This window comes from Podarcis liolepis (genome assembly GCF_965112155.1).
Source record: "Podarcis liolepis genome assembly, chromosome: 1".
In the NCBI taxonomy this organism is placed as follows: domain Eukaryota; kingdom Metazoa; phylum Chordata; class Lepidosauria; order Squamata; family Lacertidae; genus Podarcis; species Podarcis liolepis.
The window spans coordinates 74057813-74201991 of NC_139554.1; the positions used below are offsets into that span (position 1 = coordinate 74057813).

Sequence of the window (144179 nt, forward strand, 5' to 3'; positions counted from 1 at the left end):
GTAGTGATCCACACCCTGAATACCTCTACAGGTAACTACTCCAGCCTTCTCAAGTGATACAAGTAGGAGTAGGAGAAAAGTCTACTCTCCTTGCTTTCCCCTGCCTTCCTGAGAAGAACTTTTTACACTACATGGAGCCTATCTTGTACCAAAAGAATGCTATCTGGCAGGAAATCATTCCAGATGTTCTCTGGAGAATCTCACATCGTGAGTACTCCTCCTCCAGTAACTCTCCCCACCCGCCGTAGCTCCATGACAAAAAAGACAAAACTCTGAAGCCAAACTTTCTGTACTTTAGGTAAAAGTATACAATCCCCTTGCTATTGTGGGATCACAATGTAATTCCAACAAACTGATTAGGAGGTCTCTCTCTGTACACGAAGACACGAGGGGAAAAAAGGGAAATAATAAATTTGGAGTGTATACTAAAAAAGCATCAGTGAAGAATTTATAGGATCCCTTCTATAGTCATGCATGTGTGTGTGTGTGTGTACCTTAAGTTCAAAAAAGTGACGGAAATTGCAAGATGGGCAGACATACTGAGGGAGGGCACATGTCCTTCAGCAGCTCAGCTGAGTGGGAGCAGTCAGCAGCTCTCTTATTTTGGACTCTGTGCTATTTGCATACTCTTTCAGATTCATTTGCTGTCTCTTTTCTTGGTGAAAGGGAAGAGAAGATGGGAAGTCCCTGCCAAGGAGGAGGTGGGAAGTCCCTGCTTCTACTTCTTTATGAGAAGAACTTTGGTTATTTTGTGGTCATGAACAAGTTCCGCATATTGCTGCAGCTGCAATGGCAAAGTCAAGCCCAGCCATGGGGAAGACCTCCCAGGGATCTGGTGTTCTCTGGCTACTAAGAGTCAGCCCTGGACAGTCCAAGTAGTCAGCTCTGGAGAAAAGCCTGAAATTCAAGTCTTCCTGAAACCAACCAACTGATTAGAAGAGCTACATTTTTAAAGAAAAATGAAAAAAGAAAGTTGTTCTTCATGTTTCACGGGTTTTTAGACTGGATGCATTGTTTTACAATGGATGCATTGCCCAGAACTCCATGTTCAGCCCAGAGGAGCCAAGGGGGAAGAGAGTTGCAAAACTGACAAATCAAAGGAAAAGTCTGTTTAGAAATAATGCGTACAGGGCATAGGAAGGTCAAAGGAAGGTAGAAAAGGAGCATGAAGTAAATCGATACTGGGAAGCTATTTAGTCCAACAACAGTTATGTTGCATCTATGTGCCTAAAACAGGACCCTCTTATATAATCTGTCTCAGAGTGGTTTAACCATCAATCCCTCTCCCCAAGGAACTCTGGGAACTGTGGCTCTGTGAGGGGAAGAGGGGTCTCTTAACAACTCTCAGCACCCTTAACAAATCACAGTTCCCAGGATTCTTTGGGGGGGGGCAGTAGCCATGACTGGTTAAAATTGTCTAATTCTACTTTAAATGTATGGTTCATATTCATTTTCTTTTACTTTCTTGCATGCCCTCTAGCTGTTCAAACCAACCCATGAAGATATTAGTCGATTCTGGGGCAAACTTACAACCCACCACTGATCTTTAAATCTGTCATGCTCCCCCACAAAACTATGGATTGAATTTGGTTTCTTCTGTAACATGGCAGCCAAGAACACCTGTATCTCTAGCTTTCTGGTGATGGAGAAGCAGGCAGTGGGTAGCCTAGCTTTTCTTAGCCTTTTCCTACCAAGCTTGCTGATTCTGTTTGCTGTTCCTGTCTGGTGGGTTGCAGTGGCCTAAGAAGGAAACAACCCACCCCCAAGGAAAATGCTGTGTGTACAAGCAGTCTCAGAATAGTACAGGCCGACTGGGGTGGAGCTTTCCTTGGCTGGGTGGAGAGCACTGCTCAGCTCCCTTAAGTCAAGTGTCTGGACCTTGGCACTGCATGCTTCCAGAGGACAGCTTCCCCTTTGGCAACCCCAAAGGTAGCAGCTCCTTAAGCAAGGACTCTTCGGGCAGGGCGAGTAGGGCTGAGAAGGAGGGACAGCCCAACCCCTGATGACACGGATACAGCTCTCACCCTCAGATCATTCAAGGGAGAAATTCCTTAAATAAAATGACTCCCAAGCCAAGTTTCCTCTGTAACAGGGTTAACCAGTGCAGTTCAGGTCTTGTTCGATTACAACAGCCATTTTCCCCTGACCCTTGGCCGTGTTGGCTGGAGGTGATGAGAGCAGAGATATTGGGGTCTAGTCCTTCTCTTCCAGGGCTGCTTCTACATTTGTCACCAGGGGGACATATAAAACACATGGGAACCATAATTCAGCACTATCAGCTGTGAATGCATTTTGCAATTTAAAGTCAGGATATTTCTGTCTTATATCCAGAGTTCATAAAGTTGTTTGCATCTACCTTCTAAGCCCCACTGAATTCACTGTGATAAATATGCTTAAGCATTGATGCATCTGACGTTGAAACCAGAGCAATTTAAAAAAGAACCAGTAGAAATAGGATGAAAGGAAACAGGTGTTAGGAAATAAGAGGCCCATTGCTTCAAGTCTGCATCTGCACTCCAAATGCCTATGTGTGTGTGTGTGTGTGTGTGTGTGTGTGTGTGTGTGTGTGTTAGAAATAATTTTAGCCACCCAACTATTTGGGATATCCATAGCATAAAAATGTTTCGCAGCTAGCATGCGAATTTGGTGCTGTGACACAGAACCAGGTGTGCAGGGTCTGGAAAAAACAACAACAGGTAAAGCAACAGCTGCTGCAGGATACTCTTGCATTTACTATAGGGGTCTTACACCTATGGAGTACATCGCATGTGTCCACTGGGATCCATAACTGACCGGCTGTATAGACCTGAACAAGAACCAGAATCAACCAAGGCACCATGCCAATTTAAACAAGCAGTCAAAGCAAATGTTGGGAGAAAACTCTAGGAGGATGCATCTTCATGACAGGTTATATATATTCTGGCAGGGGCAGAGAGACACCCTGATCTCAAGCTTTTTTATCAGCTGGCGGATACATTAACCAGGACCGCAGCTACTGCCCATTGTAGCAATGGCTTCGTAGCCAGATACCATTGTGGAAAGGCCTTGGGACTGTATCATCGGTGGTAAAGCTTCTCTTTTTCTGCCCTCATCTGCCGCCCTTCATTTCACATCGCTGCCCGGCCCTTCCCTCCTCCACTCCCAGGAGAAGGAACTCTTCTTTCTCTAGCTGACGGTAAACAGGCGCCGTGGCACGAAGGCCCAGCCTTCACAGCCAGAGCTGCAGTGGAAGGAGGGGGCGGGGAAACACACACACACACACACACACAAACACCCCTCCTGCTAGCATTGAAAAAGACATCCAGCTGCTCCACTCACTCTGCCAAGATGGAATGAGGAGCTGCCGAAGAACAAACACAGAAAGCAGCATAGGGGTGGGAGGCTTCTCTGCAGCCAGGCAGGGAGCTCCATTTCTGAGAAGGGAGATGCAGCCATCCCGCACAGACACACCCAGCACACACACCACAAATGTCTGCCCCTAGTCGGCTCCTAATCCTCACAGCTGCCTGTTGCTTCCCACTCACTCCGCACTGCATCCTCCATCCGTGGCTCGTAAGGGCTTTGGCAAAAGTGATCGCACTGAGCTGCTGCTGCTCCTCCTCCTCCCCAGTTATTACTTCCTCGCCACTGTGCTGATCTCAGTACACTACAAACCCACTCCCTCAAAATGGTCGCTTCAGAGGCTATCTCATGTAGGCAAAGCCAGCTATCAAAACACGGCTTGTTAGCAGCACAGGGCTGGTAGCAGGCTGCACACTCTACCCTGAAAGTTAATGCTGTCTTCTCTCCCTTATAGCCCAAGGCTCCGATGGAACTTAAAAACCACAGGATTCAGCAGATGGAACATGCAGTACTCCTTGAAAGCTCAGCTTTTATTTTTTAAACGTTTCTAGAATTCACAGTTGAAGAGGGGAGGGAAAATATTGCTTGCGTGCTGGCATGTTTGTTGAAAACAAGAAGAGGGAACGATTTGGGATGGGGGGGTGGAAGGGAGGGAAGTCTTTCAGCACAGCTCACAGTTCATGCATCTTCTAACAAGCTGAAAGTTCCCCCTCCTTCGTTCCCACACCCTCACAAGAGGAATGAAACAACACGTTCCATATGCTGTGACCTCCCCTCTCCTTTCGGATTGCAGAAGCAGACCAATTAAGCAACATGCATGTGAATTTGCAAATATGTCCTAATATACAGTACGGATGATATTTTACGCAGAGGACAGCTCTACGTTGAGTTCTAACACACAGAAATGCTCCAATGTTTGAGGTCTGAGAAATGATACAAGGGATGTGGAAGCAGAGCAGCACATATCCTTAAGTTCACTGGACAAGATTCCTCTTTTCCTCTCTCTTCGTGAACCAGGAATAGTCAAGTGGAGTGGAGTCACTAGAGCAAAGCAGGGCGTGGCAAGTCTGGAAACAAATCTTTCAAGTAGAAGCCATCAGAGGCTCCAGACTTGGGGAGGCTCGGGTTGAGAACAGTTGAACAAAATGGTCTGCTATTTATTACTGAATGGAAATTAAAAAACAACCCCGAGGAATCCAAGCAGCGCCTTTTCTGCATGATTCTCACACAGCAACATGTTGGCAGCTCCACAAGAGGGTGGGCCATATGTTTTTGGACACAAGAAGCTAATTCAGCTGCGCTTTTAAAACTCTTGTCACTCACAGCTCTGCCATATCAGCTTCTATTAATAAGGTATCTGAGCCTCTCTCTCTCACACCCACACACGGCAGGCATATTAGGAATATTTCCAATGTTACTAGGAAGCAGATTGCTGGATGTTTAACAAATACTGGCAAAAGAGAGAGATAGAAAGACATTGCTTCCTTCTGTAGGGCAGAAATTCTGGAGAAATAACCTGCTGACCACATCACACCACTTCCTGGTCTTTCTGCCTTCCGTTTCCATGCTGTTCCACATCCACGACACAGGACTCAAAGCCTTCATATTCTCCCAGTCAGTGCAAAAAGCAAGTGGGCAGCATGCAAAAAAACAACAACAAATCATGGAAATAGGCATTGAGGCACACTTCAGTGCTGGTGGCGCTGCCAAGCTGTGTGAGGAAACTGGGATACCAAAAGCAGATGCTCTGCACAGCTTAATGCGCTGTAAGCTTTGGACTGCTGCTCCTGCAGAGATGGATGATTCCAAAAAAGGGCTCTGCTTCTGAGCAAGTCAGCAGTCTGGCTGATTTACTTACAAAAATGAGAGAGATCATATTAAGCCTAAGTACACTTATCCAGGCAGGCAAGCCTGGAGAACATGAGTCACGTTGATCACTGCAATTGAAGACAGCTGCTCTGCATCCTCCTCAGCAGAGCCATGGCTCCTCACCATTCAGAGGCTTGGGGCAAGAGCTGCATGCAAGCAAAGGTCTAGCAGGGGTGAATGTTGGTAATCTTTGGTAATATGGTGCGCCCTGAGCAAGGCCAAAATTGGGCACTCCCAAATGAATCTTCTCAATTTTGTGCCACCTCGGCTCAGCACCCTGTGCAGGGGAACCGCCCACATTGCCCTAAATCCAGTGCTGGTTGCAGAGATGTCTAGGATCCTGAAGCAAGTGATTCCTTCCTCTCTCCCCAGCCAAGTCCTGGAAAGGCCAAGTGCCCCCTCCAAGTGGACCCTCACTGACCTGCACTGCATTTATAGGTCTCCTTGTGCCTTACTGCCCCAACGTCCCAATGTGGTTTTGGAAGAAAGCGCTGGGACTTTTGCTATGTTTTCCTGTTACTAGCTTTAGGACAGGTAGTCAAAGAGAGAGTTCCTGTTCTATTCCTCTTCTAAAACCAGCACAGGATTTACTAACCTGCCCACCCCCAACAAAGTCCGTAGAGCAGGAACAGGGAAATCTTGTGGCATGCCAGAAGTTGCTGGACCACAACTCCCATCATCCCTGACCACTGGCAATGCTGGCTGGGAATGATGGAAGTTGGGAGTCCCAACAACATCTGGAGGGCCACAAGTTCCCCTCATGCTCAGCAGCAGGTGGTATGCATAGAACTTTATGCAGATTCAGCTGTGGAAAAAGATGACTGTGCTTGAATGTCTGCCCCTGCCCTATCCCAGACTCAACACATTCAAGAAATGCTTGCCTTTGAGCAAAATACTCGCTGCACAAGAGGATCAACCTTCTCTTTTCCATTTGGTTCAACAATATTGAAGCATATTTATCAAACAAGCCTCCTGCTTTTTGACAAAAGGCTCTAAAAGCTCTTCAGTTTGTATAAATCAAGATAATGTCACTTCCAACAGTGCCTTACATAAAAGGGCTACCATTTATCCTAAATTCATCAAAGGTTGCTCAAGAGCCTTGCAATTCAAATCTGAGCATGTTTATTCAATTTATACAATCAACAGCCTTCCCTATAACCGAAGTTCTCTGAGTAGTTTACAGGGATTAAACCCAAACGAAAAGTGCAACAAAATGAAAATAAAACAAAGGTAACACAATTATGACATCACAGCCAGTCACAGTCATGTTTTCCATCAGCCATTAAAGCACTCATCTCAGACAGCCAAGCAGCTTACTTCTATAAAGCAGCTAAACCAGGAGTGGGAAACCTCACCCAACCTGAATGTGGCCCTTCAGCTCTCTCCATTTGGCCCTCAGAACTCTCCCCAGGTCACATCTCTCACTGGCTCTACGTCACATATTAAGGTCTTCACCTTGTAGGAATGTGTTCCTGAGCTCTAATAAAGCTTCTTGTCTGTCTGGATGGAGGGCAGAGAAGGGTGTGTGAGTGTGTGTGCAGAAACTTCACAAGTGGTGAAATTTACATGTGTTCCTCTGGCCACTCTGGCCTCTGCTCCCACCCACCACTGCCATGTGGCCTACAGATGGTTGCCCAAAAGGGAATGCAGCCGTTGGGCTGAAAGATGATCTCTCAGTGCTTGAGACTGACTAATAGTAAATGCACGCAAGGACACCAGAGCAAAGCAACCTATGGCGGGCGGAATGTTAAAGAGTCAGGACATAGAGTCAGGACATAGACTTCAAAAGTGGTGGTGGTGGGGTCAGAAGATGAGGAGAGGAGAACAGGAACGTCAGGGATAAGGTACAATGCAATGGACAGGTGCTCTGTTAGGTTACTGATAACAATGCAGAAGTTTCTGATGTGGCTGATTCACCTCTTAAACTGAGAAGTGCCACAGATATAGGCACTTTGTCAGATTCTGGGGGTTTGAGTTTTGGACACTACATAATTATTGCGCATGCACTTTTAGGACAGAGCATGATACGAAGCTCCAAAAGAGTCTAGGAGCCGGTCTGCACTCTGTAACCCAAAGCTCTGTTTGCAGGTTAGTTCAAACTAGCCTGGAGTATACACTGTGTCCAAAAGCAAAAAGTCAACAGAGTCAACAGCTGCACCACTTTCAGTAGGAAGTTTAGTTTAGTTATAATATGTATGTTTGCCGTTACAGAAAATAGCTATTCTCTCTTCTTTTCCCTCTCCTTCTTTTTTGCATTGCTTTATTAAGGGCAGATAATGTTCCAGAGAGCTGTTGAGGAACAAACCGCTTTTCCACCCCGTCTCATTCTTACAACATTCCAGCCACCTCCAGCCCCCAGGGTTCCTGCTTACCAACGTAGTATGTGCTAGGAGCCGGCTGGTCATCTAGCCTCGATTCCAAGATACTTGAGGTCTGCGAATCGTGACGAAGCCACAATGCCACACCTAGAATTATTCCTCCTGCAAGCTGAAAAGAAATTTAAGAAGGCAGGTTAACATGACCCCTTCAAATGGGGAAAAAGAGATTGCTCATGACATAAAATGATTCACCAAAACGTTCCAAACCTCGTCACACACCCAAGAGGCACCAAACACCCAGGCAAATGTGGGCAGGGTCTGTGAGATGGGATGAGGGATAAGAAAAAGAAGAAGAAGAGGAGTTTGGATTTGGTATCCCGCTTTATCACTACCCGAAGGAGTCTCAAAGCGGGTAACATTCTCCTTTCCCTTCCTCCCCCACAACAAACACTCTGTGAGGTGAGTGGGGCTGAGAGACTTCAAGAAGTGTGACTGACCCAAGGTCACCCAGCAGCTGCATGTGGAGGAGCGGAGACGCGAACCCAGTTCCCCAGATTACGAGTCCACCGCTCTTAACCACTACACCACACTGGCTCTCAAGAGATTAAATGAGGTTACAGTTTTGTTTAAAATACCTCATCAGTACCAAACACATATCCAAACACAATCCTCAGGTTGACTTAGTCATTCATTTCCCTCCAGCAACCCAAATGAGACACTTATCAATAGGGTTCTTTTCATCCCAGTGCGATTAGAAAGTGATGCTTGAATCTATGTCCTAGTGTATCAGCTGGGGGCTATATTAGCATATAATTAATGACAATGGCACTCAAGTAGCAGAAGAGCATTTCCAGTGCCTTAACTACCAAAAGTGTGTTTGTTGTGAAGCATCAGAAAATGTGCGAAGTGTAGTATGGCTCAAAGAATTTCATTTCATGAAGACCCAATGCTAGGATACTTGTATTGATCATTGTGTCATATTCTTTAAAATATATAGGCAATGACTGATGAAGCTACAGGTGTCGCTGAATAATATTGCTACTGATCATGGGGTGGAGTCTCAGTATCTTGAATCATTCTTGCACATCCCCATGATGGCAAATTATGATACACCTTTCTTTTTTAAAAAAAGTATACTTAAACTGGCTACTTTTAGCTTTAAGGATATTAAAGTAGCCAGTTTAAGCAGTCTTTTTGAAATGCATGTTTGTATTTTTTTCTTTTTTGTACTTTCTTCCAAGCAGAACAGGAAACATTACATAAAGGGGTAGGGGTAAAGTTAAGGTACCCCTGACCATTAGGTCCAGTTGCGGATGACTCTGGAGTTGTGGACTCATCTCACTCTATAGGCCAAGGGAGCCGGCAATTTGGGGTGAGGAGGAGAAAAGGCAAGAAAACGAAAAACACGGTTGCACTAACAGAAGTCTCTGCAGAGATGTCCACTAGTGAGGCTCATTAGCTGAAAGCCTCAGGGTAGCTTTTTGAGGGAAGTGACATAGATTTTGCAAAGAGAAGTTAGACACTGCCCTTGTTTTCATATCCCAATATGCCACAACCAATTTGGGGACATCCAGACTTGCCCTTGCCCCACCGCTTTCCCCCAAGGAAGCCTGATTTTCTTGGGACCGATGCTTCCTCCAATTTATTGCTAAAGAGTAGGTTTCCCAGGGAAAAGAGGTGGAGGGAAGGGCAAAACTGCTCGAACCCATGCCTAGAAAGTGCATGACAAGCAGAAACTACTCAGACTCATGCTTTCTAGGTATGGAACCAGCACAAGTCTAGACGAGCCCTATGCTGTATACTGCTTTAAGTACCAATGTACCTACTTCCTGCCATGGGCTTCTCCCCCATGGAGCACTTTTGGGGATCAAAAAAGTCACAGCGTGGCTTCTCATTATTTTTATTTTTCAAATTTATTTTGTCAGGTGTGTCCAACTAGCAGTATGCCAGAAATAAGCTAAGAACAAACCTTGGTTGATTTCTGGCTTACCACATGTGGCTTGTTTGAAGCAAGCAAGCAAGCAAGCAAGCAAGCCATAGTCTGGATATGGACAACACCAAAAGCCACAAAGAACAGCCACACACTCATCCACTCCTATTTGTACACTCATAGTAAGGTGAACATGAAGTGATGGATACAATCAACCTGGCCACCACTTACTTCATCCTTCTGCCACTACTCTCCTCTTCCTCTTCATTTTTAGCCTTGCAACAACACAGCCTCTATATTTTAACTGCATAATTCAGGTGTGCAACGAAGCGCTGTAATGCACCTGGCATAAGGTGATGCTGTGGAAACTTGGGGTTGTGCCGCAAAAACATTATCATTTCCCCACATCTCACATCTCTGTAGCTTTCTCCAGTGCAACGTCTTTACCGGCTACAAGATATATCCAGTTTTAAAATACCGGTTCTTTCTCTGATATACCAGACCAGGATTATAGTCTCACAGTTTTTCCTATAGCTTCTTCCATTCAAGGAGTGGTATTTTCAAAAGCAAGGCAATTCAAAAATCATGGCAACTGAGTCTAGTTTTTCAAAATACAGTGGTACCTCAGGTTAAGTACTTAATTTGTTCCGGAGGTCCATACTTAACCTGAAACTGTTCTTAACCTGAAGCACCACTTTAGCTAATGGGGCCTCCTGCTGCCGCCGGAGTACGATTTCTGTTCTCATCCTGAAGCAAAGTTCTTAACCTGAAGTACTATTTCTGGGTTCGCAGAGTCTGTAACCTGAAGCGTATGTAATCTGAGGTACCACTGTAAACATGGTATGAAGGATATTTAAATTTGGACTCCAAAAGACACTGAACAGCTGAGAGAAGAAAGGTAAAAAGAGACAAAAGTATGGGAAATGCCCGGGCCAAGCTTGTTAAAAGGGGTACGTGGTACAGCTGCACTGAATCTCCCTCTGCAGTACAAAAAGAAAGAAATCACGCTAAAGAAGATGGAAGCAGAGTTTAGTATTATACATTGCTGTTTGTGAGGAGCATTCCCCTCCCTCCCCATCTTTGAATGTGATTTAAAGGCACAGTGTGTACACATGTGGCAAGTCCACCATAATTCTGGCTTCTACTTCACCATCTGACAAACAAAACAACAGCCCTGAGCTGCTCATAAAAAAGAAAAAACCCAAGAGGAAAACTAAACACTGGCGCAGACTGCAATTTTGCTTTTTCCACTCAGAGTCGGCAAGAATTCTGACAAATTGAAAACACACTGCAATGGGTCTGATCTTTGGCATACTGTTTTTTCCAGTTGCTGTTCCAGGTGTCCAATTCTGCTTTTCATATTCCAAATAAGATAATGCTTCAGCTGCCTGAGCAACACTGCAGAGCTAGAAAACAGTGCAATGTTCCGTTTCTCATGGGAAAACTGGTGGGAGGCAAATGGGTGATGTCTGCAGAAGAGCACAAATGTAACACTTGTCCCATGTACACACTTCACAGTCACCAAAGAGTCTCATTCTTTTTCTCTCTTTTAAAGAAAGTTACCAAAGTCAGTCTCTCCTGCTCAGATTTTTTTCTTTAAATGGTATATTCAAGCATGTAGATTTTGTAAAAAAAAAACCACAAAAAACCACACCAAAACTTTAGTACTTTATGAGATATACATCCAATAAATAACATTGCATGCAATGTCAAAGACTGAACTGCAGATTTTATGTATTGTTATATACATTCTAACTTATTGTCCACTGCTTTATACAAAGCTACCCTCCCCTTCCATTCTGCAGATGGATGGAGCTTCCTGATCACCCCCCCCCACACACATCGACATACTTTTACTTTTCATGAGCAAAAGACTTTGGTTGTGTTTGCTTGCATGTGTCCGCACATAAGCAGTACGGTCCATGCTTCAACAGGACAACCCCCTAATTCAAACGCTTCCAATATGATCTACTGAAACATGCTCCAACTACTTTTAAAACCAGCAGAATACAGTGGTACCTCGGGTTAAGAACTTAATTCGTTCTGGAGGTCCGTTCTTAACCTGAAACTGTTCTTAACCTGAGGTACCACTTTAGCTAATGGGGTCTCCCAGTGCCGCTGCACCGCCGCCGCATGATTTCTGTTCTCATCCTGAAATAAAGTTCTTAATCCGAGGTACTATTTCTGGGTTAGCAGAGTCTGTAACCTGAAGCGTCTGTAACCCGAGGTACCACTGTACATATTACAGAATGGATCAGGAAGATAACAGTGACGCTCAGCATAATTAGATGAAAAGGAGATAGAGGAGGGTGGAAATATCAGCAGGTTGTGGTGGGGAAATGGGACCACAAACTGTAGACAGACAGAAAGGCAGCTGGAGAAGCCCGCTATACACTTTTAAATCCAGCTTTCTAGATAAACATAATGTGGATACAGCCTGTAAATATGTCCTTGCTTTCTGTTCACTTTTATTCTCAAACAGAGTCTTCTGTCAAAATTTCAAAAGGATTTAGAGGATAAATTTCCTGTCCTTATGCCAAAGATATCTATTTGCAAAGTCCCACTTATTGCAATGCAACTTCCCTTCAAGTAAATGTGTGTAGGATTGCAACCCAAAAACTTGAGCCTAACCATGTTTTACTTGGACGTAAGTGCAAGTTAAGATTGCAGCCCCAGATATACTGTGACTTAGAGAAACCCTCATTCGCCCTTCCTGTTTACACTGCAATGTTTTAGCACCAAAAAAGGCGGCACTGAAATAGAATGTGATTACCACAACAACCTGCTACATTTCATTGTTTTCTATGCGATGGGTTTGTCCCATCCTGCATCTGTTCTCTGAAAGTCTACCCCGAGAAAATTCACCAGAGTCCAGTTCACCAAATTCCAAGTTAATTAATTCAGCAGCACCTATATATAGAACCTTCTCTTTGGTAACTATCAGAACCAGATTTTGTACGCTCATTTAATAAGACATTAGTTTCAGTGGGCTTACTGAAACCACCCTCACTTATGGCTCTTCCAACAAAAAGAAAGCAGACAACCAAGCAGGGAATGCAATACATTCCTGTAAGCTTTAGAGAAGTTGCTGCTAGGGGGAGTGAAAAATCTGGATACCAATCTCATATCTGCATCTGGCTCTTTAAGACTAATGAAGGTTTCGGAACATGGGAAAGATGCCATGAAATATCCTAGCAACTTCCTTCACTTAGAGCAAAGTGCAGCCTTTATTTCACTGGTGCTGAAGGAACACTTAGAGCAAAGTGCAGCCTTTATTTCACTTGTGCTGAAGGAACAGCTCAACGTTTTGGTCAGAACTGTGAAATCTCACAGGAACCTTGTGGTAACTGGTAGCAGATATGCATGCATGCAAGAGGTATCTGTCCATTGTGTGATGCATGCGAGCATGGTTATTAGGGAGACATTGTTAACATGGCAATCCCAAGCCAGGACAATTTTAATTAATGCCAGTAAATCAGAATGTGAGGTTATAAACAAGGAGATAACCTACAATAGGTCATGGGGTCTCCCCCCCTTTTTTTCTTTTCTTTTACAAAACATGCATTTTAAACCCCTTTATATCCTCTCAGAGCACTCAAGCACTGTATAGCATTAATCACATCTAAAAATTATTTTATAGCCAGTGTGCAATTTGCAGTTCTGTGGGGAAAGCAGCTTTGGACAAAGGGAGGGTAGCAGGGACTGAGAGAGAAGCAAATGATTGTCCTACAACCCTTCCTTATAGCAGCATAGAGACTGTTCTCAAAAATGAAAGTGCCTTAGAACTTTGTGTGTTTTTTTCTCCATAACCAATGATCTGATCTCTTTGGAATTTTACACAGAGAACAATACCGCAAAAATGAAAAACAAGCATGCACTTTTGAAAAAACAACAACCCTGTAATAACCAATATTATTTTAGATTTTAAGATGAACTTTGTTTCATTCATTTTTTCTATTACAGCTATGGATTGTAGGAAAGTTGTACCCAGTAGCCATTCCCCCCCCCCCACGATGTCCAAAAAACAAAAAATTTTATTCCAAGACATAAGAGACCCAAAGATTTTATTCTTTGTTAAGAAAGAGCATGTCTTTGCAATAATTTTCACCATCAAAAACTTTTGATTGCATTGTGCCCTAACGCTGAAAATTTAGGTTTTCTAAACCTAGTTTTTCCACCAAAAAAGCTACATTTATACATTTTTAAGGCATTTATAAAATCTTTTGAGTGCTGGTTTATTTTTTCCTGAAATCTTCATCAGGTTATTGATCTCTGTGTAAAATTTCAAAGAGATCTGATCATTGGTTATGGAGAAAAAAGATAAAATGCACACAAGGCCGAGGATCTCAAGAGGGACAGAAACACAGATTTCACGAAACTTTGAAGTTCTATAAAATTAAAACTGTTTGAGATAGAGGGGGGGAATTAAGGGGGGGGTTCTTTCAACCATAAGGGAATGGTGTACACCAAGTTTCATTAAAATCCGAGACGGTGGGTGGCATGACCACGTTGAACTGACGTGGAATGACCCTTCTAGAGCATTAGCAGAGTGTGTTGTTTTTATAGTAACAGAATAACAAATATTGTGATACCTGTAAGGCTTAACATTTAATTGTGAAATAAGTTTTCCTGGGCTAAGGCTGCAATCTGAACCCCTCTCCTGATTGTGATGGCTTTGGGGGGGGGGGTTAGATTGGTACATAGTCACCTCTGTGCCAAAATCTGCCAGCAGAGAGGAGCATTTATGGGAGGTGGGGGCTCTGCTATGGCAGCAGCCCCAAATTTTGTCATTCTAGGTAGGAAGCTACTGTAATGATGGATGCCAATGTGAACTTTTTCTATGGTTTGTTCTTGTAGATCATGGCATCAGGATAATAGGCATAACTTGATATAAAAAGAAACCCAATTATGAACTCTTTAGACCCTGCTACTAGTCCTTATCTTAAATGTGAGCTGGAAAGTATGCATAAGTATCCTGATTTCCTAATACTTAATATTAGTATTGGCGCTAATCCTCCTGTAAGATTCCCCACCCCCGAATAGACAGTAAGTTCTTTAGAGAACTCCAAAGGTAAACTCATGATTCAAAGAATATTCAGATAACCAGAATCATGTCCTTCCCACTTCAACCTTATCGGTGTAAATAGAGTGGTGACAGACAGGAACTTGCAGGAAATAAACAATTGCACAAAGACACAGAAAGGTTGTAACACTCACACATTCAGGAAACCCCTCCCCTGTCCATAGAGTTACACTGGGTCAGAGTAATGCTTAAACCCCAGATTTTCAATGGCTGCACCGCTCACAGCTCCAACAAGGCCCTCTTTTTGCCCCACGCTTTCAAGGACCAGCTTCACACTTCTGTAGACCAAGGAATGGGTCTGCCTTACTGACACAGAATACTGAACGGGAGGCAAAAGGCAGAGTTCTCCATTCCTGACTAGCTCTCTAGGTACTTAAGGTCAGGTATACATCCCCACTTCCCTTTTCTTCTTTTCCCATGGGTACTATGGCAGACTGCCAGGCTCATTCTCCAGGGTATCATTCTCCAGGCTCATTCTCCAGGCTCATTCTGCCCAGTATCTCAGGAGAAAGCTGCAAAAGAGAATGTTTGTGGCCAGACAGCTCTGCCCAATTCTACAAAGTTAAATGCTTCTTCCTAGTAAGAGAGTGACTTACCAGAAAGTAGCCCCTTACGGAGTGCTCTCCCCAGGGAGGTGCAGCTTTCATCTACGCCATTATGGCACCAGGCAAATTATATTATATTATAGGAGGCTTTTAATCTATGATGGAACTGTATCTCTTTTTCAGGACTGCCACTTGAGTTTACTATTTCTTAACAACATTTTACTGTTTTTGCTTTAAATGTATGCCACTGTGAAAGTTTCTTAATGGAAAGGCATGATAGAAAATGGAAAACTGGATGTTAGACCAGGGCTCGGCAACCTAAGGCCCACGGAGGCTGTTTAACTGGCCCAAGCCACCCCCCAAACCGAGTCCCCACGCGCTGCGCTAAACCGGCGTGGCACGGGGACTCTCTTCCACGGCTCCGGAAATCGCTTCTGCGCATGCCCAGATACCAAAAATCACTTCTGTGCAGATGCAATTTTTGGCATCTGGGCATGTGCAAAGCAATTTCTGGCGCCACGCACATGCGCAGATGTAATTTCCGGCGTTGTGCTGTGCCGGTCTGGCACATGGATCTCCGCAGAAGTGATCTGGCCCATGCCTGGTAAGCTTTGCCAACCCTTGTGTTAGATCATGAAAGGTGGTGGCACAAAGTTCTTTGACAGGAAATGAACACACAACACAAGGCAAAATTACTCATCACATTTGTTCTTTCAAGGAGGTTAGGGCATCCTTCATGTGATTTATGTCACCCTATCTGCAAAGACCACCCAGGGAGCTCCGTGACCGAGCAAAATTTGAGGCCAAGTATCCCTGACCCAAGAACCATATTCACTCATGCCATTTTACAGGGTATCAACAGATAGCATCATGTCCAAAATTTGAGAAGTAACAGTGCAACCCTCTCCAGCACCATTAGGACTTCAGTCTGAGAACAGACTGGTTTTGGATAGACACATTCAACAAGGAAGTTACAAGTTGTAAAGTATTCCAAGAGAAGCCACTGGTGTTCTTTTCAGACAATGTGTTTTCTAAAAGATGGTACCCAAGGTGAGATCAGAAAGCAGACCTCAGGCTTACATGTGCTTTCCCTTCTACCATATCTTGCGCCTTCCACTACAGAGAGAACCTGCATTTAAATTGGTGGGATTTTCTGAAACCTGCAAGAGGGAGAGAACCTGCTCTTTAACAGGTCTATCAGAAAGAGAACTTCATTCTAATCCAGGGGATGAAATACTAGTGCCTTAACAGGCCCTAACACCACAGAGTGGGAGGCTGCTTTTGGGGAAGGGCATAATTCTCTTAGATGATAACATAACTGCAATGCTACAGGAGAAAGATGGAGTGGAAATGAGGGGATTCTTATGGGTGAAAGGCAACTAAGTTATACTCAGAGTAGACCAATTGAAATTAATGGACCTTACTCATATTCATTAATTTCTGTGAGACTACTTTGAGCAAAACTTAGCTGAATGCCATCCTATTTTGTCTGCTGCTATTGGATTGTTTTTATTCAGCTGTCTTTTGGTACATGATTATTACCTAGTTGAATAGTTGTTGGGTGTTTCCCCATAAGGTAAAAGGTGGGATATAAATACATAAATAAAATACTACTAATAATAGTAATGTAAAAATAAAATAAAAAATAAGATTGTGTACTAAAGTAGCCCTGGTCAGATATTTATCACTGTCCTACAGGGAAGTGAGGACAGGGGAAGGAGGACGGTGATGTAAGGTCCTGGCTGGTTCTATAAAGAAATCCTATAGAAAGGCCACAGTGTTGGCAGACAGGAAATTGCCTGGAAGGAAATCAGTTTACAGTGCACAGATGACACAGCTTTGCAGGCTGTGTAAGGAAGGGTTTAAAAGCTACCCATGACTGCATGTGAGTTCCTGTGCATGCAACATCATATAAGTCATCTCTTGTGTGTGTTTTTTATTGCCTTTTCTCCAGCCAAAGATTTATTGCTTCCCGGAAAGAACTGCGACAGCTCTTTTACACACAAATATGGAACAAATTCTTGAGAGTTTGGTGTGATGGGGAGAGGCGGGAGAAGGAAAAGTAAACTTGATAATGCTACATGAAATTGGCCAGCTAGGATCCATGGGGCCAAAAATTTGACTGGCTCTTGAGATTGCATCAGTCTACCGAAAGGACACTTGGAAAAACAGTTACGAGAACATGGGAACCAAACTCCCAGTGCTTCAAATGGTGAATATCCATTCCGTTTCTGCCTCTGACGCACAGCACACCAGAACTCCTCCCTGAGATAAGCTTCTCCTTATTGCAGCATTGCTAGATTATCAATTTGGAATCCTTCTCTAAATCACATTCTTTCCTCAAAACTCAGAGGGGCAGGGAAGAGAAGGGAGGAATTCCTACCTCAACCACCTCTACCCTCTCATCTTTCTCTGTCCGCATAAGTTACCTCAACTCAGGAAGCTGCTTGGGAGCCATGCTCCTCACTTCTTCAAATGCTTGCCCTTCTCACCTCAGGCCCAAACTAGATTTAAACCATAGGAAGTCTGTTTTAGCATTCTCAGTTCCATCACACCCAATTTCTCAGAAACTAGTCTTTCGTTTATACAACCAAGATAATTTCTTCTACTTCAATCCAAACCTAACTTGATTAAAGACTACAAGTGATAGATAATTGCTACATCACATGGTAGTTTGTCCTAGCAGCTAATTACTGCTACTAAAAAAACACCATAATGATTTATCTAGCCTCAATTTAGAAATACTAATCTAGCAGGCACGATCTAATCTTTTTTGAACACCAGATGCTTTGCTCCTTTGTAAATAAAGAGTAAGTTGCTTTGGGGGAAGCTCTTTAAAGAACCAGTTTACTCGAGCATTTTCTACATTATATAGTTAGCGCAAATAAGGGCAATTGTTTTTATCCCCAAGGACTAGTAGAAAGCAGATTCATGTCTTTCTAATTAAACAGTTGCTGCCACCCCCTTCAAACAGTCAAGTTTTCTTAACCTTCCTGGAATGAAGAAATTTCAAAAGTTTGGCTTGATGTGCTGGAGGTCACATAGCAGGCCATATTTACTTTTTGAACCACCGTTCTGAATGAATTAGTTTTTACCATTATTCCTAAAAGTTCTGTCTTGTCTCCACATTCAGCACTGGGTCTTGACTTCCAGATCTGAGTGCTTTTGACATCCTGGCCATTTTATTTCAACTTGGTTCACACACAAGAGAGAACGTTTTTCTGCTTCAGCAACTTAGTATTTTGTTCCTATGGTCCATGTAATTTCCGCAGGTTTTAAGATGGTTCATGCATCTGTTGTAGTGTGTGTGGACATTTGGGGAACAACTAGGAAGGCAGTGACAAGACAGAAGGTATTGCCTGAAATGAAGAGAAAGCTGTGAAGTGGAAAAATGTTAAGTACAAAATATTTTGATGATCTCCTGGTTTCTTTGCGTTTTTGCACTAATATTAACATCAAGAAAGATACCAGACAGAAGGCAGAGTTAAAATAGAAGAATGCAACAGAAAGCATTGTTTTGCCATTAATCGCAGGAGACCCACAACTCAACTGGGGATCTGGGGGTTGAGATAAGGTAAAGGTAAAGGGACCACTGACCATTAGGTCCATTTGTGGCCGACTCTGGGGTTGCGGCACTCATCTCGCTTTATTGGCCGAAGGAGCCGGCGTACAGCTTCCGGGTCATGTGGCCAGCATGACCAAACCACTTCTGGCGAACCAGAGCAGCGCACGGAAACACAGTTTACCTTCCCGCCGGTACAGTACCTATTTATCTACTTGCATGCTTTCAAACTGCTAGGTTGGCGGGAGCAGGGACCGAGCAACAGGAGCTCACCCCATTGCGGGGATTCGAACCGCCAACCTTCTGATCAGCAAGTCCTAGGCTCTGTGGTTTAACCCACAGCGCCACCCCCGCCCCACAGGGGTGGAGATAAATGTGCACAAGAACCTTAAATGTGCGCAATAAACTTACTCATGCTTGCCTGATGGGCTGAGTGGCTCAGAGATTTCATTTTGCAGTTTCACTAAGGAAACCTATCACCACTAGGGCTGTGCTATAAATTGATATAGCATCTGACATCAGGTTTTAGATCAAATCGTGATAACCGATTTTTAAAAGATGACTTTGCAATTTATTGCATATTGTGTGTGTGGTATTCAAAACTCACAATATTGGAAAAAACAGGAAGCCAATGCTTCTTCTTGCGTGTGCAGCCCTTGCTAACTCCACCTCAGTCAACCTCCATCCCTGCCTTCTGCAGCATCAAGAAATAGCTACAAATCACTACAGCAGGCAGACTCAAAAATCACCCAGCAGATATCGCCAAACAGAGCTTTGAGAGCCGGTTTCGCAGTCACTGTGAGTCTCAACCTTCCCTGTCTTCTGTAGCAGCAGCAGCAGCAGCAAAACTCTACAAATTACTACAGCAAGCTGACTCAAATATCGCCAAGCAGATATGTATCGCCAAGCGGAGCTTTAAGAAATGGTTAGCTCTCCGTCTCCCCAGCCATCCAGCCAGCAAGCAGGGACTTCTTCCCTCAAGTTTCTTGCTTCAAGGCCCCAGGCTGGTAGTTGGCTTAGAGGAAGCCTACAGGTTCAGACTTCTGGAGCCCCTTTCCCCCATAAAAACATAAACAGGGGGTTAGTAAAAAAACAGACACCTTCCTTTGTCATTTGACCCTCTTCTGTCATTCTGCGTGTGTGTACTGCTTGTGGGTGTGCTAGTGTGTACATGTGTCTCCCTCCCCTCTCCCGTTGGTGGGGTGTGAGGTGCATTTGTTTTTGTGAAGCAGCCAGCAAAAAGCACTGGGGGTTTTTTTATTAACCCAACCCACACTTCACACTTCTGTTGGTGTGCCCAGCTGATGTTTCATTTGGAGCCATGACACTCTGGCAAGGAACTTTCCTGGAGGTGAAGGGGTCTGTGGAGAAAGGCTTCTTCAGCTCCCTTTCTTTATCCCATGTTTTTTAGCTCAGTCAGCCCTGCAGTGTTTCTCTTGCACTCTCTGTTTGTTAACTCTTTCCCTTCCAAGTTGCTTCCTTCCTTGCTCTGTGATTCTTCTTCTTCTTCTTCTTCTTCTTCTTCTTCTTCTTCTTCTTCTTCTTCTTCTTCTCTTCCTCCTCCTCCTCCTCCTCCTCTCTGTGTGTGATTGTGGCTTTCAAGTTGCTTCAGAGTCAAAGAAATCCCCCCACCCTACTCTGCTGTTGAATATTTGAGTATCTAAAAGTGTGACATTAGATCTGCTTTTTTCTTGTTTAATAATGTAATTAAATTTTCAGGGAACCTTTGATATCTATGCTACTAATCATTTCTACAGCTTTAACTTAAGAGAAAATGTGCTAATTTAAACATTACTGGTAAAGCAGTACTATAACATTAATAGTTGTAACAATGTGTTAAAGGTAAATAAAAAATGATCAATTTTAGACTTAGACCCATAAGTAGTAGCAGTTGCCAGGACATTACCGTGTTCACCTCTCCATAGCTCCAGCCTTATTTCAGATATCGTGATATATCAAAATATCAAAATGTTTAACTGGTGATATATTGTGCTGCTGAAAACCAGGAATCTCCCAGCCCTAATCATCACATTAGTCAGTTAAAAGTCTTGCACACTGTATACCAGTGTTTCCCAACAGCTGCGCGCTGACGTCACGGGGCTGTAATGGTGGTGTGCCTCGAGATTTTTTTCATGAAACAAGTGTGCCTTTGCCCAAAAAAGGTTGGGAAACACTGCTGTATACTAAAACACAAGAATTGCATTATAGGTGGGGCTTATAGAGCAGAGCCATAGCCATGCCAAGGGAGCAGAGAAAAGAAAAACAAAGCCCTCAGGTCTTCCGTGATACTCAAAAAGCACACTCAAAAGTCCTTTCTGGGTGTTGCAACAAACAGGCCCGTGGGAGCTTTTATTCCTGTATCTGTTTGTTTTGTTGTTGATGTTGATGAAGTGCTTCCCATAAAACATTCCAAAGCAATTAATAATAAAAACATCAACAATATAAATGTATACATAAATAATTTCATGCCTGATACAGATACAGACAGGGGCAGAAAATTCTGCTTAAAAGGCTTGTTGAAAAAGGAAGGTGGTCAACAGGCACCAAAAGGAGAGAAGATGCCTGCCTAATATGTCACAGAAAAAAAGAGTCTGAAAGGGTAGGTACAACCACTAGAGTAACGGGCTAATTCTTACATCATATGATATTAACCTCCAGATGAGACAACATCTGCAAGAAGCCCTCAGCTGCATGAGATGATTTGAGACTCATGGTACATCCACAATAGGCATCTATAACCCGAGCTGCCAACCACTCACATCCAAGCACATGTGTGCTTTGATTACATCTTGAGGTAACACATATTCATTTTGCTACTGAATTATATGAAGTACTACTCTCAGTGTTGTATAGCTGACTAACAGCAGAGGGAAGAAAACTGGAATGCACGGGTATAAAATAGTTTCACCAGCTCTTCACAGCTGCCAAGTTGGGACAACCATTCGTCTGAGAAAGTTCATGAACAGCCTTAACGTTTTTTGTCTACATTAGCAAGGACTTTTAAAATCTGAAGCAGGAAATCTGACACTGTTGTCCTTAGCAGGCTGAGGTTGTTTTGGCAAATTCACGCTGGGATGAGGAGGACAAGAGAGTCTTCCCACGAGGAAGTATTTGGATTGTATTTGAAGTATTTGTGACGCCACACAAATGGACAGACGCAGTGACAGCATTGTTACAGCACTGAGTTTCCACAAATACGAATAAGTGGAAGATCCCTTAAACACAGAAAGAACACCGTCCTTTCCATACTCAAGGCACAAATAACAAGGTCTGATTTCATCTGCCAGAAATGATACAAAAGTCACAATACTGTGAAATGTTCGCATTCTTTCAAAACAGAGTTTCTATACTACATGCCATTTACATAAATTAGCATTTCTCAAAAAATGGCAATAAAATTATGTTTACATAATAAAATTGCATGTACAGATAGGCATTGGACACTTTAACTGGGACTGCAACAACTGCTGAGTCATGATCCTTTTTTCACAGTGAGAGTCAGCAATCTCCCAACCACTGGAAAGCTAGTGTACTGATACACCTTAGACTGAAATTGTTATTCTACGTTTGTGCCATCTCTGGTTTAATTTTTCTGGGAAATGTGGTGCAACCCAATTGTTACTTAACAGTAATTAAACTGAGGATGGGAACAGGTACACTTCGATACAAGGTGACTATTAATCTCAGTAATTTATCTTGGAGGCCTTCAATTAACCGCTTGGACCAAGGATCATTAGGATGTTAATTTTCACAAGCTGACAAAATAAAAACACTTCTACTGAAAATGGCAGCAGTTTGAAAATAAACCACATTAATCTTTAAGGTGAGTTTCAAGTGAATAAGAGTAGGAAACTACTAGCCGATTCCTAGAAGTGTGAGGCTCAAAGCAGGGCTTTCTGTGGAATATAACAAGGGTCCACTGTCTGCACCTTCCAGAAGATGTTTTTGTTTCAACAAGCATTCTCAGCTGGATGGAATGGTCTCTCTCCTATTTTGTATTTTTATTTTATTTTAATCTGCCTTTATTTTTTTGTGCTGTTTTAAATTGGGTTGTTTCTAATTGTATTTTGTACATCACCTTGAGACCTGTATGGAAGGTGATTAATAACAATGATAATGTGTCCATGATGCTTCTCATCATCCAACAGACTTACTTTACGTTGTTAAAGGGACTAAGGGAATTCATGATACAGCTTAGATAGCCAAACAAGCCGTCCTTGAGCTGCCTATTATCCACAAATAGACTTCACCTGGCCAGAGAGACCATACCTAACTAATTATGGTTTGAACAAGTGGATGTGGGTAAGTCTTTTAGGAATCCTCTCCCTAGCCACAAAAATAAAAATATTCTTAACAATAGCAAAACATTCCAAATTTGGTTGCCATATTTCATATTTTTTAGAAAGACCCCAAAATTGTTTTTTCCATCATGTTGCCATACATTCAGGTTTTCCCTGAAATTTTGCCAATTCAGCAAAATCCCCACCACCACCGCCATTTTTATACACAAAAACCAGGACATGTCAGGAATTTTCCTGATGTATGGCAGGCCTAACATTCGTCTCACCTATCTTGAATTTGGATCTTCTGGTTATGGTATTTGGGGCTATTTAGGATTAAATTCTAGTCTTCTTCTTGAAATGATTACTGGCTTTGAGAAGCCTTTTCAGTGCTCCCTTGGGAAGTGGTGGACTCTCCTTCCACGGAGGTTTTTAAGCAGAGGTTGGATGGCCATCTGCCATGGATGCATTAGTTGGGATTTCTGCATTGCAGGGGGCTGGACTAGATGACCCTCAGAGTCTCCTCCAACTCTACGATTCTATGACTCTATAGGTCTAGACCTCCAACTACTCTATGTAAAAGAAAAGAAAAAATCCCATAAATGTATCCCATAATGTAAACTAAGAAGAAATCATCATAAAGAGGTAACATGAATGCAAAAAGAAGCAGTTCAAACTGATTCCTACTTAACACACATTGCATGGAAATAATTCCAGTCCAATAATTTGACCTTCCACATCAGAATGGTTGGGATCATAGCCAAAGTTACTACTGCACTGGCAGTCTTCAACACTTCCCTGGGATATCTGTGACAGATTTATAACTAATAGCGGAAAGAACAGATAAGACACTGGGGCAAGTCCCGTCCCCCCCCATCCATGAGGGAAGCAATCTATACACCAGAGACTCAACAGTACATACTGTTTATCAGGAAACAATATTTCAATTATTAAACATTGGCACATTTGCACGTGGGGAGGGGAAAATGAGTTTTTATTCTTCTAAAAACAAAGGTTTGGTTAATCATTTCAGAACCTAAACAGAAAGCATTTTATTCTTCTTCAACAAGATTGCAACGTACATTTAAAGATACTGTGCTGGCCACAATGAGCGGAATTGCTCAACGGGGCATGACCTTGATTTTAGAAATTGGCAGCTGGTCAGTTTTAGGAAGCTGCCTTAAGCTTAGGCTTTGTGTCCAGCATTGCCTACTATGACTGGCATTGGGTCTTTAGGGTCTCAGACAAGCATCTTTCCCATCATCTGCTACTTGATTCTTTTTAGCTGGAGATGCCAGAGATTGAACCAGAGAACTTTGTGCAAGCAATAAATGATTTTTAAGGTCACCCATATTTTATGCTACTAGAGAGTATTTCAAATGGAAGAGTTTTGGCCAAGAGATTCACTAGTAAGAAGTCCCCTTGCAAGTCTTCTTTCCATCCCTGCAAATTATTTCTTACTGTTCCTTTATTCCCCAGCCATTTAGTTTTGAAGTTTGCCCAAATGAACCCCTGCAACGGGCTGTAGTTTTAGCAACAGCAGAGCACACGTCTTGCATGCAGAAGGTCACAGATTCAATTCATGGCATCTCCAGGTAGGACTGGAAAAGATTCCTACCTGAAACCCTGAACAGCCACTGCCAATCATTGTAGGCAATACTGACCTATAGGGAACAATTGATGTGACTCAGTACAAGGCAGGCTCCTATGTAATGAAATAGAAGGAAACCACTCTAACCCTTAGGCCTGCTCAGGTACTGTCCAGTTCCCCATAGTCCTTAAATAATTATTCTGCAGCATTTGCCTCATGGTTTGTCCAACAATTAAAACATTTCCTTCTTGTTTAATTTATGCAATTTGTCAAAGGTTTCTCCCTAACTGAAGGGGAGTTTGTTTGTTTTTACACAAAAGGGTCCCCCATCCCTTCTCTACTGTATTAAAACATGCAGGAACTGGAAGGGAAGGTGAAAGGTAGTTTTTACAAAAGAGGCAGTATGAAGCATGCTCAGAAAATATATGAGTTATAAGAATCCTGATTAAACTGACTGTACTTAACCATATTGATTCTCAGCAGAAATTAGTCTTAGGGGGAAACCCACACCCTTACAGCTACTAAAACATTCTGTTCCATTGATAGAATGGCAAAAAGTGATTTTATGCCTAAATGCCATTTCAGTATTTCATTCCAACAGTTCTGAGTATTTAAGCTAAAGTAATCTAATTGCTGTGCTTTTCAATGGAGTGACTTGGCACTCGTATGTCAAAGTACTAAGAATTAGACCCTTGAGACTGTTGCTATTTTCTGATGCACATCCTGGAAAATTCAGGTTGTGCTATCAAAGTTCATTTGTAGGTCTTGAACAGCAGAACTTGCTTCCCCATAAGATCACACTTTTTGTGGCAAGGAAAGTGATGGGAAAATGCTAGACTCTCAAGTTTCCAAACTACGGTTGGTTCCAGAACTCATGCACACTCCACGTCCCTTAAAAATCTGCTGTGGAAGCTTGGAAGACCCCGTGGAACAGCATAGGAAGTGGTGCAGGAGATTGCTGAGAGAAGCTTGTGAAAATTGCCTCCCCTCTTCCTTCTGTTAGGCAGCAGTGGACAATTTCAGGAGGGCTATAAAGAATGTACTTTGATTACAAGGCTGCCCTAAATTCTTTACTTTGAAAAGGAAACAGATTATGTTTAAAGAGAAACAGCTAAAGCTTCCCTCCACAATTATTCATGAAAGTTAAGAGGCAGTTTGCTTCTCACAACAATGCTACAAATGTAGTGATTCTTCAAATCCAAAAAAATGAAGAAATCTACAGACACTAAAAGACTGAGGCTCAAGTCCATGGGTAGGCAAACTAAGGCCCGGGGGCCGGATCCGGCCCAATCGCCTTCTAAATCCAGCCTGCAGACAGTCCGGGAATCAACGTGTTTTTACATGAGTAAAATGTGTCCTTTTATTTAAAATGCATCTCTGGGTTATTTGTGGAGCATAGGAATTCGTTCATCCCCCCCCCCATAAAAAAAATATAGTCCGGCCCCCCACAAGGTCTGAGGGACAGTGGACCAGCCCCCTGCTGAAAATGTTTGCTGACCTCTGCTAAGTCAGATGAGGCTCCAAATCATGGCTTTGTGGATTGGGAAATGTGTAACAGGCCCACATTCCTCCCTCTATCCCTCTACTTCCAGGTCTCTTGTGAAGTCTGAAATCTGACAGACTGGTTAACACCAACTTCCAACTAATGGTTTGCGAACTCACCTCAGTCCATTGCTTGGAAGTTAGCACTGAACAGTTTACTCAGTTCAGACTTACAAAAAAAGATTAGACAGAGCCAACTCAGAGCTGAAGGTGGGACAAGCATATTGGTCTACAGAATGTACGTAAACTTCCTAAGAATGGTTTGGAGAATGACTTTTGACCCAGGCCTAAATGTTCTTTTGGTAGCATGGTTTTAACTCTTGGTTGTACATTAATACTCAAACTTCCATGTCCAGGGCCATTAGCTTGCACCACTCATTTCCCCCTTCAAGTATATGCTGTGGTCACAAACACTTGATAATAATCCCTCACCCATGTGGCCATGTTTAAAGGAGCAAAATCTACTGTAAGGGTTTAGCACAGGGGGCAGTAACCAACTGGACAGTTATGCTAGAACAAGCACTTTTGACTGTACAGTGGAACTTCCCCTCCTTCCACATGCCCTCTTAAATGGTCATGGGTTTTCCCCCAACTTTGCGGTGCATATTTCCGGGGGGGGGTGAGGAGAGGGAGGGGAAGTACATTGCACTGCCAAAAGTGCAGTGCCCTGTGATTAACCCCTAGTGGAACTGTTTCATTGGCTACTGCCCAGAGAAATGCCACTACACGGACAGAGAAAGCTCTTCCAGTTTACAAGCACTGTTATATTCTAAAATGCACAAGAAGGGAAGGAGGCTGTTAACTTAGTTACACTGGAGCTAAATCTGAGAAGTAAAACCAAAGAAGCCAGCAGGTTTTTGTGTGTGTCTCTTGTCAGTGAATATAGCTGAATGCTTAAAGGACTTCTTTTCTCTTTCTAAAACCGCCAAACAAGTTTCGCTTTGACATGCCAGCAGTGTTGTAAAGAGCTGCCCAAGTTTTTGTTCTCCTTCACACTTGTTGCTGCCAACAATGCCAGACCTCAGATAAGCAAATGAGTGTGGGGAGCTACAGAAGGCAGGGGAGAGAGGAACCTTGCATACTAACAAGTCAGTCTGGTGTTAGCCTTGGGAATCTTTCTGGCTCCCACCGGCTTTTGTATCATGGAACTTGGGGGGGGGGGCGCCACTTTTGAGTAAGGTTCACTCTTCAAATGGTTCGACTTCTAGGACAAAAAACATTTTGCAACACTGCTTAGATCATCCTTGCAACAAAACAAAACCAATTGCACAAAATCCATTAGCCTACAAAATAATCCTACCAGCCCACAAACCCACCAAACCCTCATGCCCACACTGGTGGGAGGAACCATCCTGGTCTGGGCAAAGGATTCGGCTCAAATCATTCTTCTAGTGGACATTTAATATACCACACAAGCCACACAGCTCCCGAGTGACCGAGTATCATGGCTTGATATAATAAAAGCCATTATCTGAGGAATCCTGTGGGTAGAAACCTCTATATACACCCCAACTGGCATGAGAGCAATTATGGAAGTGAAGACAAGTCGTGCTAACCAGGCTATATGTAAAGTCAGTTATAGGACAACCTGAAACAAACGATATTTACTTCTCCCCACCTGCATAACCACCAAAGATGGTTCTTAGTCACCAGAGGCAGCTTGGCAATGGCTGTTTGCTAATCTTAAAGCAGCCTGTCAGATCCACACAGAGTCTGTATTCAAAATGGAAACAAGAGCAAGGGGACATGCTGAGTGTCTGCTTTGATTAATAGAGGGGTTTTTTAAAGACAGCAAAGCTTATCTGCATTTTAACTTTTCTGGAGTTCTTGCGGCCTTCTCTGAATATAAGGCCCAATGCAGGCTTTTTACTCTTGCACAGCTTTTTCACACTGCATTTATTTCCTGACACTCACCGTAGTTGTGTTTGTCTTACAATTTCCCCCCATTCTCACACAATATCACACTATACTTATTCCATGTTTGTACAACCCATGAAAATTCTATGAGGAACGGGAAATCAGCTTTCTCTCTTACTCGCTTCTTTTCTACGTACAGCGATTCTGCCCTGCCATCCTCTTGGTGAAACATATGACATGAGTTACCCTGGCTTCCACCTATAGTCTGTACAGACCAGCAAAAGCTGCACTATATGTACTATGTACATTGCTGCTAAGATTGTATTTTTTACATTCCAGCCACCTCCATAAATGCTGTGCTTTAATTCAATCATTTCAGTGATCAGGGTGGGGAACCAGCGGCCCGCCAGATGTTCAAGTACAATTCCCATCATCCTTGACCTTTGGCCATGCCAACCGGGGCCAATGAATTTCCAATAACACCTGGAAGGTCACAGGTTCCCCCATCTCTGCTCTACAACACAAAGAACTACTCTGTGGTGTGGCAATTGCTTAAATTAAGAACCATAAACACCTGGAAGTCAGTAGGGCTATCATCTGCACAGGTTACTTCATTTTCCTATAAGACATTACCTGGGACTGAAACAACAAGAATAAGCATTGTGATCACTATTCCCAAAGGTTACTTTTTTAAACATCACATTTGTTTTGATCCAATCCCTACTTCTGTTACTTTGTAAGAAGTGATAGTTTAGCATTTATTTTTCCAGGTAGATCCAAGAAGTAGAGGAAGAAGATGGCAATGGCTTAACAGAAACCATTTTTTTCATGAACAAACTGTGTAGCCTCTTACTTTCTCACAGCTAGTGAGGATCCCATGTTGAATCTGATCCACACATGAGTGTTCATCATGCATGTCATTGCAGACCCTACACTAAAGCTTTTGTCTCACCTGAAAGACAAAGCTTTTAAATGGGCACTGTTCCTAATCCAGCTGCAAGTCAAATTATGAATATGCATTAATGACAAAGCCTTTGTATGCTCCTAAGGTGATCTAGATGTGGGCTTAGAGAAGTTGAGAGAATGGAAAGAGCCCTCCACCACCGATGACCACACTCCCTTTATGACAGAAGGCATTTCTCTTGAGTAATTGCTTAAGAGAAGATGTGCCAAGCAGTGGTGGATGGAACCAAGTGGTCATAGGAAAAATGACAAAGCCACAATCCTTATTAAGGAGTATTTTCGACCAGTGTTAGAAACCGAGATATGAAAGCTAGGAGCTAAATAGCACCTTAAACCTAGGCTATGGGCGCAACAACAAAATCTCTAGGCAAACTTTTTTACATACAAAGAATACAAAGCTGAAAATGAATGAAAATATTATGTCATTTTTCACATGGTCTAGTCCTTCCTCTGCCCACCCCCCTAAGATTCTTAAGAGGGTCTCTTCTCCCATCTTCAGAGAGTAGCTGGAAATGAGCAGGCAGAAAAAGGTCCTCCTTTCCTTCCACTCTGCAGTTTTAATCTGAAATCTTAGGCGGAGTACTGTGCCCAGAGATCAGAAATTGCTTGTGCTAATTAAAATCCCCGTCGCAAAATGAGCCTAGAACAATGGGAGTTTTGAACACTGTTTTCGACATGACAAAAGACTGACATGAACAGATGGGGTGCCCAATAGCTTATATATCCTTCCTGCTAAATTTCAACACTTCCATACAGCTCTGTATTCTTAGAGCAATGTTAGACTAAAACAACAGGAAGTTTAAGACAAAGGTAAGAAAAGTCCCTCAAGATAAGGAGTAAGTTGGGGGGGGGGGACACACACAACACAGAGATGCTATGCTTCCTCATTCCTATGGGAGGGTTATTGCCAATGGAATGGTCTGAATTTATAGCACATATCACGCTTTGGATGCAGGTGCAAACTATTATTTTAATTCACTCCCCTGAGTTCTTATCATATTCTCACAGCCAGGACGACGAGCTTTGAAAACCTTGTCACAATGAGCTTTCCCTAGTCATAACAAAACTGAGCTTCCATAAGGGTAGCTAAGGGAGGTTCACAAAAGGAAGCTGGCCAACTTGTCCTTCTGTGTCCATCTTCAGATGAAGGGCTGCATGGATGATCCTTTGTACCTACCGTCATCTGTGTACACTCTCACTGCAATTTCTGAAATCATGGTTGCAATGGATTCTGCTGTGTTTTTATGTAAACTACTTAAATTTTTTATCATTTTAAGCACTATTTTTTAAAAAAAACTAACTAACAAAAAAGCCCACCACAGCAAAATATATCAATTTAGGAACAAGTTTGTACATTCTATTTTTCAGAGGTGGTCTGTAGGAATTATATACGGTGGCAGGGAAGCATCTTGCAGGAGAGCTCTGTTCTTAGCCAGATAGGTAAAGGAATCATCCCAAATTAATTCTATGAGCAAAGAAAAATAAAAGCATTCTTTGAATTCTTTCCAGTCAAAGGGACACATATTAAATTAGTGCTATGTGCAGCTATGCTATAAAAAAGCATTCTCAAAAATGTTTGGAATCATAAGATAACATATATTATTAAACTTCTATGTATTTCTAGAAGGATTCAAAGTGCAAGGGCTCAGCTCAGAGTAATAGGTTTACAGGCAAGCAATGCAATCAAAACATTTGCAAATCCTAATAAATCCACTACTGGAAAATGAAGTACACCACAGTTATACATCACCAACAAATCACTAAACAATAGATTCTTAGACAAATCTCTCATTGTGTGCCAAGAGAGTTAACTAATCCGTCTATAAACAGTGGTTGGGAAAGAAGGCAGTGTTGTTGGCCTGCACAATACATATATGATACTTTGTAAAATGTATGCCATAGATTTCTTCTCAATGAGGTTTCAAGTCTTCTGCTTAAGCGATGACGCCCCGGGGCAGATACCTGTAGAGCCAGAATTAGTATGAGCCTCAGACCAGGGCAGCTGTGATCTAGCCAGACTTCTCTTCCCTCTCCCCAACTCATTTTTCTCTTCACAGTCCAGTGGATAGCAGTGGCCATAGGTTTAGGGAGCATGGCACATTTGGGAAATAATGGTAATTCTAGCATGAAGAGCACAAAGGGGTTGCTTAATAATTAATCTCTTTAAGTCTATAAGAGCTGCAGGACAAAATGACCCAGAAAATCACTGGGAATGACAGAACCTCCATACCAAATGCATGCCAACAGCAGAATTCTATGCAGGTTTACTCGGAAGACAGTCCCATTAAGTTCTGTGTTTCTTCCTCTCGGGTAACAGGGCATAGGGTTATACCTTAAATATCTGTGTAAACAACAGGGAGACGATTTTGTTCTGTACCTTCCAAGCCTTTCCATTAAAAGAGAGAGCAAGCACAGTGCCCTTATATGAGCACACGGCAGACACAAGAGATATGAGCCTGTTTGCTCAACTACAGTTCAAGGCTGTTATCATTGGATTAATTCAATGACATCATCCAAAAGGTGGCTGAAGTTAACCTGGCGGTTTGATGGTTGGATTGTGAGCAGTGGTGCATGGTAGCAATGCTACAGGGCATTAAAGAGTGGCAGGGATGACAGTTAGGTTTAGCAATGCTTCTCCAAGCTAATACTTTCCCTATAGAAAAATATTCTTTAAAATGTGTGGGTCCTGGGGCTTTTTAATCACTGATGCTGGCAACTATGATGGTGGGGCTATCAGTCATACAAGTGTTCAACCAAAAATATGTTTCATATGCATGCCTGGAATAAACTCATTAGTGGCTCCCACTGGCAAAAAACATTGGGAGTTGTAAGGAGTCCCCAAATTAGCAACCCTGTCCCCAAGGATATCCTTTTCCTTCAGGGTTAATACTTTACTTTTTGTAAAGTAAACAGCAACCTTCAGATTTGTACAACTCAACTTCCAATGTCTATCAAATATGGTATAAGCAGATTTGAAACCCTTCTTAGCTCAAAGCCACAGGAACCCAAGAGAAGCCTAAATTCTTCTGAGATTTGGGGTGTGGTCGGTGCAAAATTCTGCAGCCAAGAAGGAAAGATGAGATCATGAGAGGCAGCCTGAAAGGCACTGCAAGTCATCCATTTTAAAACATCCTTATTTCCCACAAATATTTTTAGTGCCTTCTCCCACACCCATGACACTTCCCCCCCACCCCCTTTAAAAGAACTGCCTCAAGTTGAGAAGTATCGCTTTCAGAATCCGCTAAGTGCATGAGAAAATATAAGATTAGTGGGTTCTTTGAATGCCATTTTTGGGCACACAAAAACCCCCAAAACTTTATAGCCCCCCTCCCCCAAAATCACACCGGATGCAAGTTGTTGTCGTTGTTTCCCAAAGCTGTTTACCAGACAGGAAACTAATGCTCCCCCATCGCCCATAAACATTTGCTAGGGCAAAATTTGCCTGCACTTCTAATGCCCAGATTTATTCAAATACTGTACTTCCAGCGCCTCAGACTAGCCAACCATTCTCTTGCTGTCTGGACTCGGGCGTCGGTGTGTCATACTCGGCTTCCACAACAACCAAAAAAAGAATTGTCGGTCCCTCTCTCTTCTCCCCCCCCCTTTAACTTTAAAGTTGATTGATCGAGCAGAACTTCAGAAGAAGTGAAAGCAGCCGTTACAAAACCGAACACCAAGTCAAAACCCTGGCAAGGTTTGGTATCTGTATATTTGGCCGGTTTGGGGGCATGGAGGCTCTGCCAGGAGGTGCCCGTGATGCCCAGCCCCTCTTTTCCACCCCACCAGAACTGCTTGTAAAGGGGAAGCCTAGATGCTTTAACGCGGTTCTGGCGCGCGATCCTGTGTTATTTGACGCTTTGATTTGCTTTTGCCCAAAGGAGAGCCGCCGCCGCCGCCGCCTCCTCCTCCTCTCCAAACACAAACATCGTGGCTGTTTACATCCCCTCGGTCCCAGCCTCACGGAGGAGGGGGGGACGGACCCCGACGCAGTCAGGTGGGAAGCCGGGAGAGCGAGCGCCGCTCCTTCCCTCCTCGCCTCTCGCGCGCGCCAGGGGAAAAAGCGAGCTCCATGGCGAGGCTGCTCGCTTGTTTTTGGTGGGAATCGGGAGCGGGGAGGAGGCGGCGGCGCCGCCACGGGAAGGGAGATAAGCCCAAAACAACACACACAAGCGCCCGGCTCAGCCCTCGCTCCCGCCGGCGGCCACGCGCGAGGGACGAAGGCGGCCGAAGCGACTCACCCAGAAGACGAAATTGAAGACGAAGAGGAGGTATTTGATGCACTTGGTGCAGCCTTCCACTCCCATCGCGGCGGCTTTCTGCAGGCGGCAAGGATGTGGCCTGGTCTCTCAGCGCAGGAGCAGGAGGAGGAGGAGCTGCTGCTGCAGATGGTGGGCTCCGCTGTTGTTTTCAGGGGCACCAGCTCGCCAGGATGCTTCTCTCTCGGTTCCCGTTACCTCTCTCCTCCCTCCTTCTCTCCCTCTGACCCGGGCGCGCAGCCAGGTCCCTCCTCCTCCTCCTTCGCCGCCGCCGCCTCGCGGGAGCGCCGAGGAGAGAAAAGCAGCGCTCCCTGCAGGCGGCTCCTCCGCCTTTCTTCATTCACTGCTGCTTCAGCCAAATGGTCACGGAGACGCCCCCATTCCCCGCCCCCCGGCGGAATCAGGCCAGACCCAAAACAGGCTGGTTTTGTAAGCTCTGGTAGGAAGAGCGATTGGCAAAACCAGGCAGCCGAGTGCACATAAGCAGCAATCTACTGAGCCCACGTCGCAGGCCTGGTATTGAGTGGGGGGTGGCTTAGAGAAGAGGCCTGGGGGCCAGAGGTCGAGGCATTGGGTTCCCGGGGCCTGAGCAATCCCCGCACTAAGCAATCGAAGGGTCCCTACAGCACATTTCTAGCACTTCTTAGTGGTGGAGGCAGATTGTCTCTTCAAATTATCTGCCCTATTTCTGAGCAGAGTAAAAGAGGAAACCATTTCAGTGAGGCACTCCAACAGCTGCTTGGGGGTGGTCTCACCAGAGACAGTAGCACTGATTCTTCCTTTTCCTGCTTGTTTTTGCGACCCTTCACATGCCAGCAGCAGGAGCAACTGTGTTGATAACCTGGCCATCATTTTGCATCAGCCACACTTCTGCAGACCTGGGGCATTATTGTGGTGGGGGTGGATAGCAACTGCAAAAATATTCAGAGGACACCCTGCACACTGACCTTTTTCTAGGAAAATGAGAGTGGTGGAAAACACTCAGAGGTTTCATCAGAGAGAGGAAGTCTTCTGGCAAATTCAGACTTTGTTCGAAGTATGTATGGGTCTCTTAAGATGAGACAGCCTGCCTTGAGTCAGTGATGGTGGTCCAACATACATTCTTTGGCTATCAATGCCAAATGGCTCCTAGGTGTGTTAAAAGATCAGAGTGCTAGGGTAAGTTTCTTGGGCAAATGCCTGGAGTCAAGACTTCATGAACCTGATGCCCTCCAGATGTTTTGGACTACAATACCTATAAGCCCCAGCCAACACAGCCATGCTCTTTTGCCCGTCAGAAAACCAGAAGGTACATTTTCCTGGGTTTTCTGCAACAAGTGTGCTTTATTTGGAACTGTGCCAGATATTCTCTCGTTTACCAGATTTTCAGGTTAAAACTGGAAACTTTGAAGGGGTGGGAATTTCCCGCAGGAAAACAAGTGTGAATATTTACTTGTAATCTGATCTAGTACAGTGGTACCTCGGGTTACAGACTCCGCTAACCTAGAAATAGTACCTTGGGTTAAGAACTTTGCTTCAGGTTGAGAACAGAAATCATGCGGCGGTGGTGCAGCGGCAGTGGGAGGCCCCATTAGCTAAAGTGGTACCTCAGGTTAAGAACAGTTTCAGGTTAAGACCTCCAGAACAAATTACCGTATTTTTTGCACCATAACACTCACTTTTTTCCTCCTAGAAAGTAAGGGGAAATGTCTGTGCGTGTTATGGAGGAAATGCCTACGGGTGGCATGCCTACGGATTTTCCTCCTCTAAAAACTACATGCGTGTTATGGTGGGGTGCGTGTTATAGAGCGAAAAATACGGTAAGTTCTTAACCCGAGGTATCACTGTATGCTGCTATGGGTTCCCAAGTTCTTCTCCTTTCTTCTTCCTGGGTTAATTATCCTACCCAGTCAGGAATCCTGCAACAAAAAATGATGTTACAAGACACCTATTCAGGCAGGATTAAAACAGGTTTGCTAGTGATGCACCTCTTCGTGTCCATTTTCATCACTCTTATAGAAGGTGACTTTCTGCTGTTGGGAGCCTCTTGTATCCTCAGATTTTAGGAACCCTGGAAAATGGGTAGTTTCAGCTCATATATCATACCTTTCCACCAAGGAGTTCAAAGTGGCACATGTGATTCTCCCACTTTCCATTTTATCTTCACAACAACCCTTTTGTGTAGATTAGGCTGCGAGAGAGTGAGTACTTGGTCCTGAGGACACCCAGTAGGCTTCATGGCTGTCTGGAGATTTAAACCCTGGTCTCCCAGATCCTAATCTGGCATGCTAACTGTAACTATAATCATAACTCCTGACCTTTCAACGTTAAGAGTATCAAATGTTTGGGCATCATTCCAGAACAGGCCTGGATGTGGAGAAATCATTGTATCCCTGGGAAGATCCCTGGCTTTTGCTAAGAAGATTAACAGCAGTGGTGGCAGGTGCACATTGGGAATGGTAGGACTGCAGACAGGGAGCCCAACAGGTGGAGCCAGAGTTGGTGACAGGCACAGCAGAGTAATTTAGTTTTGCTCCCATTCTCCTCCCTGCTGACTTCTATAAATGCAACACTGAGACTAAGGAAGTTGGAAGTTGGAAATCAGTACCACACCTTATTCACCATTTCTGTTGAAATCCATGGGCCTTTAAAGTTCTTAACTTTGGATGGCTGGCACCCTCTGTTATGTTGGAAAAGTGCTGCTGCCTAAATCTGCTTTTTTAAAAAATAAAAACACCCTACAAATTCTTCCCATGTGTGCAATCTGCCTCTCTTCCTTGCCAGATTTCAATATTTATATCCATCTATGGTGCGCCAGGCAAGTTTTTGTAAGAAAATGATGGAGAACAGGGAGGGCAAGTACAACTGCAAGTCTTCCTTCTGAAGGTATAAATACTGTCACAACCAACATATGAACCTTTTCAAGCAGCTGGGAAAGGACATGAATGGGTGAAGTGCACGCCAGGGGAAGACATAATTTCCTATGCTGAAAAATAAACAAGGGAGGGAGCCTCTGAAATACTTGGATTTGGCTAAAGTTAAAATAATTTGTAGGGACGTGGGTGGCGCTGTGGGTAAAACCTCAGCACCTAGGACTTGCTGATCGCATGGTCGGTGGTTCGAATCCCCACGGCGGGGTGAGCTCCCGTCATTCGGTCCCAGCTCCTGCCCACCTAGCAGTTCGAAAGCACCCCTAAGTGCAAGTAGATAAATAGGTACCGCTTTATAGCGGGAAGGTAAACGGCGTTTCCGTGTGCTGTGCTGGTGCTGGCTCGCAAGAGCAGCTTCGTCACGCTGGCCACGTGACCCGGAAGTGTCTGCGGACAGCGCTGGCTCCCGGCCTCTAGAGTGAGATGAGCGCACAACCCTAGAGTCTGTCAAGACTGGCCCATACGGGCAGGGGTACCTTTACCTTTACCTTTACAATAATTTGTGAGCTACCTGTGACTGCCTTTCTTGTTGGACAACAGAATGTAGAGAAAGGGAGTGGGCCTATTTCAAAAGCTGAGGTTACGTATACCGGATTCATACAGGTATTCCAGATAAGCAACAAACAGAATTTCTCTATTGAGGCTATAATCTGATGAATGAAAGCACTTATTAACATCTCTGCTGGTTTACAGCAGCAGGGAGTAGTCTTACAGGGGCTTGTACCAGGTGGAGGGGGAAAGATGGCAGCCATCTTTTTCTCTGAACAATGACCCAGGAAGGGGAGGCACATCATAACCCACCACCACCACTTCCAGGGGCTTTTGAATTAAAAAGGTTTGAACAAGTTCTGGCAAGTGCTATGTTTTCTAACTGCTGCAAGCATGCCTGTGTTCCCATCCAAGCATGGTCTGTTGAATGTGCTCCAGGAAAGGCCTACGTCCTTGTCCATCCCTATATGACATCCCCACTTAGAGGGAATGGAGGCTAGAGAAATTGTGCGTCTTAAAGAGACCTAACTCTGACGGGGGATGAAGTTCACAGAAAGGTTTGGGAGGAATGATGACACAGAGATGGGCTCTCATCCAGAGAACCCAGTGTGAGAAACCTGTAGCCCTTCAGATGTTGTTGGACTATAACTCGCATCATGCTTGACTATTGGCCATATCAAGTAGGGCTGGTGGGAGTTGGAGTCCAGGAACATCCCTGCTTTAATTGGACCTCTTTGTCACTGTATTTGCAGAAACTAAGTTAAAGTCTTCTATATAGTGATTCCTTCCTTGCTATGTCTTCACCCTTGGAAGTCTGCCCCCTAATTACCAGAGGAAATGCATGGTGACAAGCAGTTACTGGGCCTATAGTCTGGGACCAGTACTTTGCACATACCCAGAGACTCTGCTTTGGTTTCACCATTCACACATTCCAGAGCTGTTCATAGGATTGAAAATAAGGCAGAGTTGTGGTGCAGCTTCTTCCAATCTGTTCTTCTGGCTGGAAAATCCTGGACACTTTTTAAAGCATTCCTCCAAGGCAGGAACACAGACTAAGCAGAAGTTTTATATTTCTACCATATGAAGACAGAAACTGTTTATGTTTAACAGTTCAAATGCTGCTACAGTGAAACTCACCCAGAGAAATCGTGTTAAAGCAGCCCAGATTTAAAAGCCAGCATTTAAAAAGTTAATTAGCTAAATATAGTGCAGAATTTTAATGGGACTGACCAGATTGTTTTTGTTCAGTGAGTTATTTTTAAACATTTCAGGTTTTGGCCCAAAACTTGCTCTTGGTTGCACGTCAACATTTTTCTTGCTGTATAGGAAAACGAGAGCAAGAAAACCAGAGACCAACAAATGAATGATGTCATACCCAGCAGAGGCGTCTCTCAAAAGGGCCAACAAAGAAAACCACCCCAGTTCCAGAGAGGATGGAGGTACGAATGGATGGATCTGTCCGTTCCAGTTTCACAGTTTTTCAGTCTTAAGCCACTTCACCACATTTCTGCAGCAGTTTGCAATATCTCTCAGAATAATTCATCAGAATTTGAGTATTTTTTGCCTAATAATACACATGTTTGCAAGCCATGTCCCCTAAAAGAATGCCTTTTTATGGTCTTTTCATGAATACATGCAGTTTTATGCCTATTTCCCCCTAATATTATGCATCTGTATACCTACTTTTTGTGGGGAGCTGGAGAATTACATTGCAAAATCCAAGGAAGGGCGAATTTCAAAAGCCAGCTGTGTTTGGGTTTGCATACTACTTCAGGCAGTGCATTAAAAAGCAAACTGAACCACATTTATCCAGCCTTCCCTCCATGGAGGAGACTGTCCCATCCCCAAAGGGTAGTAGCCACCACCAGCCATCCCTGATCTGGCTCCTCAGCTATGAACAAAACAGCGTAGTCAGATTCAGCAACACTGAATCCCTCACTTACTTCAGACTTAGGAGAAGGCGCTTCCTCTTAGCGATGTTCTGAGTGTTCACTCCACCTTGTGCACTCTCTCCTACTGAATTCCCATTTCACTTCAATAATTTCTACAATCATTTCTAGGACTTGAGTCTCAGGTGACAGTAATGTAAAGGTAAAAGGTAAAGGATCCCTGGATGGTTAAGTCCAGTCAAAGGCAACTATGGGATTGCGGCGCTGATCATCTCAGGCCAAGGGAGTCTCTGTTTGTCCACAGACAGCTTTCCAGGTCATGTGGCCAGCATGACTAAGCCGCTTCTGGTGCAATGGGACACTGACGGAAACCAGAGCTCACAGAAACACCATTTACCTTCCCACAGCGGTACCTACACTTTTGAACTGCTAGGTTGGCAGGAGCTGGGACAGTAACAGGAGCTCACCCTGTCACACAGATTCAAACTGCCGACCTTCCAATCGGCAAGCCCAAGAGGCTTGGTGGTTTAGACCACAGTGCCATGCGTGTTCTGCCTGATATTAAAGGATCCAGAAGAACCCACAAACTATATACAGTGGAGCCTCGCAAGACGAAATTAATCTGTTCCGCAAGTCTCTTCGTCTTGCGGTTTTTTCGTCTTGTGAAGCATGGCTATTAGCGGCTTAGCGGCTTTAAGAAAAAGGAAACAAACTCGCGAGAACTCGCAAGACGTTTCGTCTTGCGAAGCAAACCCATAGGGAAATTCGTCTTGCGAAGCAACTCAAAAAACGCAAAACCCTTTCGTCGAGTGAGTTTTTCGTCTTGCGAGGCATTCGTCTTGCGGGGCACCACTGTACGTGCTCCTTCAGAGGGAGTGTAACCCCATCCAGAGCAGGACAAATGCCATCTATCTGTTCTAGGGAACCACTCACTAACAGTGTCTCGGTCTTGTCTGGATAGAGCTTCAGTCATTGGCTCTCATCCAGTTCATTATGGAGGCAACACTTTGGTCTAGCACATCTGTAGTGAGCGGGACTATCCACACACACACACACACCCTGACCATTCCTCCTAGACACCAGCAGGACTTGGCCAGGAAGGGGGAGAGATCGCTAGTTGTTGCAAATCACAAGCCAAACGGTAAAGCTGCCACACCTCCTTTCCTGGTCCACCCTCAAATGGGGTTCAAGGAGGAGAACCCCCTTCGATATTTACCGGGTTTGCCCAGCCCTGAGTCACTTTACTGTGATGCAGACAGAAATTCAACAGGTACGTGTCCCAACAGTTTAGCTTCCCCAAGCAAAGGCACAGAGTACAAAAGACAAAGGGGACGCGGGTGATGCTGTGGGTTAAACCACAGAGCCTAGGACTTGCCAATCAGAAGGTCAGCGGTTCGAATCCCCGCAACAGGGTGAGCTCCCGTTGCTCGGTCCCTGCTCCTGCCAACCTAGCAGTTCGAAAGCACGTCAAAGTGCAAGTAGATAAATAGGTACCACTCCAGCGGGAAGGTAAACGGCGTTTCCGTGCGCTGCTCTGGTTCGCCAGAAGCGGCTTAGTCATGCTGGCCACATGACCCGGAAGCTGTACGCTGGCTCCCTTGGGCAATAAAGCGAGATGAGCACCGCAACCCCAGAGTCGGTCACGACTGGACCTAACAGTCAGGGGTCACTTTACCTTTACAAAAGACAAAAAGTCCTCTTCCAAGTTTATTAAACAAGCCACTCAAAAAGTTGCACATTTCTTTAAAGGTTACAAACAAAAAACCAAAACAGTGTAAAATATAACTAGCTAAAACCATACTCACACAGCAACAATAGTTCAAAACACAGAGAGTAGTCAAGAGTCCTTTCACTGGTCAAATGCTCCCAGGCAAAGTGCCAGGGCAGGATGTTCTGCCCTTTGCATCTGAATTCCCAAATCCTTTATAGTTGAAAACCCACTTGGAGGACAGGTTAGGGACCAATCATTTCTTTAGGTTAATTACTAATTTACCAATGGCTGTATGACTAGACTATATCTCCTGATCGTCTGGAGACCAGCATAGCTGAACTTAGTTTAGACTCAGAGACCTTAAGATCAAAAGGCTCTTCCTTCTTTCCCAGGCCTCTCTTACACACTGTACCAGGCTCCTAAATTGTAAATTACTTGATAGCCTCCAGTGCCTTTTTACAACTCAGTCCACACTCAGGCCCCCAGCTGTGCCAGGGTCTGCAACTCAGATAACATCTCATCCTGCCTAGAGTCAAGATGTAACTGACTCACACTTCTAGAGACAGGGAGTTTTCCATTTAAAGAGACCAAATTCCCATTCCCCAGAAGGCCACAATTTCATCTCTCCCACAATGCCTCACTCCTGCATGAACCAGCGTTTGGCATACCAAGATTTCCCAACTTCACTACAACATCTACTGCAACACCTGCAGATATAAAGGGGAAGTAGAACTATGTATCATCAGCATATTGCTAACAATGCGCTCCTACACTCCAAATGACCCCATTTCAGCTATTTCATGTAGATGTTAAATAAAATGGGAGATTAAATTGAACCCTGTGGAACCCCACACTGCACAATACTCCCCAAGTACCACCTTCTGGGTAAAAAACCCCACACTATCCAGTCACTGGCCATTTCCTGCCATTTCCCCACAAGTCTTTTCAAAACACAAGCTGGGAAATTAAGCACTGGCTTTAGTCCTCATCTTTCCTGAAGCTAAAGTTCCTGGTGCTCTAAGTTGCCTTATAAGACTGAAAGGCGAAAGATGTTCCAGGCACCTGAGAAACTATCCATACAAACTATAGCAATGACTTTAATTGGGAATAGTCTGTTCTGAGAGATAAATGTGAGGGACGGAGACTGAGATAGCTGCCCTTGAGGACAAACCAAATTAACAAGATGAGACCTGAAAATGCAAATGCTTCTGCCCCCAGCACACAGTTCTTAATAGAGGCTGAGCGCGAATGCAATACATAATCTAAATATACATCAGAACATGAATGCTTGGTCAAGCTGCAACTCCCTTATGGTGTTTTTGCTTCATATGATGTAAAATAAGAATAGTAAACCAGGATAGAAGAAAGAAGAAAATGAAGAAAACACCCATCGTGGAGTAGTCAAGCTGTCAGATATCAGCCCCTTTTGGCTGTTTAAAGAAAAACTATATTAATGAAATGTTACATTGGGTTCAAGGCAGGTTAGGACCAAATCTCCAAAAGGTCTTAATCGTTTGGAGAAAAGAAACAAAGTACAGCAACAGAACATGTTTGACTTTGCTTCTAAACTAATGGAAAATCAGCATTGGGTTTGTTCGCGACTGGACTTAACTGTCAGGGGTCCTTTACCTTAACCTAGGATAAAGAACAGCAGAGAAACCATTTAGAAAGGGCAGTGGGACCAACTCTTGTACTTCAGACCAGACCACATGCAATTGCCTCTCCCCCAGAGCTCTTAAAATACATTGCCCTTTGCAACTTAATCTTGCATATATTGAAGAGCAGGTTTTTGATCTTTGCCGTGAATCTTGTCCCACCTCCATAGTAGAAACATGGAATGGTTTTTCTTCAGGGATGGAGCAACTGTAGACCAGGCATAGATAAACTCGGCCCTCCAGATGTTTTGGGACTACAACTCCCAACGTCCCTGACCACTGGTCCTGTTAGCTAGGGATGATGGGAGTTGTAGTCCCAAAACATCTGGAGGGCCGAGTTTGCCTATGCCTGCTGTAGACGTCCAGGTGTTGTTGGACATCATCCCAAGTCAGCATGGCCAGTTGTCAGAGATATTGGGAGCTATAGTCCATCAACATCTGTTTAAAAGTTTTTAGGAGGGCAATAAAAAGACTTTCAAAATATCCAAAGTGCCGCCATAAAAATAGAGGGCAACTGTATACCAGGACTTATTGAAAGAAGGACAGGAAGCAACAAATTCAGTAGCAGTGAATCAGATACTTATTTGTAACTGTAAATAAGGAACATCTATTTATTTACTTACTAAATTTGTATACTGCCCCATACCCTTAGGTCTCAGGGCAGTTCACAACACAAAGTTACAATATAAAAGCACAAAATGCATAATAAGAATTATCAGAACAATTAACAATACAAATATATTCAAACTAATAAAAATTGCACTCCCCAACAAAAGCCCCCAAACAATTCCCCAGCCCATAAATACAAAAATCCAAATTAATATATAACAAATCCAAATACAAAAATCCACATTTACACATAGCACTTAAAAACAATTTAAAACAACCCCACCCACAAATAAAACAAACACTACCCAAGTTTAAACCCCACTCCCCATTAAAACAACAGGGAATAAAGAGCCTGTGGCCCTCCAGATGTTGAGGGTCTCCATTGCTCATCAGCCCCCAAAAGTATGGCCAGTGGTCAGGGATGATGGGAGATGGAGTCAAGCATAAGGTTACCAGATCTTTTTCCAATGAATCTGGGGACACTTTTCAACTTCAATGGATTTTGTATGGGCACTGATTTGTAAATCCGGGGACTGTCCCCGGGAAACGGGGACGTCTGGTAACCTTAGTCAAGTAGCCGCAGGAGGACCAAAGTTTCCCTCTCCCTACTGTAAATGATTGGCTGTCAGAACAAGTGGCATAATGACATTATGGATTCTCGTCTGGTTTACTGACTCACCATCAACATGTGGACTGAAATGGCTAATACTTTCCTTTCTCTGAACAATTTGTGCTTGTTAGTTACAAGACAGTCCCGGCCAAGTTCACAGGCTCTGCCAATGAAACCATGTTCCATCTCACAAGTCTCTTCTGAAACTGGCACCAACTGGGATCATGGTGCTCCTTTCTCATCTCTCCCCTCTTTTGCCCATTTAATCTCAGTGCTTGTGCTCTTCCATAAACCAGTGGGGAAAGGGGAAGGACAAGGCCAGAGGCTAGGAAAACGGTGAACATCACTTGCATTTGAGCCAAACTAGGTTACCTGTGAGTTCTGCATAGGGCTCAGCTGGGATATCATTTGCCCTTTGTGTCTCTGCCAGAGCCATTGCCAGCTGTGCAAATGTCTTCTCGGTGCAGGAAGATTTACTGCCTAGCAAACATTATGCTAATACCTCGGCAACTCTAACAGCACTGCCTGCATACATAAGGGAGAGAAAGAAGGGCACTTTAATTTCATTTTCCTTGAAGCAGCCGACAATCACGTGGCCTCCCATCTGGCCTTTGGGATAACAACATTAGCAACGATAGCCAAGAGCTAGTTTTCTTAGCACGGGCCCTTTCAGAAGCCTCGTCTATGTTTAAAACTTTTTTCCATGCTGGTTAACTCTGTACTGTTTGTAAGGGATTGCAGCTACTGGGAGCAGTTATAGGAACAGCACCTGACTCCATCCTACCAAGTCTTGAAAAGAGACATGGAGGAGATAGAACAGTTTCTTCCTTCCTCACAATACACTGTCCTTTTTGTGTAAATGAGCTGCAGTCCTTGAATATAGCATCTCACATTTTTTCCATTATATTTTGCATGAGTGTTAAAACAAAAACAAAAATGAGGTCCAGTTGTTCTGATACATAACAAAGTGGGGAATGAGCTCATGGGTTGAGTACCTGTACCCAGTGCACCCCAGCTTTGATCCCAGATAGATTTGGGAAGGCCAGTTAGGGTAAACCTGTGGCCATTGGATGTTGTTAGACACCAGCTCCCATCAGCTTCAGATAGCATGGGCAATGGCCCAAGATGATGGAAGTTGTAGTCCTACAACATTTGGGGGGGTGACAGATTCCTACCTCTGGGATACACAATACAGTACTGATGAGTCAATGGTCTGAATTGGTATGAGGCAGCTTTATATGTTCTTAAGATGATGGCTCCTGACTTAATGAAGTTATGCATTCGTTAAAGTGTAAAAAGTTGTTGGTGAACGCCTGTGCAGGGTCAGGACTATGGTCAGCTGGGAACAGTACTCTTGACACTACCCTCCCCTGCATTGTGTGTGCCTTCAGACCATATTTAAGACCCACAATATCAGAATCAGGGTGTTTTAGGGAAATAACATTGCTTTTCTGTCCGGCATATACTGGATGTGACGCTTTAAATCAGAACAAAAAAGCACAAATGACACTTGCGTCAATGCAAAATGAAATGGTAACATGCTCCTATCGAGTACTAGGGCTGGGCGATATCTGGTTTTCAATATCATGATATATCACCAGCTAAATATCACAGTATCCCATGACATATGTGGCGGCGGAGGGCCCTGCTGGGCCTGCCTGTGGCAGCAAAACATCCCACCAGACCTCTCTGTGGTGTGGGAGGGTGTGCCGCACTTCCCGCAGCAGCTGAGGGCCTTGATGAGGCTCCCTGTGGTGGTGGAGGGCCTTAGAATGTAAGGAAGTAGTAGATTTAATAAAAAATAGTGAATAAACTTCCATATAATATATTTAATATATTTTCAACTAATTTTAAGAGTAGTTAAATGATTTATTAGTCAAGTTGCAACTGCTTTCCCACTCAGAGGTCTAAGTGGAATCTGTGCATACATAAACCCCATTGAGTTCAACTAAACTTCTACTTTCCTGGGAGTGAGCCTCATTTAATTCAGTAGAGCTTGCTTGTGCGTAGGCACGCATTTGCTTGCACTGCTTACCAAAAAACACCCCATCATTCTCACATGGCACCCAATCTCCCATTTCAGCATAAGGCAGCCAGCTAAATCTTCTCCCCTCCATTCCCCCTCCCCACAGAAGAGCCTCCCAAAAGCCCTCATCCTACCAGTCTCTCCCTTTTTATCAAAGGGAGGGGAAGCAAGCAAAAAGATAGTCCTCTTTAAATAAAAAACCCCCTTCCTTTTTGATATGGAGGAAAGCTATTTAGGGGGAACCAGCAACATAAACACCACCAGAAAATGAAAATAAAAACACTTCCCCCTCTTTTTTTCACTGGTGGGAGTGAGTATGAGGGAAGAAATAGATGCTTTCCAGTTCTTTGTTTACCTTCTTTGTTTACTTTGCAGCTGGATCTTTGATTGCCTAGCCCTGGGGGCTTGCTGCTGGATTGTTAGCAGGCTCTGCATAATTAGCTGAGTTCCAAGTGGAAAGATACCTGTGATGCTGAAAGAGTTTGCTGGTTTGTGGGAGGGCCTATCTTCATTTCTTATTAGTTAGGAGGGAAGAGGAAGCCAGCAAACAAAGGAGACAAGGTGTCTGCAAATCATCTGCAAATCATCTGTTCAGCTGAGCTACCTCCTGGGAAGCTGTCAAGTCTCCTCCTTTTGTTCACTGGAATATTGCCTTGTTGAAACACTTACCACAATGTTATTTCAATGAGATGGCAATTTATCGCACAGCACTACAAAGTATTGGTTTTATCCATACCAGTAGCTACTTCAAAATCTGACAATGGGCAGAACCATGATTCTGTATGATCTCCTGCTAGTACATTCAATCTTGGATTTTCAGTTCACTTCGGGCAATTTAGTAATGCTCTAACTTATTGTAGTATCTAGAACAAAACAACAGAGTTTTATGGCTAGGTAGGATATATGAGCTGAGGGACGCGGGTGGTGCTGTGGGTAAAACCTTGCCGATCACATGGTCGGCGGTTCGAATCCCCGCGGCGGGGTGTGCTCCTGTCGTTCGGTCCCAGCGCCTGCCAACCTAGCAGTTCGAAAGCACCCCCGGGTGCAAGTACTGTAGATAAATAGGGACTGCTTACCAGCGGGAAGGTAAACGGCGTTCCATGTGCTGCGCTGGCTCGCCAGATGCACCTTGTCACGCTGGCCACGTGACCCGGAAGTGTCTGCGGACAGCGCTGGCTCCCAGCCTGTAGAGTGAGATGAGCGCACAACCCTAGAGTCTGTCAAGACTGGCCCGTACGGGCAGGGGTACCTTTACCTTTTTTAGGATATATGAGAACAGAACACATCTACTTAACCAAATACATTTTATTTACAGGAATTCAGAGTAATATAAAAGGAAAGGCTTTGATATTAAATCAAAAGAATAAAAGCTTATTCCTAGTTTGTGCTGTTTTCATTCTAGATCTTAACCGGAGGCACAGTGTATTACAACTTGCATGGTTACCATTTAAGATCTACATTTCCAAACTGCGTAGCCAGCTAAAGTAAGTTATAAGCAACATTGCAATCCTATACACAGTTAACCAGGAGCAAGTTGTACTAAAATTAATGGGAATTGGGCTGAGCTGTAAATTCCATTGGCTACAACTGAACTTAAGTTACTCATCATGACTAAGTAAAGTAAATCATGGAAACAAATCATACTGCATTCAGTGGAGCTTGCTCTTCAGTGAGCGTGTTTAGGATTCCAGCTTTACTCATCATGACTAAATTTAGGTGGGGTGCAGCATAGGCCTAACAGAACAGCACCCATTTCTGTCACAACTGTGCATGTGTGTGTTTGAATTAAACAAATGGGTTCTTCCCTATTTAGAGTATCTTCACGTATTCAAACCAAGGAAGCTTACAAAATATGCAAATAGGGTCTGATTCATGTTCAGAAATGGCTATAAAACTGCTTAAAATAATAATGTAAAGCAAGCTGCTGTTTTCTCTCTCTCCTGAGCCTTAAAATATTCTTACTGGTTATTGAACCAAGTAATTTCCATTTCCTTGAGTTTGCTTTTCACTGGGGTATGTTGTTCTGTTTTGACTAGCTATTTTGGGGGCTCTAAATGATGGCTTTCAGTTGGCAAACACACTTGTGGCTGGGCAAGTCCTTCGTTCCCGGTTTATACCCTGCCTCCATGTTTCCACTCAGCATTTCATGTTTCTGCTGCCTGATCATCACTTTAGCCAGTCTTTGTTGACAGATGCTGCAGCTGTCATGGGAGTTCACAGTCACGTCTGAGATGGCACATCTGTGTGTGTTGGGGCGGGGGGACTGAATAGGACCACCCAGCATCTACCCACAGTCATGGCACAAATTCCAGTTTCTCAGAGTCTCCAACAGTCTTGCTCTTTTCCCCTGGTGGTGCAGAAGTCTAAAGCCAAATTCCTATTGCTTTGGCAGTGTGTATTTGCCCTTCCGATCCAAACTCTTCTTAAAGTGGATGGCGTACCAGAGGAACAAAGTTAAGCTCATCCCATACACCTAGGGTAGGTAAATAAATGAAAGACAATTAAAAACATTTTTGTTGTTTAAAAGAAATTAATTAATTATAGTGGGTTCCGTCCAATAGTTACATTTGTCCAAGGACTTCCACTTGGGCAGTGGAACTTCCCTCCCTCTCTTCTCTCTGTACGCAACCCAAACCTCTGGAGGTTTGGGGGGAAATTCAGGACAAATTTGGGGGTGGGGGTGCATGGAGGGAGGAGGAGAAGAAGTAGTTCCCTTGCAGAAGTTGAGGGGAACAACTTCACTAGACACCTCGTACAGTGGTACCTCGGGTTACAGACACTTCAGGTTACAGACGCTTCAGGTTACAGACTCTGCTAACCCAGAATAATACCTCACGTTAAGAACTTTGCTTCAGGATGAGAACAGAAATCGCATGGCAGTGGTGTGGCGGCAGCGGGAGGCCCCGTTAGCTAAAGTGGTACCTCAGGTTAAGAACAGTTTCAGGTTAAGAACGGACCTCCGGAACGAATTAAGTTACCGTATTTTTCGCCCCATAAGACGCACTTTTTCCCCTCCAAAAATGAAGGGGAAATCGGGGTGCGTCTTATGGGGCGAATGCCTGCAAGCCTCGCGCGCCCGGCAGGAGGTCCCACCGGGTGCGCGAGGCTTGGGGCGGCAGCGGACTGCTTGCGCGCACCTAGAAGCTTGGGGCGTGCTGAGGTCAGCGCGCCCCAAGCTTCTGCATGCCGGCAAGCAGTCCGCTGCCGCCCCAAGCCTCGCGCACCCGGTGGGACCTCCTGCCAGGTGCGCGAGGCTTGGGGGCGGCAGCGGACTGCTTGCGCGCACCTAGAAGCTTGGGGCGCGCTGAGCTCAGCACGCCCCAAGCTTCTAGGTGCGCGCAAGCAGTCCGCTGCTGCCCCAAGCCTCGCGCACCCGGTGGGACCTCCTGCCGGGTGCGCGAGGCTTGGGGCGGCAGCGGACTGCTAGCTTCTAGGTGCGCGCAAGCAGTCCACTGCTGCCCCAAGCCTCGCGCACCCGGTGGGACCTCCTGCCGGGTGCGCGAGGCTTGGGGCGGCAGCGGACTGCTTGCGCGCACCTAGAAGCTTGGGGCGCGCTGAGCTCAGCGCGCCCCAAGTTCCTGGTATAGCGCAGCGATCCACTAGCCCTGGGAGAGCCCCGCGGCTCTCCCAGGGCTAGCGGACTGCTTGCCGGCACGCAGAAGCTTGGGGCGCGCTGACCTCAGCTTGCCCCAAGCTTCTGGATTAGCGCAGGGGTCCGCTAGCCCTGGGAGAGGCGCCCGGCTCTCCCACGCTAGCGGAGACCTTGCCGGCACGCAGAAGCTTGGGGCGCGCTGAGCTCCGCACGCCCCAAGCTCCTGGTGTAGCGCAGCGCACCTGGGGGGGAAATAAAAATTTTTTCCTTTATTTCCCCCCCCTAAAATCTAGGTGCGTCTTATGGGCCGGTGCGTCTTATGGGGCGAAAAATACGGTATTAACCCGAGGTACCACTGTATTTCTCTACTGCTTTTCTACAGGGTCAAAGCGATTTCTATCAAAGCAATAAAAATACAATGCAATACAATCAAATCTATAAATAATATGGGGCCACCATATAAGTCACCATATAACAGCCACCATGTAACAGTCAAAGAAACAAGATGGTCTTTAGTAAAAAGGTGTACAAGGAAGAAAAAACCCTTTAGAAAAGTCAGCTGAGAGGTAGTTTCCTTCATTTCTTCCAGGGAGTGGTTCCACAGTTTCAGAGTAATCATCAAAGCAGCTTTTGTTGTTGTTCAAATTTACTGCCAACTTGGCACAGACAATAGCAGCTGCTTGCTACAACTCAACTGGCAAGTGAACCTGCATGGGAAGACTCAGTCCTTATGAGCACAGAAACTCTGATCCTTGGGGTTGAAACCACATCCTCCTGGCAAAAACCAGTCACCTGCAAATCAATGCCACTCACTAGAAATCTGTTTCTGAGAGAGGAAAGGAGGGAAACAGAGGGAGAGATGTATGACCCTTTGGTGGGAGAGGATAGAGGGCTTTATATTCTTAAATTATTACAGGATGGTGTCAGCTAGCATGGCCAGTTGTGCACTGCCAAATTAAGGAAAACACCTACGGATGCTGATAAGTGCCCTCTGTCTTGGAGCTCTTTGCTCTCCTACTTTCAAGGCTTGCTGGGTTCTGGGAGGGGCAGTCTGGAATTCTTTCTAAAGACATTGTGTCCGTCAGCTGTTGCCCCCACTGGTGCTTCCTCCTCCTCCTCTCCCATTACAGTGGTACCTCAGGTTAAGTACTTAATTCGTTCTGGAGGTCTGTTCCTAACCTGAAACTGTTCTTAACCTGAAGCACCACTTTAGCTAATGGGGCCTCCCGCTGCCGCCACGCCGCCAGAGCATGATTTCTGTTCTCATCCTGAAGCAAAGTTCTTAACCCGAGGTACTATTTCTGGGTTAGCGGAGTCTGTAACCTGAAGCATATGTAACCTGAGGTACCACTGTATTTCCCATCTTTCCCCCTCATCTTCCTCTGAGCTGTTACCTCCCTCAAACCCCTGTTGTAAATCTAAACTGTCTTCCTCTTCTCTGTAAGGGTCTGGCTGGGGAGGCTGTCTCCACCATCTCTCCTCTGCCCAGTCCCTGACAGGGGCAGAGCTGAACTGCAGCAACAGCCTCCTGGCAGGGCTGTCACTGCCACTTACCAGGAGGGTAGAGATTCTGGCAAGGACGGAGATGCATGGGCACACCAGCAGGAGCACTGGACTGGATACACCAGTGTGTGCCCACACAGCACCCACCTTGCTCCTCCCCCTCCAGGTAGACACTCCTCCCAGGAAATAGTGCCCATAAAGCATGAAAACACTGTCCATAATGAAATCTAAACACAGATAGCTTATTTCCAGTGACGCAACTGGAAGGTTTATACTAAGGGTTAGGTTCCCACCCAATAACTAAGCTCTTTTGGTCCCTGTGACTTATTAGAAAAGGGTTGTTGTTTTTAGCGAGGCAGAATGCTGCCACTTCTGCAGAATTATGCTGCCATCCATAAAGCTAGATTTGCACTTCTGCTTCTGTTGATTAAGGGGGAAAACAGGAGGATACCAGAGAACACAAATATTTACCATGAAGAAAATTGTAATGGTCATCAGCACAGAGACAAAAGTCATGTGTTTTTTCAGGAAGTTTTGGATCTCTTCTAGGCAATCCTGAAATATGAGAGAAAATAGCTTAGAGGACAAGATAATAAATGAAGGCTGTACTCCTATGCACACTTACTTGGGAGTAAGCACCATTGAAACACAGTGGGATTTACTTCTGAATAAAAATTCAGAGAGGACCAGGTTCTCTGTTTCCCTCCCCAACTCCTCACAGATTTGGAGGAAGCATGCCACCAAACAGAAGCTGCTTGAGACCAACAGTGGGATAAGGACTTCATGTCTTGCTTGTGGTCTTCCCAGAGGCATTGTCTTGGCAACTAACTTGGAAGTTAGGCTGCTGAACTAGATGGACTGTTTGGTCTCTTCAGATGGAGAGTGGTATCATCCAGCAGGGCTCTGACATTCTCACAAAATTAGTGCTCTGCCTTCCAATAATTCCTCTCAAAATACTCATACCAGCCAGTGTGGTTTCATGGTTAGATTGGAATCTGGGAAGCCAGGGCTCCAAGTTTCTACTCAGCTATGAAGCTCCTTGACTGACTTTGGACCAGTCGCTGACCCTCAGCCTACCTTACCTCACAGGGTTGTTGTGAGGATAAAATGTGAAGGAGGAGAGCCATATACAGCATGTTTTGTTCCCTGGAGCGAAGGTGTGATATAAATGTAGATGCAGTAGCAGTAGCAGTAGCAGCAGCTGTTGTTGTTGTTGTTATTAAGTGTTTCATAGAACTGAAAGTGTCCTGAACTATCATCTTGTTTAACTTCTAGCCCAGATGATGTCAGGAAACATCTTGGTGCCAGAGTGACAAGGCCAGTTTTGCTAATACCCCAGCTAGGTGAGAATTGCTTCGTTCGAACCTGAACTGACTGTACTGCAGAGCTTCCCAGCCTCACATATAATTTACCTTTTCTGTTCCCACAGCTTCTGATTGGCACATCTCTTTTTCAATCCTGCTTGCTTCTCCAAAGGGTGGCTTTTTCCCACAACAGAGAAACTGAAAGAAAGGGGAAAGCACCACTCGTATTATTGCTTTTCTTTTCCAAACAAAACCCTTAAAGAAGAGTTTTGATTGTCGTCTGTTGGTTTGTTACTGGTAAACTGCAAAGGCTTTGCCTCCTCAGCCTTAAACCCTACATTATTATAACTGCAGTGGTTGATATAACAGCTGGCCATCAGACTGAGGATTAAAGATAGAGGGGAGTATCCGACTAACTTGTTCCATTGGTACAGCAGAACTCCCCTCCCCTGCTTTTCTCCCTTAGCAAGCGCCACACCCATTCTTAATCTATGCCAGAGATTTAGTGGACCCACGGGGGTGGGGGGAGAGTAAGTTCTCTTGCACAAGTGAAATCTTTAAGTTGATGTCGGGACTTGGCTGTTTGCCACCCATGGTCTCCATTCATGATATTATGTGAACAAATGCTTCTGCATTGCTTCTCACTTGCATCTTTTATAAGTTTGATACTGCATTTCAAAAGTTGCCACTGGTTTCGTTCCCATTGACAAACCACTCAGTCCTTCACTCCTCACCAGTATTTTCCTTTATTTCTTGGCACGTCCTGCATTTTCCATGCAATACAACCAATGACACAATGGAACAAAAATATTGTGCATTTATTTAGAGGCATAGCTGCAAGCGGTGTGGGAATATGGGAGAGGGCCTGGTTCATATGATGCACAATTCAGCACTGCGCAAACAGATGAATCCTGATGCAGGTTCTGTGACGTTGCACCTGGCAAATACTTCAAGCATTTTGTGGAAGTATAAATCTTATGCAACAGGGTGGTGATGTTACTGGTCTGCACAGCAATGTATGATGTAAGCCTCACAGAACCTCCTTGCCCCGCCACTTTGTGGCATAAATTAGGAAGTACAGGTACACCACGCATCCCTGGCTGGGTCGCATTGTGTATATCCATATTATACAAGTATGAATTTCAAAACAAATAAAGGCAAACATTCCCTTAAGGTCCAGCCATAAAGTGGTATTTGACACATGAATTCTATAGAGGTCCCATCAAAACCTTCTGGGATAGTGAAAAGATGGTCATCTAGGTGGCTTTTATTATTGCCCCAGTCCAGGTTCCTCAGAAATGGTGCCCCTGTTTATACCTAATTTTCTGTACAAAAGATGACGTGTCTGAGAATATCAACAATTTCCTTAAATCACCTAAGGTAATGTTTTATTAATCTGGCAGTGGTTTTGCGTTGAGGGCATGAAGGACCATCGTTTTAAAAACAGCTTGTTTCATCAGCTAGGCAGCTGCTAGGGTGCAGCCAGGTCAGGTTCCTCTGGGAATTTCAAAGGCACATCTTATGATATCATAGTACTGGCAGAGTGCTGAAATTCCCTCTTCTACAAGACTCCTAAGGGTACCTGAACCTTGACTTCCATGGCATTTGGCCACAGCAAAAACTGTGGTGGTCAGAAACAAAACAAACGAAGAAAAACAAAAACATAAAGGCCCTGGCTAGGTGCCTGATGATTCTCTCTTGGGCAGAAAAACATGTTCTTTATAGTTTCTTTATAGCATAGCCATTGTGTCTGACTGATCAGTTTTGGCTCAGGAAGAAAGCAAAGCCTGACTTCTGCTGCCTTTCTTTTTTTTACAGAATAGGTCAGGGCTGCAGTCCTGTACACACACACCCCTGGGAGTTAGGCATGCACAAGGAAGAACAGTGCTTCCTTGACTCTTCCCTTCCCCATGTCTTCACCCAATAATTGGTAGCAGAGACACAGAGTAGATTTGTAGGCATTGTTGGGAACATATATTTTTTTAATCCCCCCCACCCTGTCATTAGAAACACAAGATGTGGGTTTGAATTCTGTATGCTGGAAAACGTAAGGTTAGTGTAGGAAAAAGAAAGGAGGAGTCCATATAGTAAAAGAGCACGTGTTGATTTTCCCCTATGGCTCCAATTAGATCTTTATCAAAAACAGCTCCCACAGTGCAAAGAATCTGGAATTTCCTTTAGTCAGCTATCTGGAGAGGAGAAGCATACCTCTCCGTCTCTCCCTCTCCAACAAACATTCCCTCAACGCTGCTTTCTCTCCTGCACTCATCCACAAAGCTGCTATTTTTTTGATGTTCCTTGCTCCTTGCTCCAGGAACGGTGGGGCTTTCCAAGTTGCTCCCTGCTGCAAAGTTCCACCTGCTCATGGAATGCCCTTCTCTACTACTCTTCTCAGGGCAGTTTCATGGGCGCAGCATTGTCTTATCCATAAGCAGCAGTATAAGGAAGAGTAGGAATTCAAGTGCTGTAGCACCATACATTTATAGCACATCCCCATTACCCCTCACAGGGCTGCAGTTCCCAGCACTCTCAACCAACTACAGTTACCACATTCATATTTATTCCTTCCTTCCTTCTTCTTATTTGCATGGGGTGTTGGTGGTATGTGCTTTAAATGTGGCTGAGGGCCAAACGAGATGGGGGTAGTTTGGCATAAGATAGCTGGGTTTTCGTTTTAACCAATAGCTGGCATGGGATGGTGTGGTGTGGAGGAAGCACAAAACTGGGACTGTGGCCTGGTGAGAGGTAGGCTTTAACCCTTTGGCTCCACCAATGGGAGATTTCCTCCCACTGTGAATATCAGCTGCAAGGGCTATGTATGTGATTCCGAACAGGACTACAGCTGGGCCAGAGAATTCAAGCCCTCCTTCTCCCCAAGCTACAATCCCAGTCCAGCATCTCCCTCCCATGCCGGCGATCTGTTAAATGAAAAACAGCTGTGCAATGTCGCATCTAGTTTGGTCCTGAGCAGGCCCAAGTGAGGAGATTTTACTGCTTCAAGCAAAGGACAAGATGGCATCCCTTCCGCTATTCCATATACAGAAGTCAACTGGATTAGCAGTTGAGTTTTGCTTCAACACTAGCGATAGGATAATATCTTCCACTGCGCCAGAGGTGAACAGGCAAGCTTAGTGGCTTCAGGACAGGCCATCTAGCAAACAAAGAGGGAAATGATGGACGGTTCCAGGAGCAGCCGCCAGGGGACTGCCACTGCTCCCCCAACACCTGCTACCTCATTGCCTCATTCTTGCTAGTGGTCGGACCAGCAAAAGCAAATTGCCTTTGAGTTTGTTATGTAGCCTACTGTCTCAGAGGGGTCAGAATTTAACAGATAACACAAAACTCCATTCAAACCTGGAAACAGATATGGGGCATAATAGAATGAAGCTAAAACGTGCTATGTCATGATTGCTTACACAATATCAGTGTAGGCAGCCAAGGAAAAATTTCAGCAATTCACCAGGACCTTTGATGCTTACCACAATGGGGGAGGGTGTTTCCCCCTCATTGGTCTTGCCAACTGCTAATCTATTTCTCCAGGCAAGTCATTGGGAAGAACCAAATAGCCTGTGCTCCAGTCAGGGGTGTCGTGTTGTCTGCAAAGGCCCGGAGTGCATGCGCCGCCACCCCCTGCGAGGATGGAGCATGCCACCCCAGCCCTCATCACTGGGGGTGGCAGGGTGTGGAGGGTGAAGAACACCAGGTTCTAAATCCTAGAAACTGGTTTCTGTGGAACGGCCCCTAGAGTATAGACCAAAATGTGCAAGCAGATCACCGTTTTGTGGATGGTATGTAGCTCCTGTCTCCTGGTGTTGGAAGAGTTGCTTCTCACATCTTCATACACGATGTCATACACATCCATCATGGCATCTTCAGCCTACAGGGAAGACATGCCCATAAGAAGAATTTCTACATGTCAGCCATCCTTTAAGGAACGATCTCATAAACAGACAGTTGTGCTGGGTTTGCTGTAATTGTTTCCAAGTGCAGAAAAAATGCACAATATAACACAGGGTACAGAATTCAGTTTTCAGAGAATCAGAGTTGTTTTTCCTTTGAAAAAAGTCTACTTTCAAGTCCTTGTGGGCTATGAAAGAAATGTTTAGAAGTGTGTGGACAATACCAGCTAAAATCTCAGAAATCTGATGATGATGATGATGATAATAATAATAATAATAATAATAATAATAATAATAATAATAATTTATTTATACCCCACCCATCTGGCTGGGTTTCCTCAGCCACTCTGGGCAGCTTCCAACAAAAGAGTAAAAATACATTTAAAACATCAATCACTAAAAACTTCCCTAAACAGGGCTGCCTTCAGCCTGAGAGGTCATTGAATAAGGATCCAAGTTGCTGGGAGTGGGACTTTGCTGCTCACTGCCCAACGCCATGACTAGCAGTCCTGAGCACATTATGCAACCAAGTCAGCGAAAACTGTTCAATTATGCAAACTTGCTCAATTTTCAGAATAATAATAATAATAATAATAATAATAATAATAATACATAATTCAGCTTTCTTTGGATAGTGTTTGGATTAACTAGGTATAGAACTGCAATGCATTTAGTTCAAAGTGCAAGCAGCCCCGCTCTTGAAACTGAATGAAAACACTGCAATGAATATTTACAGATTTATTTATTTGTTTAAAATGTTTCACAGGCTAATGATACCACCCTGAGCAAATTTGCCAGTGGTACACTGCTGATTTAGAATTCAACGCATGAATGACAATCTACCAGTGCAAAACAAATATGCGCCCAAGTACATAAATTTACAAGATTGATTCAGAAATGAAAAGAGCAGGAATTAATTTGGCTTTCTGCAACAGGGAACTCACAGGAACCTCCAAACATATTTCAGTAATGGTTAAAGCTTCGGTTATCACCACAAACTCAGTGGGAAGCATAAATGGATTCTCACCATTATGCAGAACAGACATTGCTTGTTCTTCTGAAATTTAGAGTCTAAATGTCTCCAAGAAGTAAGCCAAGTGTCTGGAGATTACTGTTTGATTATGGGGATTATGCCTTTGCCAGAGAAGACACTTCCCATGTTGCTGTTTGCTAAGCCCATCTTCTGTATTGTCATGCCAAGTGGCAAAAATAAATTCACCACACATTCAATTAGATATAGTATTTAGGGGAGTGGTAATATTCTCACCAGGGATGCGGGTGGCGCTGTGGGTTAAACCACAGAGCCTAGGGCTTGCCGATCAGAAGGTCGGCGGTTCAAATCCCTGTGACGGGGTGAGCTCCCTTTGCTCGGTCCCTGCTCCTGCCAACCTAGCAGTTCGAAAGCATGTCAAAGTGCATGTAGATAAATAGGTACTGCTCCGGCGGGAAGGTAAACGGCGTTTCCATGCACTGCTCTGGTTCGCCAGAAGTGGTTTGGTCATGCTGGCCACATGACCCGGAAGCTGTACGCCGGCTCCCTCGGCCAGTAAAGCAAGATGAGTGCCGCAACCCCAGAGTCGGCCATGACTGGACCTAATGGTCAGGGGTCCCTTTACATTTTTACCTAATATTCTCACCACTTGTTGGGATGTAATATACAACCAGGTCAATGATGGTCAATGATCCTCTGTTTTCACCCCCATTAAGTAGTGAATCAAACCTAAATGTTTTCAGAAGAATGTAAAGCACTGGAGTTTCTGGGAAATTTGAATCATTGTGTAGCAATCAGAGAAAGATAATTGATCTTGGCTTTATCAGGGAGTTGGGTGGGTTCCATTTCTTTTATTCCTTTACCCTTCCCTTTTCTTTCCTATTGATTTGTGCAGGCCTCAAGGCAAATTGTAGCTTTACAGAACAGAAAACTCAATAATGCAGGGACCAGAATTGAGGGAAGCAATCCGAGTGTTAGGTGAGACATCCACTGAAACCACATGAAAAGTTTCTCCTAATTTCAGCTGCTTTCTTACCTCAACCCCGACCCTGGATTTCTTATCCAGGCATTAAGGATCTCTGATTTAGAAAATCAGATTGAAAAAGCATACCACATATTTATTGCACTCCACAGATTCAACACATAGCATTATAAGGTTAGACATGTATTAAAAATTCATTCTAGTATTAGTTTTCATGTGCCATGTTTAGGGATGGGCAAATGTGTAAATTTTTGTTTCTCTCAGTTTCTATTTTTTCCATTCATAAGTTCAGCTCTTCACATTTCCCCATCAGTTTGCATTTTAAAAAAGAAGTCTTTATGAACATTCACCAGCAATCTGGTGCAAATTCTTCCTCATATATCCATATGCCTATGCAATTCCGCCATTTTTTGCAAAGCAATTTCTCCAGACGTAGTGCATTTTGTATGTTCTTTTACACTTTACCTCAGTACATGCATTTTTGTACACATAACATGGCTTGAGAACTGCACTGCAAAATTCAGAGAAATGCGAATTTTGAAGCGTAGCTGTCTTTTGGTTCTCATATTCTCACAGAAAGTATGGCTTAAGCAAGTTCACCTTTAAATGCAAAGTGAACTTGAATTTATCCCCCATGCTTATTCACATTAAAGGGTTTCAAAATGAGCCAAAGGGGAATAAAAATAGGATGTGGGGAGCCGTTTTGTTGCCTGCCTGTCTTTTTGTAGAAGTGGCTTCATAATGGCGATGGTGGAGTAACGCAGCATTTCCTCAGCATGTGTGTTGCTTCCCACAACTGCGTGGGCAAACAGCTGACAACTGCATTCCCACCGACTGATCTGTCGGTCCTGACATGTGGTGTACCTATAATCTTCCCAGGGCGAAACATGAGGTTATAGGCAATATAATCAGTAGCACAGCAGGCATTGTTAGAAACACAGGGAAATTAACCATGTGTTCATAAAAAGTCAGATGGATAATGAGGCAAAAAGTAAAAACCAGCTGCAATAAAAATGGCTGCCTCTAGAACTGTTCCTAGTACATGATCTAATGCTATGTCTGCAGATCAGTTGGAGCCTTGAGATAAGGAGTTGGGAGCGAACCCTTTGCACCTTCACTGATTCCTCACCCTAAATCTTCTGCCTGAAGCCACTGTTAGTTGTGAGATAGGAAAATGTGGAGGGTACAAAAATTATGCTCATGTATTTTACCCTTCACAGATAATAGCTGCTTCTCAGGGGATTCAGAGTTAAGAAAACAGTATGCGTTTGGGAGGGAGGTTCTCTCCCCTCTCCCTCAGCCATTAACCAGATTTCCCCTCTCCTTCCATGACTGTTATCGAGGTTGCAGTGACGCGATGGAGACATATTCAGGATACTCTAGTATAAACAGGTAGTTCCTCAGAAGCCTTTGGTGAAGGACTGTTGACAGCTTTCTAGAGGTTCATGTATATCCAGATGACCCCCAGCCACATGTTTATTGACATGCTCAAAGAATCCTAGAAAAGGTATATGAGCGAAGTAGGGCTTCTCTTTGAAGAAGGTGGTACTTCTCCAGCAACATTGATTCTTCTCCTGATACATGAGCAACTACTCATTAAAAACCATTCCACGAAACCCAAAACCAAATGAACCTAAAACAGATTATTATTATTTTACTCCACATTTAGTCATTTTCAGTTGTAGGGTAGCCAGTAAACTGAAGAGAGGGCCTACAATATCCCTGGCAGGAGCCAAACATCTCTCCCTCTGCAGGTAGACCACCCAAGGCACCTTGTTGCTCAATTTTGGTTCAATTATGAACCAAATATCTTGGATGGTATTCAACTAAGTTTTACTCAAAGCAGACCCATCAAAACCAATGGGTCTAACCTAGCCATGTTTATTACATTCAGTGAGTCATGGGGTTAGAGAGAGTTGAACACGACTAAGACAATTAAACAACAGCAAGGTTTTGTTGAATGGAGGATTGCAGAGTTGCTGATTTTTATTGCCTATTTTTATACACATTGTCTTGTTTTATGTTTTTAATATGTTTCTGCTTTTCAATTGATTTTGACTATTACCTTGAATATTTAATAGAATCGCAAGGAAAACAATAACAGCATAAACTGTACTGCATGGAAATTCTGCTAAGACAAAGCCGGGAGGCATGTTGGAACAAGGGTTGTTTGGAATGCATTATGACTTCCATCTTGATTGGCCTGGCTACTTGGCGGGAAGCTCTCCAACAACAGTGCATCACATGTGAAGAGAGGCCCCAAAAGAGTCTGGTCCAGAGGCCATTACAATATGTGCAAGTAATACTCCTGGCTTGTTTGAACACAGAATTATTTTGTGTGTGGCACCACTCTCAGAAAAATTAAATAATGCATGTATTGCTACTGTTTGACTGTGGCAGCCAAGGGTAATAAACTAGGTGTGGAGAGCTCTTTTTCTGTCAAGAGTTCATTCACTCAGGGGTAAATGTTCAGGCCTGCATGAAGCCCAGAGCCAAAAGTGAGAGCAATCACTCCCATCTCCCTCTCTCTTTCTGCCATCCCCTTCTCCCTCTCCCTCCCCACTTGGTGGGCTGCTGGAGGAAGAACAGATCACTTTTGCCAAAGGTCTAAACTTATTGTTTGCTGAGTGTTTTCCCCTACTACTGCCCCCATCGCTCCATAAGTTGCCTCTCTGTTTTTTCACACCTTCCTTCTGTCCCTCTGAGGTCCCACACCTGCATGAGATTAGGCTGTGGGTCATAGAATCATAGAGTTGGAAGAGACCACAAGGGCCATCGAGTCCAACCAGGGCCATTGAGTCCAACCATATGCAGCCTCAGGTTCCTCCCTTCAAAATAAACCAAGAGTCCCTTTCATAGCATAGATTGAAGCACCCAGAATCTAGGAATGCAGCTTTCCTCCTTAAGGCAGGGGTAGGGTGTATTTTACAGGGAGATCTTAAGGTCGCCATTTTGACAGGTGGCTACCACCCATCAACCTATCACCTGGCATCACCACAATATTTTCCTTTGCCTACTAAGCAGTTAGAAATCAAGCCAGTCAGAGAAAGTCACAGGGCTTTTAAAGCACTGACAACCAGCTGGTTGTTAGTGCCTGCAAATCATACTCTAGGCAGGGAGCAGCTTCTTTACCTGTCTGACACCTGACATGATACAATGTCAGGTGTAGGGAAGGTGCCTGTGGCTTGGGGGAAATGGCCTCATTAGGTTCATGGGCTGGAGATTGCCCGCCACTGCCTGGGGGTATCACTAATTTATCGATTCATAGCTCTTGTATTTCTTCCTTCCTCCAAACCTGTGCATAGATCAGAGCTGTACATTTTCTGAGTTCCATGCAACTAGAGTGTTTTCTTTTGAAAGTGGCAGCGTCTGAGGGCCACTTCAGATGTTATATGAAAGAGTCAAAGCCCTGATGCATTTTAATAGGCCCTGTTCATCACATTTTTTATAAAAATGAGGAAGAAGGGGGAAGCCTATGCATTGCAGAAATCGCTGTATCACTCAAAAGCCTATGGATTCTCCTTGTGTTTCCTTAGGGATGTGCCATATTTTTCCTGCATCCTTTGAAGGGAATTTTCAGGTTGGAAAACACACAATAAGCAGACATCCAGGAATTGTGACTGGTTGGGGATTGTACGCTTGCACTAGGCGCCTGTTTTCTGATTGATAATGTAAATGTCCCTCAAAAGTTACAGAAGAAAAAGGTTGACTTGTCTTTAGCAGGAATGTTTAATGTGGCCCTGAAATCAAGAAGAGAAATTACCTTGAAGTAAATGAATGTTTGAGTTGAAGGGGAAGCTACGGTACTTTATAAACAATTCTCTGCTCCTGCTTTGCCAATGGAACCTGCTGTTCTATACCACAAGTGATTAATATCTAAGCTAACCAAATGAGCTGTGTATAAATTAAAGCAAACACTGGCTAGAACTATATGGGGGAAATGGAAAAAACCTCCCTTCACCCCAGTTGCTTTCAACTACATGTGGTTTGTTCATCCATGCATTCATCATTACATTTATATCCCATCTTTCCTCCATGGAGCACAAAGTGGCTGGGGAAGCCCAGCCAGATGGGCAGGGTATAAATAATAAATAATAATAATAATTACTACATGGTTCTCTCCCTTCTCATTTGATCAGAGGTGCCGTTTGGCCACACTGGGTGCTGGAACCACAGGGGGCGCTGCAACAAGGATGCAGAATGGAGTGTGATAGGTGTGGCGGGCACTGAATTTTAGCATCACACAGAGTGCTACTGAAGTTTGAGATTCCAAAGTCCACCATCGATTTGATCCTCACAACCCCGTGAGGTAGGTTAGGCAGAGAGCGACTGGCCCAAGGTCCCCCAGTGAGCTTCATGGCTGAGTGGGGAATCGAATCATGGTCTCCCAAGTCCTAGTCTGACATGCTAACCACTACACCACACCATTTGGGCTATGTCATTTATTATTAAATGTGCACTACTCACATTTCTCCTTCTTTTAAAACAATTCCTAAAGCAGAAAGTTCAGCTTCCTGCTTGTGGAGGATTTTTCTTAGTGCACTGGACCACTGCTTTCCCATTTCTTGCATATGATTTAAGTATTTTAAACATAACATAAATTACGTGAAAATTATGACGGCATTGTAATAAATTGCCAACTTTCTATTCTAAGTCCTAATAAAATAATCTGTTGTGCAAGGACATTCATGTTATAGTTTACGTGTGACTGTTCCCTTTCCCCTCTTGTTTTTATTTTCAAAAGTGACAGTGTATGGGTTCATGACATATTACAGACCATATGATATATGCGCGCGCACTAATTCCTTGTCTACAGAGCTCACAATCTAATTAGGCTGCTGGGATGATATACAGAAGAGAAGCCATGGAAGGAAGGCTAAGAGAGAAAATAAAAGTGTTCAGTGGAAGTGCACTGAACTCATCCTCTTTTACCCTGTTAAACCCCAATTGTTAAATAAGGTCACCACTGACTATTGTCATATGTGACAGACCATAATGAGAATTGGAATAATGAATCGTATTCACCAGAGCTATAGCGATGTGGTGTTGCTTGGTTTGTGGTCTGTCTTGTATTTTTGTATTGATTTATATGGTTATTTCTACATTGATAGCTGGTCTAATTCAATGAAGAAAAATCAGTGTATTTTTTATATATATATAAAAAATAGGACTAAAACCAATTTTGTCCTCCGTACGCTTCTCCACATATTTATTAAATATAATGTTCAGCCAAGCCAAAGCTGGTATTACCAGCTGATTGCTTTATAAAGGTTCAACTGTCGTAAATAATTGCCTGTTTATAAATTGCATATAGTGGACAAAACGTTGTTTATGACATCTGGCTTTAGGAGAAGGCAAACCATTAAAAAAAAGACACAAGGTTTTCTTAATCACCAATAAGCGATTGTTGGGAAAGGCATAAAGAGAGGCAGCAGAAGCGTTTTGCTGCTCCATGGTAATAATATCATAACAAAAGCCATTGTATTGTCCTTATTCAGAGGAAAAGACCCAGACTGAGTGGATCCTCTGACCACAACATCGTTCTTAATATAAGAGGATGATATTTAACATTACTATGAGAGGTGATGCAGATAAAATGTGCATCACAAATTAAGAAAGCTATAAACTAGTCTAATGAAGAAAATTGCTGGGACATAACTTTCCCAAGATACCTATAGAAACGACAGGAAATGGCATATTGGGGGGTTGAATAGCTCTGTATGTAAAAAAAAAAGTCCACTCGAATAGAGACCTATCAAATAGAAATCCTGAGAGGAGTAAACTCCTCTGCAAAACCTTTTGTGTGGAATAACCAGAGCTAAAAACTAATTTAGTACTTTAGACATATTACTCACCTGGCCAAAATGGCAAGGGTGATCTTGAAACAGAAATAGAGGTTAGGGGGGCAGACAATGGAGAAAGTGTTACAATAATAGGCAACCAACTACCCACACATTAACTGAGTTCATGCATGCTTGGCTTATTACAAAGAGACAGTGGAGGGTGGTCTATTAAAGCTGCCCCATCAAACTTAGTCTGAAATCAACCAGCGTGCACGTGCGCACCCCCCCCCCCCCCCCGCTGCCAGCTTCCTCCTGACTTAGTTTCATTGCCACCATTAGTAGGGAGAAGGATGGAGATAAAATCAGAATTAGTTGGCTCTGCCTTGTCATTGGCTCTGGCTCCACCAAATATTGGCCTCTCTGCCTTCCTTTCCACCAGTCCCAATGGGCACCAGCCACCACTGCAGAGAGACAACATTTCTAGATAATGAACCATCTAGGAAGGATGCAGACCTGGACAATCCTAAGTGTTGTCTGGAAGAATCAGAATGGCTTCTGCAAAGTGCTGCTTACCAAGTTTTGAGTTCTTTGATAAGCATGTTGATGAGTTGATTCTATGGATAGTGTATACTTGGAGATCTTTGAGTTCCCTAAAATGAGGTGAGGGATTAGGCTGTGCAAAAAAGCTTTAAGGACCTTGTCCAAATTCTTTTGAATTTAAGAGAGATATGATGTGGTAGTTTATGCTTCTCCTGGAAAAAAGGCTCTGTGCTCCTCTTAAAAGAGCTGCCTTTCTTTTTCCACAGTAACAGGCTGGCCCTATTGCTTTCTTTAAAATTTATGAAAGCCTTGGTAGAGTTTTATTTTCCATTAATAGGCAGTCAATTCCACCTACCCTTTTAGTTCTCTTCAATACTGGCTTGAGATATTTGGCTATCATTTCAAACCAAAATGGGTCTTTCTGATCCCATGGGGGTAAAGGCTGTAAAAGCTAGCAAGATGTTCCCAGTTCAGGCTGCTCAGCAGTTATCAGAGTGGAACGTCAGGAAGAGAAAGGGATCTATTGTCTTCCCTCTCAGGAATGTGTCTGAAAAGCATTAAATAATCTTAAGAGACACATTCAGGGATACCTCCTTTCTAATGCAACTGTAAAGAGTTAGGAGGATGCTTTCCAATGCCATTTGAAGTAGTTTGGATTGGAAGGCACAATAAATGAAGTGCCAAACATATTTGAAAGGCAGAAAGAATTTAGGGGGAAAAACAGGGAATGTGGTAAAACTTAGTGGTTAGTCATTCTTTGAAATCTGTACTTCCCTGAATTTGCAATGCAGCTCTTCGGCCAAATGAAGTGCACAAAATTGCATATACTAGGGTAAAGTGTACATTAAAAATGTGCAATAAAATGCATATGTTAGTGGAAATAACATTAAAAAATGCATTATATTGGGGAATTAAGGGAAATTCACATTAAAATGCTAGTGAATTTTCACGAGTTTTTATTATTATTATTTTCAAAATGCAAATGGATGTGGAAATGCGAAGAACTAAATTTAAGACTGGAAGAATGAGAGACTGAAACCAAAATAGATCTACTTGCCCCTGCCAACCTGCAGCATGTGGGAAGCTGTGGTGTGTCTTCTGCATGTCCTCTGCATCCCCTTGGCCTAATTTAATGCATCCCTAATATCAAGCAGTCTAGAGATGGAGTGTCAGATAGACAGACAGAAAGACGGAGAGGAGAGAGAGAGAGAAGACCACATTCCAGGGCCAGTGTGTGTTATGGCCTGTGGAGAACCCTGCCCCCACCACCCAGTGTACAGAGCTAGGAAACAAATAAATTTCATAGATCTATCAATTGGGGCATTACATTTTGGGCAACTTGAAATGGCAAGCAGCCACTGCAGATGGGAAGTGGATTTGCCTTCTGTTGTCACTGCTGTCCACCATTAAAATGCATCTGGGGGCCTGGCAGGGAGAGTGGTGAATGGAGGCATGGCCAAGTCAGGCCAGTGAGCTCCCTCCTCACTCCCAGTGGCTGACTGCTGCTGCTAGACCTGCCCAACTACCTGACCCCAAAAACCATCCCTTCAGCAGGTGAGTGAGCTGAAACTGTGTACATGCAGTCTGTTTATGTATGCAATTTAGGGGCAGGGACAGTAGTTCGACATGGGCATCAGAAGAGGGTATCTGAGACCCCCCTAAAACCACCCTCTCAGGGAAGTATGCAGAAGAGGGAGGAGGTGCTGTGAACAAAAGCTCCCATATGTCCCATCCTTCTCTGAAGCTTCAGTAGTAAACATAACAGTTTTAATGACTGCAATGCTCAACCTTAGTTGGGAGGAAAGCATATCTAGCTCTGCCTGCTGCCTCCTGGAAAACATTGCTCTCACTCTGCAAACTATAATCTACCCCCAAGTTTGAGAACCACTAGCTTAAAAGACAAAGAAACACAAAAGTTACCAAAAAAACCTAAAGATAAAGCCAAGCATAAACCACCAGCAATGCTGAACTGATTTCCTGCAAATGTAATTATTCCATTCGGCCCACCTGTACCTGTATGGGCAGGTAAATATAGGAGTGGAATATATAAGGTGAATCCACTGACCTTAGCTATCACCGACTGAGGAACAGCATTATTGAATGCAGTTGGATTTAAGGCGTAACTTTCTTATCCCTAGATAAATGGAGTGCTTCATAATCTATTAAGTTAGAGTGCTTTCTGATAATTAATTCCCTTGTGGCAGAACACTGCTTGTATAGGCCAAAACAGCCGCTATTAGATACTCAAGCAATGGCTTACAAAAAGCTCTCCATATTAGCAGCTGTCAGCGAGAGATGGATTATTAGCTGGGATGCCAGATCATCTGTTTGCTTGTTGTTTTAATATTCAGCAATCCCATGTGCTTTCCATCTGGACTGCCACTAGAATCGAGCACAACAGCTCTGAAGGCAATATCTCATTCATTACAGTATTTCAGAAGCTTCTGTAGACTCACTAGGGATTAATCACAGCACAATGTCAGATAGTCCATCAGAGATCCCAGCGCAGTAAGAAGTGACCACACCTATTTTGGGGCAGTCAAAGGATCATACTTTTGCTCAAGCATTTGAAAGGGAGGAGGGCCTCATTGTTGTCTGATGGAAGATGCAGGGGATTCCTGATATTTAGATGATTTGTTCACCTGATTAGCCTATTTCTAGGAGAATGCTCCTTCCACTGGCTGCTTTCCCCTACAAGTCCTCTTGCCCTAGTTCTGAGTGAAGAATCCAAGCATTTTGAGCGACTCTCTCTTTTAGTGGAAGATGCTTTTCATATGTTTGGGGTCCCCGCATTTGCCCAGATTTTTGTCTCATGTACTGTTGATTGAACGAATGCAACTTCCAGTTCCCCAGCCCACATTCCAAAAATGAGGCACATAGCATCTAGTATCGAACAATTGCCTTTTAAAAAATCCAGTTTCAATGTTTGTTTGTTTTTAATACCCCTCAGCCAACTTCTTTTTACCATGCAGAAGTGGAGACAGGTACATGCCATCAGCATCTTAATAGAGCCATGCTTCTGAAGCTGTGGAAGGTCTCTCCCAGTGGCTTGGCATTGTGTCAACATATTTTTCCTGCACGCAGAGCCTGTGTTTATATATTCCTGCAACAGCATTATAATTCTAGGCCAGTTTTTGTTTATTTGTAAGCGTTTACAGGCAATGACAGCATACAAGCAGAGCTTTGTGGGATCCTGTCTTCTGCTATGAACACATGGACATAGCTTCTTTACACCTTGTATTTATCCTGATAACTCTTGTCAACCACACAGCTGGCCACAGCCTTATCTCTAAAGTGCAGCTTGCTACTTAGCAACACATAAAATGCATGAGTAATACTAGATCTGTCATGCTTTCGGCTGCCAATTGTAGCAAGGAACATGGATCTAGAGATGGAGATCTATTTTAGTATCGCCACCAATCCTATTTTAGAACTGAACCAGAAAGGTGATTGTGAACCACTGATTTGTGAACCATTTCTTTCTGAACTATTTATTAGCATAAGGTATTTCAGTGGCGTGTTGATACTCTTTCAAAAGATGCATTTGAATTGTCAGTTTCAGGCGCATCTGGTAACACTCGCATTCTACATGTTTGCTTGGAAGTGAGTCCCAGGCGTTTTCAATGAGATTCACTATCAAGCAAATATACTTTAGGATTGCACTCTGCTGAAAGGAAAGAACTTGCCATTTATCTGGCTATGGGATCAGACTGTCAACACACAACAGAGCGCTCCCAGCACTTCTCTCTAAGGATGCGATTTCACTACAGTGGAAGCATGGATAGATATGTGATTTGAAGCAGCTGAAGCAAGCATATTTAACCTTTATGGATTCAGTGCTTTACACGCATCAAGCATCCTTTGAGAAAAGAAAAACATAGCTCTGATCTTGAGATGTACAGGCTAAAATTCACCAATGGAAGATAAACTTATTTTAGTTCCCCTCCACCCTCTCAATTGGTCACTGATTCTGATGCTCAGGGGTTGGTGGACAATGAGGACTGCTGGATATGGGCACCTATTTTAGGCTGCCCAAGTGGTATTGCAGCTGACATGCCTTCTCTCTTCCAGGCACCTCCTAATCCTGGGGTGGCTCTCTAGGTGCTGCAGGATTACAAACCCCATCATCTTTCACCGCCATTTTGAGACAACCAATATTGCTGTGTTTCAACCATGTAGCACTTTCCCTGCTGTTTCATCACGAAGCTGTACTTACCACAATACCGTTAGTAATTGACCAATACGTGGCCTTTACCGACGCACAGAAAACCACTCCGAAACAGAAAAAAACCTAAAGAGAAACAGAAGGCAATTAGAATAGACCATACAGTTGGAAGAGGGACTCTGAGGATCATCTAGGCCAAACCCCTGCAAGGCACGAATATGTAGTTGTGGAGAATGAACCTGGGACCTTGGTGTTATTAACGTAGCTCTAACCAACTGAGAACCTAGCAATTCGAAAGCAGTTCAAAAGCACCTAGCAGTTGGCAGTTCCTGCCAATCTAGCAGTTCAAAAGCACATCAAAGTGCAAGTAGATAAATAGGTACCGCTCTGGCGGGAAGGTAAACGGCGTTTCCATGCGCTGCTCTGGTTCGCCAGAAGCGGCTTAGTCATGCTGGCCACATGACCCGGAAGCTGTATGCTGGCTCCCTTGGCCAGTAAAGCAAGATGAGCGCCGCAACCCGAGTCGGTCACGACTGGACCTAATGGTCAGGGGTCCCTTTACCTTTACCTAACCAACTGAGCTATAGTGCTGCGACTGAGGTTTCCACTACTGCAGTTTCACACAGCTATCCGTACTGAGGCAGTAGGATCTATGAAGCCGGAGGTTTGGTGCTCATAGCATCTCTGCTGGCTCAACAGAATACAAACACTGCTATAAAGAGCAGCTGCGATGCCTACTGACAGCTGCACAAATGAAGCAAATCAAAATATATGAGGCCTGCTGGCTAGTAAATCCCAGCAAACATATGAAGCAACAATCTTGCTCACCTATCTTGCCCTTCAGTCGGTTGCCTTCCCCATGCCTGCTGCATGCTCTACAACAGGAGATGCCAATGTGGTGTGCTCCAGATGTTTTGGACTACATGCCTCATCTTCCCTATTAGTCTTGCTGTCTGGGGCAAATGGGAGAGTACCACCTTGGCAATCTGCTCCACAAAGCGTATCACCCATTCCACCTTTTCCTGTTTTTGTTCCCTGACTTTCTATGCTACCCCATCACACCCCTACCTCCTCTTTCCCACCTTTCTCACTCCACCGCTTTCTGTCCCTCCACCCTCTCTCTCTCTCTCTCTTCTTTCTCTCTCATCATTGCCAAGCACAACCCTGCCCAGCCCCTGTCCTCTTTCCCTCTCACATATAATCCCATCCAGCACCCAACCTGCCTCTTCCCTCATGCATGTGCTGCACCCAGAAGGCTTCACTGCACAGGACTCAAGAGAACATTGTTTACCGGATCGGCAAAATGCAACATATTTAAACTAATTGACTCTACAAGCCGAAACAGTGAACACCATTCAGTGCAGGAAAATGTAGTTAGTCTGAGGAGTGTGTTTTAATTGAAAGGAACTATGTGCCCTCTAGTGGTATAACAGCGAATATCATGTCTAGCAATATGGGCCTGATTTCCTTTTTCCCACATAGATTATTTGGGATCATCTGTTTATACAGCACCATCAGTGAAAATTGTGCTGTGCAGAGTAACATAAACAGAAAGAAGGGAAGGAGAGGGGAATATAAAACAGGTGATGAATATGCAGGCACACACAGAGACAGCGGCCTGTTGAAGAGGAGGACTAAGCGTTTAAGTTAATGAATGGGGAACCCATGGCTCTCTAGATGTTGCTGGGCTCCAACTCCCATAAGTCCCAGACAGCAAGGAAAACAGTCAAGGATGATGGGAGTTGTAGTCCAATGGCATCTGGAGGGACACATGTTCCCCATTCCCAGTTTAAGTGAACGTTTTACTGGAAGACTTAGGTCAGGCATAGGCAAACTCAGCTCTCCAGATGTTTTGGGACTACAATTCCCACCATCCCTGACCACTGGTCCTGTTAGCTAGGGATCATTGGAATTGTAGTCCCAAAACATCTGGAGGGCAGAGTTTGCCTATGGCTGAAGTAGGTTTTGATTTGGGAACAGAGAAAGGTAGCATCATGTTGGTGTTTGAGGAGAATGTTCTAGCTATTAAGAGTCTGTGGTGTATTTACACTAGTGATAACCAAGGTACAAGTGAGTGTGAAGCATACCTTGAAAAAAAATCAGCTACCTGGTTAGATGCATCCAACTCACTATGACTGTGGAAATAGAAGGGCCCTCTATGACACTGATCCCCTCACTCTGCCCATATATTACAGTGACAACATCTGGGCAAAGAGGAGAGGGGGAATCTAGGAGGTGGTATTAACTGAGCTCTCCTGTGGCTGCAAAGAGGATGCTAGCATATTCTTCAGACACATGCCAGGACATTTAGGCTACACAAGGTGGCTTTAGTGCCCTTGTGCAGCAAGCATGCTTTAAAAAAAGCAACCTCAAATCTTTTGCAGTAAGGAAAGTGATTGGGGAATGCACTGGGGAGGGTGCAGTAGCAATTGATTGATGTGACATGGTATAACCTTCCTTCAAACAAAGTAGAATGAATGCTCAGCAAACAGGCAATCTGGAAGCAATGCAATAAGGTTTCTATTTCCACCCCCCCCCCCGGCTCAAGTAACCTGAGGCCAAGACATCAACAGTCTTAGTCATTCCTATCTCTGCAAGCCAGAATTATATTTACTAACGCAGTCCTTTGGACAATGCTGAATGAAAGAAGTGAACATGCTCCAATTAACTAACATTTCAGGTGCATTTGGATATTCCACTGCAGCGAAATAAACCAATGGAATCAATAACATTCAGGGCTTTCCCTGACTTCCTGCTCTGAGAAAAGCAAAAGACAAATGCTTTCTCCACTCAGACAGCAGGCACCAACACTTTCTGAAAATCTAATTATATTAGGCCTGCTTTACTACTAGTTGCTTGCCATCATCTGAGGGCAGATTTCTATATATAATGTTTTTCCTTTACAGAGGAAGTGGACAGGAACGGGCAGGTACAGTATGCAGGGGTGGGGGACAGGAATTCTACTGCAATGGCTTTGTTCTTCCTCTAATGCCAGAGGCGGAATGCCTCTGAATGCCAGTTGCCGGGAATCACAATGGATGTAGCGGTGGTGTCAGCGTGTTCCACTCTGCAAGATCACTTGAGAGTTTGGCAAGATCTCACGAGATCTTGCCAGAAGCCAGAAGCCGGCTGGCCCTGCTTAGGTTAATTCCACCCCAATCTCAGTCTCTGGGTACCCTCCCCCTGCTGTGCCATACATGCTTGAAAGTGCTACATACATGCCTATCGGGTTGTGAGATGGAAGTTCCACTCGTGTGCTGCTTTGGAGGTGCTAGATGTGAGAAACAGCAGCACAGCGTATCAGGCCAGAAGCATCTCTTTGCATGAGATGGCCTCTGTATCTTGCTCTGTTATGTATGTCAGAGGCTGCACTGGGCCATTCCTGATATCAGATTGTCTTAGGGTATGTGAAAATGGATAGTATGCCTATCTCCAATTGTTCAGTTTCATTGATAACACTCCTATCTGGTGCAACACATTTGTGCTGATAAAGACAATGTAAAAAATTACAGGCTGCATCGTTTGCTATGTCTTCTGTGCACAATTTAAAATCCTTATACAATCATACCTTGAGTTGCGTTTGCTTCATGCTGAGGTTTTTCATGTTATGAATGTGGCAAACTTGGAAGTGTTTACTTCCGGGTTTGCTGCTTAGCAATCTGCGTGCTTTGCGCATGCACAGATCACTCTATCACGTTACGCGTCACGCGCACGGACCTTTCAGGGTGTGAATGGCACCCCGGAACAGATCACGTCCGTAAGTAGAGGTATCTCTCTTTCTTACTCTTTTAAACAAACTTAAGAGAACAATGATAGACCCCACAACCAGGGAAAGACTGGGTCAATGCTATGGTCTTTGCATCCAAAGCCGTGACTAATGGAGAAGGAAGAGCTGTTGGGATGTTAATATTGTGTGCCTTTTCATCCTACACCCAGGTTGTATATATGTGTAAATAAAACCATAAATCCTAAGGACACCACAGTCTCCACTGACCTTTCATTCCAAGCAAACTAAACCCTGGGTAAGCACTGGAATCTCTTGGTGTTCAGAGTCTGGGGTGCACGCAACACTTTCAATGAGTTGTAGGGTAAGCAGCTTGCAGCACCTCTTACTCCATAAGAGCACAAGAAGAGGCCTGTCGAAACAGACCTCAGGCCTGCCTAGTTCACCCCTCTATTTCCAACAGCATCCGGGGACCGAGTCCCCAGTTCAGACCCATGCTGTGCCCCTACTTACCGCTGCCATGGCACTCTCCAGTTCTCTCACCGTGGCAACAACACTCAGTAGGGCAGCAACGATCAGAAGGATGCTCAGGCATATCCCAGCAAAAAAAACTGAGGAAAGGGAGATGTACAAGTGAGTAGGCCAAAATATCGTCAATGTAAGAAGTTCTCCGCTCAATTCTGACTATCCAGTTGTAGGCAGGAACCTTCCCAAAGTTGAAATCTACATTACAGCAAGACTTTCCTTCAACCAACGTCTTGTTCTGCAGCCAAGGAGTTTTCCGAAGCAGTATTTTCTGAAGCAGCTGGATTCTAGCAGTTGTATGAAGGGACTATTTGGTATTTTTCCCTTGAAAACAATATTGCCCCGCCTTTGTGTGTAAGAAGCAAACTCTCAGGGCTGATTACACTAATCTTTACGTGAGGCAGGTAAGCCAAGAGGTTGCCAGTGCAATTATCAATCTTCCAGTGAAGAGATGGAAATTTAGTTGTCACCATCCTCGGGACTGTTAAAGTTGGGTTTTTTGTTTTTTCCAAAGATTATAAGCATACAAATACCAAACACAGAACTCACAAATAATCCAATACAGTTATACCTTTGGCTCCCCCCCCCCCTTTTGTGGTTGCTTCTTTAATTTCAGTTTTTTATACTGCATTTCCCACATTACTCCCCTTTTAAGTTATTCTTTTCCTTCTCTTAATAATCATTTTGAACTGCTTGTTTTAGGTTAACCCTTCTTCTATGCAGCCATTTCAATGTTATGGCCTATATCACAAATAACAAGCTTGCAACTATAAAAATGGCTGAGGCCAAAAATATAGGATCACATCAGGAAAATAAAGCCATTCTGCTGGTGGAAACCAGCAAAAGAATTCCTACTAGTACCATGGGGCTTCCCCCGCTCTCCCCCTCTACTCACTCCCCAACCATCCCCAAATTTGCTCTGGAGGGTCAGGGGAACCCTCAGAACGACTTGCAGGGTGTGGAGAAGGGGGTCTTCCCATGAGACAAACAGAACTGCTTGTGCTAACAGAACCATAGCCTTGGTGCTACCTTGAGTTCCATGCCAACGATTCCATTAAAGTTATGTAATAACCTTAATAACGTGGGGGGGGGGGGAGGAAGGGCAAGGAAATATGAACGCAAACAAACCCCCACTTAAGCAGCTAAACTGGCCAGTTTTAACTGTTTCTTACAACAAGATATAGAAATCTTGAATCCAGTGCCCAGAACTTGCCTCCACGGTGAAGCAAAGTTCTTTTGTAGAGGTTCGTCTCCAAAGAGACCTCACTGATGACGGTGAAGTGCTTCCCATAGTAGGTGATAATGGTCAGTATGGTGAGGGAGACCCCAAGCACCTGAAAAGAGAGAGGAAGTCAGGGGGGGGTGCGGAACAGAAGGGAAAGCACACAAATCGGGCAACAGCTATGACCTTTTGGCACATTTTATATTATTCTTTATGTACAAGGTTTTAAAATAGGCTCTAAAGCCACTCTAGTGTTTAGTTTAGCCCTGGGGTGTGTGGTGCTCTCAGACACACTTTTGGTGCCTGCTACGGTTCCTTGTTTCTCCTTTCAAAAAGAAAAAAAATTAAAATGAGATTTTTTTAGGGAGGAGTGCCTGCTTTGAAGGGCATGGGTTGACATTTATTTAGTCATTCATTCATTCATTCATTTTTGGGTCTGTGTGGGTGTCCTGTCTGGTTGTGGGTGGTGGTGATGGTGCTCTGAGAACCTCCAGTTTTTCTTCTGTCAAATGGTGCTTGTGCTAGTTGTGGTGCTTGTGCTAGTTTATTCGATTTCCAAATGTGTCCCCAGGCCCCAAAAGCTTGAGGCCCCTAGTTTAGCCACTGCCAATTACTAAACTCCAAGGGGAAAGAATCCAATAATGAAATCTAAAAGCACCTGAAAATATTTTTTTTTAATTCAATGAGCTTTTAATGCTCGATTTCTGTTTGAAACTTATGTGTGTTGTGATTGCTGCTTTTAGATTATATTAGTGTTGTTGTTGTTGTTGTTGTTGTTGTTGTTGTTGTTATTGTTGTTGTTGCTGCCCTGATGTTGTTGCTAATTTGTCTACATTGTAAGCTGCTCTGGGTGGCCTGTGAGCAGAAGAGTGGATACAAATATTTAATCGTCCTCATCCACATTATATAGTTTCCTTCGTACAACCAGAACAGAATCGATCAAACAGCATGTAAAAACACAGCAGCGTCCCAGATCAAAATTGATTTACTTCAAGAGCCAGCAATATCTTGACTTGAGGTAAAAAGAAAATTGCAGAGCAAATGAAATGGAACCTTCAATTGCGTCGCCTGAGGCGTCAGGTAAAGAGATGGGGTCTGACTTCACAGTAGTCAAAGCTGGGGCTCTTTTCTGGCTTGCTATTGCAGTACTACAGCAAGTGAAGGTAGAGGGCAACAAGGGGAGCACGCTGACCAGTTGAATAAAGAGAGAATGGGAAGTAGCTCCGATCGGCTGCCTTGCACAATTTCAGTTGCAGCTGCAGGCCTGTGAATCATCACGCTGACGCCAAAGTAAGCTAGGACAACAGAGGGAACTAATGGGACCCACCCCAGTCGACAGAAGGAAGGTGAGCCCTTGAGGTGAAATAGGACCTCAACCCCTTGCAGCTCCTTAACTCTTAGTCCCCAACACAACTCACAGCAGAAGGCTTTGTGGAGAGGTGTGCTCGCTCCCAGTCCAAGCTGCAGCCCTGCAGGGTGATTTTTATTGCACCAGTGACAAATTCTCAAACACGTCCACTAATGATATGAAATATAAGAAGGCAGAAGGCCAGGTTTTCAAGAAGTACTCTCTGTCCAAAATAAATGCCTTTCCAGAGCTTTGTCTCCCAAGATATCAGAAACGAGGCTTACTTCTGAAATGGTTTATATTCTATCCTTTCACAATATATATATATTTTAAAAAAGATAAATAATTTAACTGCATATTCACCATACTAAATTAACTTTTCTTTCTTAGCAACTGTGTTAAGGCTGCAACATCTGCTGGTGTGACATTTCTCAAGGACTTTTCTCACCACATTTAGAAAGACAAATGGAGAAACCACAAACCTACGGATAAGAGCCGGCAGTGCTGTAAAGGATTGATAAGACCCCCGAAACACATTGTTAAGTCCTGCAGTTTAACTACACCCTCCCAGTATCTATTTTAAAAATTACATTCCATTGTTTTCTTTATGAAATTAAATTCCCACATCTAATAACAAATTGGTGTTTTATTCCTGCACAATCTCTTACCATCACAAAGAAGCTGGCCACCAGCAGCTGACACTTCACAGCTCGGACCCGGTATCTCTGCCCCATGCCTTCCTCTTCTCACCACTTACTGGCAATCTTTCTGTTGGAGAAGTTGCAAAAGAGTCTGTTTAGAAAGAAGGTTTGACTTACAGGAGGTGCTTGCCCCACTGCATCTTGGGAAATGTAGTGCTAGTACTTACCAACTATCCCCTAATACAGTTACACATGATTGCACTGACTTTGTGCTTCTCCAAGAGTTTCATTTTAATAACTCACAAAATGTAAAAAGTTTCCCCGTGAACTTTCCCCCCAATGCTATTTATACATACAGAGAGCCATGTATGTCTGTGCATACATGACAAGCATTTTCACCCACTGTGGTGTAGTGGTTCAAGTGCTGGACTAGGAGCTGGGAGACCAGGGTTCCGATCCCCGCTTGGCCATGAAGCTCACAAGGTGATCTTGGGCCACTGACTGCCTCTCAGCCTAACCCACCTCACAGATTAAATGAGAAGCGGTGAACCATGTATATACCACCTTGAGCTCCTTGGAGGAAAAGGTGGGATAGAAATACAATAAACAAATACACGAATCAAGCCTAGTTTAAAAATGAAACCTCACAGGACCATGTTTATGCAGATACCAAGCACTGCAATGTCTGGGAGCACTATATGAATTGGCAGGATGGTACCATTCTGGAGGAAGGAAGTCATGATAGATAAAGTGCAGGACATTTGCCAGAGTCTGAGAGCTAACTCAAAATCTTATCTAGGAAGTTCATCCACAGGAAAAAAGAAACAGGCAGGTGGACAGGAAGGGTACTCTGCGCGCTAGGCTCAGAAACAAGATGATGTCAGAAGTAACACAGAAAACATGGGAAGACGTAGAGGCACAATATTTTAAAGGGTGAGGCAGGGGCTACAAAAAGGCAGATAAGAGAGTGGTTTGTGTTTTTGGATTACCATATATTTTCTTTACATTGACTTAAAATTTATTTTCCTCCTTCTCTCTATAGTGTCATCTTACACCACCTTCCATGAGGAGGTTGTTTTGATATTTCAGGGAGTCCTACTATGCATGGCACAAACACTGGCAGGTGCAACACAGTTTGGAAGCTGGGGGCCCTTTTTCTTGGTGGACCTGGGTAGGAACAGTGAACAGGAACAGTGCTGTTGGAGAGTCTCATTACTCATATGCGAAATAGATTTTGGTTACAACAAAAGCTTAGAAGATTACACACAAACCCCTTCACTTTAAATATGTAACATCACCTTTGTCTTCCCTCCATTTCCTCTCCGTAACCTAAAGTGGGAAGTGAGAGCTGGACTGTAAAGAAGGCTGATCGCTGAAGAATTGATGCTTTTGAATTATGGTGCTGGAGGAGACTCTTGAGAGTCCCATGGACTGCAAGAAGATCAAACCTCTCCATTCTGAAGGAAATCAGCCCTGAGTGCTCACTGGAAGGACAGATCGTGAAGCTGAGGCTCCAATACTTTGGCCACCTCATGAGAAGAGGGGACTCCCTGGAAAAAACCCTGATGTTGGGAAAGATGGAGGGCACAAGAAGAAGGGGACGACAGAGGACGAGATGGTTGGACAGTGTTCTTGAAGATATGAACATGAGATTGACCAAACTGCGGGAGGAAGTGGAAGTCAGGAGTGCCTGGCGTGCTCTGGTCCATGGGGTCACGAAGAGTCGGACATGACTAAACGACTAAACAACAACAAAACCTAAACTTTTAGACCAGGCATGTCCAAAGTCCATTTCGGGGGCCTAATCTGGACCTCCGGTCGATTTAATCCGGCCCCCATGGTAGTAGTGGTAGCTCTGGTTAAGAACTTAATTCGTTCCGGAGGTCCGTTCTTAACCTGAGGTACCACTTTAGCTAATGGGGCCACCGCACCGCCGCCGCATGATTTCTGTTCTCATCCTGAAGCAAAGTTCTTAACCCGAGGTACTACTTTGGTCGGCCCTCACGCATGTTCACTTCATCAAATCTGGCCCTCTTTGAAAAGCGTTTGGGCACCCCTGTTTTAGACCATAAAGGAAATCTGGGAGTCAATTCACTTTGTCCACTAGAGGACCTCAGAGACTAAAAGAAGCATTTTTGTTTCCTCCGTTCAACTGCAGTAGTAGCTCTCCGAACAGGACCTTAAGCTGCAGCTTATCTACATGGAACAGGGAAATGTGGTGCATGAGCGAGTTTGTGGTCCTCGTATGATTTATGCTGGTGACGTCCACATTTCAACATTCGGGCTTCTGTATTGTCAATACTGGTGTTCACAACTGGGGGAAATTCAGCAGGTGCAGCTTGTCATCATATTATGCTTCAGGGATTTAAACAACGGCACCTTCCAAAATATGTACAAGTATTATTATGATTTAAAAAACCCAGAGATGAATAAATCTGTTTTAGGGTGGCTGGATGCGGAAGAGGGCAGGATTTTCAGCAGCTGCAGCTTGTCACGCAACGACTCCATGCCTCTCTCCTCCTTTCCTGCCATGTCTAGGCAACTAAATGTGTACTGTCACATCATTATGGTTTGTTGCCTGCTTCACCTCACAACATCCGGTGTTGGTCCTGGGGTGGGGCAGCGTACAGTGTGATGACATCCTATCATATGTTGCATTTACACAGACATTACAAAGAAAGTACAGGGGGCAAAGAGATATGAAAGGGTAGAGCACTGTAATTGGCTGAAGAAACCAATTGTCTCCTGAGACAGAAAGATGCCAATATATGTCTTCTTTCCCTCCTTTCCTGTTCCATTTTTGAAATTTTGTCTCACTGCACCCCACTCCAAACTTTCTTCTGTATGCTGAAGCTCATTCACATGAACACATTTGTGTGTCTAGATACAGCTTTCGTATACATTTGCTCCGACCCCCATCTCAGCACATGCAATTGGATGCATATCAAAGCAGTCACATGATTGCTCACCATGAGCAAATCTTACCATTTACAGTGCAGGTCTGTGTCTACTCGGAAGAAAGTCCTGTTCCATTCTGTGGAGCCTACTCCCAGGTACATGGGGTTAGGATTGCAACCCAAGTTATTCCTGAACACATTTCAATAGAGATGGAGAAGCTCCCCTAGGCTCATTTTGGATTAGGACTAGCAATTGAAAACAAAAGTAGCCAATGTCTGGGAAACGTTCTAAATCTGGTCACACCTGTCACTCTCATGAGCCTCCAAATTCACTCCCTTGTAAGACTCCAGCCATTTCTTAATGTACCTGATCAGCTGTTGACCTAAGTGGGAAAGTGCTTTATCTTCTCCTGCCGTGGAAAATGCTGTCGCTATGATGGCAGAAGAGATGTTAGGAGTCTCTCTCCTCTGTCTGTCCCCAACAGTTGGAACTCTGGGAAATGTGATTTTCCTGCCGTGAACACCTGCCATTATCAGATACACTGAGGAAATTACATTTCTTCAGGGCTCCAGGTAATAGCAAGGGGAAAGGAGGGAAGAGAAAGAAAAGGGCAGAAAGAGAGACATGCTCAGTCCTTTAGCCATAATAGCACTTGATGCCCTAATAGCAGCCTGGAAAGCAGGTCAACAAGCCAGGTAAGATGGTGGGAGAAATTCTCCTCTATCTTGCTTTAGAATCAAAGCAAGAGAAGAACTGGGGTGTGCGTGTCTGCCATATTGCTTGTCTCATGTTTAAGGTGAGCATTGACAAAATGCTGCAACATCTTCAGCGCCTCTTTTGTAACCAGCTGAAAAGTGGCTATTTCTTGTCTTCTACTCCACCACACTTCTGAGTGTATAGCTTTAAAGCCATACTGAATATCAAGTTGGGTGGGAAGCTGCTGCATCAGTTAGCTTGGATTAACTGATCTAGTGTAAAATCTTGTACATGACTTCGAGAGAATGGGAAACCTACAGCAGCAGCAGCAGCAGCAGCAGCAGCAGCAGCAGCAGCAGCAGCAGGTCTTTGAGAAAAAGCCTTGTGGGAATGAAGTGGGAGGTTTCTTGGGATGATAACATCTTTACCAGCAAGTAACCCTGCCTTCTGGCTGTGCTGTTGTTACCTTACCCTCTTTCCCTCCCTTTGTGATATGTGAAGCCAGCAGCAGAAAGGTAGGAATGAGAGGGACCTTTACACTAGAGGAGCTCAAACTTGGAAAGGTGTTTTCCAATTTGTGCAAGCAAATCAGATGGCTGCTGGATGCGCAGGGCATCTAGAAGCAGCCAAAACTGTCTTTGGAGTGTTCTTGGAATATGCTTTGGCTCACAGTTGAATTAGAAATTGCCTGAAAAGACAGAGGAGTTAATATATTTTGGCTGCAAATTAGCAGACCCTGTTTTTCAATAACCAAGCCATAGACCCCCCTACTTTTGAAATTTTTGATTTCTCTATGGTATATTTTGTTATGTGAAGAGTACCACGGACCACCAAATGGGAACCTCTGACATAGACTGTATGCCTTCTATTGTGCTGGGGCATCAACAACTATTTGCAGAATGAAGTTTTAGTACACAATCAAGCTAAGAAGCCATAGGTGGTTCATTTGAGTCTTGGGTACAGTTGAATTCAGTCTGACCCTCTGGCTCACTAGCAGCTCAAAGACTAAATCCCACCACTCTTTCCCTGATAAGAACTTTCCTTTTCACCCTTCTGTATTTTAGATCTGGTGTGACACCACCACCAAGGATTTGAATCTTTGGGGCATTCTTTTGAGAACGGGTTCAAAGCAAGCAAGGAGAAAAATAGTCTCAAGGCCATTCAGATCTTCTTTTGCGCGTGAGATTGCAGACGGCCAAAGAAGCCGAGCATTGAAAATGCACCTCTCTTCCTGTAGAAACCGGTCTCCGCAGAGAACAGAAAATTACAGGGGGTGTTGGCGCTGCCTCCGTGCATTCAGAGTCTTTCACCTAGTGGCTATAATATGGTTATGTGCACTTTGGAGTTTGCCTGTTAAAGAGAAGAAAAGCGGTGCCCTATAAATCACCGAGCCCCTTTACCCTCACACCAAAACATACACTAACTAAATTAATTAGAGCAAGCTCCCCTTCACCATCACAATTACCTGGGAACAAAAAGCCCCCACAGCCCAAGCCTGCATTCTCTGGTGCCTCACAAGGATGCATTGTGAGAGCTGATTAACATGCATTAGCAGCTATGCACAATCAAAGCTAAAATAAACTTTTAAACCCAGGCCTGTCTCCTTTTCAAGAAAGGAAGGAGCGGAAGGGGTTGCCGAGGCAAGGCGGGGAGAGCGGTTGGGTCTGCCAGGCTTAACATTCATGACGCGACGGCGGCAGTGAATGGAAACAAAGTTTGACTGTAGCTGGCTTAAAAGAAACCAAACCAAGAGAAAACCCCCACAAAACACCCCCCACTACCACACACACAAAACACAACCCCCTCAGTAACAGGGCGGGTGGGTGTGGGGGAGGTTTTTGTAAAAAAAAAAGTTTTCAAAATGTGCCTTAGAAACCCAAACAGAGGCCCAGGCATTTTCAAATGAATTTAAATGAATAGGATGCTGAGGGAAATGGTGAGGAAAAGCTCGCCCACCTTTAGAAAACGGTACATGTGAACAGAGCACAAAGAGGGAGAAAGTATTCTCTTTCTCTCACGCCCGTTAAAGGATGCACATGCAGTTTCAGCACATGCAGAGAGAGGACAACTGAAGTATGTGAAGGAACATTTAAGGTCATGCGAAATACCATAAAAGCCAGGAAATGTAAAGCTGCCCCAGTGACTTTGTAAGGTAGATGGACGAGCAGGCAGATGGACGGGCAGGCTTGTACAATTAAAACACACACACACAGACATGCTGAAATGATTACTGTTATCTCCCCATGACCTAGTCCTAGAAGTCTGATATTTGGTAGATGTAGCCCAGGGATAGGAGACCTTTGATAGCCTGAGGGCCACATTCCCTGGTTCATGACCTTCCAGAGGGCAGATGCTAGCGATAAAAGTGAGTGGGGCAACAGATAACAACTCTTGCCTTAGCAGCGGTGGCTACATTCCAGCCATGTGTAAGTCACACACACCTACCTCCATCCAGGCATGCTCACATTTCATGTTCCGGCCAGGCAAAAGCACTTGAGGAGGGCACAGAGCAAGGCCAGGGAGGGGTGTGACCCGGGATAGTCTTGACCACTGGACAGAGGCCTAGAGGTCAAGGGCCACAGCCCAGCAGTAGAGCTCCTGCCTTGAAAGCAGAGGGTCCCTGGTTCAATCCCTGGCAGCATCTCCAGGTAAGGCTGGGAGAGGACCTTGGCTGAAAACCTGGAGAGCTGCTGCCAGTCAGTGTAGACTATGCTGAGTTAGTTGGGCCAATTAGGTTGACCTGGTACAAAGCAGGTTCCAACGTGGGCCATGTGCTCTTCCCCACCTGAGATTCCAGACTCCTGGGTTGCAGTGGGACTGGGAAGACCCAACTCCATATCCTCAGTCCTGAAGCTTACTTGGTGAACTTGGGCCAGTCTGGATATTCCCGTCAAAGCTGCTTCACTGTGACGATAAAATGATGGTGGGAGGCCTCCTTGAGCTCATTTGAAGAAAATAGGGATATAAATGCAAAAATAAATATGCATGAAAATAAATGAATAAGCACCTGTATAAGTGAAATGTTTCTAGGCAAGGCAAAAATACCTTAACTTGTTGTGTAAACGGTAACACTGTGTACTTTTCAACAGTTGGTACGCAGATAGGCCAAGACACCTGCAAACCTCAATTTTGACTTCAAAGAAGCAAAATAAATTACACTCACTTGTGTTTTTTGACATATGAGTGTGGATTCCCCCACAAGGGGTGGGGCTGGGATTTCTGGGATAGGTACTCCTGGCAAAAAGGTAGCTCTGCTTCTGCCCGGCCCCAAAGATTCACCTGAAAGCTCCAGCAATAACCCACACAGCCATGAGGTTCAGTGGGTGACACTGGGCCAGTCGTTGCCTCTCAGCCTAACCTACCTTGCTGGGTTTTTGTGGGGATTACCGTATTTTTCGCACCATAGGACGCACCAGACAATAGGACGCACTTTGTTTTAGAGGGGGGAGAACAAGAAAAAAAAAATCTCCCCCTCTCTGCCCAGCGCCCCTTCAGCGAAGCGGCAGGAGGCACTGCGCAGAGAGGGAGAGAACTTTCCCCCTCTTGTTTTCCCGCCCTAAAACAAGGTGCAGTTTAAGGTGCATTCAGGCGGCTACCTTGGAAGCCTGGAGAGCGAGAGGGGTCGGTGTGCACTGACCCCTCTCGCTCTCCAGGCTTCAGGTTCCTTTCGACCTGCTCTTTGGGGCTGGCGGGGGGAAGCCCACCACCAGCCCCAAAGAGCAGGTCAGGGAGCAGCGGAAAGGCGCAGCAGAGAGGCTCCTGCCATAGCCTCGCGTCACCTCTCCAGCCGGGAGAGGGTCGCGGGGGGCTGCTTTAGCCCCGCGCGCGCTCTCCCGGCTGGAGAGGTGACATGGGGCTGTAGAGGCTCCTGCCATAGCCGCGCGTCACCTCTCCAGCCGGGAGAGGGTTGCGGGGCTATGGCGTCTTCGCTCCATAGGACACACACACATTTCCCCTTCATTTTTGAAGGGGAAAAAGTGTGTCTAATAGAGCGAAAAATACGGTAATTGAGGGGGGAGACATTAAGTCCTTAGAGAAAAAGGTGGGATACAAATGCAATTAATAACAACAACAATACAAGCTGCATGTTATAGGAATTCAATTGGTACCACTCTCCCCAATATGTTAAGGCAGCAGTGGTCAAATCTGCCTCTGTTAAAAGCCTACAATCTTGAACTAGCCATCAGTGGTCTGTCTACAGCCTTCAGTTTAGTTCCCTGCAGAAATCCAATAGGCTACTTTATTCTTCGACATGATGCCTCCTGGGGAGCTTTTGGTGAAACAATCAAGCTGAAGTTGATTTTCCACTCTTAAATTGTTGTAAGGAGCCCCCAAATTAAAGTGAATTTTCTACACCAGGGGTCGGCAAATCTTACCGTGCATGGGCCGGATCACTCCCGTGGAGATCCTCTGCGGGCCAGACAGGCGCAGCGTGATGCCAGAAATTGCGTCCTTGGCGCCGGAAATTGCTTCTGCACATGCCCAGATGCCAAAAATTGCACCTGCGCAGAAGCGATTTCTGTCATCTGGGCATGCACAGAAGCGATTTCCAGCACCACGGACATGGGCAGACGCGATTTCCGGCGTCTGCACATGCACAGAAGTGATTTCCAGAGCCACGGAAGATAATCCTCATGCCATGCCATGCCCGTTTAGCGCAGTGCGTGGGGACTCGCACAGCGGACAACTCGGTTCTGAGGCAACTCATGGGCTGGTTAAACGGCCTCTGTGGGCTGCTTCCGGCCCATGGGCCTCAGGTTGCCTACCCCTGTTCTATACCTTGTTTAGTGTTTAAACACAGCCAAACAAAATTTTCATGAAGAAACTTTTCAACCATCTGTGAGAAAGAGGCTGGATATCGTCAACCCATGCTAAATCAGTTCTGGGGCAGAGATGATGCTCAGAAGAAAGTCTTCTGTTAAATTCTCCAGGTAAGAGACCGGGGGTGAATAACCTTCTTACTGCTGCTGCATTTGAAGACCACCATGGCCAGAATGAGAAACATTCCCAGTGTTGCAATCTGCCGCCCTCTTATGTTTCATGGTCTTCACACTGACAGGTTCCAACTTCTGGCTAAGCACTAGATTGTTCTCAATCCACACAGTACAAGTGCTGAATCCAATGCAAGATTTGCTAACACTGCTATCTCGTGCCAGAAGGGGGAAAGAACCAGATTGTTCCAATCCAGATTAAAAGAGCGATGCAGTATATTTTGGCAACAAATCGTCTTTTAAAAAATCCCTCTTTCAAAACTACAGCTGATGAAAGACTTGTATGTGGCAATTAAATAAGTGTTGCATAGAGGGCTTGTTGTTGTATAAACAACTGTACAGAACTGAGTTTGCAAAGGGGACCAAGAAGGCAATGTTTTTATTATCGTTGTGTATCACTTTTAGCCAGAGAACATACAGCCAGATAAAGTTTTTCCATTTACATTAAACAAAGTGATCCTGAAAGGACAGGTTAATTCTTCCATTCATTTGAACCTGAACAAGAGAGGAAAAGACACTTAGGGGTGTGTGGGTGACATCAATGTTATGTAAATGCTTTGGCGCTCTGCATCTCCCCACCCCCGAAAAGACAAAATGGTAATCAGCATATGGAGTGGAAATATGGGATCACACCCTTTCGAAACAAACAGCTGTACCCATGAAATTTCCCCACACCATCTGGGCTTCTGGGGTGCCCAAAGTAATGAAAACAACCTCAAACATTTGAAGTTGTATGCGCCCAGTCTATGGAGAAGGCAGAGAATCCACTCTGCATGCAGAGGGTCTCTAGCTCAATCTCCAGGTGGCATCTTCAGGTAGGGCCAGGAGAGCAACCTGTCTGAAACCCTGCAGAGCTGCTGCCAGTCAGTGCAAACAATACTGAGCCAACATGGATCAAAGGTCTAATTCAGCATAAGGCAGCATCTTATGCTTTTATGCAGCTATGCAACTGAAACCCTGAAGACTGGGGCACACCTCGCCCCAAGTGCATTGTAGCACCTGCACAGCAGGCCCTGAAATCCTAGGACCTAGCTGTCTGTCCAGGTGGACACAGTGCAGAGCATGCACCTTGGGTCTGGCTCAATATTAAGACTCCCAATACAGACGCTACTTATGTTAGCAGCTGAACTCCCAAGTTCCTTAAGTCGTGTGTGGGGACAGAGCTTGACGACCAGGCGCTGCTCGCTCAGGTGCTGGGCGAAGCGCTCGCGCAGCCCCCGGCCGGGCCGCTTTGGGATGCAAATGAGGCGCAGCGCGTGCGCCTGGCGAGGAGGAGGAGGAGGAGGGCTTGTTTATGGAACCTGGGCCGGGAGCCACGCGCCGGGCGCGCGAAGTTGCCAAGCGAGCTTCCCATTGGGTGGGAGGAGGCTCGGGAGCCAAGCGGGCGGCGGGGGGTTGCGCGCGGGGTGTGCGGCGCGCGCCGCGTCGCGTGCTGCTGCTGCCGGGGGCCCGCGAGCGGCGGCAGCAGCGCGTGTTGATAAGGGGCAGAGCGACGAGGCGCTGGCTGCAGAGGTGCCTGGGCAGCGCGCGAGGAGCAAGAGGGAGGGAGGGAGGCACGAAGCGAGAAAGGAAGGAAAGCAAGAGGGGACGGAGCGCGCCCGGGTCCAGCGCCTTCCCAGCGCAGCCGGCCTTCACCTTTGCATCCCAAGGGAACGCCAACTCCAGCCTGCCGCCGCCGCTTCTATTTTGCGCGCCAAACTCCGGATCTTAGCGAAGGCGCCGAGGCCGAGAGCCGGGAACATCGATGCCCCAAGATGAACGGCGGGGCGATCGCGACGGCCACGCACCAGGCGCCTGGCGAGAGTTTCCCTTTGGGCGGCTGCAGCGGCGCCCACCCGGGCTCCTCGTTGGCTCTCCGGCTGCAGGCGGGACCCTCTCCGTCGGGGCAGCCTCCGCAGTGGGGCGCTGCTAAAGGCGGCCCCGGCCCGGCCGCGCAGTCCTCGTCGCGCTGCAAGAGCGCCAAGCGGCGCTCCAGTTCGCCGGAGCTGCTGCGCTGCAAGCGGCGCTTGGCGTTCCCGGGCCTGGCCGGCCAGGCGGGCGTCGGCGGGGCCGCGGCGGTGGCGCGGCGCAACGAGCGCGAGAGGAACCGCGTCAAGCTGGTCAACCTGGGCTTCCAGACGCTGCGCCAGCACGTGCCCAACGGCGCCGCCGCCAAGAAGATGAGCAAGGTGGAGACGCTGCGCTCGGCCGTCGAGTACATCCGGGCTCTGCAGCAGCTCCTCGACGAGCACGACGCCGTCAGCGCCGCCTTCCAGGACAGGCTCCTGCAGCCCGGTCGCATCGCCGCCGCCGCCTGCGCGGGCGGGGGAGGCTGCAGCGGCAGCTCGTATTCCTCCGCCTCGCCCTCCTTCGACGGCCGCGACGGCAGCTCGGTGCCCGGCTCGCCGCGCTCGGCGTACTCCTCGGACGAGAGCGGCTACGAGGGGGCGCTCAGCCCCGAGGAGCAGGAGCTGCTCGACTTCACCAGCTGGTTCGGCAGCTACTGACCCCCAGCCGCCACCGCCGACTCCGTCGAGGGAGCTCGCTCTCCGGTAAGCGGCAGAGAGGGGGCCCCGTCGGACACAGCGGCACATGCTTCGCAGTATAGCTGCATGGGAGGAGGTCGTAAGCGCGCCACTGTTTCTTCGTAGACTTGTAGGGTTGGAAGGTATCCCCAAGGCTATCCGACTTCTGCTTTAAAACCTCCAAGGAAGGAGCTCACCACCTTCTCAGTTTGAACAGCTCCATACTGTCAGGAAGTTCTTAATGCCAAGGTTGCAGGTTTGATCCCCATATTCCCGGTTTGCTGGGGGTTGGACTAGATGATCCCCAGGGTCCCTTCCAACTCTACAGTTCTATGGTTCTTAGTGGTAGTCTTTTCATTGAGTCATTTCAGGGTAAAACTCTCTTCACATGGCACACATAACCTGTGTTTTTAAACAATCCCCTGCTCCATTGCTGTGTCAGCCAGGGTTAGACAGTTATGCCCATGCTGCAGCAGCACGCTCCTGTCAACCTGGATTGGGATTTTGGCACATGATCAGACAGGTGATCTGAAGCTGATCTGGCCAGGGTGGCAGGGGCAGCGTGCACACAACTGGCCCATCACTGACCGGCGTAGCTGGAAGTTAGCACCAAATAACTGAAACCGGCCGCTGCAAGTCAAGACATTCATGTGAATGACTCAGATGTTTTAATATTGCTTGCATGCAAAACTTTCCAGTGAAGGCTGAAATAAATTGACTGAAGCTGGTAATGCAGAAGCAATTCAGTGGTGCTAAAGCTCCACTGAAATGAATGAGGCTACCATGAAAATGGGCTTAGTGTTGGTGTTCTCGGTGGTCTTAATGCACTATTGAATATGGCTCTCTTCATGGGGAGGGCCACCCAAATCAACTTCACTTCAAAGGTTTGTGCCAATAGTTTTACATAACTTATAAACATTCAGATCTCAGGATGGATACCGCTTGCAGTCGAATTGTTTCTCATCCTGAGTTTTGTTTGAGTTGGCAAGGGCATTGCATCTGCCGCTTACCTGTGTTTCTCATTTGGAAAGAAGAAATATATAGGTTAAAAATGTTTTGGGGTGAGTTTGCCTTGCAGGATAACTTAAGAGTGCAGCCCTGTACAACTCCGAAGTAAGGCCCACAGAGTTCAGTGTGGCTTACTCCAATCTCTCAGGTGTGGATATAGGATTCCAGTCGAATCCCTCCAGTTCTAAATAGTTTTGTAGGTCCTATCAATTTCAGTGAAATTTGCGTACAGGTACGTTCACATACTGGTGCTGACATGCAAGAAATTGTTGGTCAGAATCCTGCCGTTTACAAGCCCAGTTATATTTTCTTAAGGAAAGCAGGAAAAGGCTAGATTTAGAAGACACCAGTTTTCCTGACAAAATAGAGGTGACTGTGTTGAGAAATGCTATATATGTGTACCACATTTTGCTTGGAGAAGAGACAGCAACAGTGCAATCCTATATACGTGTATTCAAAAGTAAGCCACACTAAGCTCAATGGGACTTACTGCGCCCTGAATTGCTTTAACGGAACTTGTAGAAGAGGTCTACACTGCATGGATTAGTCTAGCTATGTGACCAGGGGAGAAAGCCCTGGATGGCTCCCCTCAGCCCCGCTGGATCTGTCAGTTATGTCCTCCTAATGGCCTTTCTGTTTTCTTTTGTAGCAACACTGAAAGGAGCGCTGTGTAGAACTTCAGTACCTCATTGTCCCAGGCACCCGTTAAGATGCAGCAGAAGAGCAACAAGGACCCTTAATTTAACATGCTTCCTACTTCCTGTGAGCCTCATTGCAAAGGATATCGAACGCTCAGATCCTTGTGACATCTGACATTGTTCTTTCATGAAACAAAAGACTAGTGGCTTGTGATCTTCCTTTCTTTCTTTTTAAAAAAGTGCAATTATGTAAATAGGTAATAGGGGCCAAAGATTATACCTGCTGTTGTACAGTAGTATATGGTGCCCCCTCTTGAGTTCTTGAATTACCAATGAAAAAGCTTATTTCTGATTCCAGTGGCAGATGGAGATTACTGGGCTTCCACACTTAATATGTGCATAGTTTTTATATGGGAAGGGGTGAAATAATTAAAACTTGATGCTTCCTTTTTTCTGAATGGGAAGGGGACTATTGCCATGTCAGAAATTAACTTTATATGTGTAACTTGAACTGCCTGTGTGAACACTGTTGATATGAAGACTTATTTTTGTACAAAAAATCTCTAGAAATTGCAATTGGAGAGGAAATATTTGTAGAAGTCTGTTGCACCCTTGACTTCTTAACACTGCCAGCTAGGACGTTTTGAGACCTTACACAACTTAGATAAAGTTTCCTAACATTTTATACTAAAGGAGTGTAAAACTGTTTGTGTTGAATATGATGTCCCAAGACTTTGTTTGTATTTTGTTTTTGGGTCTGGTGTGAAGGTTCAATTCTCTGGAGAAAAACAACAACCCTGAAGTTTTATTTTTAATGTATTGAAGGTATTTTTGTATGCACTTGTTAGGATTTGTTGAGATGTATATATGCAGTTTTTAAAGAGTATCCTATTTTATGTAAATCAACTTTATAAATAAAATCTATTTATAAATAGCCTTTGTTATCATAGCTGTCTTATTATGTTCTCCTGGATGTGGGAAAGGGAAAGCTACAGAAGCAGATTAATACTGTTTTTACCTTTGTTTAGATTCATATTCATAATCTGGGTTCAGATGTCACATTGAACCATGGTTCAGTGTCACTTAATGAGCCTAGCCTCTGCTTGTATACTTCCCTCCTTTCCTATGCAACCAGGGTGTGGAAAGCTTTCCCTTAACCACAGTTTGTTGTGTTGTCCAGTGTGTCAAAACTCATCAACACTTAACTACAGTTAATTGCCAGAGGGAAACTTAAAATTGTGGTTTTTAGGTGCTGGCTTCTTGAAATCACCCATAGTTAGTGTTAGCCAGAGTTTCTGGTTCAGGCAACCCAGGAAGCTGTGATTAACTAAATGTGGAAGTGGAAGATTCTGAACCTGGAGACCTGGGGGAGGCTATGCTCAATCATGTCATGCTAAACCGAGGGTGGAGAATCTGTGGCCCACCAGATAATGTTGGATTCCAACTCCCACCGGCCCTAGTGAGCATGGCCAATGGTCAGAGAGGATGGGAGTTTTAGTTCATTAGCATATAGAGGGGCTCAGGTTCTCCACTGTTAGTTTAGTATGATGCTCAAATCTGGTCATGGATTACTTAACATTGCTATATGTAGCCTTAATGCTCGTAAGTGGTTTGTAAGTTCTCCCTGTTGCACCTACACAGTATTAGAAGGGATTTTAGGCTCCTAATGTCTATCCTATTCAGAGACACCAAATTTACCAAAGTAAGTAATTCAGTGTTCATTTTTACCCAACTTTTCTTGGAGTAAAAAAAAAAGGAGTTTGCAGTATTTGTATAGGTAAAATACTTGTGTGATAGAAAACTGTGCACCTTTTACACTGAGAAAATGGGTGTAGAACGTACCTGCTGCTCCTGCCTTCAGTTGCTGGCATCAGTCTCTCACTTGGGTCCCCATCAGAGATAAAGACCAAATACATAGCACAATTACTTTATTAACTAGTGCTTTTAATATTTGCATGGCAAAGCATTATAGCATATATTTAAGCTTTGTTGAGCGGGACAGGATTTTTGTGTTCAAGTGCTTAGATGTATACACCTCATACCACTTCTGATGAAAAATTTACAACAAAGACCTCAATTATTATGGATGGCATCTATATTTCCTTTATTCAATGGAAAAGGGAAACATTTTTGTGAGACTACACAAGAAAAACAGCCACTGTATGTCACCTTAATTACTAATTATGCTATTGAGCCAGAAATTGCAAGTCCAAGAACTATTTTATAGGAATACTGGCCCATTGAAGAGTAGCTTTGGGTCTAATTTCTGTTGCAAACTTTCAGCCTTCAGAATCTAGATCATGATTGGACATATTTCATTGCACTTGATTATAAGGCAGAGAAATATAAAATAAAACCAAGATAATAGTTGTTAGTGAAGTGGAGCCTGGGACAAGGTCTTTGTGTTGTGATATCTTATTTTCCTATGTTGTGCTTTTACTCCTGTTCAGTTCCATTTAAATTGGTGTCAGAACCTGGCTCTTAGTTAACTGGAAATAAGCATATAGGGCTGATGAGTAGACAATTTCATTTACACCCAGAGGTCATTTAGGAGCCTTTCAAGTGAATAAGCATCAAAGCTTTGTCAGGATACCTTGTGTAAGACTTGTCTTGCCTCTGGCTTCATCAGAGGGCATGTTTCGGTGTGTACAATTGCCGTAACCCAAAAATCCTGAGAGGAAAGAGGAGAGAGCAAGTGTGACTGGTAATAAAAAACAATTCTCGAAATGTTCTTGTGTTTAATGGTTCTGCAGAAACTCAAAAACACAAGCCAAGCCGATACCAATACAGACTTCACAACATTAAACTATAACACCATTCTCAGACTGGCCATTGGTAAATTCTGCTTTTTCCTTTCTTCTTCCTTAGCTATACTGTTCCAGTTAAAGTAAGAGGAGGAAGTGAGTACTTGCCAGAAGCTCAATAAGAGGCTAGCTGCAGTCCAGGCTTCCCCTTTTCTCTCCAAGTCAACAGTATTTTGATAGCCCAGGCTGCAATCTGCAAAGTGAAGACTTCAAAGGGGTCCTGGAAATGGCCTGTAGGCTTCAGGTCAGTCCCCTCTTGGAAGTCTGCAGGTTTGTTGGTTTGCTGGAGCTAACCAGTTAGTTGCAAAGTTGAACTCGGTGGATCTAGGACGGTGGAAAGAAGAGTGGTCCCAACAGGGGGCAATCTTGGGGAAAATAGAGATTAAACTAATAATCTAATACTTTTAACAAGGATGAGGATATTAACTAAAATACAGTGGTACCTCGGGTTACATAACCTTCAGGTTACATACGCTTCAGGTTACAGACTCCACTAACCCAGAAATAGTGCTTCAGGTTAAGAACTTTGCTTCAGGATGAGAACAGAAATCGTGCTCCAGCAGCGCGGCGGCAGCGGGAGGCCCCATTAGCTAAAGTGGTGCTTCAGGTTAAGAACAGTTTCAGGTTAAGAACGGACCTCCGGAACGAATTAAGTACTTAACGTGAGGTACCACTGTAAATAATTGGGCAAATACACATTTTTTGTTTCCCTGTTTCACAGTCTCTGGCCTGGTTGGCAACAGCATGGTAAGTCAAACTATGGCTTACTGACTGGGACAGTGTGAACACATATGCTTCTTAAGAGAAGCTCACAGCTGCATGGGTTCTCCCTGGTTCGTTCTACTCCTATGAACCACAAAGTTGGCTTAGTGTGACCTCTGTACCAGGATCTGTGCTTTAGTTCTCTCCTCACCAACCACCAGCTGTAGCCAAGGTTTGTTAGAGAACCAGGCTTGACCCTTGGACAAGGCTCGTCAGTCCTTTCCCCTGGAAAACAATTTCTTCAAATCCCTCATCCGGTATCCTTGCCTGCAGATTGTGAAATGGAAGCTATGGATCTCCTCTGTTTTGCTACTAACCAGCCCTAGTAGCAGACATGGTGGGTTTGTGGCTCTCACCTGACCTCTGGTCAGTCATTCTGCTGCTCCCTGGCAGGTGGAGGGGAGGGGCAGCAGTGAGGTGGGTGCAGGGCAAACACACTGGCAGAGCCAATCTGCTAATGCGTTTGCAGTGTACCAACCTCCCTGCTGCCTTGCCTTTCCTCCTCCCCCTCCTGATAAGCAGCAGCAACGCAACAGGCCAGAGGCCAGGTGAGCACCGCCATCCCAACTCCTACTGCCATGTCTCATTCCCAATGCCAGAACTGGAGTAGTCATTCGCAGATGACCCGGTGCTGCAAGCTGGCTCCAATAGGAAAGAAGCCATGGGGCCTGCTCCATCATCTACCTATGGCTGTTGGGACTTTTAAAGTCCCAATTTTAAACTGGGAATGTTAAAGACAAATTCCTAGCCCTCATGATTTGCAGATCAAAAATTTGAAACTATTTTGCTTATCGGGCCCTGGAACAGGGTTGCAATGGTCAAGGTTTGGGGTTTTCAACGTTTTCAACGTTTGAGACTCTTTCAGATGACCTGTTTAATGAGCATTCATCCTGATTTCGTTGCACAAAGCTCTTGAGGAGATCAAGCAATGCCGAGTCTGAATTAATCATTCATTCTTATTTGTCTGCAAGGAGATTATATGACAATGAGCAACCATCCAGATTTCATCTGGATTTGCTTGTTCCTACGAGTTAATCAGTCATTTTTCTCACACTTTTTATTTCCTCATCACTTTCCTAACTGCAAAAAGTCTTTTTTTAAAAGGTGGAATGGTTGTACCAGAGTGCTTTAATCAACTTAAATTGCACAAACTTAAATTTCAGGATGCAACTGAATCCCTCCCACAAAATACGGAATTTGGAGGTGACCTAAGAGCCCATTTCCTTGTCCTCCTTTGTCCTTCTTCTCTCCATGCTTCTTCTCCTTTTTGGTTCCACTTGTGTAATCAAAATGTCCTGATTTCTGTGGAAACTCCGATTTTATCATCAGCATCTGTGATTATTTTTTTTTGGAGGGGTTGGAACACAGTAGGCACAGGCTACATACACACGATAAATTTAAAGCGCTCCCCCCATACAATCCTGGGAATTGTAGTTTAAGAATGCTGGGAATTGTGGTTCTGTGAGGGGTGAATTAGGATTCTTTGGAGGAAAAATGTGCTTTGAGTGCATTGTGTGTTCACAGCCACAATCTACTGTATCTCAAAACAGTTGTTTAGTTAGAAAAAGATGTATGGGCAAGGACCAACACATTGCTTTTGTTGGTAATTTTAGTTGCACTGTGGAACTGAGAACCTGCCAGCCCCCAGTTTGCTACCACTGTTCCCTCCCACTGTTAACAGCCTTGCTGCAGCTCTACGCAACACAAGGAAGGGAACAGGCAACAAGTCATACGCAGAAGCATGGGCAATAAGGAAGGAACCTCGAAGAGGGTGCCTTTAAAGTTACTAATGCCTTCTTGCCGGAAGTTGTCTCGCAATCACAGCCTTCGCTGAGAGCAAACAGCCACAACTCATAAACACTGTTGTTACTTTCTTCATTATAACTGCCAGGAGAGAGATCGGCTGAGAAAATGCCTCTGTTGCCTCCCTTCTGCCTTTAGCCAACAGAAAGAGGATTATAGGCTGGGCAATGTTTTATATGGTGCCAGTTTCTTGAGCCACCCCATCCTTCAGGGGGAAAAGTTGAAGCAAGTACTGTGATGAATATCCCTTTGATACTTTCAAATAAACTTTTAAAAGACGGCTACATATCTCGCTGTGTTGTTACAGGATGTGTGTATCTGAGGTCAAAACACAGCTAGCCTTCAAGATTCTCATTTCTTTGAATTTTGCAAGGCAGTTCACCAATCAAGAAACGGGTCCAAATATGTGTATATTAGGGGGAAGTGTACATAAACATGCATATATTAGTGAAAATGTTAAAAATACATTATATTAGGGGAAATTGCTTAAACATATATTAGAGTCAAATGTACATTACAGAATCATAGAACTGTAGAGTTGGAAGGGACCCCAAGGTTAAAATGCTATCAGTTAAAATACAGACAAATTTTCATGAGTCCTTCCTTAAAAAAAATAAAATGCAAACTGATGCAGAAATGTGGAGAACTGAAATTAATAATTGCAAAATGAAAAGTCGGAAGAAACTTAGATTGATAGATTCAGCTACCCCATCAACAAATTAGTGCAATTGGCATCAGGTATATGTCTTAAAAGTCATGCCTTCACCCTTACAGTCAAATCCTCTCCTTTTCCAGAAAGGCTTCTGGCTAGTTCATGAAGGCTTTCCTTGTCTTGATTGGTTCTCAACTTCCCCTGAAATCACCAGATCTTTCCATCTCCCCTTCATATGCCAAAATACATCATATATCACTTCTTTCTTTCTTTCTTTCTTTCTTTCTTTCTTTCTTTCTTTCTTTCTTTCTTTCTTTCTTTCCCTTTTCACAAACTGGGAACGCAGAAAGAAGACGGGAGCAGAAGCATAGCGAGTGGGAGGGAGATCGCTCCGAGGGGAGGAAGGTTTGAAAGAGTTCAGAGCAGCTTCTGGGACAATGCGAGCAGGTCAGTGTGCGCATTGTGGCTGACTCTATCCATCTAAATAAAAGGAAGGTTCTGACTTGTGTCCCAGCTGGGAGAGTTTTTGTGTTGTTTTGTTGTTTTGTTGTTGGGCCCCTCCTCCCTGTTTGCTCCCCCTCCCCTCGGTCTCTCCTTCTCCAAATGGATCAAAGTGGTACCCTCACTCTCCCCCCACCGCCACCCCTTTCTCGGCCCCCTCTTCTCCAGAGCATGGCACAATGCGGCCTTTTGTGGAGGCCACTGCGGAGGCCTTTTGCACCTCATTATCTTCATTGTGTGCCCCCATTATCCTGTCCCACTCCTTGTAAATAAACTCTATAGTGAGAAGACTGGGAGAATAGCAATGGGCAGAGAGATTGTGTGTGTGTGTGAAGAGCAGAGGGTGTTGAGGTTCACCTGTCATTTGGCCAATCTGAGCTGCAATAGCGAGAGAAAGTTGCACATGGCATAGGATGAAAGGGCACATAGGCAGAAATAATTGGGGGACACATTATCAAGATCATTATTGGGAAAACAACTGTGGTGCTGTTGGCAACTCTAGTATCAGCGGGGAGCATGGCAGTTTGCTCTGGGTCATCATTTGACCTCCCAGCTATTTGATTTGAAGGGGAAAAGGAAGCTAGCACTGGGAGGGGACACCCTGAGTGACACAGAGCAAGCAAATAAAGAGCCCCTTAAATGTTCAAGTATCTGATCAGATTTCTGGTGGGTCTGCCAGTTGTTTATTGAAAAGCCATATTAAAAGAAGAAAATTAGAATCTCTGATGTTCTTGCAATTCCAGCTGGTAGCAAGAGTATAGTTTCATTTTCTATACTCATGTAGCCATTTGACCAGGGGTAACAAAAGTGGCGGTTACTCCAGAGGTTACTAGACTTCAGTTCCCATCATTCCTGAACACTGTAGTCTAACAACATCTGGGCAGCGTCACATTGCCTATCCATGCATTAGACACTGCAAGTTTCACTCAGGACTGCATTATGATAAGTGACTGAAGATCAAGTGGCTGTTGTTTCCTGGAGACTGGAGTCAGCCATGGACTCATATGTAACTATTAGGGAGGGGAAGGACCACCACTCAGTGGCAAAGCCCATGCTTTGCACACAGAAGGTCCTGTATTCAATCCCTGGTACCTTCAGATAAAAGGAACAGTTAGCAGGTGATGCAGCAACCCCTGCCTAGAAGTGAGAGACCCACAGGTAGGACTGGGGGAAAGCTGCAGCTTTCCACATTCCACCTAGATTGTGTTTTATCTCACTAAAATGGATCCAACCCTTGGCTATCTGATAACCTTATTGTCATAATGAATGACATAAGGACTTGAAAGTATGGTACACCCGAAGAATTATATCAATGCACCCTGATTTCTTCATTGAGCATACAGGATTAGTCATGTTGAGAACGGCACAAAAACAAAGCATGACTCATGCAATTTACATTTGGGGTTCTGAAGGGATACACAATGAGAACCTACAAATTAGGAGTTTGAATTTAGGCACACAAAATTCCCAATCTCCAGACACTTCTGGTTACACAATAACCCTGGCTTTTATTCTTAGCTGGCTTTTGAATTTCTCCCATTTGCATGTGAATGTGGATTTTTATCTATTCTGTATACAACCAATGCCAAAAAATTATTAATGTTACAATCAAGGCATGCATATAGAGTAGTAAAGTTTTCTAAACAATACCAGCAATACCCACGATCATGACATTTAATGTCATGCTGTAAATAGATAAAATACTAGTTCTCCTTTGGAACCTCTGTGTAAATATCAGTGGGACTATCACCCTGCAAAACAAAGCAAACAAGGATGGGGGCATCTCTGTGCCAGAGCTCCCAGTTCAGACCTTCAGCAGGAAACCAGAAATATGAAGCAGTTCCCTCAATAGAAGGAATATTGTTGCATTGGTTTCACTGCATGCTTGCTGTAAATGTAAGTAAGGGCTCATCTGCACTACACTTTTAAAGCAGTATCCCACAACTTTCAACAAGCATGGTTTGCCCACAGGCGCCGACTCCTTGGGGCCTGAGGGGGCCCGAGCCCCCTCAAAAATTCGTTTGGGGGGGCTCCGCCCCCCCAATAATCTCAGGCGCCCCTCCAGCAGAGCGCCACCGCCGCCCCTCCCCCAGCCCAAAATGCACAGGGTCGGGCTGCATGCCTCCTGCCCTCCCTCCCGAGCAAAAGCTCCACCCAATTTCCTTCGGAGCTGATTAATAGGCGCAGCACGCTCTCCCCTATTCGCTCACGAGGAGGCGGCGCCACTTTATCTGCATATTCATGAGCTTATTTATTATTCATGAGCTTTTGCGGGCTCCCCCAATATTTTTTATAAGTCGGCGCCCCTGGGTTTGCCCCAAAGAATCCCGTGTACTGAAGTTTTGATAAGGGTGCTGAGAGTTGTTAGGAGACAACTTTTTAAAGAGCAACGTTGCCCAGAGTTCTCTGGGAAGAAGGACAGTTAAATCAATCTGAGAACACGTTCAAGGTGAGGATCCTGACATATAAGGCCCTAAACAACTTGGGAACCAGTTACCAAAAAGAACACCTTCTTCACAGAGACCTCCTCAGCCACTGAAATTTACAGAGCAGGCTTTCCTGGGAAGGGTCCTTTCCATTAAAGCACCCAGTCTTTGGAACTCCTTAAAGTGTCTTGGGTGCCAACCCTCGGTATGTTTCAGTGCTAATTGAAGAGTTATTTATTCAATCAAGCATTTGCTGATTTCCAATATCTAGCTTTAAGCAATATGCTGCTCATTAATGTGTTTTCTATTATGGTTGGTTGTGTTTATAATTTTAATTTATTTCTTTTGCTGTATCCACTATGCTGGAATTTTTATAGTGAACATACAGTTCTTCAGAGGGGAGTCATGGTCAGGCACAGAGAGTGATCCAAACTCCTGCTCTATAGCTGGTCTTTGCAAGTCACAAGGATTTTGAAGGCAACTTGCAATTATTTGAGTCTATAACGAATCATACAAATGAGTTAAGGAACAGGAAAAAGGAACCGTCTTGTGCTGTTATCACTTGGGGGGGATTGTGCTTTGTCTGTATATAAACTGACAGCTTTATGAAATATCCACAGCTTTAACAAGTACTGCAGTTACTTCAGCAAGAGGAAATAGATGCAATCTCCCACCTCCAGAGTTTCACCTTTGGCCATTACCTTTGGCTGAGAACCTATCATTGTTGCTGCTAAGGAAACACCACAAGCCCCATTCGTGTTTGTTAACTGGATCTGTGGGGCCATGTTCAGCATCTCCTCCATCGCGACCTACCTGCATTAAGTGGGAAGGTGAGAAGGAAGTTGTAGCACATCCACCTGAATTTGTTATGGTCCTCCCCATGATTAGGAGCTCTGATCATGCAGGCCTTGTAATCATGGGGAGGTATTTAACTGTTTCCAGCCAAATGTGCCTACAAACCCTCTTGGGACGTTCCTGCTCAGTGTGGAAGGATTGGGGAAGAAAGGGGTGGGGGACAGTGCTTGTAGACCCGTGACCCCTCCATGGGTACCATGTTCGTGACTGCCTGAATAGGGCTTTCATCTCATTTCATAATGTAAAGGACAACCTTTGGAATGTAAGGGTGCACACAGAAGTAAATACCTCGAACAGTCAGGATGCTGTGCAGTAATACTATTAGCCATATTTTCTATAGATGTACAATTCCCTGCTCAAGATCAGAAGAAATAAGCTGAAGCTGATTGGCTGGAACATCGCAAACCTGTATGTAGCTCTTTAACAATACAGCAAGATAGATGACTGCAATCAGTATTTGAATCGTGATAAGTATATCTGTCAAACGTTTTGTGACTAGAGGGTGCAAGCTGGGTTTCTTTCTAAGGGAAAAACTGTAACATGTCCTATTTGCATATATATACATAGTCATACCTCGGGTTGAAGTAGCTTCAGCTTAAGTATTTTCGGGTTGCGCTCCACGGTGACCCGGAAGTAACAGAGTGCGTTACTTCCGGGTTTCGTCGCTCGTGCATGCACAGGCGCTCAAAATGACGTCACACGCATGCACAGAAGTAGCGAATCGCTGCACGCGCAGACATGGGTTACACTCTACTCAGGATGCGAATGGGGCTCTGGAACGGATCCCATTCACATCCAGAGGTACCACTGTATGTGCATTTAATGCACATAAAGGCTCATAAAGCAACCAAGAGTTTTTCCTCTAAATACATCATTCTGCAAGTTCTTGGATATCTAATAGTCAAAATTCAGGAAAATATAAGCTATAAATGAAGTGATGTGCTTTTACATGGGGACGGAATAAAAGATGAAATTTTTTGGTCTGCAATTGATGATAGACCATAGGCTAGTTCTTCAGTGAGTCTGGCAACCTCATACATACTAAATGTGGGAAGCCTGTCTGGATCTGACCACCTAGTGTTGTACTAGGGTGTGTGTGTGTGTGTGTGTGTGTGTGTGTGTGTGTGTGTGTGTGTGTTTCTATCTGTCATGTTGGCAGGATATTTCACTCTCCATTACACCAAATATTAATCTGGGTCAGAAGCATAGAAAACCTGTTATTAGCTGATTGGAAAATGCTGAATCAGCGGCCTACACCGACCTAACTTGGGTGGGCTTTTATTGCTTTTACTGTTTTCACACAAACACAATTCCAACAGGGTTTAATTCAATGATGAGAAATGGCCCAAAGGCCGACAAATACAATAAAACTGCTATTCCCAATCAAGTGCTTTCATTCTCCATGTATTAAGATTTCCATATACGAAGTTCTTTCTTTTATCACCCCTCTGCCTTTTCTTCTAGCAAAGCCCTGCATTTGCTGAGTAAAGCCTGCCTCCCAAACTGAAGCCTACGGCTCTAAGATTTGTCCCCGTATAGTCATAATGCAAATAAATGTGTGTGCACGCAGAAAGAACTTCGTGTAAACTTTCTTTCTGCCTTTCTTTTCATGGCTGTGTAGATACGACTTCATATTGCTGACGTACGCAGATCCCCCTCCCCACCGATGAAAAATATGTTGCTCCAAAGTCCCAGAGCTTCCAGCAGAGAGCAGGTGTGGAGGCCACGTGTCTCACCATCAGCTACAGCTCAGGTTCTTTGCTGATTGGACCCTGGCTCGCGCCTAGGCACCCTTGCCCTGCATTCTTCAACCTCACCCAGGCCCCCCTCCTGCGTTTCCACGTTACCTCTACCCCTGTGGTCAGTGATTAATGGTGACCATCAATCTGCCATTCCTGCAGTGAATGCAACAGTCAGTTTGCGATTAACCTTTAAAAAAACCCTCCCTCTTTCCCCTTTTAAGCCCCATGCTGAGATTATCACATGAAATAAACCAGGGCCCATTCAGGGTCTCCAGAGAACAGGTCTCCTGTCCTTTTCATATTGAAATGGAGCTGTATCAAAAGCTTCTTTGAAGTGTGTTCCACGGGAGAGAGATATTCTCGCTGAGATACTGTTGGAAGAGAGAACCACTAAGCCAATGGGGCAAAAGTGGATTGTTCTGTTGGTGAAGAACTTGTTAACCTGTTGGAAGGCCCTCTGCCTGCAATAGGCTGCTTATTCTTGAATCACTGCAGACGACTATTAAAGGGCTCAGAGTTTTATTTCAATAATTATTATCTGTGCAATATTGCTGAAGGCCCCAGACAACAAGATCCTCTTTGTGATATTTGGGTCTGCCTGCCGTACTCTCATTGCAGACTCAATTTGTCTGAGCCAACTTGGGTTTAATTAGATTGACTCAGCCAACTCACTACAATGCAGTCACCCTGCTAAAGAGTAATACCATTTTGCCTCTGCTCTAGTGCTCAGAGTGTGTATGAAGCATTTCTGCCTATGCATAAAACTACACTATTCCCTAGCAGTCTGTCTGTACTGCCAAGAATAGTATGAAGCGCTATAACACACACACACACACACACACACACACACACACACACAAAAGTGACAGTAGGGCAGGTCAGAAATTGGGGGGCTGGCCTACTGTGGATGGGATCCAGTCACGGACGACTCTGGGGTTGCGGCGCTCATCTCACTTTACTGGCTGAGGGAGCCAGCATACAGCTTCCGGGTCATGTGGTCAGCATGACTAAGCTGCTTCTGGCGAAACCAGAGCAGCGCATGGAAACGCCGTTTACCTTCCCGCCTGAGCAGTACCTATTTATCTAATTGCACTTTGACGTGCTTTCGAACTGCTAGGTTGGCAGGAGCTGGGACCGGGCAACGGGAGCTCACCCTGTCGTGGGAATTCAAACCGCCCACCTTCTGATCGGCAAGCCCTAGGCTATGTGGTTTAGACCACAGCGCCACGTGCATCCCATATAACTGCTTTGTAGCCTCCAATTCTCAGTTCTGGGGACTTCTTGGCACTCTGTGCCAGCTTTTAAATGTCATGGAATGTAGCTTTAAGCAAGAAAGCAGCTATGTACAAATGTACGGACAGTTTTCTTGGAGGAAAGGGGTATTGTAGTGGTGCACACTATGCACACAGATCACAGTGGGCCCCAGCAATATTTCTTAGAACCTACCAAGAGGAAACATCTGGATTTTTTCTGGATAGCCCTGTATGCATTGCAAGTGAATCCAATTAAAAAGTCTCTGCATTTTATACTTAAAAGTGTTAACATACTTTTGTGATCTCAAATATAGGTTTCATTTTTTAAAAAAAAATTATATGCGTATTTTGTGGGCCCCCCTCCCATTTGAAGGGGAAAATGACATTGACATGACTCATGATGCAGTGAGGACAGAAGAACTCGAATGCTCATTCTGTCCAATCAGAATAGAAGAGCAGCTTGTGAAAGTTTGCAAGAGTTTACAGTATTCACTGATGTCAGGATTGTTTCAGAAATAAAATCAATACTAGGTAATGGTGGGGATGGGTATTATATATAAAAATTTAGAGTGCAAAAGGCCATTTTATACTGTATCTCAAGTAACCGTTAGACCTACACCGCTCCTCTGCCTTTCATTTGCCTGTAATCACCTAGTCCTAGAATGTTTTATTTCACAGTGAGAACAAAGTTTTACAGGTTTGAGTTGCGTGCCTGTAAGTTGCTTGAGTGCTTCAGAGTCTTTTACCTCCACTGATAAGCATGCAAATGATCAAACAAAATCCAATTAATATTCAAATCACCTCAATGCACCACCCCGATGCCTGCAAACAGACTTTCATTTTGTGAGTGGTCTTTTTATCACTCTCAAATATTTGTATCTCATTTGAATGTCTTTTGTGCACCGTTGATTTTAAGAGGAGGGTTAACTGTACCATGCGTGCTCTTTACTGTATAAAGGTCTGTTTTGGTGGGGACACATCCTCTCAGGTTAATTTTACAGTACCATAACATCTGATAATAATCATTGCATAACTTGTTATATTGTTATATTGAATAAGGAGCAAAAAACTACTCCCAAATCAACAGCTGGTCAATTCCTTCATTGAAAATGTCAAAACACTGTAGTAAAGTTCTATAAGGTAAAGGTAAATGACCTCTGGATGGTTAAGTTCAATCAAAGGTGACTATGGGGTGTGGCACTTATCTGGCTTTCAGACTGAGGGAGCCAGTATTTGTCCGCAGACAGCTTTCCGGGTCATGTGGCCAGCATGACTAAACCATTTTTGGCGCAACAGAACACCGTGGTGGAAGCCAGAGAGCACAGAAAGGCCATTTATCTTCCCACCACAGCGGTACCTATTTATCTACTTGCACTGGTGTGCTTTCAAACTGCTAGGTTGGCAGAAGCTGGGACACAGCAATGGGAGCTTACCCCATTGTGCAGATTCGAACCACCGACCTTCCGATTGGCAAGCCCAAGAGGCTCAGTGGTTTAGACCACAGTGCCACCTACATCCCTTCTATAGAACTCTTCAACAGGCAAGGGGATCAGGCTTTTAAATGGACTTTGCATGTTGAGGGTCGCATATCTTCCAACCACTAGGTAAATGCAATATATTTGTGGAAATTGCTTTGCAAAAAATGTGCATACTAGGAGAAATTCACACTAAAATGTTGACGAAGTTTCCTGAGGACTATTTTAAAAGATAAATAGAAAGCAAATGGATGTGGAGAACTGAACAAAGGACTGGAAAAATGAGAGAAACTAAAATGGATACAATTGCCCATCCCTAGCTATAACTCAGACTGTCAGAAACGGGGAGCAACCACTGCTTCTTTACCCCAGAATATTGATATAACACCTGGGAGGGAATGATTTGGCCCATCTTCTCCATTTTGGAACTGTCAGCCTATTTTCCCCCTTCTTTTTAATGCTATTTTTCCTTATCCCCCTCACCCCTGCTTTGGGTAAGACTGAATAACATTTCCCATGAGATATCCCAAATCTAAAAACAACAACAAAAACCTGGTGCTGGCTTGTAGGAGCCCAGTGAAGGTCCTTCCACCAGTAATAGATGGCCCACCCACAGGATGGTCCATAGCAGTGGGACAAAATATTTAAATTAAGAAGGAAGAAAAAGAAGAAAATTAACATGAATGTTGATAGCTTCTACTGAAAGGTGTGTATATTTGTATGTGTGTGGTGAGGGAAGTTGTGTCACACTTGGATAACATAGGGAACAGATGGGTTTGGCCATATGATGTACACCACTACTATATGAATTGTGAAGGGCACATATTATGGCATGGGCTGTAGCTCAGTGGTAGAGAATTTGCTCTGCAAGTAGAAGGTCCCAAGTTCAAACCCAGGTAAGGCTGGGAAAGACTTCCTATCTGAAAACTCTGCAGAGACAATAGTGAGCAACAAGGACTATTGGTCTTACTCAGTATAAGGCAGCTTCCTGCGTTCCTAATACCTGCTCCTCATATCGCAGGTTCCCAGAAAATGCATGAAGACAGTTTGGTGACACTGTTCCAATAAGCTTGATAAATATGTGTTTGTTATTGTACCTCAAGGAATTACTCTGAAGCAAGTTGATCTTAACTGGATGATGCATTTTATCTCACTAGATGGATAATCCTTGCTAAGCACAGAATTCTACTTTAATCAGACCAGACAGGATAGGTGGAAGGGGAAACAGAAGTGCAAGGGGGATGATATAACAGTCACACACCAGGCCAGCAATAGATCCAGGAATAGCACCCAGTGCCCAAGGAGGGGCCATAGGGTGTTGGGTAGACTTGAAACTGTTAACCCATGTGCAAAAAAGTGCTCTGAAGAATCAACTTCATATGCTCAGATGGTTCCCCCACCAGCCTAGAAAGAGAAGGGTGTGTTTTGGCCCAACAGATCCAGTTGCTTTGCCCAATATCATTTGACTGTCAATGTGACAAGATTAGGTGATGGCACTCTGCATACCTGAACTCTAGGGGGAAAAAATAGAAACAGCTTAATGTAGGAATAAGGGACACGGGTGGTGCTGTGGGTTAAACCACAGAGGCTAGGACTTGCCGATCAGAAGGTCAGCGGTTCAAATCCCCGTGACAGGGTGAGCTCCTGTTGCTCGGTCCCTGCTCCTACCAACCTAGTAGTTCAAAAGCACGTCAAAGTGTAAATAGATAAATAGGTACCACTCCGGCAGGAAGGTAAATGGCATTTCCGTGCACTGCTCTGGCTCACCAGAAGCAGCTTAGTCATGCTGGCCACATGACCCGGAAGCTGTATGCCGGCTCCCTCAGCCAGTAAAGCGAGATGAGTCCCGCAACCCCAGAGTCGGTCATGACTGGACCTAATGGTCAGGGGTCCCTTTACCTTTTCCCCTAATGTAGGAATGGAGCCCTTGTAGTCCTCAAGACTACAATTCCCACCACCCCTTAGCATTGGCCGTGTTTACTGGGGCTGATGGGACATGGTGCCCAACAACATCTGGAGGGCTACAGATTCCCCATCCCTGCTTTAGTGCTAAGAACAATAATATTAGAGTCTTTTAAATATGACTCACAAATAAAAGAAACTATTTTTTAAGAGTGCACTGGGTGGGGGAGATATCAAGGAAAAATCTGACTCTGGAATAGCAAACTGAGCATTCACCTGCTGTCCAGAAAAAGAATCTGGTATGCCTTCTTGAGCTTCTTGCCTTGAGAAATGTCTCAAGAAGTAAATCTGTGTGAACTGTCAAGTATTACCAGATTCACACACAATCAGGGATACATTTTAGGCACTTAAACAGGCAGTGATGCCATTCGCGTAGTAGAACAGCCTTCCTCAAACTTGTGCCTTGCAATCGGTTTGGCTGGCTGATGTCATATTGAAGTCATAGCTGCAAGTTTTCTATTCTGTGTAAGTGACAGAAATGTATTTTCCTTCCATGCATAATTTCAAAGGGAAGAGGTGGTAGGACTCTGCACGGCAGCCGGGTGGGGGAGGGGGAGGGGGAGGAACTAGTCCTTGTAGAATATAAGAACTGCTTCTGTCCTAAGACAGATGCCTCAGGTTATCCTTTGCCATTGTTTGATCGTGAGGTATTGTCATCACCCCTTTGAGAGGTTTGATGTCTTGAGGAACCACACGGAACCCGAGATAGCTTTTGTATTGCTCACACAGCTTCAATTTAGCTCTGAAAGCTTTCATCTTTGGCTCTTAATAAACTCAGCAGTTCTTATTTTGCTTTCTCAGACTGCCTGCGGACTATAATTATATATTTACTCTCAACTACAACACCCCTTCGAGCGCAATACTTTCAGGAGTCAGGTCAATGAGTCTGCCGCAAGTCACCCCGGACTGTCTGGCGCAATAAAGATAAAGGGCCAGGAACTTAGTCGTGCAGTTAAACGAGGAAATTTTACCTGAGGTTTTCAAAGGTGTGGTTTTGCATTCATCCATTGTGCGTGGAAGTCCTGTCAGGGAGCAGCAGGCAGAGGCACAACCGAAACACTACTGAGGAGAACACGGATGTATAGGAATTCCCACATTATATGGTTTCTCCTCAGAACAGAAGGAAGCTGCCTTATGCTGAGGCAGGCCATTGCTCCAACTAGCTCAGTATTGTCTTCGCTGACTGGCAGTGGTTCTCCAACATTCCCAGCCTTACCTGAAGATGCTGGGAATTGGACCTGGGAGCTTCTGCATGGAAATCCCTGTTCCCCCACTTACCCGGAGCAGTGTTTGAGGCCAGGTGCCTTGGTGGTGGGTGGCTCCCAGCAGTTTCTGGCTCCAATGCTCTGGGCAGTACAGTCTCCTACTTCCTGTGGCCATCCTGGGGTCAGGAAGACCCCATGAGAATTCAGGAACCAAATGAGACCTCACACTGGGATGGAGCTTTAGGGAGGACCTGGTTGAAGACATCGCCCATCTAGGTCCACTCTGGGGGAAAATATAAGGGGGCAAGTAGTGCTATCAGGCACTGCAGTCTTTGTCAGACTTTCCCACCCTTGGTGTAAATTTGGGATTGTTCAAGGGAAATGAGTTAGTCCTATTTACAAATCTTGATATGGGTATCTGTTTCTCAGAGCCTAAAAGATTTACAGATTTATTGTAGGACACAGCCCACTACTCCAGATGCATCATTTAAAAAAAGCAGCTTCTGAGGTGACACGTTTCAATGGATAAGCAGCAGAAGGATCGCTGCTTAACCCTTTCCCTACCAGCCACCCCCCCACCTGACACAGAAACATATTAGCAGAAAATATATGAGGATCTATATATTTCCCACTGTCTCCTAAGGGGTGAATAGGAGCTTGGAGGAGGAGTGAAGAGTGGGGAAATGAATAGGAGGGAAAGGGTTAAGCACCTGCACCTCCTCCTCCCTTTGCACTGGAAACATGCAGTCTCTGAGTCTGCTTTCAGGTTAAATTATTGGGGAAGAGATAAACACGCCCATGGGTAAATGTGCAATTTGGCCATAAGGCTGACTCATCACACAGACACTTGTACAGGAATCTCCATATAAACTAGGGTGGGGGGAGTGACCCAAACCCCATGCGCTTGGCTAGAGTGGAAAGCAAGTGGAGAATCCAAGTTTTGAAATTACCCTTTATATAATATTAAAGGATAAGCTGCTACTGCAGTGCAACAGGTGGGGGACTCCATCAGGTGCTAAATACAGCCTTGGGTTGGGCAGGCTGCCAGCTCTATTTCCTTACATAAACCACTCCACTTCAAGGTATGCCATTAATCCTGGCTCCAGCTTCTACCACAGAGCTTCTTTGTACAGGAACAGAATTAATCATCAGATGGGACTTTTGCACCTCAGTTATCATTCTTTATTTGCTCGCGAAATATACGCACAAACCTTTTCAGGGGCCAGCAGAAACCAAAGCGTGAGAGTAAATCCCCCATAGGGATACAGAAAGTGACAAAGCGTTCGTGAAATGGGATACGAGTTCAGAGGTTAGAGGTATTGCTCTGCTACTAAGCACACTGAGGTGCATTTTTTGCACTCAAGCATACCCTTCCTTGGCAATCTTGAGCAACTCCAGACCTGTGAACCAATGGTTCATCAAATCCAGCCTCCTGTCTCTAGGAACCCCACCTACAATGATGGCAACAGACTTCTCCTGCTGCTGTTACCCAGTGCCTGGTATTCAGAGCTCTGTTTTGTATTATGGGCCTATAGACAGCTAGGACTGATGCTTTTGAGTGTTTGCCATTTGAAGCAGCATGCTGCTGTGATGGTTTTCAGGTACAAGACCTGGGCCCTGGGGGCAGGGACTACAGCTCCCATCATTTCTTACTCCCGACCATGTTGTCTGGGGCTGATGGGAGCTTGAGTCCAGCAACATCTGGAGAACAAGTTCCCTGTTTCTGAGCTGAGAAATACTACTATAGCACCAGTGGACTGTATTATCTTGGAAAGATCCACAAATGTTGAGTTTGCCTAAAGTTGACGTAGAATTTACAGAGCTACCAGAAGGCATAGAGTTCATCTGGCTGGTTACAACAGACCCTCCAAGTGCTCCTGTTTTCCAGGAACCTCCCTGATTTAGAGAAGCCATCCCGGTTTCTGATTTGATCCCAGAATGTCCCACTTTTCCTTAGGATGTCCCTTTTTTCATTGGAGAAATGTTGGAGGATATGGAGTTTTCCGACCCCCAAGCCATCTGAAAGCAATCCTGTAGGAAGCTTTTTGAATGTTTAATGTTTTATTATGTTTTTATATATGTCTGAAGCTGCCCAGAGTGGCGCTGGGGCAACCCAGTAAGATGTGTGGGGTATAAATAGTAAAATTATCATTATGGAATAGGATGCCCCTATTTGCATCAGAGAAATGTTGGAGGGGATGCTACAGTTTCCAAATGTGTACAGCTCTGTGAACTTGTGAAGTAGATTTATTAACTTGCCTTGGTATGGTAAGATAGGAAAGTGGGGACTTGGCAGGGGTGAATATTGCAATCAGATCAGACGGTTAGCTGCGCCTTGTGTATCCAAAGCACCCATCTTGCCAAGGCCTTGTAAAGATTACAGAGGCACTTCTTCAAAGCTATAGAGATTGGAGCAGAAACTGAACGCCCATCCTTCAGTGCAAGAGGCTAGGGAGAAACCTTTCATTCCAGACCTATCTACCTAAGCAACAAAGCTCAAGCCCTGAGCCTTTATGTATATGAGAAATAGACTAGGAGTTGTTAACAAGACTGGCACATCCTTAAGCAACTAAGGGAAAGCTGAACTTTCTTCATCTGGCCAATGCTGCATAGCAGAGCAGTGTACACTTCCTCTGAAAGGGAACAATGTTGTTGACATGCAGCTAAGTGAATGCAGGATTCAAGACATGTTATGGGGAGGTTGCAGGAAGCAATGAATGCAAGCATTCTGCTTCCAAGAAAAGGCAGCACAATGCAAGTTAATTAAGTGTCACATTTGTGGCTGCAAGTCTTGACAACCACATAGATAAGCCATCTCCCAGGCAGAGTGTTAATCTTTTATATGAGAGTCAAATACAAGCCACACTGATTAACTGCTCAGCTTTTGGCTCAGAATGCTGTTCCCAAACCTGTGCATCACAGTTACTAGAGGGCATGGAGCTATGTGACAGGTCTGAGCTTTTAATCATATTGGGAGAGATGTCTGACTTACTGCTCATTGCCTAGAATGCCCTCCCAGTCACTGTGGCATCTACAGCAATGCTGATTCCTCCCTCAGCTTTGCCACTGGTGCTACTCCTCATTGCCAACGTGCGACATTTTCCCACAAGCCCCTCTGGTGAATTCTCATGTGTTGTCTTTCATAACTGAAGCACGCTCCAAACATCTGCTGCATTGACTTCTTTTAATTTCATTCTCTTCTTCCAATTACATTCTCTACATTCTACTCTATATGGATTACAAACAGTTGCCCATTGAAGCACGCTGGTCAAATACCGTTGCAGTGTTTTCACAAGCGTCCATCTTGTTTTCTCCTATTAATATGAACTGTAAACTCTTTGTAGCAGGGAGCATCTTCTACTGATATGCAGGGTCTTTCACAATGGAGCCCCAGTCCATGACTATGATTCTAAAATGCTATTGCTATTCAAATACAAATACTAATGGGATACTGAGCTTAAGCATGGATTCTAAGAGAATCCTAGTGAAGAATGCAGTCAAAGTTAAAGATTCTTAAGTCACACAGATTTCAATGGGTGTGTTAAGCATATGCCGAAATCACTTTTGTGTGTCATAAATGGGTCTCCACATGGAGCACTTGCATTCCTTTAGATTTCTTTAGATGGAGAAGAAAGTCACAAATCCATTATTCTGCTGGCTGGGGCTGATGGGAGTTGTAGTCCAAAATATCTGGAGGGTACCAGTTTGGTGAAGGCTGTTTAAGTGCCCAAACTGTGTCCCCCGAATGTGTGTGGATCTGTAATACTTGACTGTTCACACAGTTTTGCTTCTTGAGCCATCTCTGCCATACAGCAAGAAGGCATGCCTGCTTCAAGTGGGGCTGAGGGGGATAAATAAAGGCAGGTGTTGGTGGGTCCTTCCAGATAGGTGCTTATTGTAGGATGGGAGATCCTCATTCATGCATATTTTCCCCCAGCAGCCACACAAAATTGCTGGCATCAAAATCTCCCGCACATATATCTCCCGACCCCCCCCCAATTTAATTTGGAATAAAACCCAAAACGTTTAAAATCAACCCTGTTGCCAGCAACCAGTTTGTGATATTTGAATAACCTGTTTATAGTATTAAGCCTCTGCCTCAATGCATGTGAATGGTATGGGAAGAGATTTTAACGTGATGGCCCTAGTGGGTATTGGAGGGGGGGACATTTGGCAGCAAAATGTCTTGAGGCCGCACCGTTTCTCTTCCACATTGGTCAAATGTTGCGTGTTTCAAGGTCAGAGACTGATAGGTTTAACAAGCAGCAGAAAATTAGAGAGACAACCAAGGCATCTAAGCTGACTTTGTAATATATGCTTACTTCTTAACATGTAGAGCAGGTACTGGATTGGATGAGTATAATTTGTCATTAATTAAAGGCCATGAATTAAAAGCCACTTCCGTACAGGCCAAGTGCGGAAGTGTTCTGTTCTCTCCCATTCTCCTTCTTGTATTCCACTCCCTCCTTTGCATCAGACCCTCCCATCCACCACTCAGCACCCCCAGTTTATTCCCCCCCCCCGCATCTCTCCCAAATGTATTTATCATACCCTCTGAGCATGACATTGCACACATGGGCAGAAACAGATTGTTAAGAGATGGCTATTAGATAGCTATATAGATGGATATTAATATTATTGAGTTATTGTCCCAACTGCTACCCCAAATTTATCTTGTTTACTTTCATGTCAAAAGAAGAGTGGGAAGCCCCTTGAAAGCATGGGACTCTCTGCTGGTTCTCTGGCCTGGGACAGAACCTTGCCAGGTATGGGTCACTAATACTCCCCATTTTGGAAATGACAAGGCTGAGTGATGATGATTTCCACAAGGTCACTCAGTTAAATTCAGGGCTTTGAATTGATTTGAACTCAGGACTCCCCCCCCTTTTTTTTTACTGTTGAAGGCATTGCAATAGTTGCTGCTCTACGTTTAGCAAAGAGCAAACACTTCTGTACATCATGAAATCAATAAAGATCAGCTTTGAGTTTAGTAAGGAACATAAATTAGTTGGGCCAACACAGTTGCTTGAAACACCCAGAGTCAATGACCCCATATCGTGGATTCCACCCTGATGGCTTATGCCAACTAGAGATCCACACCCTTCTTTGTCTTTAGAAAAGAAGTCACATAGAGTCCTCTGGATGGAGTAAAGGTAAAGGGACCCCTGACCATTAGGTCCAGTCGTGGCCGACTCTGGGGTTGCGGCGCTCATCTCACTTTATTGGCCGAGGGAGCCGGAGTACAGCTTCCAGGTCATGTGGATGGAGTAGGGATGATCTAGAAAGAAAGAAAGAAAGAAAGAAAGAAAGAAAGAAAGAAAGAAAGAAAGAAAGTTTGGCAGAAGTTTTCAAGCTGGTAAAAAGAAGGTGCTACACTTCAATAGTGGAGCATCTGCTTTGAATGCAGACTTTTACCTAAAGTCCTGGAGAGCTGTTGACAGTCAGTGTAGACACTATGAAGCTAGGTGAACCAAAGGTCTGACTCAGTATAAGGCAGCTTCCTAGGTCCCTTATGTCATGGAAGGGTGAGTTTTCAGTAAGAGAGTTTAAGCTTTGAAATATCTGACTGATATAGTGATGAAAAAGTAAGGGGTGCCTCCAGATGGTCACTATTTTGTTTTTTTTTAACCAAGAGATTCCTGTGGTCACCAAACCGACTACTTAATCAATGGTATTTACTGGTATTGCCCACTTTGTCTATCCTGGGCCTGTTTCTTGGTTAAACTAACTAACTTACAACATCCTGCCCCTTGGATCACTTCAGGAAGTATCCTACAAGCCTATTAGGCCTGTTGCAGTAACTTAACAGTTCTCTGATTGTAGCACCTTTTGGCTGGGAGCCACAACAGGTGCTCTCACAGGATTTATGTGATCCTCTTTCATCTCCTATGCAGGTTGATTTGGAAGATGAATAGAGGGAATAGAGATTCCCAAATTTTGCTCAGGTGTGAATAATATTCTCTCAGACAACCATCTCCCCCCTCCGACTACACAACACATTTTTACAACAATAATACACATATAAAAGGGGGTCCAGCACACAACTGGCTCTGAAGGCATCGCATTTCTGCCAAGCTTAAAAAATCTGGCATGTTGAAAGCACAATGTTGGCCTCACTTCCACACAGCTCACCTGGGATACTGTAGTGCAAGGGCTTCTCTAGACATTCAGTTCGTTGTGTGTGTTCATGATGAGTTGGGTTCAGGATGCTACAGCAAGTGATTATATGTGATCCCACATTCCATATTTTTTGCCTGCAAAAGTTTGGGGGCAATTTTGGGTCAGTGCATGTTCTGTAACTTCCTGATAAAATCCCGGCCACTTTTCACACCATAACTGCCCAGGTTTTAAATTGAATGTGAATGTCCTATTATTGTGTCAGAATCCACTCCCCGCCCCCAAAACCCCAACAGCCCAGAGGGGCCCTAAACAGAACACCTTCCCCTTCCTCTGAATGTAACTGTGATAAGCTCCTATGCCACCAAAAGGTTTCTCTTTCTCCTTCCTACTTTGACCAGGGCCCATGATGTTGTTACAAGACAACCTGAGCTCAAGATGGCCTATATGGTTCTCCACCTCCTCATTTAATCCCCACAAAAAGCCTGTGAGGTAGTTTAGGCCAGGCATAGGCAAACTTGGCCCTCCAGATGTTTTGGGACTACAACTCCCATCATCCCTGACCACTGGTCCTGTTAGTTAGGGATGATGGGAGTTGTAGTCCCAAAACATCTGGAGGGCCAGGTTTGCCTATGCCTGGGTTAGGCTGAGAGGCAGTGACAGGCCCAAGGTCCCTCAGCAGACTGAACAAGCATGCAGATCCCCTGGCCACAATCTTCTCCATTACACTGAGCTGTACAGTATTGTATTTCTAATTCATAGTAATTGCCTCAAAATTATCACCTATGCATAAAATAAGCATATCCACTTGTTATGCATATCTGTACCCTCTTTAATCCACTTTTTGGATTGATGCATAAGCTGTCAATGGAGGCTGCTTCTATGGAAAAACACAGAGCTCCCTATGCCAGATTTGGAAAGAAATCCATTCCCTACTCTGCTCCCCCACTCTTTTTGTCACACTCACTTTAGGGCCCTAATTATTTCAGTGCTGGTGAACCTAGTCAGGCCTTGACCCCTTCTGTTCCATGACTTTCATGAGCCACAGTATTGCTGGGCGTGGAGGCTTATGGAGCTTCTTTTTCAACAGGTAAAATAAAAAAGCACAAGGCGAGCCGAAAGGGTCAGTGGAGGACACATGACAAAGCCACCTCCTTTCCCCTCATTCCGAATGACTCAGGGGTTGAAGAAAATGTGTGGCTTCAGGAGACTCCCCCTTTCCCCAAATCTCCTCTCAGCTTAAACGCTTGCCTTCAAAACTGGGCTAGGGCTGCTGCCTTGTTTAACACCACAGCTCAGATACAGGTGGGGGGGGGGGATCTGTCTGAATTCTCTCCATATATTTGCTCTCCTAGTATCAGGCTGAACCTGTTTGGCATTGGGGCCCTGGAGGCAGTGTGGATTCCAGATTTCTCTTTCTGCTCCATTTATTTCGAGCATGCTATCCTCTCCCTCCCTCCGCCCCTCCTCTTCACTTGCCCTTAGGCCTCAAGCTTTGAGCTGTGAAAGGCATAAGGCAGGGCATCGCTTATACACCTGAAACAGGTTGTGACAAGCCTGGCAGCCTGCTCCATAGAAGGATTAGGGCTATGCAAGTTACAAAGTGCTTTGGAAAGCTGCCTTTCTCTGCTTAGAAATGCTCAGCTCGCATTGTCCTGAAAACTCTATTGTTTGCTCAGAGGTATTTGGTCTTTATTATTCACGCGTGTGAGTGTGTGTGCACATCTACAGTTTCTCCTGCATGCTCACCTTACAATGCTGGAAAAGGAGAGGGTATTATTTAAGCCTCTTTCCTGCAAAAGAAACCATCTCAATGAGTTAAGGAGACACATTCTTACTAAGACCAATGGACCATGAAGTCCAGAGCCATCAACCGTGACTTGGAGTAGAAGTTAGGTTCTCCAGGATCTCAAACAAGGGTTCCTTTCTGTTCTTCTCATTCAAGTGCCTCTTAGGATTTGTTGGGTGAAATTAGGTGTACTTGTTTATGCAACCTGCTTGAATAGCTATCCCCACCATGGTACATAATAAGGAGATTGAACCATCTGCGCTCACAGATCTAATCTATTTGTTTACATTGCTATGCCAAAAACCTCTCTACTTTCCAGCATCATCCACTTCTCCACATCTCAGAATTGCCCGTTTTAGTGGTAGTGGAGTAGTTCTGCTGGCTCATACTGGTGGGGGTACAAGAAACATGCATCTAGAACAGGAATGTCAGAAAACTCTGGTGAAAACAAAAATGGGAGCAGAAATGGCTAAAATTAACTTATTCGTCCCATGTCCAGAACAGAAATCAATCCAGCAAATGCAACCAGTATTATTTGCCGTTCTTGTTTTCAGTCCACGACAAATTTGTAACTGATTATTCCCCACACACTTTGAATAACATTTCCTTTGCATTGAAATGAATCAATGATGGAATAGTGTAATGACAACGTAATTTACGTAATTTCACCACAGCAGATGATGAGACGAATCACGTTTTGGGTGAAAGATGAACTGCAGCAGACAGGAAAAAGTGCTGCATGAGGTGGACACAGGGCATCCCTAATCCAAAATCTGGACAAGCTTGTTAGAGCCAGACAGAAGAAGACCTTCAACACATTCAGCTCTATCTAGCATAGTGGCTCAGGGGTTTGAACTGCTCTTTATGTGTGTGCGCTTAGAATTGCAACTGGGTTACTGTCATATATGAAAACTCCCTTACTTTAGGCTCATGAAGCAGACTAGATGGAGAAAGATACACAGACAGCTTTAAATGAAACCTCTATTATTTTGATTATTGTTTCATGAACATGTGACACCCTGACAACTCGAAACATTTCTAAATGATGAATCAGGAGTTCTTGAACATAAGACTGTGGCATAAAACATTATTTTCAATTAAGTTCCTTTCAGGTCTATAATGAAGATTAACATCAACAATGTCATTCAGTGACATATTAAGTATTATTAGTCTTCTCTAATTTTTCTACCACTGTGGAATGCTGCAAGGACAGCCCCACCTAATTCCTGAAGGACAAATGTGGAGCAGTGCAAAAAAGAAGAATAAGAAGAAGGGAAGAAGGAAAAGTTGAAAGTAGAACTTGGAGAAGACAAGGCTCCATGTCTTTAATAAAAAAATAATGCTTAGCAATGTTATCAAAACTCATAATTACCTGGCTCAGAATATGAACTAGTCTAGCTCATAATATCTGCAAAGAGAGTGGAATGTCACTTGAAAGCCTTTTCCCAGTTTGGAATTTAACTCAAGCAAGTTTCTCTGACCCTGACCTGTTGAATGTTGCAATGACAGCATCCCAGGGCCTGGGATCCCAGGTTCCTAGGAAATGGAATTTTCCAGGGCTTCTGAGTCTTTATTATGGATGTAAAGCACCCTAAAAACTACAAGTCCCAGAGGTTCTTCTACCTTAGAGCCAGGACATTGCTGAACTTACTCATGAGGACATCAGAGGAGCAAGGGCTCCTGAGACATGCATTTTCCAGGGCACCTGACATTCACAGCAAGGAATCCATTGGCCTGTAAGACTGCATTTCTCAGGGTTCTTGCTACCTGAGATGCTGACATTTCAGTATTAAGGTGCTAAGGAGAAACGAAAACTTATCAGGGAACCTCCACTGGGACTTCTCAGTTACTACTGACAGGTATGTGGGAAGGAAAAGGAAGGAGAATGAGGACTGGGTAGGTTATAGAAATGAATGGATCCTTCTGGTCCAGCATCACCTGTCCTACTCTTCTGCTGATAATGGTGTTGAACACTGTGTCTCTCTCTTCCATTTTGCTCTTTGCTGGAGTTCTCTAGCAACACTCTAATCCAGGCATAGGCAAACTCGGCCCTCCAGATGTTTTGGGACTACAACTCCCATCATCCCTAGCTAACAGGACCAGTGGTCAGGGATGATGGGAGTTGTAGCTCCAAAACATCTGGAGGGTCGAGTTTGCCTATGCCTGCTCTAATCTGCTAGCAATAGTGGCATGCAAATAGGAGGGGAAGTGTCTTATTCAGCACCACTGTGATTGCTGGGTTGTTGAGTTTTTTGGGGGAAAGGGGTGGGCAGTGGTGGTGGTTGAGCATTGCCACTTTTGTGTTGGTAAGAAAAGTATTTTGTGGTGTTAGCAACAGTTTCTTAGATTTTCAAATATACTACTAGGTTCAGAAAGGTTGGAAATACTTGGCCTGCTAGAACGTGTGATTTAGTCTAATGTGTTCCCAGACTTGGCATTGGTTTTGACAGTTTTTTAAAATAAAAAAAAATCAGGCTGGATTCAACTAAATCACTGCACTAGTGGAAACCAGTGCAATGAGTCCTGCTGGAGCACTGAGGCTTCCCTCCTCTCCTTCACTCACATGCCCCCATGCCCCCCAAATCAGCTCAGGAGGGGGGTCAGAAGTGCACAGGGAGGGGAGAGTGGAGGCCATTTTATCTGACAAACAGAAATGGCCACACTGGCAGAATGGTCACCTTAGTGTGACATTGAATTCCACCCTCTGTGTTTCTGAATGGATCCACCCCACACCCATAGTTGATGCAGCTACTTAATAGGTATTTACATTTTAGCAATCAGCACATCATTAACCCAGCATGAAATACCAAATGATTTCCAGAGAAGTCTGGCTATCCAAGCTCCACTTCTAGTCCTCCTGGAGCATAGAGATGAAACTAGAGCAGCTCGTTGTGTCTGCTTTTGCTGTGTATCCTTTAAACTCTCTTTGAAAGAACAATGGGTTTCAGGTTGCTAGGCAGAAACTACTGACCCACAAGGGGCGGAGCTGTTTAGAATATGCCCTGTATGGACAAAATTGCTACAAAGGCACCACATTAAGGCAGAGCTCAATAGATCTAGCTGAACTCCAAAGTAAGCCCAGCATGAATGGAGTAACCTGAAAAAGAGGGTAATTTAGGTGCAGAAAGAGGAAAATGTCAGATTTGGCGAGGGAGAGAGGAGAAAAAAGGTACCGTTTCAGTGTCGGGGGAGAAAATAATGGGAAGAGAAAAGATAGCACGAAACGTTGCAGGAGGACATGAGTTATGAAGATGAAGAGTTAAACATGACTCTGAGAGTTTCTTCTGCATTAATGCTGCTTTTCAAATGGAAATGATGGGGTCAGGGGCGTAGGGCCGACACCGCCTTTGGACAATGGTGCACTGAGCTCTCTGCTCTGAGGCAAGTGACAAAAGGAGTGAGAGAGAGAAGATGTTTGCTGGAAGAGTCCCCATTCTTCACGGCAAGGTTGGCTGTGTGCTTCTCTTGTTCACCCCCAGGCTCCTGTGGGGAGGGGAAGGTCCCGGGCTCAGGCTCCGGTTCACTTTGCAGACTGTGCAAGTCGGGCTTGTCACAGAGAAAGAGCCCTCAGGGTACTAAAACTGGCTCAAAGAATGTTAATAAGATCGGGGGAAGAGAGAGAGAGAAAGCCAAAAGAGATTTCGACACAAATGATCTTCAAGGAGTGCTCTGTAAATAAAACAAAACAAAATGGCTCCCTGCCAGGAGCACCTGCCGCTCCGCATTGATATTAATTGTCTGGAGAAGGGAGGTGGGTTTGACAGGGAGGCAGAAGCACCGAAGGAATAATGATACCGGCTGCAGCATCGTAGAAGTCTTAGAAGGAGGCTGGTGTGTGTTTCACTTGGTTTGTCTGCTGCCTTGGCTTCAGGAGTTTCTGAGTAGGAGCACTCTAGGCCAGGGAAGGGGAAGCTGTGGCCCTCCAGAGGTTGTTGGACTCCAACTCCCATCAGCCCCAGCTGGCAAGGCCAGCGGTCAGGGAGGATGGGAGCTGTAATCACTCACAATCTTTCCTCATCTTTTTTGGAGGGGGAAGAAAAATGCAAACGGAATCTCCACACAACTGTCTGTTCACATTGCTTTTCCGCCACACAAAACAACTCTGCCAAGTGTATGAAATAGATCTAGGTGCGTGTATGGCTTTGCTTTGCAATATAAGTTGCCTTAGTAGTCCATCTGGTGAAAAGGATGTATGCTACAGAAAGATATTCTAGGCATGATAAAACCTCAGATTCTGTAACCAGAGAGCAAAAGTATGTGTTGTATGCTCCATAACACGTAAGCAGTATTTTATCATTGAATTTTGGCACACTATCAGATCCAGTTGTGGCTATTATCCCCCCACCCTCAATACACACTAAGGAAAGTCCATTGCTGATAATTTGGTATCCATGTGCAACCTATCAAAAAATGAAAAATCCCATTGTCTAGCCCTTCTTTTTGGCATTTCAGTTAAATTAGGGAAACTCTGTTTTTTTGTCTACTTTTTGGCTAGTGGTTGGATCATTCTTACTCATTTCTTCCTAAATATCCAAACTGTTGCATTTCCTTTTCCTTTTCCTTTTTTTGGGGTGTGTGTGTGATGTGCTGGTTGACAGTATGTAACCCCACTTATCTCCATGACTTCTCTTAAACACTGCCTGCCCTACAAGATCTTCCCTCTGCCACAGAGTTCCTGGAGTGGAAACTGTAGGACAGTCTTTGCCAAGCTGGTGTCCTAGAGGTGTTTTGGCTTTCAATGGCCATGCTGACTGGCTCTGTAGCAAGAAGTACTCTAAAACACCAGGAGGGCACCCGGTTAGTGAAGTCTGCCATAGGGAGTCCTGGCTGAAAGACAGAGAGCGGGGAGGGAGGGAAGGAAGGAGATTGGGGGAAGGAAATTGACAAGGAATGTCAACTTACTTTGTCTTGAAATCAGAACTTTTTTTCCTATTAAATTTTTTATTGGTTGTAGTAAAAATATTTCTAAAAGTCAAATAACATTATATCATAACATGATAGATGGTACACACGACCCATTCCACACTCTTCAACACCTTAGACTATGCAAAATTGCAGGCATGGAGAACCTGTGGCTCTTTAGATGTTCAGCTGTGATCCCTTAGTGTGGATTTGGTGCATCAAGGCAACAGAGTGCTTTAATCCACTTCAGTTGTGCAAACCCACAGGTGGTACCCACCTGAATCCCTCCCAGGAACAGTCTGGATGTACCCCTAAAAAGATGCATTGTTGAGATATCTGAAGCGTTGATTGCTCCTGCTTCTTCCTGGTTTTATTGCTTCTGCTATCATTTATTTGGTTATTTTCTTACTACATCTATTTTACCATTTTAATTGTCCTGCGATGCTTCATTGCTCTTTTAATATTATTGTAAACTGTTCTGGACATTTTTTAAAGTCCAGGTGGGATGTGTAAGGAACAGAAAGAAATACCTGATCTGTTGTCTTCATCTCCAAAGTTTTTTTTTTTTATGAGATGGGAGAAGGTACAAATTATTACATGCCAGGGGCGGAGAAGGAATGAGACTCCATTTGCTGCAATCATCACCTTAGGCACCAATTATCTGTAAACTCTTGTCTCTGGGAGGGGCAAGAGCATCCACATTTCTTCACATGAAGATTCAGACCCCAGAGGGCTCAAAGCAATGAACATCTCTGGCAAGCGACAGCATAGGAATGGCCTTCCCTGTTTGCCACAGTTTGGTGGCTTCCTACATTGATCCCGTGCATGATCTGTATACAGCACCTGCATACAACTGTGACACAATGGATGGGACTGCAAGTTAGTCCATCAATGGATTTTGCTGATCAATTCAGTACCTTTTAAGCAATTTTTAAAGGCTTCTCCTTGATTAACTGGGCAGCATATCAATTCTTATTTTAAAAAATATAATACAAGTACTTTACTATAATATCTTCACGTGACAGACATTACCTTGGAAGAGAAATTCCTCCTTTCCACCTCAGAAAGGAGTAAAAATGCCTGTTCAATGACCTCCTTGTTATTTAATATATGTACGTATTTATCTGAGGCATTCCATTGGATTTGTTTCCATAATAAACATGTGATCCAGACCTACATGTGATCCATGACTGGAAACCCCACCCTTCCTTTTCAAAAAGGTTGCGGGGAGGAAGTTGAACAGGAGCCACTGCACTGGGCAGGGGAAGGGTTAACACTACCCCCATGCCATTTTTCTGATTTAAATCCTACCCCAAGACAGGCATAGAGGCATCAGAAGTGGGCTCTGGCAGGGTCTTGGGATCCTGGTAGCTGGCCAAGGTGCTGAGGTCAAGCCTTAAAATTACAGAGGGCAGGGAAAGAGCTTGTCTTTAAGCTTTGCTGACAATCCTTGCCACCCTATCCTGAAACTGTCCCCCAGCATCTTTCGGAAAGGAGGAACTGTGTAAATTACACCAGTTCTATCAAACTGTACTGTTTGGGTTGCATTCTCGGAGGAATCAGAATCTTTTGCTCAGGGGCTGGGGTGCTCCAAGGCAATGAGGAGAGGAGGCACGGACCGGGCCCTGAGCCAGGGGCAGCTGCGTAGGGTAGCAAAAGCTCTGCCCCCTCACACTGGAACCTTTGTCTTTTGCTCTCGAGACCTCGGCAGACATTGCCTAAACATTTCTACATTTCCCATTGGCAGACAGAAGGGTAAGAATCTTGTCTCTCTCTCACACACACACTCTTTTAAAAGGAACAATCAGATTCACAGGAAGCCAAAGTTTGCACCAGATTCTGCTCTGTGCACCAGGAAAGCAGATGCACAAAATATCCACATTCGGGTGTATTATAATAAAATTGCATAAACAAGTTGACTGTTCACAGTCTGATTCTCTGATGCTTCAACTCCGGGTGGGGTGCACCCCCTCTTCACCCATTCCCTCTCCCACTATTCCCAGTTTAACTATTAACAAGCTGGCCAGCCTGATGGAGACAATGGTCTGTTTGTTTAGCACGGAGGAACTAGAATGGCGCTCCTATCAGGGGCTCTGGCAAATTTATCAAAGCTCAGTGATTAGCTCTATTAGAGAAGGGATTTGTGTAAACAAAAAGACAGGTGCAAAGAGGCTATTCCAGCTGGCAAAGGCTTCATAGAGTTTTCAGCCTTTCAGCGGCAATAAAATAAAACTTCTTCCAGGAAACAAAATCAAACTGGAGAGAGTGCATGTATATTTTTAACTCATTAGCTCTGACCTTCCTATTGTTGGGCCAGTCTGTGCCTCCTTTCCCCTTTCAGCTGTCTCCAGTTTAAAGGAATGCTGCTCTTTGGACCAACCTTTTCCTCCAAATCCCTCCCTTTCCCCCATAAAGGAGCAGCTGCCTCAATATTTCTAAGGCCAGAACTCCCATCCACCCCACACTGGGAAGGGTTTTTCTTCATACCCATTGCTGTTGAAACCCCCTTTCCCTTTGTGAGAAGCCTCCCCCCAGTATCTCACGAGGCCAGCAAACTGATGGCATACAGTGGGTCTCTCCATGGAGGGCCACTCTGAGACTTGCACAGAAGGTGGGCAATTTGCAAAGTAACCATGGGCCAGTGATGGGGGGAAAAGCCAGTGACATTAGCTTCACTCTGCAAGCAGAGATGATCTGGATTGGACAGAGGGAGATCTCTGCCCCATCCATTCCCCATCCATTGTGGAAGATTGTGGGGTTGGATTGTGTTCCTGGTTCTTGCAATGAAGATGAGGTGGCAAGCCTCAGGCTGCAGGTCTGCAGATTGCAGAAGTCTTCAGACTGCAGGTGCATGTGTGTGTATCAGTGTCATTGAACATTCCTCCACCTAAACTAGCACATTTCCCTGAGAAATGTCGGGAACAGAAGTGCTTCTGTGAATCACCAGAAGAAATGAATACAAATTAGTTGAGCACAGTCAAAGATAACGCAAGTCAATTGTCATTTCAAAGGTGGGTGTCCTACATAGTTTTTATAGCACTTATTTTCTCATTATAAAACCCCTTGTTTGCTATATAGATATCAAATCACTATCATGTCCACAAAGGCTCAGACATTTCCCTCACAATGGTAGCAGCAGCAGCAGCAGCTTCTGAGTGTCAGGCACTGGCAGCACTGGAACCGGAGTTAGAACCAGGAAGCTCAGCTTTCATGTGCAGCTATTGCATGTGGCCAGCCACCAGAATTATACCTTGGAACATCACCCCTGCAGTGAAGTGCTCGCAGGTTTTGGACTGGCCATTGGGCCCTCCTGGAGAAGGAAGGCTATTAAAGGCTTCCTCACTGGGTTTGGACTTTGCCTGAGAAACAAGATCCTCCTGGCTCTGATGGGCTTGACTTCATGGATTGGTTCTTGGTTCAAGCAACATAATGCACATGGTATGTTGTCTTTGAAAAGTTGTTGGCTGGTATAGCAAAAAGAGTACAGGACAACTCCAGAGTTGTCATTCTGAGCAACAGCATGAAAGAGTTAATATATGTCCTATCTAGTGTCTGCTAATTTGACTGGTGCATCATCACATATTGTATTTGTTGTATGATTTTCTCATCACATGGCTTCTGGAGAATAGCCATTGTGTCTTCTCTCATTTTCATTACCATCTCCCAGTTTCCTTGCTTTGCATGTTATCTGATAACAGATTGGCATCAGGAAGAATTTATTGAAGAGCTGAGCAATCAAGAGTCGCCTTTCTGCAATTCTGTTCAGCTCACAACCAAAGCAACTGTTTGCCTGCATCAGCTTTTTAAAAAATGGGCCTTCCTCTCTAATCCATATAAATGCCATTCTTCCTGGATACAATCTTTTATCAGTTTGATAAAAGCCCAGATTATTGGGACAGAATCGGTTTCACCGGCTGAAGGCTGTGTAGTTCAGAATGAGCAAGCTCAGGATGTTCATTCAAGTTGTCAGTAAAACGTAGCTTTGTCTTTGGTGCTATAAAAATTGTACTCACATTCTTAATCCTGTTCAAACAAACATACACACTCCTCCTCAATGTGCTTCATGCAGGTTTACGACAGGCGGCCATTGTTGACCTTAACTGACAATTGTGGTCTAACAGAAGGTGCTGGGACAGGAGATAAAGTGATCTTGTGTGTACTAAAGTCTTGACATGCAAATCGACCAGCTTATGAAACGAGTCAACTTTGCAGTCTTTTTCTCTGTGGAGTGGGATGGTTGGGAAGATATTCCTCCATCTTTGGAAAGAAGAATAATAATAAGAAGAAACTGAATGCCCAGAAACACCACTGAACTCATAGAATAATTTCCACATAACACTCACTGAGGAGGTCAGACTCTGTTCCAATGCATTCAACCACCTCTCAGTACATGCAAAGATGCTTTGGCCTGTGCTACTTCTTCAAACAAATAGCCAGTACGTGTAGACACAAAGTCAGAAAAGCTAAAGCACAGAATGAACTGAGGCTTGCTAGAGAGGTTAAAAGCAACAAAAAAGGCTTTTATGGGTATGTTCGTAGCAAAAGGAAGAACAAAGAAACAGTGGGGTCACTCAGAGGAGAAGATGGTGAAATGCAAACAGGGGACACAGAAAGGGCTGAACTCCTCAATGCCTTCTTTGCCTCAGTCTTCTCCGATAAAGAAAACAATGCCCGACCTGAAGAATTTGGAGCAAATGATTCAGCAAAGGAAACACAGCCCAGAATAACTAAGGAGATAGTACAAGAATACTTGGCTAGTTTAGATGTATTCAAGTCTCCAGGGCCAGATGAACTGCATCCAAGAGTATTAAAAGAACTGGCAGATGTGATCTCAGAACCACTGGCAGTCATCTTTGAGAATTCCTGGAGAACAGGCGAAGTCCCGGCAGACTGGAGGAGGGCAAATGTTGTCCCTATTTTCAAAAAGGGGAAAAGAGAGGACCCAAATAATTACCGCCCAGTCAGTCTGACATCAATACCAGGGAAGATTCTGGAGCAGATCATTAAGAAAACAGTCTGTGAGCACCTAGAAAGGAATGCTGTGATCACCAATAGTCAGCATGGATTTCTGAAAAATAAGTCATGTCAGACTAACCTGATCTCGTTTTTTGACAGAATTACAAGCCTGGTAGATGAAGGGAACTCAGTGGATATAGCCTACCTTGATTTCAGTAAGGCATTTGACAAGGTGCCCCATGATATTCTTGTAAAGAAGCTGGTAAAATGCGGTCTTGACTATGCTACCACTCAGTGGATTTGTAACTGGCTGACTGACCGAACCCAAAGGGTGCTCATCAATGGTTCCTCTTCATCCTGGAGAAGAGTGACTAGTGGGGTGCCACAGGGTTCTGTCTTGGGCCCGGTCTTATTCAACATCTTTATCAACGACTTGGATGATGGACTCAAGGGCATCCTGATCAAATTTGCAGATGACACCAAACTGGGAGGGGTGGCTAACACCCCAGAGGACAGGATCACACTTCAAAACGACCTTGACAGATTAGAGAACTGGGCAAAAACAAACAAGATGAATTTTAACAGGGAGAAATGTAAAGTATTGCACTTGGGCAAAAAAAATGAGAGGCACAAATACAAGATGGGTGACACCTGGCTTGACAGCAGTACATGTGAAAAGGATCTAGGAGTCTTGGTTGACCACAAACTTGACATGAGCCAACAGTGTGACGCGGCAGCTAAAAAAGCCAATGCAATTCTGGGCTGCATCAATAGGAGTATAGCATCTAGATCAAGGGAAGTAATAGTGCCACTGTATTCTGCTCTGGTCAGACCACACCTGGAGTACTGTGTCCAGTTCTGGGCACCACAATTCAAGAAGGACACTGACAAACTGGAACGTGTCCAGAGGAGGGCAACCAAAATGGTCAAAGGCCTGGAAACGATGCCTTATGAGGAACGGCTAAGGGAGCTGGGCATGTTTAGCCTGGAGAAGAGGAGGTTAAGGGGTGATATGATAGCCATGTTCAAATATATAAAAGGATGTCACATAGAGGAGGGAGAAAGGTTGTTTTCTGCTGCTCCAGAGAAGCGGACACGGAGCAATGGAGCCAAACTACAAGAAAGAAGATTCCACCTAAACATTAGGAAGAACTTCCTGACAGTAAGAGCTGTTCGACAGTGGAATTTGCTGCCAAGGAGTGTGGTGGAGTCTCCTTCTTTGGAGGTCTTTAAGCAGAGGCTTGACAACCATATGTCAGGAGTGCTCTGATGGTGTTTCCTGCTTGGCAGGGGGTTGGACTCGATGGCCCTTGTGGTCTTTTCCAACTCTATGATTCTATGATTCTATGATTCTCTGCCAGTCCACACAGATAAAAACGGTTGCATGCAGCTCAGTCCATATGAGTTGTGTAGTCTACATGGTTGCCATTTCCTGGCAAGCAGCTAAGGAGGAAAGTGGCCCACATCCACTTCCCCTTCTGCTCTTCCTTTTTGTATAGGACCGTAAGGAGCTGCCTTATATACTAGGTCAGACTATTTGTCCATTCGGGCCAGTGTTATCTAGGCATGTTGGGGAATTAATTAAATCTGTGCAAATCTTCACTGTCAACAATAGGCAATGGGGAATGGTTTTGCTGGGGTGTATGTTCTATATAAATGTTTGCCCAAAATGCTGTAAAAGTAGCTCTGCATTTATGGCTCATAGAGAACCAGTACAGAGTAGATTGCCCACACGCTACAGCTGTTGGAGCAGATGTAAAGACATCTCTATTTTGAATCACCCAGAGCAAATTAGATGAGTAGTAAAATGGCATGTGGTTCAGTGACTTGATCAGAGATTCTGCTCCTAGGCCTAGCCTTTCTATGAATGGCTAAAGAGTCTGGGTGGCAAATTGTGAAAAGCATGTCTTCAATTTCCATATCTATGCATTTATTAATTTTTTTAAAGAAAGGAATCTCAGAGTGAGGTGTGTACTTACTTGTGCAACATTTTGATTTTCCATTTCAAATGCAAAATGACCGAGGCTAATCTGCTATTTAATCCAGTCTCCAAAGGGAGGTGCTGAGTATGGTTCTAGTAGAAGTAGCATTCACAAGGAATTGAATATGTGTGCCCACCCCAATCTAAACATAGTTTCATGGGGCTTGTCTACTCAGAAGTAAAGCTCATTGAGTTCAAAAGGGATTGCTACCAGGTAGTTGTTTATAGGACAAAAGCCACAGAATCACTGCCTGCCTGCCTCTCTCATACATACTTGTTGCTTCATACTGCCTTTAATAATATAGAACCACTGTACAGTTAACTGCACTGATCCTTTTCCATCTAATTCCTGTCTGGAGTAGAGCTGCCACAGTTACACATGTTGTCAGATGCAGAAGAAAGAAAAAAAAGAAATAAAGAAGAAATAGAAGGAAGGCTAGGGCTGCAATCCTATACCTACTGACCTGAGAGTAAGCCCTATGCAGCAAAATTGGTCTTACTTCTGAGTAGGTATGTATAGGATTGAGCTGTGAAACCATTTAATAATCAGCAGTGTAAGGAGAATAGCATAATATAAAACAAAGGATGCAAAAATGTTGGATAAATGTGGGGTCTGTGGAGCTGGGGATTGTGAAGACACAGAATAAAAGGGCACCATATCGTGCCTGTTTAAGGAATGAGGCTGTGCCACCAAGGCTGGATTTAGTGAACAGGGTGTGCTTAATTCTGTAGTCCCAGACACACATTTCCTGGGAGTAAAACCGACTGAGTACAATGGGGACTTTCTTCTGGGTAAACATATATAGGCTAATTTCTTAATTCCAGTAATCCACAGATATTTCTAATCCACCATATGGCCACTAATACAAATAATTGCTTTTTAACTTGAATTACATTAATAGAAATAATGCCCCGCCCCCAGGTAAAATGATTGCCTGGAGTGTTGTATTTTCTGTCGGGGTGGATCAATCATTGTGGGATGATTGAAAATACCACAGAAAATTAATACCTCTGTTCTTCTGACCAGTGTGCTTGTGTCTTGGAGGGGTTAAATATTTCACAATGACTTAGAAGAACTAAAGTAGTGTCATCAGTGTGTGTGTGTACTTTCTTTTTTTTCTTTCTTTGCTGTTTTCCTTTTTTAAAATGAAGCCTCCGGCTATGTATCCAAACATTTGGTAGAATGGATACGCCCAATTGCAAGGAGTTTCTTCTGTGCAGCTTGCTGGAGGGCACACTCTGTGTGCTGGAATGTAGGTGTGGGCTCATGTGGGGGTCAGTAACCCTTGCATTCCAGTGACTTCAGCAAATAAGTGAAGCCAGGAAGACAGGCAGAAATGAGGCATCTGTTGCTACTTAGTGAAAGGTCTGGCTCCTCAAATGTATGTTCTATTAATGAGAGCTGATGAAAGGTGTTTTGAAAATGGGGGAGAGGATGGCAAGAGACATGGATCCTAATGTGTAGTGCCTTGCCCAACAAAGTAATCCTATAGCTGCCTAATCAGAAATAAGTCCAGTTGAGTACAGGATTGCAGCCTAATTCAAAGACTTTGAAGTATTGGTCATCGTCATCATCAGTCATATGAATTGAAAAAACCCAAACCAGGAAGTAGTTCGCTTTGCATGCAAAGCAAAATAATAGAACCAAATCCATGCAATATGGGTACAAATACATGACTTGGTAGGTTGCTTTGAAATGAAGGCTGTGCAGATGTACTTGGAAGTAAGCCACAGTGAACACAGTGGGATTTCTTGCTGAGTCGACATGCATAGGATCAGGCTGCACCGCTCCAATACCGTGCTGTATGGAAATGTCTCATTGAATTCAGTGGGACATGAGCAAACTTGCACAGCATTTGAGCTGCCTGGGCCTGATCCAAGATTCTCTCATGCACAGTGGGCTGTGGATGTCTCTTGCTCTGCTGCTGAACAGATTTCTGGGGCTATCAGTTCTGACAGTGCTGGTTGCTCCTTTAAATTTAAATTGCTTCTGCATTCAATACCATACTACACACAGCAAAAAGAAAAATGCAGGCGATCAACACATTGGGCAGGGCTGACAGCACAAATAATCTTTTTATGTAGTATGTGCAAAATACTCAGTGCAGGGGAAGCCCGGGAGAGTGATCTGTGGATACCATAAAGTACATCCATCTGGGGCAGGAGCAGTCAATGTGCTCCCCTCCAGATGTTACTGGGCTCCAACTCTCCTCAGGCCCAGCTAGCATGGCCAACGGTCAGGGGTGATGGGAGTTGTAGTCTGAGTAGACATGATGACTACCCCTGATTGGGAAGACCAAGGTTCAAATCCTATGTTAGCCTGATGACCTCAATTTCTGCTTCTTAAAGTTTATTCACAAGGCTGTTGTTGGGAAGCAAGCAAGCAAGATGGAGGCTTGAAAGCACTTTGCACATTATCACTGCTAATCATAAGAATAATAGTCCTCATGGCACTGCAATGATGCTACAGTGAGCAGCAGCAGGGGTGCAATAATTGGCCCTTGCACATTTAATAGTAGATAACAGATAACACTTAGTGTGCAGGTGGCGCTGTGGGTTAAACCACAGAGCCTAGGACTTGCCGATCAGAAGGTTGGCAGTTCGAATCCCCACGACGGGGTGAGCTCCCGTTGCTCGGTCCCTGCTCCTGCCAACCTAGCAGTTCAAAAGCCCGTCAAAGTGCAAGTAGATAGGAAAGTAAACGGTGTTTCTGTGCGCTGTTCTGGTTCACCAGAAGCGGCTTAGTCATGCTGGCCACATGACCCGGAAGCTGTATGCCGGCACCTTTGGCCAATAAAGTGAGATGAGCGCCGCAACCCCAGAGTCTGCCACGACTGAACCTAATGGTCAGGGGTCCCTTTACCTTTACTAACACTTAGTGTGCAGTTCTGTGTTTTGTCACAGTGGCAGCCTATCTGGTGTTAACAGCCATCACATCAGCTTGGTCCCCTCCTGCAGAGCCCACAACACGGTGAGAAAAAGAGTTGAGAAAGACAAAGGGTCCTTTGCAGTTATCTTTCTTGAGGTGAGCATTTCTTTTAATGGATCTATATCTTGGTGGGCTAGGCGAAGTCCCATTTCTTTAGCCAAAGCTTTCCTGAGTCAACCTCAATCATAGGTACACCCATTGCCACACCATCCCCACTAGTCAACTGGCCACTTTTTGAACTCTGGATAAGTTTCTTTTGATGACTTCATCATCTGGTCCTCACCATGTTTGATTTGGTTCAAACCACAATGCAGTCCAACTTCAATGGGCAACATCTTGTTTGCCAAGGAAAGCAGACGGAGCACAGTTAGAACTGGATGCCATTCATTAACTGATGAAAATGTACAAGCTTTGGAGTTTCACAAAGCTCTTGTCTGGGGCATGAAGAAGTTGAAAGCTGTCCCAGTCCCAACTGGCAAATTTGGGAGAATCAACAAATGCTTGCTTTGTGCCTCTCATTAGCCAGGGCCTGCACTGCAAAATCACTTTCCACCAAGCGGGAAGGAGGTGCTCTGCCTGCCTGTGATTCAGTTCAAATCACTGTTCTCTGAGTCAGTGCTGAACCAACATCCTTGTGCCTTTAGAGATGCTGCTTCTGGGCATTTTTCATATGCATACATAGCCCTAGACAAACAGGCATTTCAATTAGTTTCACCTTACAGTTTCAGTTGGAAGGATTATTCCCTTTTGTGCATGTCCTGAACTGCTTTCTGCTCAGCAGCTAAAACCTTACTGGATGAACTGACGCACACATGTGCTCGTATATTTATTATATAGAAACAATAAAAATCAGAGCCAGGCAAAACTGATTTAGAATGTCCTTTGCGCACACATTTCAGAAGACAAAACAAATTCCTTTATTGTGAAATACATCTCCGGTGTGTGTGGCAGTTGTGAGAGTTCAGACTTTGGCCTGTACTAGTAACTGACACCTACGCCCATGAACCGTTGTAGTAGCTGTGGCTGTAAGTTTTATAACACATGCATAGCTAGGCCAAAATGACACTGAGTAGAAGAAAGACAACCTAACAACAAAACAGTGATTGGGTTCAGCAGCTAAGAAGAATAAAATATCAACACTGACAATCATTATAACATTATTAGTGAGGTATCTAAAGAGCTACCTTCTTCTACATGAACCTACCTGACAGCTTCACTGAGGAACCTTCTTCACATATCTGGGGCTCCTGAGGTAAAGTGGACAGCTGCTGGAGAAAAGGCCTTTTCTCTGGTGGTGTGCCAACTCTCCCTCTCTCTCTCCCCCTCCCTACGTTCTCCTGACTCCAACTCTGTTGTCTTGTAGGCAGCATCAGTCAATGTCTGTCCTATTTCCCTCATTGTATTCCACATTCTTTTAATAGTTTTAGATGCTCTGCTCTAACTTAGTTTATATCCAGCCTTGTATGTGGGGCAGCACTTGAAGATGTCTAGGCAGGTTCAGGTAGTGCAGAAAGTGACTATATGTCTCCAAATGGATATTGGATATATACAACTATACTGTACATTATAATATACAAATATAATATATATTATATTACTCTCGCTGGCTGCTAGTATGGTTCTGGACCTAATTCAAGGCATTGGTATTACTCATGAAAGTCTTGCAGAAGCCTGAGTCCCACATATGTTAGAGCAGAGATAGACAACTAAATCTGGATGATGGGCTGGGTGCTTATCTTCATATATCCAAATGGACCCAGCCTGGGTGGCACAGGGCCACCCAACTGCCAAGTGATCAATGTCACAATGACGCAGGTGACCTATTTAGAAATCAAACCACACAAGTTGCATGTAGCACTTTGATTACTCGCCCTTCAGAAGCCCTACTGTGGTGCCCAAACTTTTTTCAAAGAGGGCCAGATTTGATGAAGTGAACATTGTGAGGGCCGACCAAATTGACTGGTGGGCCAGATTAGGCCCCCGATACAGACTTTGGACATGCCTGCTAGATGCATTACTTCTCAAGCCCCATCTGTCACCTGATTGTTGGAACTGGGGAAGGGCTGAGTCTCCCAAGTGCCAACCATCAGCTGATACTTAACACCTGGAAGATGCTGCACAGCCGCCACCAAGCAGATGATCTACAGTGCATGCAAAGCCTCTTTTGTACAAGCCAGGCCTGTACTTGCTCCATACCTGAAATCAGGTGTAGGCAGATGGATGTGGCTTGGACAAAATGGCCTGGCAGGCCAAGTGGGGAGGCCTGCTGCGACTAATTATGTTCAGAGGCCCCCTCCCTGACTTAGAGACTGTCTCTTCCCATGTCAGCCCCTACGCCAATTAGGAACACAAGATGCCATCTTATACTAGGTAAGACTAGTTCTCAATCTAGCCTAGAGTTGCCTACTACTGTGACTGACAGTGGCTCTTGAGGGTCTTAGCTAGAGGGCTTTCACTTCACTTGCCACTCAACGGTGGAGAAAGCCACTTGGGCATCTGGGGCGGCGCGCCCAGGGGTGGGCGAGCCGCCCATAGGGGCGGGGTGCACCGTGGGGCTTACAAGGAGTCTGCCTGCCTCCTCCCACTCAGCCTCCCTACAAATGGGGGGGAGGCAGTGGGCGGACCATTTGGGCAGCATGGAGCCTGCGCGCGCCCAAGCCACCGCATCTCTCCCAGGAGAGACGTGTGGCTCGGGCGCGCTGCAGGCCCTGCGGTGAGTGCCACCCACCATTTTGTCACCCCCTTCAGTGGTGACATCTGGGGCGGTTCGCACCCACCACACCCCCTTCCTCTGCCCCTGTTGCTGCTTGATCCTTTTAGTGGAAGATAACAGGGATTGAACCTGGAACCTTCTGCATGCAATGCATGTGTTCCCCTTTGTGTCCCTCCAATTTGTTGTTTCAATTTAGGACGGTTTGTGGCTGTGTAAGACAGAAGCTGTGTTATGCTGTACTGAATTTTTATTTGTGGTTTCATGCTGTGACCTTAATTGTTTAAATTGTAACCCTTTTTTTTATAAGCGACCTTGAGCTATGGAAGGGCAGCATAGAACCATTTAAAAACCATTCAGACAGTCTCTCCCTTACTAACAATTCAATGTTATGTGGTCCCTTGCAGAGTTGTCATAAGGATTACCGAGACGATTTAAGCAGAGCATTTTGCGTGCATACCTGGCTAGTGTGTCTGGTCAGGGGCAGAGCCCATGTTTGTATGCCAAAGGTCTCAGTTTCAATCCCAGGTGTTACCAGTCAGGGCTTTGAAATGCTCCTGTCTCCTGTCTGAAATGCTGGCTCATCCCCTTCTGCAGAATGACAATTGTGTTGTAGCTGATGGGATGATGCTGAATGCAATTAAGATTCGAAAGCACATGAGATATGCCAAGTGTCAAACGGATACTTAACATGTTATTTCCCATCAGTGTCATTTTTAAAAGCGGCCTAAAACAGGACACTGCAAAGTGAGCTTGTTTATCTTTTCAGATGGCCTGGTGTCCAGTTCTGGAATATTCCAGACCAGCCAGGCATTTCATGAGGCAATGCTGTTTCTGAAGATAGTTCCACACGGCCAGTGGTGCATGCTAATTCCCCTCTCTCTTTCCCACCCACCCACCCCTGCCTTGCCGCCAGTCCAGCTATGCACACTCTGGCCTTTTGTTACCTGCTTCAGAAAGCAGTGAAACAGGATTGCTCAATTAACATATATGTACTTTGGCAAGGCACCAAGCTGAACCACTGGCTGCACCCTACCCTTCCTTCCCCTGAGCCAGATTGCTGCCCCCCCCGCTCCCTCTCTGACATACCATTCCTCCTCCCTATCTAGACTAATTTTCATCAGTCACTGCTCTGATGCTCTCCTGCTCTGACACGCTCAGAGTTTCAGTACAATTCCTACGGCAGGTTGTGTCATGTCCCCTCATGCCGGCTGCTTTTCACGGACCCGGCGGACCCATCCAAATGCTTGGCCTGGAGCGAGGCTCCCCTTTTGCTCTTAGTAATTTAGGGCGTCTTTCTTTATTGCCAGGGAGTGGGGGGGGGGGGAGGCTAGATGCTGGGAGGAGCTGGCACTGGAGCTTTCTCTGCAGAGAGCCACTGAATGCAATTGTAGTAGAGGAGATGCCAGCATCCGGCATGTTGCAGCTTGAATACACAGCCCAGTGACTTACTCACTCTGGGATGTAGCTGTGCTATTTCTGGAATGTCAGATGAGTTAGTTTCTCTTGCGAGGCACAAAAAGGATTGTTAACCAGATTTGCAGCCAGCCAGCACTTCCTTACTCTTTTATTTGTGATGTCTATATAGCTGATTGTCTGACTTGCATCACCACAAGCCATTCCCTTTCAATTTGGCACAGTCCCTGCTCTGCAGCGGAAATGGGGGAATCTTCTTTTTAAAGCTCTCTTTTAGTCTTGTTCCTGAGGGCATGGCATATTCAGACCAGGGAAGGCTTCTGGGCTGGATCCAACACTTGAGGCAATTTTATTCGTGCCTCCCCTCCATAAAATATGAGTGGTCCTCTCATATTTTAATCAAGGTCTGGTTAAAAATCCCTCCTCAACTTCCCTTATCAAGGAAAAGAGAATCCCACCAACTCTCCAGGCTTTTGGAAACAGGCATTCTTCACACTTTAAGAAGGCCACATTGTTCTTTTTCTATGTAACATGCATGTCATATACAGTGGTACCCCGCAAGACGAACGCCTCGCAAGACAGAAAACCCGCTAGACGAAAGGGTTTTCCGTTTTGGAGACGCTTCGCAAAACGAATTTCCCTATGGGCTTCCTTCGCAAGACGAAAGCCCATAGGGAAATCTCCAGGACAGGGCGTCTTGCCCACTGTCCTCGGACCTCCTCCCGCCGCCAGGCTTCGGAAGGCTGCTCCGAAGCCTGGCGGGGGGCGGAGAGGTTTTTTAAAAACCCCGGGACAGCGGAGGACTTCTCCCCGGACCCCTTTTGAAGCAAGGGGCGGCAAAGGGGAGAAGCGATCTTCTTCCCTCCGCCCCTTGCTTCAAAAGAGGGGAAGGCTGGCGGGGGGCGAAAATCTTTGTCCCCCCTGGCTGCCTTCCCGGGAGGGCTTTTAAATCGCCCCGGACAGCGGAGAAGTCCTCCGCTGTCAGGGGCGATTTTAAAATGCTGCCGTGGGGGGGGGGGAGCAAAGACTTTCGCCCCCCCCCCAGCCTTCAGAAGAGGTCGGGGGACAGATTGTCCCCGGACCTGGTCTGAAGTCGGTTTCCATAGGAACGCATTAATTGATTTTCAATGCATTCCTATGGGAAACCGTGCATCGCAAGACGAAAAACTCGCAAGAAGAAAAAACTTGCGGAACGAATTAATTTCGTCTTGCGAGGCACCACTGTATACATATGGATTTTCATCTCTCCAGAGGGGTAGCCATGTTCGCCTCTTACAGCAAAAACAACGGAGTCGTCTAGCACCTTAAAGACTAACACAGTTATTAATATGCTGTGTTTGGATGCATATGCTTCATGACTAGAAAACCCTGTCATGGGAAATTTGTCATGAAAGCCATTTCACACTTCTTATTCCCAGGTCTCTGTCTGAGGGCAGAGGAGCCTCCAGAACTGAAGAGGTGGACCAGCTCAAGATTGTTTAATGCTAATTAGTTGTTTCGCATGACAATTCAGAGCCAAATGCTCTTCTTGGGAAATGTTTAGCCCCAAGTTTTTGGGAGGAGAGGGCACAGTATGCTAGATGATACCATCTAAATGTTAGTGCTTTGGGGGCCTCTGGAGCTCCTGCAGTTGCTTGCTACAGTGGCTTTGATGGGGTTTATTTCAGAATTTTGTAGCAATATATGACCATTCTGTCTTGAAGGACTTGCTTGATCCTTGCCTCTTTTTGTGCTGTTGCAGGACCGTAGCTGCCAGCTGTTTGTGTGTGCTTGTGGCTGCCATACTCAGTGGCGTAGCGTGGGTTGTCAGCACCCGGGGCAAGGCAAGTAATTTTCGCCCCCTAACCCGTGGATTTGCGCCCCCTAACCCGTGGATTTTCGCCCCCTAACCCTAACCCCCAGATGTTGCGCCCGGTGCGGCCGGCCCCCCCTGCACCCCCCATGCTACGCCACTGGCCATACTTCTCATCACCACCCTCACCAAAATCCTGTAAGAGTACAAGGAGGAAGCGTTGCCTTTGCTCTGGCTTCAGAAAGGTGTTTTGTAGCCAGTTGAAGTGAGGGAAATGATTCTTGCCCTCACTCTGAGGCAGGAGTGCCAACTTGGCCCCGTGGCTGTGGGTGCCCAGGGCCGTGGGTGCCATGCAGTGCGTGTGGCCCTGGCACTGAAATTTGTGGGTGCCCTGCCCATTAATGGGGGATTTTGTGGGTAATCAGGCACCCAGGGTCCCAGAGAGTTGGCACGTATGCTCTGAGGGGCTTGGGTGTGGAGGGAGGGATGCTAGCTACTTTCTGCTACCTGCTAGAAGGAGAGGTGTTGCTACTACCAGGGGCAAGTTTGCTCACTTCCCTCCATGGAAAAAAAGCTGCACTGACTCCTATAACCTCCAACATTTCTTCAACGAAAATAGGGATGTCCCATTCCATAATAATAATGTTATTATTTATACCCCACACACCTTACTGGGTTGCCCCAGCCTCTCTGGGCAGCTTCCAAAATATATAAAAAACATAATAACACATTAAACATTAAAAAACCCTTCCCTTTACAGGAATGCCTTCAGATGGCTTGGGGGTTGGATAACTCCATACCCTCCAATATTTATCCAATGAAAATAGGGACATCCTAAGGAAAAGCGGGACATTCAAGAAACCGGGATGGCTTCTCTAAATCAGGGACATCCCTAGAAAATAGGGACACTTGGAGGGTCTGGACTCCCCCAACTGCATCCTGTAAATCGGTTGCTCAAAATGCCATTTTGGCTAATCCCTAAACCGAACCCTCTGGTTGACTGACAGTCAGGGGCTAGTTGTAAAATGGTGAATTTCCTCATGTTTTCCATAGAGTCATGTGGCTGAAGTATGGATTCTTATCTGTGTAGTGACTACAAGAGCCATCCCAGCAGAGTCAACCCAAGGCAGTTTGCCGCCCGAGGCGAAGCAGGTAATAGCACTGCACACGTGTGCACACTCATCAGGGTGATAATATCAAACACCAACCAAGTTATTTTGGCACTTAAGGCAGAAAATCCCACAAATGCTTCTACCTGGCAGTAAAAATGCAACAATGATAAATTATAAATAGTCATTGCTACTGCCCTTTTATGACACCCCACATCAAGATGCCTGAGGAAGGCAGCTCACTCTGCCCTAATGACAAGGTGGGCTCTGCAAACCAGATGTGATGCTTATCAGGGGCTATCAGTCACATAAATTTGTTCCCTGTTCCTCCAGAGGGCAGGCAGGACTAGAACCAAAGGGCAGAAACTGCAGGGAAGCAGATTTTGGCTACAGTAGGAGATGTGTCCTAACAGTAAGGGCTGTATTGTCACTGAATCAGGCTGCCTCGGGAGGTGGTGGGCTGTCCTTCGCTGGAGGTGTTGAAACAGGGACTGGATAGTCAGAGATGCTAAAGTTGCAAAATTCCTGCACTGGGCAAGGGGTTGCACTGATGACATCTAAAGTCCTTTCTGACTCTGAAGTTTTAGGGTGGAATCCAACATAACACAACACAAACATTTTATCGGTGCAAGTATTTTTGCTTGTGTAACAGAATGGCCTTCCCCTACACTCCCCAAAACTGTTCTAGGAGTTCTCCCATTTGAAGATTTGGGGAAGGGAAGGTAAAGGGTGTGCAGGAAGTGGGGAAAGCCCAGTTGCACAAATGGACAGTCTTGTGCTGGCAGGATGCATTGGTTGAATACCACCCTATGATTCTATGGGAATGATACCAAAAGTGGCATCTCCAGCATGAGAACTTCACTCCCACATGGGTTGCTGCCGCAGATTGTTCCCACCATGTGGAGGATCTGCAAACCACTGCTCCATTTTCATGGTGGCCATGGGCAGAGATGTGAAGAATGGGACTCAACCTGCTGTAGACCATATAATCAGTAAGCACATGAAATATTACAACTTGGAGGTTGCGAAAATGTCAAGGCCTGCCACTTTCAGAGGTGTCTTCTCAACAAGCATGAATTACTTTCCAAGTCTGAGTTGTTGTTGTTGTTGTTGTTTAGTTGTGTCCAACTCTTCGTGACCCCATGGACCAGAGCATGCCAGGCACTCCTGCCTTCCACTGACTTCCGCAGTTTGGTCAAACTCATGCTGGTAGCTTCAAGAACACTGTCCAACCATCTCGTCCTCTGTCGTCCCCTTCTCCTTGTGCCCTCAATCTTACCCAATATCAGGGTCTTTTCCAGGGAGTCTTCTCTTCTCATGAGTTGCCCAAAATATTGGAGCCCCAGCTTCAGTACCAAACTGATATACCAGATTAGTTAGGGCAGAAGCTCGAATGTTGCCATTAGCTTTTTTCATCAATTTGTGGCTGCCTCCTTCCCTCCCTCAGAAAATAAAATTTCTAATTCTGTGAATTCTTTCCCCATGAGCAGCTTTCTGTTTCTGTTGTTCATGTAAGTCCATTTTACATTAGCTTCCCCCTTTGCTGTGTTTTCACAGATTTCCCTCCACATCTCCTCTTTTTATTATCACGCATCCATTACACAGAGAGTCAAGGTATGCTTTAGCAGGTCTTAATGCTTAATTTAGAAGGTGGTTAGAAGACACTGACTTTTTTTAAAGATAGATGCTTAAAACAATAAAACCCCCAAAAATAAAAACAAAGATCCCGTCTCTCTGCCTTTTTTTATATGTCTATTGTAAATTAATGCCTTCTCCACATTATTAAGAAGTCTCTCTTTGTGCATTTTAATTTTGCTACCATCTTCCGTCAAGCTTCAAGACTGTGCTGATGGTGTGGTATTTTGAGTAGATTTTCTGTGCTCTCCTGTATGGTCAGAGAGATACAGTTTGCATCTCATCAGGTTTTGTCTGACACCTGAGTGAGTGGTCAGTGAGAGAGGGCCAACGAGGAACACAAGCCAATGTCCTAACATCTTAAGATTCCTGCTTAACAAGCACATTTACTCAGTACAACCATTTGTGCTGTATCAGTCATCTTATCAGACTTGGCCTGCCTTTGCCACCTGCAATCAGAGATATCAGTTGGGTCATAAACCAGTTTGTTTTAAGTGCCTCCACCCGAAAAGGAGGAGAGCGAGTTTCAAAGTGAATTTATCATTTTTGAATTGTCATAAAAGGGGGGGATAAAACACAGACCGCCTCTCCTTTATGATTTCATGATTGCACACGTTTCCTGTCGAAAAGTGGCGGCACTCTGTCAGTACTGTAAACAGAAGGCGCGAAGCCAGATCTGGGCACGTGTCAGCAATCTCTGCTTCTTCTTTGCACATTCTTTCCTCAAGGCGTTTCACTCTTCCTCCTATTGTCCCCTTTTACCCAGGACAGTCCCTGCTTTCTGCTACCTGGCCAGGAGAGCTATGCTCTTCTACTTCTGCTGTCAGAGTACCACTTGCTGTGAATCACAAGTTTTGGGATGGGGGGTTACAGCTGTACTCAGGTCTTGCTTGTGGACTTCCCATTGGGATCTTGTGGACCACTAGGAGAGCAGGATGCTGGACTGTAGATGTGCTTTTGGTCTGATACAGCCAGGCGCTTCTTAGCTCTTACTTATCCCAGGCACTTAACACTCCAGGGTTGAAGAGGCCTTTGGCAAAGTTCTGTCTGCCCCCACCTGAATCACTCTACCCTACTCTCATGTGGCAGCAGCTACAGTAGGCCAGAGAGTCTTTGTTTTACATTTCCATAATGCCCTGGAATGAATATTTGTGACCCTCTCAACCCAACAGCATGGTTATATACTTTCCATCTCATTGAGAAATTCAATTTTATTTAGTAACCATCAGTTCTTGCTTCTGGAAAGTTCTGGTTATTTACTGCCCGAACATTTCAAACTCAAATACCACTTTTTACACTGGCTCCCAATAACTATGCAAAGGATTGTAGTCTTGGCCTTCAAAAAGTGAGCTTATAGAGACAGCCAAACATTATTCTGTCTTTTAGCATATATAATTCTCAATTCCAAAAGATGCACCAACTGCAAGATGAAAGGTTTTTGGCTGTTGCCCAAATGGCTGCATTTGGACTTCACAATGAACTATGGTTTATCATGACAGGAATGGGTCTAAATGAGCCTTTCTTGGGCTAATGCATTTCCTGCCCCCGCTCCCCGCCAATCTCTCCTCCTCTGGCATGGCCACAAGGAAGAGGAATTTTTCCTTTTATTTTTTGATTAAATGCTTGTCACTTCATCTGATTCTTACAAAGAAATTTTAATATGGTTTGTTTTGAAACAAGTCAACTTCAACATGTAAGTTGTGAATCTGGCTTGTTTCAACAAACCATAGTTAAGATTAACCACAGTTTAATGTTCAGATTTAATGCTAGCCTGCAATTAATTAAATCAGAAGCAAAAAAATGTGTCAGAGGATTGGGCAGGTAGGCAGTATGTAAACTGAAGGGTCTCACAAACTCATTCCCCTAATCATAAACTTCTGAAGAGAGGCTTTGTTTAGTTGCACAGCAAAAAGTTTTCATTATTAGAGGCACAAGGAAACATGCAGGTTTGTGCAAAAAATAAATTAATTTCAGAATAGGAAACTTGATAGCAACTGTCACTCTCCCTGCCTGCTATGCTGAGTAATGCCATTATTTAAAGCAGTTATTTCAACCACCTTGCTATAAATCAATCTACCCTTTTTCACATCCTCTATTTGAGGCAGCAGACACTGCTGTGTGAAAGATGAGAGAACAAGAGTTGGGTTGTTATTCTTAATCATTGCTGTAGTTATCCAATGCCCTGTACACAAATGACTTTCAATATGAGATAAATTTAGATCTTTGTATACTAACATGAGATTATTTCCCCCCTAAAAATAATAAAATAAATCTGTAATCCACAGTACATTTATGAAGTCATTTTTTTTCACTCACAGACTCCTTTTTAAAGGGAATGAAAGACAAAAATATTAGGCTTTAAGGCTTTTATCTCCTTCCACTGTGCCATAAAGAAGGTGGTTAGCTGGAGGCTTAGCTTACTCTAGGTCTGTCAACTCCCCAGCCTTGCCCTGCCCTTTTACAAACAGGACAAACATGTTATGATGACATTATAGATTCAAAACCAGGAGGAGGATGGGAAGAAAGGGAGGAGTGGTGGTGGTGGAGAAGGAGGAGAGAGAGAGAGAGATCCTTGCACAGAAAAGGTGAATGCAGGGGCAATCTATACCCAGAGCAAAAATATGCATCCTTGCAAATTAATAAAGGAAGATTTTCCCCACCCCAGGATCTGGGAAAGTAAACAGCTGCCTCCATGAACCAGCTTTGCTCTCTTCAAACGGAGCACAATTTTTGGATTTTGGCAGCCAGAAGGCTCGTTTATTAACAGTCACCGGTATACCCAGATCGCCTTCTGAAATCTCATTGCCCCTGGCTATGTTTCTTGCATACTACAATTTGAATGATCCTGGCTGGATTTTTTTTTTTTTTTTTAGAAAAACTAAGGTTTAAGGGGATTTGTGGTCTCAGGTTTGAGGTCACTGAAATCCTCACGATGGTGCCAGGTTTCATACTATCAGCCTACAAATGCCATGGGAGGAGATGGGATGCCAGCTAGCTTCATTTGCCCTGCGCTTTGTCTCAGAGGGCATTACGAAACTCAGGGCCAAATGGGAGGTGGCGTGAGAGACCCATGACCAGGGTCACCTATTTGTTCATTTGTAGGACAGTTAACAAGCAGTTGTGGGGGCTTCAAATCTGATCAGAGAACTTCGGGAGTGGGTTTAATTCTTCCTCTGCCCCATATTTTCTGATTGAAAATCCCTTCAAGCTTCTATTTGTCCCCTGAGGTAAAATATTCCGGTACCATAAAGATTCTTGTGTCTTTCCTGCTACAAAGCAAATAACAATTTTTTTTGGGGGGGGGGAAGGTTATTATGGAGAGGGAGGGGTATATTTCCCCTTTCCAATGTCATTGCCAACCATCCTTTGGCTGCTACTTTAAAACAGAAACAGATGGGAAACAAAAAGACATAAACAAACCTAACAATTTCTACCATCAAATGCCAGCTTTCAAAAATGTTAGCTGTAACTACAGCTGGTGTACGATCAGTAGAACTGTGGTTTTGTTTTGTTTTTAATGCTAGGATCAGAGAGTAACTCCAGAACTGACATTTATCTGTTCACCAGCTTTTTTAATAGAGTCCTATATAGATTCAGCATTACGGATACATTATGGAGACTGTCTGAGCAAAAGACAAGATGGTACTGCCTCCACTTTTATTCCACATATAGAAGCTTACTAGAACTGCAGCTGGATCTTCTTTAAACACCCTTCACCGCACTTCATTAGCTAAGAGGCCAAGGCAGAATGCACAGGAGTGCACTCAGTTTTCTGTCCTCCAGCCTTGTCCTTCTCCATGACCATGTCTTATTCTCCCCAGCTTCATTCATCCCTCTAGCTCCCCTAACCATTGTTAAGGGCTCCTTCTCTTCCTTCCTTCCTTCCACCTCCTCTGTTATCATTCTACACCTTTCCCCTCAGGCCCTTAGACTCATCTGTCAACATTCCACGTCCAGTCAAGTGACCAACAGCCTTCCAGGTGTAGTCATTAAAATTGCCTTCCCTCCAGAAAAATGCTAGTGAAATTGTAGTCTTTATGATGAAGAGATTGGAGGTGGCACCAGGTCTTTGGGTACTGGCAGTGCCAGAGGAGGGGGAAGTCACCACCATCACGCCCAGATTTCCATCTCTGATTATTACTTAAAGGACAGGCATCACATACAAATTATGACTGAATCATAAGCAGAAAATTAAAATAAGATTGCAATGTTAAGCATGGTTCACTTGAAAGTTAACTCCATCAAAAGCAGTGGGCCTTAAGCAAATAATTGTGTTTAGGATTTGCTACTTACTTATTTTATTTATATTGTGCCTTTTTGTCCAAGGAGCACAAGGAGGCATACATGGTTCTCCCTCTCCCCATTTTATCCTCACAACAACCCTGTGAGGTAGGTTAGGCTGAGAGACACTGACAGGCCCAAGTCACCCAGGTCTTAGCCCAACACTTTAACCACTACACCAAACTGGCTCTCAAGACAACATGGAGATATATATATATAGAGAGAGAGTCCTCTCTGCACCCTTTCCTCAATATATCTTCTGGTGCCAGCTTTGTCCTCCGTCCTAGTAAAAAGTGATGTTTGGACAAGCATGTTGCAGTGGAAAGATTCAAATCCTTCTCTGTCCCAAACAAGTTAAAAAGGTAAAGGTAAAGGAACCCTGAGTTAAGTCCAGTTGCGAACAACTCTGGGGTTGCAAGCTCATCTCGCTCTAAAGGCCGAGGGAGCCGGCATTTGTCCGCAGACAACTTCCGGGTCATGTGGCCAGCATGACTAAGCCACTTCTGGAGAACCAGAGCAGTGCACGGAAACGCCGGTTACCTTCCCGCCGGAGCGGTACCTGTTTATCTACTTGCACTTTGACATACTTTCGAACTGCTAGGTTGGCAGGAGAAGGGACTGAGCAATGGAAGCTCACCCCATCATGGGGATTCAAACCACCGACCTTCCAATCGGCAAGCCCAAGGCTCAGTGGTTTAGACCACAGCACCACCCGCGTCCCCCCAAACAGGTTACTATGCAGCTAATATTACCAATCATGTTTTGTGGGACTATCTCAATCATTGGCCTTTATGTCAGGCAGAAACCTTCTTGTAAACTTGATCTACATTCATTGTCCTGTTGTGCCAGCCATGTGAGAGAAAGGCAGACACTGAAGGGCCACATTCACGGCCAGGTGGGAGAACTGAGTGCCTGGGAGGAAGGAGGAACTTGGAAAGCTGACGGCTTCTTTTGCTATCTCCAAGCGGAAGTTGTGAGAGCAAGTTGATACCTTTGAAGGATTTAGAAGTTTGGAAAGTGTTACTAAACACACACACACACACACACACACACACACACACACACACACACACACACCCTTCATGCTACAAGTGGCATGGAACCCCCTTTAATGTTTATCTTTATCTCTCCATTCAGCAATGTATCAAATTAATGGCAGGCATCATACAATAAAGTCTATTTGAGGTATTTCCTGCAATCCCTTGTTATGAAAGACAGGAAATGGTTACCTACGCTAGTCCCTTTTCTTGTAAAACAGCACAGAGTAAGCTTCTGAGAGTTTGTGGTTTGAGTAACATAAAGGTATGCCCTGTGGGCAGTTGGTGCTGCTGACATTAGGCAGAAGACAAAGGCTACACATGCCAGCATCCCCTGCCAATCAAACTCTCCAAGTTCCTCAGATTCAGCTTTCTCCTTGGATGAATAAACCATACGTCTGCCACTTTTAAAGAAGAAGCTTCTCTGGGTAATCCTCAGCCATATATTCCACATCTAGTTCCCTGATGCTGCTATTGGTGGTCCCTGCTTGGTCCCTGCTAAGGGGCTTCAGCCGTTCTTTCAAGCTCAGCTACTGATTTGCACAAAAGCCAACACAAGGAAAATGAGGTTAAATGGTTTCCCCCTACTCTGAGAGGAAACCACTTTATAAGGTAGCAGTTAAAGAGATGGCCACGTATTTTATTTCTTTGCATTATTTTTATACCAGTCATATCCCCAGGGTATGACAAGGTATGACAGGGTATTACAAGACTAATAAAACAATGGGGGAAATGCAAATAAAATCAAAGTAAGCTAAAAACCACAAAATGATAAAAGTGAAATGAAACAGAAGGATTAGAATCACACCTGAAATGTTCAGAGATTGCTGTTGTTGTTAAAGGGTATTTCCTTGGAGATGCTCTACCACTGAGATATGCCCCATCCCCAGTGTAATTTCTAAAACAAAGTTTCATATACTAGTAAAATTATCTGATCCAGCTCAAGAATAGGGAAAATGGGACATAATTAATGGGAAATTTCTCCAGCCCCCCTGAAATGAATGGACAAGTACACCACTGTTGATGATACACATGATGTTCTCACAGTCAAACAGCTGTGTTTGGAAATACAAATCAGTACCTGGAACAGTTACAGTGCATGCCTATATGTGTTTACTCAAGAGGTAAGCCTCATTGAAATCAATGGAACTTACTCTAAGGATTGCAGCCCTAGTGAGAAAAACAGTTACTGCATCTGTGAAGGAGGTACAGCTGGGGGGTATGAATTAATGTTCCTAGCATTAATTAAGTAGTGTTAATTGAGTAACAAATATACTTTGGCTGTAGTCCATAGCCTCAGCTAATCAATTTACTTGATCTCACACTGCATTTGTGGACTGTGCTTTATTCTCTCAAAGCCTCGGCACTGAAGATGTGAAAAGAAGAAGGAGAAAAGGAAAGAAGTTGGGGAAGGTGATAGAGAACCTCAGTTCTGTAACTCGCTTCCAGTTCTATCTGTGCTTGGGCTATGTTAGGCTAATATCTCAGGCTATGTTGTGAGAGTGGGGGTCTGGGAGCGCACATATGGTTGGTGCTGCAGGCTACATTTGCTGGTTTGGGGCAGAAAAGGGGAAAAGGAAAGAGGAAAGTTACAGTTAGAAAATGGTTTAGAAGCCCTCAGCACTATCAGGGCTGGCTCCACATTTGAGAGGGCCTTCCAGGCAGAGGTGGGCAGCACTCTGAACATCACCATGCTCCCAGAGCCTTCAAGTGTCCCTATTTTCCAGGGATGTCCCTGATTTAGAGAAGCTGTCCTGGATTCTGATTTGACCCTAGAATGTCCCACTTTTCCTTAGGATGTCTCTGTTTTCATTGGAGAAATGTTGGAAGGTATGTGCTGCTGGATCCAGCCAACATTTTAATTTCCCACTATGCCTCTGGTGCAGCATCTCAAAACTAGTGGCCTGATGCTGCTCAGAGTGTGAAAGAGGTGTTTTTTTATTAATTTTTTTAATTAAAAAAAACATGCACAGTAGGTGGGAATTAGCAGCTACCTGATAATGTGGTTTCTTTAAGTCCTTTTGAAATGTAAGGAACCTACAGTCCAATCCTTAGATGTTAACTGGGGAGTAAGCCCAACTGAGTTTGATAGTTT

At 44.6% G+C, this 144179-nt stretch overlaps 3 protein-coding genes across 4 annotated transcripts in view; 1 reads left to right on the top strand and 2 right to left on the bottom strand.

The window, feature by feature from the left end:
- CD81 (CD81 molecule) overlaps positions 1 to 33394 on the bottom strand; it is a 56838-nt gene extending 23444 nt beyond the window's left edge. Inside the window, exons 1-2 of the mRNA XM_083494609.1 lie at positions 33121 to 33394; positions 7584 to 7698 (exon numbers count right to left, since the gene is read on the bottom strand). Coding sequence (XP_083350735.1) covers positions 7584 to 7698; positions 33121 to 33186 — 181 coding nt within the window. The 5' untranslated portion in view covers positions 33187 to 33394. The remainder of the gene's footprint in view (positions 1 to 7583; positions 7699 to 33120) is intronic.
- Positions 33395 to 46326: 12932 nt separating this feature from the next.
- Positions 46327 to 82213, bottom strand: TSPAN32 (tetraspanin 32; the record flags this gene model as incomplete). Of its 2 annotated transcripts, none has more annotated exons than XM_083493838.1 (8): positions 75283 to 75382; positions 73258 to 73378; positions 72033 to 72130; positions 67847 to 67921; positions 55211 to 55312; positions 51544 to 51633; positions 50603 to 50686; positions 46327 to 47509 (listed from the first exon to the last, which is right to left on the bottom strand). In XM_083493838.1, the coding sequence occupies exons 1-8, from the start codon at positions 75346 to 75348 to the stop codon at positions 47414 to 47416; spliced, it is 732 nt and encodes a 243-aa protein (XP_083349964.1). In that variant the 5' UTR covers positions 75349 to 75382. The 2 variants fall into 2 exon arrangements, with proteins under 2 accessions (XP_083349964.1, XP_083349963.1); XM_083493837.1 differs by lacking the exon at positions 46327 to 47509 and adding an exon at positions 81635 to 82213 and having other exon boundaries at positions 50459 to 50686.
- Positions 82214 to 83487: 1274 nt separating this feature from the next.
- On the top strand, positions 83488 to 88924 carry ASCL2 (achaete-scute family bHLH transcription factor 2). Its single transcript, XM_083493994.1, has 2 exons — positions 83488 to 86371; positions 88002 to 88924. Exon 1 carries the CDS (start codon positions 85595 to 85597, stop codon positions 86324 to 86326), a length of 732 nt encoding a protein of 243 aa, XP_083350120.1. The 5' UTR covers positions 83488 to 85594; the 3' UTR covers positions 86327 to 86371; positions 88002 to 88924.
- The last annotated feature ends 55255 nt before the right edge of the window (positions 88925 to 144179 follow it).

Excerpts from the sequence above, each read along its gene's own strand:
- ASCL2 (XM_083493994.1), top strand. The coding sequence starts at position 85,595 with ATGAACGGCGGGGCGATCGCGACGGCCACGCACCAGGCGCCTGGCGAG.